Consider the following 141,209-nt stretch of genomic DNA (forward strand, 5'->3'; position numbering starts at 1 on the left):
AAGCTGGGCCTACCAGTATCTGTCTGGGACTTTTGGCAGAATGATCAGGAAAGCAGTTCTTCTGAGGTTTAGCTTAATGCTATAAAAAACAGGTAAACCTGGGGATCCCTGGGTGGCTCAGGGTGTGATCCTGGAGACCCGGGATTGAGTCCCACATTGGGCTCCCTACGTGGAGTCTGCTTCTCCCTCTGCCTGTGTCTCTGCCTCTGTCTCTGTATCTCTCATGAATAAATAAATAAGATCTTAAAAAAAACAAACAAACAGGTAAACCTGGAGCGCCCAAGGCCATCTCACCGCTACATGAAAAGTGTCTAACATAGAGGAAAACAGCTGAGAGACAGAGACAGAGCTGGAGACATCATTTGAATATCTGAATCCTAGACTTGACAGTTTACATGAGCTCCCACACTCACCCCAGCACACACAGCAATTCTTTGTTTATATTTTTGCTGTGTTTAAACTAGTTTCAGGGGGCACCGGACTGGCTCAGTTGGTGGAACAGGTGACTCTTGATCTCAGGGTTGTGAATTCAAGCCCCATGTTGGGTGTAAAAATATCTTAAAAATAAAATCTTAAAAAACAAACAAACAAAAAATAGTTTTGGTTGAATTTCTGTCATTTATAACCAAAAGAGCTTTGTCAAATACAAACTTAACAACAGCACATTGAGGTAATAGGAATATATTACTGGCTTTATGGGTTGAGAAACTAATGACTTACTCTATAAATGAATATATTTTATACTTCATTGTATATGGAAAAAGAAATTCAACCCAGGTCTCACATTTCTTAATCTCGAGTTTATCTAGGTATAATTAATTGCTTTTCAAATAACCAAAAGTGTTAAAAATGCATATAAAGCAAGAGTAACTATGCTTTCAGAGAGGGCCCACAGGTAACACATTACAAAGCCTAAGTATTCAATGCTTCATGAGCACTTGGGGAACATATTTGCTGAGGTCAGACTCCACCCTCTGTACCCCACAGCATGCCAGAAACTTCCAACATTCAATGAAAGATTCCAGCCAGTAGGGGCCTCAGGACTACCCAGGGGAACAGATTTTCTAAAACAAAGGCCTTCAAAATGAGTTTTCAGAGTTCCAACTTGAACATTTTGTTCCCAATGGCTAAAGGTTTTCCTTCTGTCCACCAGTCCTTTTTTCCTTTTTTTTCTCTTATGTTTAAACAGTCTATGAAACATTACAAAAAGCAAAAATAGTAGTCTATTGTTTCCTCCACCTCACTTGACTGCCTCATTTTCTCTTTTAATTGATTTCTTTATATTTTCCAGCAGATCTTGAAAACACAGTTGATTTTTTTTAATTTCATTTAGGGATCCCTGGGTGGCACAGCGGTTTGGCACCTGCCTTTGGCCCAGGGCGCGATCCTGGAGACCCGGGATCGAATCCCTCGTCGGGCTCCCGGTACATGGAGCTGCTTCTCCCTCTGCCTGTGTCTCTGCCTCTCTCTCTCTCTCTCTCTCTCTCTCTCTCTGTGTGTGTGTGTGTGACTATCATAAATAACTAAAAAAATAAAAAATAATAAAATAAAATTTGATTTAAATGCAATTAATTAATATATAATGCATTATTGGTTTCAGAGGTAGAGTTCAGTGATTCATCAGTTTTCTATAACACTCAGTGCTCATTACATCACATCAAGTGCCCTCCTTAATGTCCATCACCCAGTTACCACATCGCCTCAACCTCCTCCTCTCCAGCGACCCTCAGTTTGTTTCCTATGATTAAGAGCCTCTTATGGTTTGTCTCTCTTTCTGACTTCATCTTGTTTTATTTTTTCCTCTCTTCTCCTTTGATCCTCTGTTTTGTTTCTTAAATTCCACATATGAGTAAGATCATATGAAAATTGTCTTTTTCTGATTGATTTATTCCACTTAGCATAATATCCTTTAGTTCCATCCATGTCATTGCAAATGGCAAGATTTCATTCTTTTTTTTTTTTTTTTTTGTATATTTTTTATTGGACTTCGATTTGCCAACATATAGTGTAAGTAACACCCAGTGCTCATCCTTCAAGTGCCCCCCCAGTGCCTGTCACCCAGTCACCCCTCCCACCTCCCCTTCCACTACCCCTTGTTTGTTTCCAAGAGTTAGGAGTCTCTCATGTTCTGTCTCCCTCTCTGATATTTCCCACTCATTTTCTCTCCTTTCCCCTTTAATCCCCTTCACTATTTTTTACATTCCCGAATGAATAAAACCATATAATATTTGTCCTTCTCTGATTGACCTACTTCACTCAGCATAATACCCTCCAGTTCCATCCACGTTGAAGCAAATGGTGGGTATTTGTTGTTTCTAATGGCTAATATTCCATTGTATATATAGACCACAGCTTCTTTATCCATTCATCTTCCGACGGACACCGAAGCTTTTTTTTTTTTTTTTGATGGCTGAGTGGTAGTCCATTGTATATATTCATGAGAGACACACAGAGAGAGAGAGACAGAGACAGAGACAGAGACACAGGCAGAGGGAGAAGCAGGCTCCCTGTAGGGAGCCCAACGTGGGGCTCAATCCCAGGATTTCAGGATCATGCCCTGGGCCGAAGGCAGGCGCTAAACTACTGAGCCACCCAGGGATCCCCCTGTACCACATTTTCTTTATCCATTTGTCTGTTGATGGACATCTGGGCTCTTTCCATAGTTTGGCTATTGTGGACATTGCTGCTATAAACATTGGGGTGAAGATGGCTCTTCGGAACACTACCTTGTGTCTTTGGGGAAAATACCCACTAGTGCAATTGCTGGGTCATAAGATACCTCTATTTTCAACTTTTTGAGAAACTTCCATACTGTTTTCCAGAGTGACTGCATCAGCTTGCATCCCCACCAACAGTGTAAGAGGGTTCCCCTTTCTCCACACCCTCACCAACATCTGTCATTTCCTGATTTGTTAATTTTAGATATTCTGACTTGTGTGAGGTAGTATCTCTTTGTGGTTTTGATTTGTATTTTCCTGAAGCCAAGTGATGGAAAATAAAAAGTTTGAAAACACAGTTATATTGCTACTTGCTAACTCTTCTGTTTCAGATACTATCTATTGGCTTTTACATTATAGAAGATGAAAATGTCTCTTCCTTTCATACACATCACCATCACCACCACAGTTTATGTGTCCCATCTCCCTTGCTCTAATTTTGGTTATTTAATCTTATGAAGGTCATTAAGTCATTAAGACTATGTAAATGCTATTCACAACTGAGTCATGGTGGACTAGTGTGTGCTGTGATTGTTTTTCCTTTCTTGGATAACTTTTAGTCTCCCCAAAGTTAATATTTATCCTTTTTGTTTGAATGCTTCATTTTCTATGTACAGATTAATTCAGCCCCAAGCTCTCCTCCAGCTATCAAATCCTCATTCAATTCAGTAGGTACTTTGGGTGTCTTCTCGCTCTCATTCTGGAGGTATCTCTCCAGGAGCCATTTGACCCACTTTGTCTGGACTAACTGCTCTGGTGGTGATGCAAAGCTGTCTTCCCAGGACCTCCCTTCAACTTCTCCCTGAGATTCCCTCCTCCCCCCCCTCCCCCACCTTTTTCTGTGTTGCGCCTTCTTATCCTGCGTTCTCCTCCTGGGTCTACTTCTTCATCTCTGATGAAGTATGTCCCTTAGCAGCTTCCTGACAATGTATAGTTGGGAAATAAATTTCTGGAGAAATTGCATGCTTGAAAATGTCTGCTTTCTTTTTCTTTTTTAAGATTTTATTTTTAAGTAATCTCTACACAGAATGTGGGGCTTGAACTTACAACCCAAGATCAAGAGTCATACGCTCCACTGACCGAACCTGCCAGGTGCCCTGAACATGTCTTTGTTTTCATACTTCATTGACAGCTTAGCTATATTTGGGATTCTAGGTTGTAAATAATTCTCCATCTGAATCTTTTTCTTTTTTTTTTAAGATTTTGTTTAGTTATTCATGAGAGACACAGAGAGAGGCAGAGATACAGGCAGAGGGAGAAGCAGTCTTCCTGCAGGGAGACTTGATCCCAGGATCCCAGGATCCCAGGATCCCAGGATCCCAGGATCAGGAACTGAGCCAAAGGCAGACACTCAGCTACTAAGCCACCCAGGTGCCCCAATCTCCAACTGAATCTTAAAGGTGTCCCTTCATTGTTTTGTATGCTAATAAATCTAAAGTCGTTTTGATTCTTAAACCTCTCTATGTGGCCTATTTTATTTTATTTTAAATTTACTTTATTTATCTTTAATTAACATATAGTGTATTATATAGTTTCAGAGGTAGAATTCAGTGATTCATCAGTCTTATATAACACCCAGTGCTCATCACATGCCCTCCTTAATACCCATCACCCAGTTACCCATCCCCCCACCCCCTCCAGCACCCCTTAGAGTGTTTACTAGAGTTAAGAGTCCCTTATGGTTTGTCTCCCTCATCTTTTTTATTTTTCCCTCCCTTCCCCTATGATCCTCTATTTGGTTTCTTAAATTCCTATGTGGCCGATTTTAGATTAGTTTTGGTTTTTCCTTTCTAGACCTCTTCTCTTTACAGGTTTTCTTCCTTGATCATGTCCTTGTTGTGGGTCTGTTTTCATTCACTGTGTTGGCACTAGATGGGATGTTTCAACCCAGAAACTCACATCCTTTAATTCTGGGTAATGTTTTTTGAGTATTCCTTTGGTGATTTCCTCCCCTCTGATTTTTCTGTTCTTTTATTTGAGTATTTTTATTTACATGTTAGATCTCCTGGTCTAATCTAATTATCTTGGTGCTGGTTTTATTTTGTTTTGTTATTCTCTTCTATTTTCTATCTTTGTCTTCTTCTCTGTAAGAGTTCCTCAATTTTATCTTGCAAACTTTCTCTTGAGTGTTTTTTTTTCAAGGCCTCCCTTGCTGGGGCCTGTATTCAGAGAACATTCCAGAACCCTCCATATTCCCACTCAAGGCTCAAACCCTACTGCCCTCACAGCTTGGTCTCTGGCAGGTCCCTAAGGTGGGGGTGGGATTGGTGTCTGCAACAATCTAAATTAGCAACACCATTCACCCCCCACATACACACACACACACACACACACACACACACACACACACGCCACCCCCACTCCAGCTCTAGACAAAGGCTGTCACTCTGGGGGAAGGTCCTCCATCTTTTCTACAGCAGCATCTCAGGCATCTCCAGAAGGCTTGGCCTCTGTGAGATTGTCAGGAATGCTATTTCCTGCTGGCAGCAGTTCCTCTTCTGCTGGTACCTCCTCTGCTCCCAGATCGCTTGTTTTAACTGGGGTAGATCCATTCCTTCCATACAAGACAGCCTTCACCAAAGAGCCTGGGTCCTTCCAGAGCTAAAGCTCCCCAAAGATGAGGTACAGGGAGTCCCCCAACCCCCTGCACCCAGGCAAGATCACTCTTCCTCTGATGGCTGCAGTCTCTTGAGTATTTTTTGAAATTTCTATCATGTTTGTTTTTGTTTTTTTAAAAAGATTTTATTTATTTATTCACAGAGAGAGAGGCAGAGACACAGGGAGAGGGAGAAGCAGGCTCCATGCAGGGAGCCAGATGTGGGACTTGATCCAGGGTCTCCAGGATCACGCCCCGGGCTGCAGGCGGCGCTAAACCGCTGCACCACAAACATGGGACTGCCCATGTTTGTTTTTTTTAAAAGACTTTATTCATTTAGTCATGAGACAGGCAGAGAGAGAGGCAGAGACAGGCAGAGGGAGAAATAGGCTCCCTGCGGGGAGCCTGATGTGGAACTTGATCCCAGGCCTCTGGGATCATGACCTGAGCCAAAGGCAGATGCTCAACCACTGAGACACCTAGATGCCCTGGTTTTTTGTTTTTGGGTTTTTTTTTTTTTTTTTTTTTTTTGGAGAGAGAACATGAGTGGGAGTGGGGTGGGGGTGGGAAGGAAGGGGCAGAGGGAGAGTCTTAAAGAGACTTCAGGTTGAGCAAGGAGCCCGTCTAGGGCTTGATCCCAGGACCCTGAGATCATGACCTGAGCTGAAGGCAGATGCGCCAAATGCCCTATCATTTTTTTAATTTGCAAGAACTCTTTCTTGTTTTGAATGTTTCTTTGTATAGTGCACTCTTGTTGTTTCATTAATTTGATAGCTTCCCTTATTTCTCTGGGGATATTAGTGATACATTTTTCATTTAATTTTTTTTTTATTTTGAAAGAAGTTTAGGGAATCCCTGGGTGGCTCAGCAGTTTAGCGCCTGCCTTTGGCCCAGGGCGTGATCCTGGAGTCTGGGAATTGAGTCCCCCATCGGGCTCCCTGCATGGAGCCTGCTTCTCCCTTTGCCTATCTTTAAAAGAAAGAAAGAAAGAAGTTTAAATTTCCAAAAGATTGCAAGAATAGTTTAAAGAAATTTTTTCCCGAATCATTTGAGAGTAAATTGCCAACATAATACCCATCATCTCCAGGACTAGTGGGTATTTTCTCAAACAAGGATATTCTTCTACCTAATAAGATCACTAAAATCGACAAATTAATACTGACACATCTTGGCCATCTAATCTATGACTCTAGTCATATTTCTCCAGTTGTCCCAATACTATCCTTTATAATAACAGGATCCAATCCAAGACTGTACTTTGCATTTATTGTCACATCTCTTTTAGGCTCTTCCACTCTGGAACAAATTATTCCTGTGTTTCTTTGACTTTCATGACCTTGACAATTTTTTTACAGGCCAATTATTTTGTATAATGTCCCTCAGTTTGAGTTTCCTCATAATTGAATTCAGATTATGCATTTTGGGGGGCAGGAATAGCATAGAAGTGACGCTGTGTATTTTTTATTGCCACCTATCAGGTGGTAACTGATTTTAATTGGTCCCATTATTGAGAATGCTAGCTTTGATTACTTGATTAAAGTGGTGTTTGCTAGGTTTCTCCATTGTGAAGTTACTCTTTTGCCCTTTGTAATTAGTAAGAATTTTGCGGGGAGGTAATTTGAGCCTATGCATGTAACCTGTCCCTCATCAGACTTTTACTCATTAATTTCAGTTTTTTCAACTGATGGTTGCAAAATGGTGATTTTCCACTTTCATTATTCTTTCTAAATGTATTACTTGTCATTCTATTGTAAGGAAAAACTTTCCTCTTCTCATTTATCTGCTTATTCATTTCTTTATCACTATGGACATGTAGATTCCTGTTTTATTTAATGGATTATAACCATGAACTATCATTTATTTTGATGCTCAGATTTGGTTAGTAGTTAGCCCCTTCTACATCCTTTTGGCATGTGTTGACCTTTCTTAAACATGTCTTTACATTCAGGCCCAGAAAGATGGTCCAGGTTGATGTACTTTCCCCATATCAGTGCTGGAATCAATCCTTTCTCCAAGGATCCCTTGTTTCTTTTGTGGAGAATAGTACTTAGAGACCAAGATTTTGGGCATCAGGGGTGTTCATCACTGTTGGAGTATTGCCATCTCCAAGTTCTTTCAGTGGATAAAGCTAGGGAATATGTGTACCTGTGTATATTATACATACAAATGTATACACACACACATACACACTTACATCTATATTTATTTCTCTTTCTACCTAACAAAGTTTTTTGCCTTTCCATGTTGGCAAATTTCTTCTTGTTCAGTGAAAAACCAGTCTCCCTTTATCCTTAATATATGCATTTATTTGATCAAACTCTTATATATCATCAATCTCCTGCTTTTGTTGCTTCAACTTGGTCCAGAATGATGACTGCTTTACCTCACTAAGCTCCAAAACCCCATCTGTGGACACTTGCCTCCCCTCTACCATGGTGATTTTCTTCATTCTATTTAGGTACCCATAACCTATTTTGGGTCACTATCACATACAGCCTACACACTGTCACACACACCCTACAGATGCCATCTTCCCTTCACTTGACTCTGACTCACCATGTTGACTATAGGGATGACTCCTTGCTCTGCCCAGACTCTGATCTCCAAGCTGTATGGCTGCCTCTGCTTGTTCTGGGCGATACCTACGGTTCTGCTCAAGCTGTAACATCAGGCAGGGGCTATTGCCATCCACCCCTCAATGTTCAATGTCCTCTGACTCAGCCTCTCATACCCTTCCAAGCTGGCATCCCCACCACCTCTGCATATAACCTCTTTATCCCATTTGGGCTCAATACCTGTATGGATTCCTTGGCACCCTACTTATACTGCAACACCTCACACCTGGTTGACAGAGTCCCCACCCTCTACGTCCCACCAAAGTCCTGCCTACCCTGCTCTGATACCCTCCACCAACCCTTACAGAGATATCTACCTTGCTCATGACTTTGGGACTAAATTAGTCAAGAGGAAGGGAAGGAAGGAAGGCAGAAACTAGGTTTCTACCAAGTCTATCTTCTTTAAGTAACTTTTTTCTGTTTATTTTGGTTTCTCCTTCATATAAAAGGAATTTCTCATTTATCTAGTGATTCTTGGATGTTTATATGTGGGGGTAGGGGTGGGAGGGGGTGTTGGCTTATCATTTGGGCATTTTACTGATCTGGCTAGGTTGTTTGATAGAGGAACATCCAAAGGTAGTATCCAGGTCTCATCTATTTTACCTGGTCCAGAAACTAGACTTCTAGCTATTTGCTGGGATGAGGGACAAGGGATGAGCAGGTCTAGAGAGAGGGTCTGGGTTCCTAACTATATTTTGATATTGAACCAATCTCTTGTATGTAATTCACCCCCATGACTTTCAGAGGTTCCTGTGCCCTCAGTTCCTGAGACTTTGGGAGTTCTGTGGTGAAAATCAAGTTGCTTCTTGGTGTTTTCTCTGACAGTTTGGGATACAGTTTCCCTGGTTCTGTTAACACAGTTACCACTCATTCCCTCTCCTGTTCTCTTTACCCTTTTTTTATGATTTTATTTATTTATTCATGAGAGACACAGAGAGAAGGCAGAGATATAGGCAGAGGGAGAAGCAGGCTCCGTGCAGAGAGCCCGATGTGGGACTCGATCCTGGAACTCTGGGATCACACCCTGAGCCAAAGGCAGAGGCTCAACCTCTGAGCCACCCAAGCATCCCCCATTTTTTTTTTTAAAGATTTTACTGATTTACTCATGAGACACACACACACACACACACACACACAGAGAGAGAGAGAGAGAGAGAGGCAGAAACATAGGCAGAAGGAGAAGCAGGCTCCTCACAGGGAGACTGATGCAGGACTCAATCCCTGAACCCAGGATCACACCCTGAGCCGAAGGCAGATGCTCAACCGCTGAGCCACCCAGGTGTCCCACTCTGCCCCTTTTCTGTCATTTCAGTGAAGTTTTGAAAGGATGGGGAATTTACTGTGCACTTAATCTGGCATCTTACTGGAAACTCCAAAGTGAATTTTCAGGCTTCTGATGGCCTCCACGGGTCGGCATCCAGGGTCAAAGACCCAAATGCAATTCTTTTAAGTCACTTATTCTCATCCTTTCACTTCTTTATATTTCCTTCTATTTGGCTCCTCCTACCATTGACCTCTGCGTCATCTCTTTCACTTGTGCCCTATGGAATCATCATTGGAATAACAAGCAATAACAATCATAATAAGGAAATCTTGGCTTCTCCCTTAGCCTCACATCAAATTTATACCCAGAGCCTATAGATTCTTCCTCCTGAACATCTCTAGAATCTGCCACTTCTTTCCCTCCATACTTGATCCTAGCTCACATATTCACTTCTCACCTGAATCACCTTCTGGTTTTCCTGTCTCTAATCTAGCTCCTTTCCATGTAATCCATTTTATTTTTCTAAAATACAAATGTGATTATGGCATTCTACTACATAAAATGTTTTCCCAAGTTCACAGGTTTTAAAATTTGGACTGAATGCTTTCAGGTGAGCTTGTACTCTAGAAGTCTTTGCTGGCCCCACCACACCCTCCTGTGTCACATTCATTTAGGTCACCTGCCTTTCCCTGAAGGTAGCTGAGCTTTTGACCCCGCTTTAATGATTTCCCACTGCTCTCGAGTAAAGTACAAACTCTTCAGCTGGCCTTCACGATCTGACCCCTGCTCACCTCTCTCCATCCTCTATTCTCCAGCCAACCTGAACTACTTTTACTTCAAATTTGCCAGACTCCATCTTGCCTCAGGGCTTTTTGTATGTTGTGCTCTTTCTCCCCCTCCTATTCATCCGGCTAATTCTGACTCAGTTCTCAATTTAGGCATAATTGCCTTTAGGAAACCATGCCAGTTATGTGCCCCTCCTGCTGGCTCTCCTTCGGTACTCTACTTCCTTTGTAATAGCACTTATCATACAATGTCATAATTATCTATTTATTGTTTTATTATTGTATCCTTAGAATGTACCTCAGTATTTGACATACACAGACCTTCAATAAATATTTTCAAATTAATGAATGTGTTTATTAGGTGGATTAATTGGGTAAGACCCTGGGGTAAGATTTTTTTTTAATAAGATTTATTTATTCATTTTAGAGATGTGGAGAGACAGAGGGAAAGGGAAAGAGAGTCTTAAGCAGTCTTTGCACTGAGCATGGAGCCTGACATGGGGCTCGATCTCACAACCCTGAGATCATGACCTGAGTCTAAACTAAGAGTCAGACGCTTAACTGACTGTGCCACCTAGGTGCCCTTGGGGTAAGATTTTATAATATACTACCTCCTTCTGTCTTCACAATAACTTTATACATAGATACTATTATTATAATACTAATTTTCTATGTCAGAAATCAAGTCTCAGAAATATAAAGCGGGGGCACCCGGCTGGCTCTTTCAATAGAGCATGCAACTCTTGATCTCAGGGTCATGAGTTCAAATCCCACATTGAGCATGGAGCCTACTTAAAAAGAAAAAATAAATAAATAAAAATTTTAAAGAAATATAAAGCAATGCCCTGAGTCATATAGCTATTAAATGATCCCGGGCAAATATAATTCTGACCCTGAAACCTGTGCTTCCAACTATTTGAGTTTCTACTACTTTAATCTAGTTCAGGAAGCAACCATCCTATCCTTCTGGGCTGAGACCTGGCCTGCCTCAATCACTATGTGCTCCTTCTGCTGGGACAGGCACCTGGTCTGCCTCTCTCATTGTGCCCATGCAGGACGAAACTTTTTTTTTTTTTTAAGTAGGCTCCATGCCAACATGGGGATCGAAATCATGACCCTGAGATTAAGAGTCACATGCTCTACCAACAGGTGTCTCCAAGACCATTCATTCTTTCATTCCCAGTTGTGGTCTGGAGGCTGAACAGCAGTGTTGTGGCACCTCACAGCTTCTCCCAGTAGGATTGTAAAATTTAACAAATAAAAATACAGAAAGCCAGTTAAATTTGAATTTCAGATAAATAATAATTTTATTTAAGATTTATTTATTTATTTATTTATTTATTTATTTATTTATTTATTTATTAACAGAGGGAGGCAACGCAAGCAGGGAGAGCTGCAGGCAGAAGGAGAGAGAGAAGCAGGCTCCATGCTGAGCAGGGAGCCTGATGTAGGGCTTGATCTCAGTACTCTGGGATCATGACCTGAGTTGAAGGCAGACGGTTAACTGAGCCACCCTGTCACCCCTATTTTTTGTACAAGTATGTCTCAATGCAATATGAGACATATTTATACTAAAAAATTATTCTTGGGGCACCTGGGTGACTCAGTTGGTTGAGCATCAAATTCTTGGTTTTGGTTCAGGTTGTGATCTCAAGGTTGAGGGATCAAGCCCCACAACTGGCTTTGCACTAGCCATGAAGCATGTTTGAGGCTCTCTCTCTTCTCTCCCTCTGCTCCTCTGCACTCAGCTCACACAAGCATATTCTCTCTGTCTCAAATAAATAAATAAATAAAATCTAAAAAATTTTATTCTTTGTTTATCTGAGAATTCTGACTTAACTGTGCATCCTATATTCTATCTGGCAACCCTGCACCATTGCCATTCCACTTCTTCTGAAAGCCCCTCTGCGGGCAGCCCCGGTGGCCCAGCCCTTCAGCCCAGGGCTGATCCTGGAGACCGGGGAGTCCCACATCAGGCTCCCTGCATGGAGCCTGCTTCTCCCTCTGCCTGTGTCTCTGCCTCTTTCTCTCTCTGTGTCTCTCATGAATAAATAAATAAAATCTTAAAAAAAAAAAGCCCCTCTGCTTTCAAACCATCCTATTCACTGTTGTCTGTTGATCCCTTCATTCAACACACTGAAAAGCCCAGTACAAAATGATGTGCTGCAGTACAATGCATTCCCTCCAGGAAAGGCAGACAAATCGCTTCCTTAAGTTGTTAGTCCTCTTACTATTTTTTTTTATACATGTTCTGAGCACAGAAGCATGCTCTAGCCTTCCATGCCTTTAAAATAATTGTCAACCCTGTTCTCCCTCCTCCAAATCTCCCTATTTTTTTTCCTCTACAGAGCCAAGATTCTTAAAAGAGTTGGTCTCCAGACCCTCATTTTCCATTCATTTGAGAGATAAGATAAAGAATAGTGATTAAGAGTATAGATTTTGTGGTCAGAATACCTGGGTTTACATCCAAATTGACTCTTGCTATAAGTAACCCCAAGAGTTTCCTTTCTGGAAGGATCAATTTCCTTGCTTGTGAAAAGAGAGAACTGTGCCTGCCTCACTTCACAGGGTTGCTGTGACCAGTAAATTAGATCATTCACATAAAATACTTAGCACATGCCTAGCACATAATAAACATTAAGATTATATCACTAAAATTTATATTTTGCCCAGTACACTACTGAAAATGCCCTGGCCAAGATGAGCAATGATCTTGAAGTTGCCAGACCCAAGCATAACTTTCAGTCCTCATCTTACTGGACTCTTGTGACTCTTGACACCACCACGTCCTTCAAGTTCCCTCTCTCCTTGGCTGCTGGATTCCCATTTTCTCCTTACTGTCCTTGACCTGTCTTTTCTAGGCCTTCTTTGCCACATCTTCTTCCTCTGCCTGACATCCCCCTCCCCAATGTGCTCTTCCTTGAGTTTATCCTTTTTCCTCCTGCCTCAATTCCACACACCTTTCCTGGAAGTGATGTCCCCTCCTGTAACTTAACTGTCATCCTTGTGGAGAATACATCTTTCCTATCTCCACTTCTGACCTCTTCCCCTGACCTCCAGTGCCGTATCTCCAGGTGGCTGCTTACAATACACTGAATGTTTATGCCCCCCAAAGTTATATGTTGAAACTCTATTCCCAGTGTGATGGTATTTGGAGGCAGAGTCTTTGGAAGATCATTAGGTTATGAGGGTAGAGCCCCATGACCAGGATTAGTGCCCTTCCTTATAAAAAGATGCCAGGGAGCTAGCTAGCTTTCTTTCCCACCAGGTGGGGATACAATGAGAATTGTCAACTGTCGTCATAGCCTGGAGGAGAGCTCTTACCAGAACCTGACTCTGCTGGCACCCTGATCTCAGACTTCAGGTCTCCAGACTGTGCAAAATAAATTTGTGTTGTTGATGAGTCACCCAGTCTATGGCATTTTGTATTATTGCAGCCTGAACTGATTAAGACAATGCCCAAAGGGCATCTCAAACTGAGCACTCAACTTACCCATCTCTGAAAGTATTACTTACCATCTCCACCTTGAAACCTGATCTGCCTTTTAGATTCTAACAGTGGGTGTTGCTTCCAGCCTCATGGAGTCCACAGACCTAGAAACCTAGACATCATTATTTGTCCCTTCTTCACCCTTCTTTCCCAGATCCAACCCATCTTCTTGTCTTGTCATTTCACTTAACCATTGATCTCTCAAATATGCTTTTTCTTCCTCAACCCTCATGCTGGGTAGAGGATGGATTAGAGGGACTGAGGAGACCAGTTAGGAGGTGTTTTCAACAGTCTAAGTGAGAGATGATGACAGCCCTCCTAACTGATCCTCTTGGCCCCTCTAAAAAATCCATCTCTATTCAGCTGCCAGAATAATAGTCCTAATCTCCCATTAAGGCACCCTCATCTTCAAAATCTTCAATGGTTCCCCTTCACTTATAGGATAATGTGCAAACTTTGATGCCTGACATATAGGCTGTTTATAGAGTGACTCCTGACTGGCTCTCCAGCCTCAGCTATTGCCACTTGTCTCCCCAACACATGTGTATACACCTAAGCTACTTGGGGGACCCCACTCCCTATCCTCATCCACTTGTTATTAATTGTGCCAGGAATGCTCTTCCATTTTGGCCCCTCTGATCAATCCCTTTTTAACCTTCAAAGTCTTGTTCAGAATTTCATCTTGAAACCTTCCCTGAAAACCACACTCCAGCCTGCTTGCAGAATTAATTATTCCCTCTTCACTACTCCTTCCAGACTTTAGTACATTCCTCTCCTCCTCCGTTTCCTCCTCCTTCCTCTCAGAATCTTAGTGCATATTTTCATTAGAATGCATCATTATGTTATTTTGTTCCTATGTCTATCTTTGCTACTACTACAGTGTTAATTCCTTGAGATAAGCTATCTGCTTTCATTCATATTTACTCCCCAGAGTCAAGTATAACTTCTGGCTCATGGTGGATGTCCAGTTAATGTTTATTAAACTGAGCTGTAGTTCTGCACAGGCAAGACATGAAAGAGGAGGGAGAGATAATATTAAGAGAAAAGGAAGGTGAGAGCTAAGTTTGTAGAGGTTGGGAGAAGAAGGTACCTTGTATGCCAATCTATGAAATTTGGGATTTCACTCTATAGTGAACTACTGGAACTAGTAGGGTCTTCAAGCTGGGGAGTGATTTGGACAATTCGTCTTAAGAAGCTAATTCTGCAGCACCTGGGTAGCTCAGTGGGTTGAGAGTCTGCCTCAATTTCTGCTTGGGTCATGATCTCAGGGTCCTGGGATTGAGCCCTGCACAGGGCCCAGCGCTCAGTGCAGAGTCTGCTTGTCCCTCTCCCTCTGCTCCTCCCCAGTTTGTTCTCTCTCTCTCTCTTAAATAAATAAATAAATAAATAAATAAATAAATAAATAAATAGTAAAATCTTTAAAAAAAAGAAGTCAATTGTAAGCATTGTGAGGATAGGTAGATTGGAATGGGGAGAAGACTAGTATGAGAGGTTGTTCTGAGGACTGTTGCAATAATGCAGCCAATGGAAAATAAATATGTACATCAAGATAATGGTGGGTGTAGACAAAAGAGCTAAATTGTAAAGAGTATTTTCTAAATAAAGATGATTGATTTAATTCAGAGGGATAAGATGCTGTAAGGAAGAAGGATAAGACCTCTAAGTTTCTGGTTTACATGGCTGGTGATACCATTAAACAAGATACATAAGACTACAGGGGCAGAATGGTTGAGGGGTTCAGACACTGTCAGAGAGAAAGGCTAGTAGGATAGCCAGAATAATACACAGTCACTAGATGGAGATGTAAGACTGGGGGCTATGCATCTGAGTGGTTGTCCACAGACTAGTCCCTGATGACTTCATGGTTATGAGTGAGATCATCTTAAAAGGGAGAAAGAGAACTAGGAAAAGTAGAGTCCTGGGAGCCAAGAAAGGAAAATATGGAGAAATTGTGTGTATGTAACAATAACAAATGCTGGAGAGCAACATATGCTTTATAAAATCCCTCAGGAGGTTTGGGGGTATTCTGCTGGGAATGAGAGAATGAAGAGAGCTATGGGCCATGCAGCTTGAAAAATTCTGTGCTAAACAAATTTTAATACATTTCTATTATTCAGGATTTTACATTTAATATATTAATCCACCTTGTAAATTTCCCAAAGGGAAGCATATTCATTCATTCATTTCAGTAAAAATTAAACATCATTTATGTGCTGGAATTATGGGGCTAATACAGGAATATAACAGACAGGATTCCTGTCCTCAAGAACCTACATTCCTCAGGAAAGTCAGACACTAATTAAACAAGTTCATTAACCACCATAGTGCTAAATGCTCCAGAGTTGGAGTATAGGGCACTACAAAAGCAGCTAATAGGAGGACCATGACACACTTTTTCACCAGAGCAGTTCAAGGGACCAGTGTTTTGCAGAACAAAATTGAGGAAGTGTGGCCATGGAAAGGTCAAGTAGGCTGAGAACCAGAGCGTATGCCCTTGGATGTAATGATAAAGGAGTCATTGATACTAGTGAGAGCTGTTTCATAGAGTGGGAGTTGATGAAGCCTAGACAGACAATCTACTCTTTGGCAGTCTAAGGAAAGAAGAAACAGGGTAGCAGCTGCAAGGGGAAGACAAGGTTTAGAGAAGGCTGTCTTTAGTGTGGGGAGTCTTAAACTCCACACACTAAAATCCATTGATTTGCAAGTTGAAAGAAAGGAATCAAGAACCAGACACTTTACAATTAAGGATAATTAGGGTACTCACTCGTGTATTCACTTGCAAATTTTGTTTGTTGTCTTCTTTGCTCTAGGGACTGTACTTGGGGTACAAGGTAGGGGAAACCAAATATTACATGGTCCTTGCTCTCCTGAAGCTTATAGTCTAACAGCGTAGATGCAATAGTTAGCAAGTCAGCAAATGAAGAAATAATCATCAGAGCTATGATTAGGATGGTGAAGAAAATAAGTCAAGTCCTGTGACAGAAGGTGGGGTGTGTGTGAGGGGGCAGAGAGTCTTTATGGAATGACATTCACTTGGAGATATGAAGAATAAGAAGGAAGAGGTAGGGGGAGAGTTTCAGATAGAGAAAATAGTAGGTACAAAAGTCTTGAGATGGGAAAGAAGTTTAGGTGATGTGAGAACTCCCAAGGGCCCCTGGGCTACAGCAGTATGATCTGAAGTAGGATTAGTAGGCAGGATTCAGCTCATGTAAGTTCTTGCTGACCAGGGCTGGGAATGTGGAACACACTTCCAGCTCACTGGAAAGCTTATGGAAGTTGACAGTAGTAATGCTTTCACTTACATTAAAAAATATACCATTAAGGCTGTGTGGAAAACAGATTAGGGTAAGGCAAGAGGGAGTAAAGAAGGGGCCTCAGTTAGGCACTATAGTAGCCAACAGGCCAATGAAGGACCACTCTGTGCATGAAGATGGAGCTGGTGGGGCCATAAGGAGCAGACAGATGCAGGAAATATTTTAGAGGTAGACCCAGAGGGCTTGGTGATGGATTGGAAATGGGAGATGAGGGGAAGATCTCGGATGAGGAAGCAGAGAGTGAGATAATAGGCCTTTTGGCAGGATAATCTTTGAGGAGGAGACAAGAGGGAGGGGCCGTTGACTCAAGAGACCATTTAATAAGAACTTGCTGAGCACCTCCCAAATGCCAGGTCGTGGGCTAGGTGTTGAACATACAGAGAAGAATAAGGTATAGGTACATCCAGCCCCTGTGGAAAGCAAACCTACAACCAAATTAACTCTGGCACCAACTGATTTGCACAGTAATAGAATTTTGCACAGTGGGAGCATGGAAATGGGAGTGCTTCATGTCACCTGGGGTACTGGAGTGAAGCGGTATCAGGGAAGAAGGTAAAGCTAGATTCTGGGGAAGATGAGTTTATAGGTGGGGAAGGGAAACTAAGGAACACTGAGCTCTATGACCTTGATTTTTTTTCCCCATGAAGAATGAGGCAGTCATTGGCTGCGTGTAGGTAGCAGAGGACTTGAAGAAATGCTACGTATTCTTGGTTGTGCTCTCCATAGGTGAGGTGGCTGGATTTGCAGCTTCAGCATCCAGTGTGATGTCCCGGCTCTGGTCACAGGGCATTTTATCATCCAGGCTATCATCCAGGGCCTGGGCGTATCAGCACCCCCTCCCCACCCCAAATTTTTAAAAAGATTTTAAGGTGTTATTATTTTTTTAAGATTTTCTTTATTTGTTTGAGAGAGAGAGAATGTGTGAGAGGGAGAGATAATCTGAAGCTGACTCAGCATTGAACGCAGAACCCAATACAGGGCTCGATCCCACAACCACGAGATCATGACCTGAGCTGAAACCAAGCGGTGGATGGTTACCTGACTGAGCCACCCAGGTGGCCCTCCACTCCCCAAATCTTAATTTCCCCCAAGTTACTTATTATTACTCTATTATTCACTCAACAGCATTTAATAAGCATTTACTATGTACCTGGCATAGAATAAATGAATGAATAATGAGTGAATGAACAAAAGAATAAATGGACAAGAATTACAGTTTGTCATTGACACTAGAAACAAGATTTGACTGAAAATTTGATAACAATTATATTTTTAGCTACCCTACCTTTAGCATCAAAACTGGCTAGACTGTGCACTATAGAAATAAATAGCATTGAGGCTTGCAATGAGTCAGGCCCTATGTTAAGCATTTTATGTATGTTTCTCCTTAACTCTTCTTACAATCAGGTAGATATATCATCCTGATTTTACAGATGAGAAAATAGGTTTCAGGAGGCTAAATGGCTTAGGAATTCAAACTCAGGTCTAATTATTCCAAAGTCAGATCTCAACTGTATGTGTAGCTTTCATTCTTCTCCACTTCCAAAAGATACTATGCTTTTGCATAAACATTACTTGATCATTTGAACCTGTGCCCTTTTAGTTACTGAAAATGTTAGGAGTGAAGGAATCTGAAGCTCCTACTTTGGTGGCTGGAAGAAGAGGCATGCATCTACAAGTAGGGTCAGTGATCTTTGATTCTAGGTCCCCGACTAGACACATAACCTGATATTTCCTGCCATTGTCATCATTTCACTCTTTCCTGAAAATGAACGCACCGATAAGTACGGAGCATGTCAATATCAAGCAATTTATACAGATGAACTAGTTCTGCTAGAAGACATGATACTTGTCTTCAAAGAGCTTCTAATCTAGCAGAAATCAGAAATAAGACCACAAAAATCTCAGTTGAAGCAAACCAGCAAATTAGCATACATGGGGACTAAATTGGGTAGCATAGTCTATAAACAAAGAGGTTGGAAGACGTGACATTTGGTGTCATCTGGGGTAAGGAAAAGTAAGATCTACTGAATCTTTTTCTTAACCTAACACACTATGTGTTAGATATTTTGCTAGACTCTTCACATACATGATCTCATTTTAATGTACCATCCAATCTGATTCAACAACCACTTCCTGAGCTTCTACTATATTTATACAAAATACCTTCCTGGGGATGCCTGGGTGGCTCAGTGGTTGAGTGTCTGCCTTTTGGTTCAGGTCTTGATCCCGGGGTCCTGGGATGGAGTCCTACATCAGGCTCCTTTCAGGGAGCCTGCTTCTCCCTCTGCCTGTGTCTCTACCTCTTTCTCTGTGCCTGTCATGAATAAATAAATAAAATCTTTTAAAAAATACCTTACTGGGTGTTATTGATGAAAGAAATATAAACATGACTTTGTTCCTGCCCTCAGTGAGTTTAGAAATTACTATACATATACCAATGGCTATGATTCAGGACTATAAATAGAGTGGTTATATAACTTATTGTCTAAATTATGATACTTTTGAGAATCAAAATCAACAGGAGCACTAATAATAATTATTGAGGACGGGCAGCCTGGGTGGCTCAGTGGTTTAGTGCCACCTTCAGCCCAGGTTGTGATCCTGGAGACCCGGGATCGAGTCCCAGGATCGAGTCCCAGGTTGGGTTCCCTGCATGGAGCCTGCTTCTCCCTCTGCCTCTCTCTCTCTCATTCTCTCTCTCTGTCTTTCATGAATAAATAAATAAAATTTAAAAAAAATAATTACTGAGGACAAACCCAAGCATAAGCCCAAACTGTTCTGAACAAATCAGGTTGTATCACCTTAGCAATGAAAGAGCTTGAAGTGGTGGGAACACAAAAGAACAGTTGGGGTGAATCATGGAAGCCCAGAGGTAGAAGTGGATCTGAGTTGGGCTTGCTGCAAGGGAGGGCACAGGCAATAAACATGTAACCAAGGGACAGCTGGGTCTGCCTCTTTCTGTGTGTCTCTCATGATAAATAAAGTCTTTTTTAAAAATGTAAACAAAATAATTTCAGGTAGCTTAATGGGGTAATTAGGGGAGAGGAGGAACTATAAAAAGTCATGGTCGAGGGACGGCATCTCAGAGGAGATAACATGTAAGCTCAAACTTTTTTTTTTTTTTTAAGATTTTACTTATGTACTCATGAGAGACACACAGAGAGAGGCAGAAACATAGGCAATGGGAGAAGCAGGCTCCCTGCGGGGAGCCCCATGAGGGACTCCATCCCAGGACCCTGGTATCATGCCTTGAGCCTAAGGCAAATACTCAACCGCTGAGCCCTCCAAGCGCCCCTAAGCTGAAACTTGAATAAAAAGGACCAAGTAATTCAAGGACAAAAGAAAAAAAAATCACAAGAAGTCATATCCCATTAGTGGTCTGAAGGTCAGTAGGGCCAACATCCCACTCATGGGGGTTTGGGGTGGGAAGGCAGTAAGAGCAGAGAGGCAGAAATAAAAGTGATACCCCAGAGCAAGAATAGATGTCACCTAGCATAATGCCTGCCCTTAGGAGGCCCTTAGTAAATGCTAGTTTCTCCTTCCCGCCCCCACTCAGCAGGTTATGCATGGGAGGGAAGACTGTTTTTGTTTGTTGTTTAGCACAGAGGAAAAGTTGGGGATGAATCCAGCAGAGAGGGAGATATTAAATTATAAGGGAAAGGTGGTAACCGATGGAATATTTATTTAAAAAAGGAAAGATGTCGGGGCCAGTTTAGCTTGAGATAGAAGGTGTGATACTTCATCCTCAAAATGGGAACATTCAGAAGTCTGCATGAGGGAGGTGGAAAGTTAATGAAGCTTCTATGTATGGTAAGGCTTTGACTTGAAGGTGGGCTTATGGGTAGAAGAAGAGATTTGAAATGCTATTGTGGGGGAAAAAATGTCTTTTAAGAATAGTGGTTCTCATCCCTGGCTGCATATTAGGATTTTTGGGGAGCCTTAAAACAAAACAAAACAAAACAAAAAAATGATGCTGGATCCCCAGCCCCAAGGATTCTGATTTAATTCCTCTGGGATGGGCCCCCAGCACCAGTGTTTTCTAAAGTGCCTGTGTTGATGCTAATGAGCAGCCATGATTGAGAACCATCAGTAAGAGGCTTGCAGAGCTGTGGAAAGGGCTCAGCTGAGGTGTGGGAACAGGGATTTATTGTGGAGCCAATCAGCTTGGTTACATGCCTGTCTCCAGCACCAACATTCCTGGAGCAGAAGCTGTGAAATTAGAGCGTGGCACTTGTTTATCTGAGATTGGTAAGGCACTAAAACTGAAGAAGTGAGAATAGAGACTTGGGAAAAAGAATTGAATTGGCCAACCAGAGGCTCCAATTGGCTAGAAGAATAGATTCAGACAAAACCTAACAAGGTAGGGAATCCCTGGGTGCCTCAGTGGCTTAGTGCCTGCCTTTGGCCCAGAGCATCATGATCCTGGAGTCCTGGGATGGAGTCCCATGTCGGGCTTCTGTGTGGAGCCTGCTTCTCCCTCTGCCTGTGTCTCTGCCTCTCTCTCTCTTTCTCTCTGTCTGTCTTTCATGAATAAATAAATAAAATCTTAAAAAAAAATCTAACAAGATAATAATAGCAAGTATTTTTTAAGCGCTATCTATCAACTACTAAAGTAAGGGATTTATACAAATTCTCATTTACGCTCACAGAGCTCTAGGTCCTATTATCCCCATCTTATAAATGGGGAAGATGAAGCTCAGAAGTTTAGAAAAGTTTCCCGGGGAACCTGGCTGGCTGTCAGAAGGGCATGCAATTCTTGATCTTGGGGTTGCGAGTTGGAGCCCCACTTTGGGTGTAGAGATTATTTTAAAAGGTTTCCAAGTTTATGGAGTTAATAAGTGGCAGAACTTGGATTTGAACCCATATCTGACTGACTCTAGAACCGGAGCTCTGGTTGGGCAGGAACAAGGGAGTGGGAAGGTTGGGAGGGTAGGAGCTTGTGGCAATCTACTGAGCTTTGAATGGAATTTAGATAGGCCCAGAAGAAAGAAAATGAGAAGGTTTCTCAAGGGAAACAATGGAAGATGAGGGAATGGGTCTCCTATCAAGAGACCAAAGCCCCAATGTATTGGAAGAAGAGTGGGAAATCAAATTGGGTGGGCACATTGGCAGTCCCAATCTGTCAATGGAGTACAGACTCCAGGTGGTAAAAAGAAACTGGGAGACGTTAAAGGGTTATGTGGGGTGGGGTGGGGGTTGACATAATAAAGAGTAATGTTTAAACTTCATCTAGCAGATGAAGAGCTAGAAGATCACTGGAGAGACCTCCATACTGGAATACTGTTTTCCCTGTCTTGTCTTGGTAGCCACAGATGATACTTAAGCCAACTTTGGCACTCAGGACTGAAAAGATTGCCCCCTCTTCAGCTATAAGGTGCCTTCCCAGAGTTCATACCTAAGATCACTATTTTCAAAGACCAGTAAAAGGTTCTGCAAATTGACTAGTGGCAGGAAATCAGGGCAGGATACTTGTCATGATTGTTGCTACCCCTGCAAGAGAGGGTTATTCAGGGGCACCTGGTTGGTGCAGTAAGTTGGGTATTTGGCTCAGGTCATGATCTCATGAGTCATGGGCTCTGAGCTCAGTGAGGAGTTTACTTGAGATTCTGTCCCGCTACTCATGCAAGCTCTCTCTAACTCTAAAATAAATATATAAATGTAAAAAAAAGAGAGAATGTTATTCAGAAACATAATTTTATTACAAGGTCCTGGGTACAAAAGAGACATGGTACATATATACTTAATACCATGACAATTCCACAAGCTCACCATGGGGGATCCCTGGGTGGCTTAGAGGTTTAGTGCCTGCCTTGGGCCCACAGCATGATCCTGGAGTCCCGGGATCAAGTCCCACATCAGGCTCCTTGCATGGAGCCTGCTTCTCTCTCTGCCTTTCTCTGTGTAACTCATGAATAAATAAATAAAATCTTAAAAAAAAAAAGTTCATCATAGACCCTCATCAATGTCAGCTGTCAGCAACCACCCTTGAACTAATTCAGAAAGTACCCAAGGGGATCAAGCATCATAGATGGAATGCTGTAAGTTCTTCCTTGATCTTAGTAGACCAAATTAACTAGTTTTCAGATTTCAGTGTCGTCCTAGCCACATTATTTTCAAATTAAGAAGTTAAAATTGTTGATGCACAGTAATTTTAGGAGAACCAAAGAGGCAAAATGAATAGCTAGGATTCTCTGGGTGATGACCAGAACAATGCTGGAACCTAATGAGACCAAACATAACCTGATGAGCTGAGCTAGCTGGTTGTGGAACCCTGGGAATGGAGAGATTTTTTTTCTGTCAAAGGGAATATAAATTCTGCAACTAAAGCTGGCAGTTTGGGGAAAATGTGTTTAACCCACCCACTTCTCTCTCTGTTTGTAATATTGCTTTCCTACTCTTCAACTTAAGTTTATTCTGGAAGTGGAACATTTATTCCAACAAAATGTGCCTGGTGTGGTCTCTCAGTGATTAAAGACATCTGCTTAGTATGCATTAACTTCTGTGTAGTACTTGTACCTCTCTGAGGATAGCTTTGCTAAACCCTCAATAGGCTGATGCTGCTTCATTTTCTTCAGGTGTATAAATTAAAGTGGCAATTTTTACCTGAGATGAGTCCAAAGAAAATGGTATTTGGCATCTTGGGCTCATTAGCCTTTAGTCTTGGTTAGGGACTACCAGATGTGTTGCTTGAGCATATTTGGAGAAGAACTTTATCTGTTGAACCTTCTTTTGGAAAATCAAAATATTATCCTGCAAACCATGAGAGAAATACTGTACTATAAAGCTTAGGCAGGTGTGATATAATTATGTTATTGAGGATATGGTATGGACAAATCTTTTTCCTTCTAAGTAATGAAGTAGCTTGAGCTAAAAAAAAAAAACTATCATATTTCCTTAAAAAAAAAAAACTCATAGAAAGCTAAAAGTGTGAAATCCATTTTAGCATGTTGAAAACATTTGGAGTTTTTAAGATAGTATCACAGATGTATGTATTCCAGGTTGAAATTACTTGGAATTCTGGATTCTAAATATTTTAAGTTGAGGTTTAAATGAAATCAAGTATAAATTAACCTATGATTTCTTTTTCTTTCTAGTTATTTTTAGGTAAGCAAATGAGGACAGGACATGAGACTGGCAAACAATATTTGCTGGGAGGACCCATTATTGTGATCAATTTCCAAGTAGCATTTTCTAGTCACAACCCATGACTTACAAAAAAAAAAAAAAAAATCTGTTGTATTTTAAACAGAGATGCTGAAAACCTCAATTCTATATATGAACCTTTTTCTTTTTAAAAATATCTTTCCTACAGACCAGTTCTCAAGGAGCCAGCCAATAATGCAGGCCTAACACTTTAGCTAACAGCTTCATCATTCAAAACCCAGTAAGTAGGGTACCAAGGAAGAGTGTGTGACCAAAAGCAAAATGGAAATGACCAATACAATTTGGGGAAGCACTTTACTACAATTAATATGCGACCACACTGAGGACAACACACCCTCCAGAAGCCATATTTACCACAGATCACCCAAACTAAATATTAACTAAAAGACCAAAGGATTGGATTTATGTGATTTTTTTAGGGGGGGTGGAGGCAGAGGGAGAGGGAGAATCCTAAGCAGGCTCCACACCTAGCTTGGAGGCCAATGCAAAACTCCATCTCACAACCCTAAGATCATGACTTGAGCCAAAATCAAGAGTTGGTGCCCCTTTGTGGTATTTTTAAATGTAATTCATAAAGATAAACTACTGTGTACATTATCAAATCATTCATCTGTATTCCTAAAGTGTCATATTTTCTATGATTCTCACTAATCTGTTTGAACAAGGAAGAAATAACGTTTCTTTTTCTTTTTTTTTTTTTTAAGATTATTTATTCATGAAAGACACAGAGAAGGAGGCAGAGACATAGGGAGAGAGAGAAGCAGGCTCCCTGCAGGACTCAATCCCAGGAACTCGGGATCACGACCTGAGCCACCCAGGTGTTTTGAGATACTGGGATTGGACCTACTAACCACTGAAACTGAACCCAGAAGATCTAAGGATTCATAGGTTAATTCTGTACCATCTATGACTGCAAAGCGTGGACATAAAGTTGTAGGGATGTCTGAGTGTCTTGCAAGACCATTATTCAGGATCATTAAAGGTTTTCGCCCAGGCAGGATTCCTAGGTGAGAATGGGGAGCTATATTTCGTACTCTCTCCTCACTTTTGTTTTTGGTCTTGACCTCAGCCAGGCCTGTTTTGAAGATGATCCCTTGTTGGTGAACACAAACCCCTTCCCTCTGCCCGCTCTCATTTCTCGAATGGCCCAGGCAAAGAAGCCCACCCCCAAGGCAGTGGCCGGGTTTGAGTCCTGAGGCTCCTCTCCCTCCCACGTTTCCTACCCAATCTTCCCCTCACATTCCCGCTATTTGGAAAGACGGCGAGCGAGGCCCGCACGAGGCAGCACATTTTCACATTTTATAACCGACCTCCGCCATCCTCTCCCTAGGCTGGGCACAGGGTGCGGGGTTACTCCCTGACGGGAGTGGCGGTGTCAAATCTGGGTGGGAGAGCACAGGCTACACATGCAGGATCTTAAAAATTGTCAAGGGGGATCCTCCCTCATAATCGCAAGAACGGGCTTTTCACGCTTCTCCACCACCTTTCCATTGGCTGCGCGGAGATAAACAAAGGCGACCGAAGGAGACCAGGCCATTTCCTCGGAGCCCGCCGAGCGAGGCCGCCGGCCCCTTCCCGGAGTTCGGCGGAGACCGGCGGAGACACGGGCAAGTCCCGAGGCCCGCCGTGATTGGAGGCTGTGGGCGTGAGGAAGGAGGCAGGCTAACCGGAGCGGGGCGTGCTCGTGCGCTGGGTTCGGGGAACATATCTGGCTTTCTCTGATTGGCCCCGAGTTGGGAGCTGGGGCAAAAATTGGGGAAGCTGGCCGGGAAGGACGAGCGCGCGGCGCGGCGGGTGCGGGCCGGTCCCCGCGGAGGCGGGGTCCCGCTTCCGGGCCGGCCGCGGCGGCACACACGGTCGGTCCGCGGGGGACACCCGGGCGCTGCCACTCCCTTGGCCTGACCAGCTTCCTGGCTTCCAGTTTTCCTTTCACCCGGGGCCACGCAGCGCTCCCCACACTTCTGCTCAGGAGAAGCGCAGCCATTAGGACAGGACGAGTAGTTAGGAGGCCGCCGCGCGGCCACGGAGCTAGAGAAGCAGCGGTCGGGGCGGGGGCGGGGGTCAGGCCCGGGGAAGACGCGCCCTCGGCCGCCGTCTGGTTCCTATTTCCTCGAGAAGTGACTCCTCAGCAGCTTTCCCTTCCCGTCGGGAGGTCGCAGCCCCGCGCCCCCGCCCCCCCCCCCCCAGCGGGGCCGTCGCCCCCCTTCCGGCCCTCACACCCGGCGCGCGCCGGCACCTCCGGGTCACTAGTGCGGCGCGCTCCCGGCTGAGGCGCGCCCGCAGGGGCTCGGCCGCGGCCCCCGGCTCCGCAGGCCCCCGGCTCTGCAGCGGCTGCCGCGGCCCGCGGGGGACGTCAGGTCAGCTCTCCCGTCCCCGAGCCGCGCGGCCCGGACGCCGCGTCCTCGCTCGGGAACAAGGCGCCCCTCCTCGGGTCACAACCCCGCTTGACTTGCGGGGAGCGAGGGCAGGGCGGCCTCTCCCCGGCCACCATCGCCCCCACTCGTTTCTCCTCAGCTGTGGAGAAAGCTAGCCCTCCGTCCCACTCTGGAAGGAACCCGTGTCCCCCTGCGAGTCTCCGTCGCCCCGGTCGGTGTGAGAGCATGGCCGTCTGTTTGCTCCTCAGGGAGGTTCCCCGGCCAACACTGCTCCGGCCGCGAAGCCCAGGAGGCCGTGACGCCGCGGCAGGCGCGGCGGCGGCGGCGGCGGAGCCCTCGCCATCTTGCGTGGAGGAGGAGCCGCGGCCGCCGCCATGCGGACAGGCAGGGGGAGGGGGAGCGGAGGGGGAGGGGGCGGCGGGCGGGCGGGGGAGGGGCAGAGCAGCCGAGTTAGCTCAGCCCGGGCGGCGACTCCGGCGGCGCCATGAGAGCGGGCAGCGGCGGAGGTAGGGCCGGGCGGCCGAGAGAGCCGGGGGGCGCGGGCGGCCGGGGGAGCGGCCCCCGGAGCGGGGCGGGGGCGGGGGCGGGAGGAGGAGGCGGTGGCAGAAGCTAGGGGCCGGGTGGGGGCGGGCGGAGGTTTCCGAGGAGGAAGGAGCCGCCGCCATTTTGGGAGCTTCGAGTCAACAATAAAGGACCGAGGGTGCCGAGCGGGAGTGGCCTCGGCGGTAGGACTCGGGCCCGAGCCTCGGGGGAGTGGGGTGAGGTGGTGGGGTCGAGGTCAGCGGTGCGGTCGGGGCCGCGGGGAGCCTCTCGGCCGGCGGGGGGGGTGGTGCTCTGAGGCGGAGGCCTGAGGCCTGGCCGGGCCCGGGGGAAGAAGGCGGGCGGCGGGCGGCAGCCGTGTGGGGCGGGGGGCGCCTGAGCGGAGTCGAGTATGGGTTGTCGTGCGCGGCGGGGTCCGGAGAGGGAGCGGGCGAAGTACTCGGAGGAGCTTTGTGGAGGACGAGGGGACCTGGGTCCGCAGGGGCGGCAAGGACTTCGGGGGATGGCGGAGGTTATAGGGTACGAGGCGGCCCTATAGGGGGCGGCAGGGACATGCAGCGTCGGAGGGCTCGATTTGGAGGAGGACCCGCTGCTGCTGGCTTGGAATAAGGCCTCGTAGGTCGGTAACAGGAGGGTGATTATGGAGCCCCCGAGTCGTGGAGGAAAAGGAGGGGCTTTCTGACTTAAGGGTTTCTCTTTGGGGCCTTCTGGGGGTAGTCCCTATTGTTTCCTGCCCGCGGAGTTGGTTCCCTGCTCTTGTGGCGCAGCTGCGAAGATAGGGCCCCAACCCTTTTGTGTTTATGGTCACAGGGGGCTGACTTGAAGTGTGTGGTTTGGGGGGGGCGTGTTGGGGAGCGAGAAATTACCTCACAATCCGGGGTTCGAATCATTGGCTTGTTCCCCCTCATCCTTCACTCCCCTTTTCTCTACCACAGCCCTCCCCCCCCTTCCCCTCAGAAGAAAACAGTCCCTCCAACTTGCAGACCAAGCTTAGAGAAACTGCGCTGCATTTGCAAACAAAAGCTCTTGTCTGAGATGACGATACTGTTTTTGGGCGTGAAACTGTCAATTGCTAACTACACAATCTGGGAAGTGCTGTAATTAACTCCGCCAGGGGCTCCTCCCAACTAGTCTACGTTTTGTTCGTATTTTTGAAAATGTAGAATGTAACTTGCAAGTCTAAATTGGGAAGGGGTAGGAGGAATATTTCCTTCTCTGAGACATAAAGCTGCAGTGCAGGTTTCGGTTCAAGTAAGAAGGGAGTAATAGTCCTATTTTGGATCTAGGGAGATGAGGTCTTAGATTAAGAGAGAGCTCGTGGGACGATAATTTATCTTAATCTTTAGAGGTTGCCCTCTTCATCTTACGGATTTGCAAACAAGTCTTGTGTGAATTCCGTGATATTGTTGATCATAATATAAACCTGTCAATACAGGGAACAATTTACCGCCTTGAACTGAAATTAGGTTGGCTGTTAACCACGGTCTGCGTAAGGCATTAGATTCTAAGAGACTTAGAAATGTACAGCTTTGTGTATATGGTAATCAGGATTTGCTTCTGAGCAACTAAATTTTCAGTTTTTAAAAAAGTCATAACCAGTTGTCTTTTTGAAAAGATTTATTGTTTTGGAATCTTTGGTGTTTGGCACACAAAAAAAAATCACCAATTAATAAACTAGTGTGTATTTTTTGGTAAGAAATAGAAGAGTTAAAAAAGCACAAACCTAACAGAGTACTTTATTGTCCATCCTTTGTAAATTGTTTTTACTTACTACTTTTCAAAGTAAGAATTTGATTTTTGGGATAATTAAAAACGGTGGAGGTTGACTAGTTCCTTTTTAAAACAACTATTTAGTACTATGGGTTTCTTGGAAAATTTGGTTAAAGTTGCTAGTCTGTTTTAGGCTTTCACAGATTTTTTTTAAAAACAGTTTCCTTTTGTGTTTTTTATAACAGCAAATATTTTAAGTTAGGATACACTTTTTTGAAGTGTTATTGAAATGGATTTAGCTAATAGTTTTTTTTTAGTATTAAGTTAGCTAAAGATTCTCTTGGCTGTTTCTCAAGCAAAAGATTTTGACATGGAGACCTGTCTCTGTTTCGGTTACCTTTTTTTTTTTTTTTTAAAGATTTTATTTATTCATGAGAGAGACACAGAGGCAGAGACTTAAGTAGAGAGAGAAGCAGGCTCCATGCAGGGAGCCTGATGTGGGACTTGATCCCGGAACTCCAGGATCACACCCTGGGCCAAAGGCAGGCGCTAAACCGCTGAGCCACCCAGGCATCCCTGGTTACTGTCTTAAAGGGCAAAATTTAATAGGGAAAAAAATATTTTTCTTCATAATGTTAAGCCTCTATAGTTGAAATTCATAAAGTCACAAATGTGTTTTTTTTTGCCCCAGAAAACATAAAGTTAAGTCAAAAGCTCAATTTCAGGAATTCTCAGTTGCTGTCAGAAATAGAAAAAAAAAAAAAAAAATGAATGGTCTTGCCTTGTTCCAAGATATGTAGATTTACATTAATAAAATTGTGTGATACTTCATTGAGTTGTAATGCAATTAAGGGTAATGAATCATTGACTTTTAGAGGTGGCAGGGATTTTTAGAGAATTCATCAGGGAGGAAACTGAAGGGAAGAGATTGCCATTTGACAGCTAATGCTAATTTAATCACAATATCTTTCTACCTAATCTTCTCTGGGTTGCTTTGAACTGACAGTTTAAAATGTTTGAGATTGGTCTCAGTTGGCTTGGGTTTTTTGAGGCAGTTCATCTTTTCAAGTCTCTTCCTAGCCTGGCGAGTGTTTTGGTCTAAGTATATCTGTATTATTTCTTTGTAATAGAGTGAGTTCCTCTAAAAGGGTCCTTCTTAAAAGGGAAAGTTTTTTTTTTCTAACTTTCCTATGTTTGCTAATTAAACTTTCTCTTTGTTTCAGATTGAAGTGAGTGAATTCAGATATATAATTCAACCTTGTTAGAGGGCTTTTTAAAAAATAAAAAGTTGATTCGGTGCATGAGAGCAAGTTACTGCTGCATACCGTTCAGAGACTTACAGGTGCTTGCCTGCATTGCAATAAAGGACTCATATATTGAGCAAGACTTATATTTATCTCTTCGTTTTGGAGAGCCTAATAAACTGTTATTACAGTTTCTCTACTGACTTTCAAAAGTTTTGAAGTTTGAAAGAGACATCTTTACAATTAATACAGCATGAGCACGGCCAGAACAGAGAACCCTGTTATAATGGGTCTTTCCAGTCAAAATGGTCAGCTGAGGGGCCCTGTGAAGCCCAGTGGTGGCCCCGGAGGAGGGGGCACACAGACACAGCAACAGATGAACCAGCTGAAAAATACCAACACAATCAATAATGGCACTCAGCAGCAAGCACAGAGTATGACCACCACTATTAAGTAAGTGTTAGAATAAATAATAAACAGGCTTGTTAGACCAAGATTTCTTTCTGCTACTTTGTTGTTGACTACTTTAGACCTTGTTTTAACCATTTTGTTTGCAAAGAAAGTACAGAGGACTGTTTTATGGGTGGGTATTTGCAATTGAATAATGTGTTTTTTGTCATAGTTCAGAGTCATTAGGTAACAGACATATCTATTTTGTATACGTTACTTTTTGAAACATTTCTGGCTTTCATCATTAGCTCAGATTCATCTTGTTTTTGCCAATATGGCTTTTTCCCTAGTGTTACAACTGTATTTTACCTTAGTATAAATGGCAGTTAAAGCCAATTTCAGTTTTTAAATTTAAAGACTGGCCCAGACTCCTGAATCCAGACATATACTTCACTGATGGATATTTATCCATAACTTTTTTTTTTTTTTTAAGATTATGGGACTTTAGTTTTCTACTTTAAAAAAAAAAGGCTTTCTCCTTTTACACACAGAATTTTTTTTTTTTTTTTTTTTTTTAACACACAGAATTACAAGCAGTTATATATCATAAGGTTTTCAAGATTTTGAACTCTTGGAAATATACAGGACTGAATACTCCCAAGTCCCTTTGTTGACTAAAAAGTTAAGAGTTTCATCTTATTACAGAACATTTTTTTCATTTAAATTTGCTATTTGTCATCTAAGTGTTGGCTTTAAATTATTTGAATGATAACTGTCACTCTAAAGATTCAGTTAATAATCAACATAGAAGACTCTTGATTCCATTTCACATTTGGCTTTGTTGTTGAGTCTAGCCATAGAGATTGATTTACTCTTGAAATCTTTGTATGTTGAAACATACAAATGTTGAAACTGGTTCCCTGAATTAAAGTATAGTATAAAGTAATTATATTAAAGTATATTACAACCTAGATCTTTTCTATGCCTAAAGAGCACTTCCTGAAGAAAACTAGCATTTAAAAGGTACTAGCATATCATACAGATGGTTACTTTTTTTTTAAGATGGTTACTTTTATTGATATCCTAGTGACCTCTAAGAATTAATTTCCAGTGGAATTGGTTTGATCATTGGGAGAATTGGCATGAATGCAATTTTTTTTGCATATTTTAAGCTTTAATTAGTATATAAAGCAAGAATATTCTCTAAATTGTAGTTTGTCTTGACAAAGTATGATTTGGCCAGCAAAATTTAGGCTATTGTTAAACCTAAAGCTGTGTTATTTCATTATTTTATGCTTAAATTCTGATTTCAGACAATAGATTTTTTGCTTTTTCTTTTTTGCTCTTCCTGGGATTAATGATTTCTTTTTAATTCTGTGGGTTCTTTAAATCTCATACTGTCATCTCTTCCACGAAGACTTCTAGATCCCATCACTGTCTTCAGAACTCCTGTAATACTTCTCTCTTTCACTTATTTCACTTTCTCATTTTAAGTAGTTTGGGTCTTTTATCTCCTAAGATTATAAATTCCTTGTGGTAAGATTTTCCATTGTATTTCTGCAGCTTTATTCACTTTATATTGAATATGACCATGGCAAGCTGGCCTACTAGGATGTTCAACTGACATTTTTGCTCAGAAACTGGTGTGTTTTATAAAGGTGTAGGTGAAGGACTTTGGTACCCTTGGAATTGGTAGCAAATAGTTATCTCTGTTAGAGTATCTACCCAAAACTCTGTGGGACCAGGACACCAGGGTGGCTCAGTGGTTGAGTGTCTGCCTTTGGCTCAGGGTGTGATCCTGGAGTTCCGGGATTGAGTCCCACATCAGGCTCCCTGCATGGAGCCGGCTTCTCTCCCTCTGCCTATGTCTCTGCCCTCCTCTCTCTCTCTCTCTCTCTCTCTCTCTCTCTCTCTCTCTCTGTGCGTGTGTCTCTCATGAATAAATAAATAAAAATCTTAAAAAAAAAATTATGTGGGACCTAGCTTTAAATGAAGTAAAGTGCTCATCTTCCTAAATCAAGACTTGAGATGTTTTGGAGTCTCTGATTATATAAGAGTTGCTATAATGAAATCAGTAAGAAAAAAATTTATTTTAAAGATTTTTATTTCTTTATGAGAGAGAAAGGGAGAGAGAGGCAGAGACATAGGCAGAGGGAGAAGCAGGCTCCTCACAGGGAGCCCAACGTGGGACTCGATCCCAGAATCCTGGGATCATGCCCTGAGCCAAAGACACGCCCAACTGCTAAGCCACCCAGGCTGCCGGAAATCAGTGAAAATTTTTATTTAAAGATGACACAATTGAAAGCATTATCTGCTTTATTGACCAATTTTTTCTTATTAGATGCTTTGAGTATTATTTGAGGTTTTTACCTGACCGAAAAGAGTTTTACTCTATTTTCTTGGTTTCTCTTTCACGGTTTCAAGCATTCTCAGTAAAAAAAAGTTGAGAGATAGTGATTAACAGCGGATCCTGAGTTCTTTTTTTTTTTTTTTTTTTTTTTAGGATTTTATTTATTATAACAAGGGCGGGTGGGGGGGGCAGACTTCCCACTGAGCATAGAGCCCTGATGTAGGGCTTCAATCCAGGACCCTGAGATCACAATCTGAGCCAAAGTCAGACACTTAACCAACTGAGCCACTCAGGTGCCCCCTAAGTACTTACTTTGCCAGGAACTATACTGAGTGCTTTATGTAAATTATTTGTTATAATTCTGAGCCCCCTTTATAATTCAGAGAATTGGAGGCTTAGAAAAGAAACTGCTGAAAAGTCACAAAAATAATTAGGGCTTAACTTTGGGTCTGAAACTTTAGACCCCTTGGTTTTAACCAGTCACCAAAAGTTAGAAACTCATATGCTTACGGGAGACTGCCAAATGAGAAGGTACTTGCTTTATTTAAAGGAGTCTGCTGTTTGATTTAAACTCCCAGTTATTAAGCTGTATCAAAAAAAGTTGACATGCAGAAGTTTGGAACTAGTGTTGCTAAAACTCCTGCCCCACCACCCAAGGAAAGCCAGAATCTGAACTTTCATATGAAATCCCCTAATTTTTAAATGTTAGCAGCTAATTTAAATTGAAAGACTATGTCAAATAAAACATAGGGGTTAGCAGTTTTGACAACAGTTGCACTATATATTATACTGCTTCTCTTAAGAGGATAGGTGCCTTATTCCCTTCTATTCTTGATTTTTTTTATCCTCTCTAGAGTGTTCTTTTGTAAGAAGAGCAATTTTTGTAACATTTCTGTTAACTATTATAAAGTAAATGGCAATATATTAAACTTAGTTTTTTAGAACCTGGTCATAATTGTAATGAATCATCTTTGTATTATTAGAGTAGTAATGCTATGAATTCTCATGCTTCAACATTACTATATTCTCTGTAGACCTGGTGATGACTGGAAAAAGACTTTAAAACTCCCTCCAAAGGATCTAAGAATCAAAACTTCGGTAAGTTGGTTATAAATTCAAGTGGAAAAGTGGTGTAGAAACTCTAAAAGTGAAGTAGTTAATAATAGGCACTGTCTTTACTCTTTGGTTGAAATGGTTGAAATTGTATGGATCATATAGGATAAATTGCCAAAAATTTTTCACTGTTTGGAGGAATTATATTAATAATAATTATAACAATAATGTGTATTTATACATATGTATTTTATCTAAGCTCTGGAGTATTTTCATGGTTTGCAAGGCATTTTCTCAAAATTTCCTCTTGCTCCCAGCAACACAGTAAGATTCAGGTTAAATATTATCCTTATTTTATGAATGAGGACAAGGAAGTTGAGAGGTTTGTTCTCTTAGCCCAGTGTTCCCAACTGGGGGTGACTTTTGTCCCCTAGTGGGCACTTAGCAGTGGCTAGAGACGATTAAACTCAACTAGGGGGATGCTACAGGATGGCCCCTTAAAGAATTTTCTGGCCCAAATGTCAATAGTGCTAAGTTGGAGAAATCTTTATTTAGAGTAGGATATTTGCAGGCAGTGAGTGGTGGAGCTAGGGTTTGACTTCTACTCTTGTGAATTACAAACCATGACACTTACATAGGAATAAGTATTTTAGCAGTCCTCAGAAGACTATGATCACAGGGTGGCCTTTCCCCAAAACAGTTTTTTAAAGGGATAAAGAATAAATCTCTCAAACTTTCTTAAGCAAAGGAACACAATTGTATTCTGTTATTTTGTTTAATTTCGTTTGTTTGTCTGACTAGGATGTGACCTCCACAAAAGGAAATGAGTTTGAAGATTACTGTTTGAAACGGGAGTTACTGATGGGAATTTTTGAAATGGGCTGGGAAAAGCCATCTCCTATTCAGGTATGTTTCTCTTTTTCATCCACATAAGATGTTAATGAGTTATGTGTTCCCTACTTTTTGATTTGTGTGGATGATGTAATTCACTTTTTTTTTTAATGTGTATACACATGCACATACACGCTTTTTTTAAAATTTTGAAGATAAGTCACAGAATCATGGTTCATTACCTCTAAATACTTCAGTGTATGTTTTCTAAGAAGTAAGATTTTTTTCTTTTTTAAGTAAGCTATAGAGATTATTATTATTATTATTATTATTATTATTATTATTACAGAGCTTACTTATTGCCCAGTGTGGGGCTTGAACTCACAACCCTGAGATCAAGCATTGAATGTTGTACCAACTGAGCCAGCCAGGCGCTGCTAGGTATATTTTCTGGTATAAACGTAGTCCAGTTAGCTTGGTCAATTTAACATTAATACAGTATTTCTATCTTATCTCTCATTTGTAATCTCATTTTTAAGTGACCCCAAAATGTCCTTTTTAGCATTTTTTTTTTCTTTCTCTACAGGTTGCATCCTAAGATCATGTATTGCATTTAGTTATGTCTCTAACCTCTTTCAGCTATGAGCATTTCCTTAGTTTTGTTTTTTGGTCTTTTATGACATTGAAATAAAAAATGCAGTCCTTTTTTTCTAATAGAATATTCCTCATTTTGTATTTGTCCCATGTCTCCATTTGATTAGCCTCAAGTTATGCATTCTTAGCCTGATTACTATAGAAATTATGTTATGGCCTCAAGGTACCACATTTTGAGGTATATACAGTGTCCCATCTACTTCTCATTGGTGAATTTAGTTTTTTATTCTTTTAATTTCTTTTTTTCATTGGTGAATTTAATTTTGATTATTGTCTCAAGGTGGTGTCTGATTTTTCTACTATATAATTAACTACTTTCTCCCTCTTTTCCTTGAACTAATAAGCATCTATGCGGAGCACTTTAAGACCCTGCCGGTATCTTACTCTTCCATCAAGATTTTCCCCTACTCTTAGCATCCATTGGTGATTCTTGGCGTGATCTGATCTTTACTGTGCTAGCACTCCTTCCACATTTGGCCTTGTAAAGAAGAACCTTTCCTAGCTCTTTGTGTATTTATAAACTAGAAGTGTGGACTCTCAACCCCTCCCCCCCCCGCTGTGTTTTTTTTTGTGCTCATATTGTCCCATTTTTGGTCATTGTGAGCTTTTTCAAGCTAGTCCCTGTTTTTGTAATGTACACATATGCACACTTTTTTCCTGTTAGACTATTTTTTAAAGATCTTATTTATTCATTCATTCATTCATTCATTCATTCATTCATTCATTCATTTATGAGAGACCAGGAGAGAGACACAGGCAGAGGGAGAAGCAGGCTCCCTACAGGGAGCCCAATGTGGGACTCGATCTCAGTACTTCGCGATCACACCCTGAGCCAAAGGCAGACACCCAACCGCTAAGCCACCCATGTATCCCTGGACTATATTTTAGAGCAATTTTAAGGTCACAACAATTGAGCAGAAAATAGAGATTTTCCATTAACCCTCATCCCCACTCATGCATAGCTTTCTCCATTATCAACATCCCTCACAAGAATGGTGCATTTATTACAATTAAGGAACCTTTATTAACATCATCCAAAGTTGACAGTATATATGAGGGTCCAATCTTGATATTGTTCATTCTGTGGGTTTGAACAAATGTATAATGACATGTACCCATCATTATAGTATACAGAGTAGTTTCACTGCCCTATAAATCTGCTCCACCTATTCACTCCTCACCTGCCCCACTTTGTTTTTCTTGAGTACTTCCTTTTTTGGCACATCATGGTGCTGAGATTATCTATACCTATCTTGTTCTAGTCTTGGAATCAGTCTTTCTTCCAAGGAGCCCTGGTTAGTGGGATAGTAGTATTAGAGACTTAAACCTGGATACTAAGTACACTCTATGCTCCTTGGCCCTTTCAGGGAGAACACAAGGAAATACATGTATGTGGGTGTGCACATACATATAGACATAAACAATGCATGTTAATTAAAACTGTTGAACCTGAGCTTTAATAAGGACAAGTGCCCTGTGCCTTCATTGAGCAGACATGTACTGAGTGGTACTGAGTGATCTAGAAAATGTTAGATACTGGGAGATGTTATGAACAAGATACATTTCCTGTCCTCATGGTCAGGTGGATAAGATAGCTAATGGTACAGATAATTTCAGTGTGATATAATGAGCCCCTCTCTAGTTGAAATTGCATATATATGTAGCCATTAAAGGAAGATGGAATAACCTAGAAAGAGTGATCCATATTCCAAGCAGAGAACTCTGGGATAGTGATGCCTAGGGGTTCTCATCTTTGTGTGCCTTTGTGAATAAACTAGTTTGTTATGGTTGGAGAAAGTATTGAGATAAGGTATACATCAGATATGCAACCTGAGTGCATATATTGAACATAGTTTTTTGTAATGTAGTTCATGTTAATCCATTTTATTTAAAGGGATGAAAAATTTTATGAGAGTCTTCTACGGTAGGGACTATATCATTCAACTTTGTATCTCCAGTACTTAGCAAAAGTGGATAGCAGGAAATGGGCCCTCATATGTTTAATAATATTTAGAATGCTTTGATGAAATTATGGTTGACATGTCTGCAGGTTAACTTGATCTATAGAACTATTGAAGAACTAGTCTGCCAAGGCTGAATCCCAACTCCACTCCTTTCTAAGTTGATTATCTGAGATCTCTGTCTCTCTCAGCTTCAGTTTCCTGGCCTGTAAAATTGATATAATAGTATATTTCCATGGAGGAGTTGTGAAGATTAAGATTAATGCAATAATTCATTTTAGTATGCTTGGTAGGGGCAGCCCCAGTGGCTCACCAGTTTAGCACCACCTTCAGTCCAGGACCTGATCCTGGAGGCCCCGGGATCAAGTCCTGCGTCGGGCTCCCTGCATGGAGCCTGCTTCTCCCTCTGCCTGTGTCTCTGCCTCTCTCTGTCTCTCATGAATAAATTTTAAAAAAAAATTTTATTTTTTTAGTATGCTTGGTATAATGCCTAGTAGATGATAAATGTTGTTCAATTGTTATGGGTTATTATTCTGTGTAGTAGTTTTATCCAAAAAAGAGAGAGGGGGTTAGGAAGGAATAAATTCCTCTGCTTTCCTTAAAAAAAAAGAGAGAGAGATTGAATTAAGTCTGCTAAATGAACCTTTTTTTTTTTTTTAAAGACTTATTTATCTTTGGAGGGAGAGGAGGAGGGGCAGAGGAGGAAGGCTTGATCCCATGACCATGATTTGAGCTGAAACCCAAGAGTCAGACACTCAACCGACTGTGCCACCCGGGTCCCCTAGCAGACTTAATTCTTTTCTTCTCTTTAAAAATTGTATTTATGAGAGATATAGACAGAGAGAGAAGCAGGCTCCCCACAGGGAGCGTGATGCGGCACTTGATCCCAGGACCCCAGGACCAATCCCTGAACTGAAGGCAGAAGGCAAGATGCTCAACGACTGAGCCACCCAGGCATCCCATCAGACATAATTTTTAATAGACCCTTGCTGTCTCCTCTTTTCCACCTTTGTATTAGAATTTTTTTTAATACTTTATTTTTTATTTATTCATGAGAGACACGGAGAGATACAGGCAGAGGGAGAAGCAGGCTCCATACAAGGAGCCTGATGTGGGACTCGATCCTGGGACTCCAGGATCACACCCTGGGCCGAAGGCAGATGCTCAACTGCTGAGCCACCCAGGTGTCCCTGTATTAGAATTTAAAATCGACTTTGTTATTTGCACTTTCAGTATTAATATAACATATAGGCAGTTATCTTTTCAACCGCTTAACCAGTCTCACATTTAGCTTTTACCGTAAAGTAAAAGTAATAAATAATGTCCTTCACAGGTTCTGTGAGGATTAAATGTAATGTGTAAACAAAGTGTTTTGAAATAGGGTAGTGTACAAATATAAAGTATTATTTTAGATACCTAAGACCACCATTTACATTCTCTTTCTTCACTGTTGTTTTGCCTGAGAATCTGTGGAAAACACAAAATGTTCCTTAGAATTATTCAGTGTAACAAACCATGAATATTAGGATTTTAGAACCAAGAAGAAATTTAGAAATCCTGTAGTAAAATCTAACCTCATAACTGGCTGTCTTCTATTCATTCTGTGCTTCTCTACTTCCTGTTTTCCTGTTGTTTTTAAGGTATTATCTTTCATTTGCAGGTTTATCCAGGTATTTTTTTTCCTCAAATACAGAAGCCTTCTTGATCAGATAGGTGTTCTCTGCATTTGAATCTTTTTTTTTTAAGAAATGGTGAAACTTTGTTGGCTAGATTATTGGACAATGAGTCACTTAAAATTATATCCTACAGAAAGAAGATTTTACATTGACAGGCTGGAACCAGATATACTACAGCTTGCCCTCACACATCTTTCTTTGGTGCAGCCATCTGTGACTCTAGTTCTGGTTCTGAATGCTGTACCCCCTAGTTAACATAACTATGCCATTCTAGAGGCTCAGCTTTGGGGTACCTGGGTGGCTCAGTTGATTAAGCATCTGCCTTCTGCTCAGGTCATGATTTGGGGTTCCTGAGATGGAACCCCACATTGGGTTCCTTGGCCAGCAGGGAGTCTGCTTCTCCCTCTGCCGTTTCCCCCAACTCGTGCACCTTCTCATAAATAAAGTCTTTAAAAAAAAAAAAACAAAACCTATAGCTTTTTAGGAGCACAGACATATTTGGACAGGCTAAGAACCTGCTGTTTTATTCTACTTAACATTATGATACCTTTACAGAGTTGATCCTTGAACAATAAGGATTTGAACTGCATGATTCCACTTATCCACAGATTTTTTTTACGGTACTGTAATTAACATTTTCCTTATGATTTTCTTAATAACATTTTCTTTTCTGTAGTGTACCTTTTATTGTTTATTTACATACAGCATACACAATGTGTTGACTATTTACATTATCCGTATGGCTTCCTTCCATTTCAGTCAACAGTAGGCTATTAGTAGTTAAATTTTGGAGGAGTCAAAACTTAAACATGGATTTTTGATTGTGTGGGCCCTCAGTGCCCCTAACTCCCATGTTCAAGGGCTAGCTGTTAACTTTGAGATGATTGAAAATGACAGCTCTTACTGCTGCTTCCAGACCTTAGGCACAACTTTTCTGAAGACTTTTTAGATGAGATAATGATGAAATGACTGATAGTCCATTATTGAGGGAAACATGGGAGTTCTTATTGTCAGCAACAAAATTTCACATCGGGTCAAGAATCTCAACCATTTTGAGAATTATTTTGTCAACCAGGTTTAATTAGAATTCATAGTTTATTGTTAGAAATTACAGCATTCTTGGGCAGCCTGGGTGGCTCAGCGCTTTAGCGCGGCCTTCAGCCTGTGGCATGATCCTGGAGACCTGGGATCGAGTCCCATGTCGAATCCCTGCATGGAGCTTGCTTCTCCCTCTGCCTGTGTCTCTGCCTTTCTCTCTCTCTGTCTCTCATGAATAAATAAATAAAATCTTTAAAAAAAAAAAAAAAAAGAAATTACAGCATTCTTAATCATTTATAAATCATCTGTTGCTAATTGAATTTCTTAGGACTATAGGAATTGTTTTTCTATAACAATTTTTTATAACAATTTCCTGTAACAAGACTTTTGCAAAAAAGTCTTTAAATGCATTTCCTTATTGATTATTGTGGTCAAATTGGGGTATGTTCCTTAAATTAGAGATCTTTTAAAAATCATTATCTTCCTCATCCTTTTTGGGGCAGCAGTAGATACCTGTGACAACCATTGCTACCTCCACCAACCTCATATTATTTTTCCCCTGAAATTAAGATTCTTGAGGTCAGCTGGCCCTAAGAGATAAAAAGAAGCAACTACTCTAAAAGCAATTGATGGGACAATTTTTCAGCTTTTTTAGGGTACCACACTTCAGATGCCTCTCAGTACTAGGAAATTGGGAGGTATTCTGTGCTTTGGTTGTAGGCAACAAACCAACTTGGGCTAACTTAGCAAAGGGAAATTTATTGAAAGAATATCAGAGGAGTTCCCCAAAGTGAGAAAAGTCTAGAGAGAGACACCTGGAATTGACCAAGGACTCTGAAGGGCTTAGGAAGCTACAAATTGTTACAGGATGTACTATAGCAATTCAAATTGTTAAGGAGCCCGGAGCTGGCCTGGCTTTGGTTGATGTCTCCCATTTAGCTGGAGAGGTTGGCTAGACTATCCAGTGAAATAGGAGAGACATAATTCCTCAGAAGGAAGTTAGGGTGCTACTAGGAAAGGGAAAATGGACCCTAGGGTACCAAAACACGACAGATACTTAATGGCATAGTCCCTAGATCTTAGAGGTAATGTGGCAAAATCAGACCTCAGGTTGTAGAGTTGTCCTGGGCTTGGTAACTTAAGATACAAATCACATCTCACACATTTATACGTTTAAAATATAATTCAGTGGTTTTTAGTATAATGGCAGTTGTGTGAATCAGTTTTAGAACCTTTTCCTCACCCTTAAAGTGCTTTAGCTGTTTCCCTCCATTTCCCACTGGCCCTGACCAACCACTGATTTACTTTCTTGTGTCTTATGGATTTGCCTATTCTGGACATTTCATATAAATGAGATTATATAATATATGGGTTTTTGTGAGTGGCTTCTTAGCATTTTATAGGGTTCATCCATGTTGTAGCACGTAATAGTATTTCTTGCTTTTGTATTGCTGTTGCATAATAATTCCATTGTATGACTGACTATACCACATTTGGTTTATCAGTTGATACGGTTTCCACTGCTAGCTATTTCGAATACTGCTGTGAACATTCCCATACACGTTTTTGTGTCAGAATGTTTTTATTGTAAAACAAAAAGTTACCTAACTTGAAAGGATATAAATAACAAAGTATCTTGAGTGCCCAGCACTCAGTAAGTTTTTAAAGTTTTTAGCTTCCTTCTTTCTTTACTCGGTGGTAGCTCCTGTGCTTTCCTCTTGGGTTTCAAAGCTGTCTGAGCCTGACTTGAATTCTCTTTCATCATATTATCTAATCTTCCTAGCAACCACTGGTAAGACACAGTGTGGATGTGCTGAATTCCCTGACTGCTAATCATAATGGTTACCATATGTGGCAAAATGTCATTGTATCTTAGAGACTAGCTTGCTTATTACTTTATTAAAAAAAAATTTTTTTTAAACAGTTTCTGTAGAGCATAAACCCTGTCAGAGAGTGCAAGGATATAGAAGTCCATGGCCTTAATCCAAGTTAGAAGGTGAACCCAAAATGGGAATTAGGATACCCTTAAGCTAATTCTGACTTCATTCAGAAGTTTTATTCTTTTAACCTGACTTGAGAAGTCATTGAGAGGCCCTTGGAGACCACTTACCCTTTTATTCTGCTATAGAACTGCGTTGTGTGCAAGTAGCGTATTTAAAAACCACAGAAGAAAATGAACCCATGGGGGTAATAGCCCTCCAGAGCAATTGAAGATTAGCAGAGTTGACTCAAAATAGGAAGGAAGAGATTAAGACCAAAGGGTCAAAGCCAAGGAGTTTTTCTTTCACCTGCTTTACTATAATAAGCAGACTGTTTAATGCTGGTTATAGGAACAGAGGGTAACAATATTGTCATAGGACCATTTTTACAGTTGTTCTGGGAGCTGTGTTTTTCTGGTCATAAAGAACCCATTTGACCCCTGTGATGGGTTCTAGGTAGGGTAAGTGTTGTGAAAAATATAAGTCATGATGTAAAATGTTAGAGCTAGTTCTTTTGGTAATGAGCACAGGCATAGAACTAATTATTACACTGGTTATGAATTTCTTTCCTATTTTCCTAAATTTTTGGATTTAGAAAATAAAAATTTAGTTTTAGGAATGGAAATGTTCTTATTCTTCCCTCTTTATACATACTATTCTGCTTTTATAATTTCTTTCTGTATGTATGTATTTAATTTTCAGTAATTGGGACATCCTTTGGTATTGTTTAAGTAACTTGTCCTAATAGGAAATGTTATCTTTGCAAAAACAGACATGACAAAGTAAGCTAAATGTGAAGATAAGAAATCACTCTCTGGGGCAGCCCTGGTGGCGCAGCGGTGCCGCCTGCAGCCTGGGGTGTGATCCTGGGGACCCGGGATCGAGTCCCACATCAGGCTTCCTGCATGGAGCCTGCTTCTCCCTCCGCCTGTGTCTCTGCCTCTCTCTTCACTCTCTCTGAATGAATGAATAAATCTTTTAAAAAAAAAAAAAATCACTCTGATGTGACCATGGATTGAGATAACTGGAATAGAATTGAGCCTCTAATTGAGCGCATTTCAGGACAGAGAAGTTGGATGTGAAACATTGACATTTTGAGGTTATATAATAAATAGGACCTGAAGTTTAACTTATCCAGCCGATTTCCTGTTTTTTACAAGGTTGAGTTGTCAAACCTGCAATTTTTCATTGTGGTTAAATTGGCTTACTTGTCTCAAAACATACAATCTTGCCTTGGTATTGTTTGTGCCATTTTTTCCCTCTTTTTTTATTGTAAAATGTCCTTTGCTTTTTTTTTTATTTGTGTAGCCCAGATTCCTCCGTCTTCATTTGTTTTCTTTGTTGTAGATACCCAGCTTCCTTAGACCTACACATTCTCACACATTCAAATTCACACAGTTTTTATTAAATTGGTAATGCAGTTTAATAATAACTATAAGCAGTTCTCCAAAATATTGGTTGATAATGATGGTGATGTTGACTGGTAATTTTTTTTGTTGTTGTTGTTGTTGTTGACTGGTAATTTACTTGGTCTCTACTTATTCTTGTAAAGTGCAAATGTAGGACACTTGAGAAGCCGTACCAAAGAGGTGTGCCTTCAGTATATTTTAGAGGATAATTTGTTTATGTACTGTTCTTATTCACAAGTAATTTGCATTCTCTTGTCTCTTAGGAGGAGAGCATTCCCATTGCTTTATCTGGTAGGGATATCTTAGCTAGAGCAAAAAATGGAACAGGCAAGAGCGGTGCCTACCTCATTCCCTTACTTGAACGGCTAGACCTGAAGAAGGACAATATACAAGGTTAGTTTATTTAAACTAAAAATGGCAGTTTAACATTGGAGCTATAGGAAGATACTACTGTCTTTTTTTTTTTTTTTTTTTTTAAGAATTTACGTAATCTGGAGTTAGTATTTACCTTTTCTTTTCACAGCTTTTTTGTCTTTTATAAAATACCCAGCTTTTTAAAAAGATTTCTAGTTTTCAGAGGCTTTTTACATATTACACAGTTAAGATAGCATTCCAGTATAATAGGCAAATTAAGTATTACCTTATTAGATAGGAAAGATCATGAGAAGTTATCTGATGTTGCTACCTCCGAACTGGAAGTGAGTTGTTTCTTGTGGCACCTGCGTGTCTGTAAGAACTCATGAACTTTTTTCCTTTATAAAGCCTAGTGGTTTGGGACTTTTAAGACCTTAGGAAATAGGGAAGAAACAAATTTCCCATAGTTGTATGCAAAGTTAGCTAAAAGGGTTAAATTTTGACCTCTAAAGCTTTTCCTGAAATTTTTATAAGTTGATCGTGATCTATAATCATTTCTTCCATCTTCCGTTAAAGTACTTTCACGTAATATAAGTAGAACCTGGGCAATAGGAGTTTCCTATTCAAGTGTTTAGACTAATGAATATTAAATTAATAAACTTTGAGCTAATGGTTGCGAAGTCAACCCTTTACAGGTCTGTAACTAAGGAGTATCAGGTTTATAAAACAGTGTTGCTGAGGAAAATTAAATAAAGCTAGAACACTGTAATAGGTTCTTCCCCTCCCCCATGTGGTTTTTTTTTTTTTTTTTTTTTAAAGGAGATTTACTTATTTGACTTTTCAGAATTAGGCTAATTATGATTCAGTTTTTTAATATGTCCTGAGTATCTAGATTGCAAGGGGGCAGTGTTTTTGTAGCTTAATAAACTCTTAAAATATTTCTTTTTTTCTGTTTTCCAGCAATGGTGATTGTTCCCACTAGAGAACTTGCTCTACAGGTCAGTCAAATTTGCATCCAGGTCAGCAAGCACATGGGAGGGGCCAAAGTGATGGCAACCACAGGAGGAACCAATTTACGGGATGACATAATGAGGCTTGATGACACAGGTAGGGAATGATTGATACAAGGTGGCCTAGCTCTCTGATACAATTATAGGTACAAGTGTTTCCTAAACTTACTAAAAATTATTTTTAAGAATTAAGGGCCAGAAAAAAAAAATAAAGAATTAAGGGCCAGAAACATTGCTGTAGAAAAATGAATAAAGGAAATGACCATTCGAGAAAAAAAGACAATTAAAATTGGAAGGATATTCAACCTTGCTAGTAATTTTTTATGTAAATAAAAATAGCAAATTGATAGAATACCTATCCAATTGGCAAGGCTAAAAAAATATAAGCTTGAGAAGAAATAGGCTGTCTTGCAGTGTGGGAGTATAAATTGATACAATCTTAATGGTGGGCAATTTGGCATAGTGTTTTGAAATTATAAATGTATGTTTTCAAGAGTCTTTCCTGAAGAAATATTAGGCAAATACAAGGTTACTGCAGTGTGATTTGAAAATGGAAATATCCTAAATATCAGAGGAGATTGGCTAAATACATTGGGGTATAGTCCAAGTGGAATTCCACAAAACTATTATTTTTTTTTTTTTTCCACAAAACTATTAAAAGGTGAAGTGATCTGTATTTATTTTCATAAAGAATTCTCCATGATACATCATGGAGTGAAAAAAGATAAACACCAAACATGAAATATGCTTATATAAAATGTGAGTTGGAATATAATATAATTGTCATTTGGTAAATGACTATGTGCTTCATTCTGCACAGGTATTTAAAATGATTATCTCATTTTATCCTTATAACCATCTTCTGAAGACCATTGCTCTAGTTTATAGGCAAGCAACTGTATCAGATGCTTGATAGGTCTTTATTTATTGGGGATTGTTTTAAGACGACTATTCTCCCCCTTATTTGGAATAGGTGATTTGAAAGTTACTAGGCTGCCCCATGTAGAAGTAAAGTAAGTATTCTCTGGCAACCTAAGATGAAGTGAAAATCCATATTTTAAAACACATTTTTGCCTGTTTGTACTATTCCTACTCTACAACAGTATTTCTGATAAAATATATGTGATAAACTTCTGTATCCTTTGCCCAAGTTAAAATGAATGAAAATATATATATTCTAATCTTATGTAGTGCATGTGGTGATAGCTACCCCTGGAAGAATCCTGGATCTTATCAAGAAAGGAGTAGCAAAAGTTGATCATGTCCAGATGATAGTATTGGATGAGGTAATGTCTCTTCATTTGGAAGTACTATTCTGTGCTTTGTTTATAACTGCCAGTGAATGAAGCAAAAGCTCTTTGTGTTTGTGAACCTCTTATAAATGCATGACTCTTGTCAATTCAAACTAATTCACTTACAAAATATGTTTTGCCCACTAAGGCAAAAGATGGTAGGCATTTATAGGAATAGTTCAGCCTTGTATCACTTTCTTAGGGATGCCAGATTGTAAGTTTTGTTTTTATATTTCAAGAGAAGGAGTTGTTGAATATCTCAAAGCCAAGTTCATTCTAAATCTCATTCCAATCAGTGATGCATCTTAAAAAGCATGTAACTTCTTTAACTCCTCTTTAGTATATCCTACTTTGTATTGTTTGGTTTTTCGTCTCTGGTATATTTGCTAATCTCACCAGATTGTGTTTTTTAAGAACTTACTAGACTCTACATTTTTGGGATCTGGCAATGTTTTTTTTTTGTTTTTTTGGTTTTTTTTTTTTTATTTATTTTTTATTTTTTATTTTTTTTATTTTTTAAATTTATTTATGATAGTCACAGAGAGAGAGAGAGGCAGAGACATAGGCAGAGGGAGAAGCAGGCTCCATGCACCAGGAGCCCGACATGGGATTCGATCCCGGATCTCCAGGATTGTGCCCGGGGCCAAAGGCAGGCGCCAAACTGCTGCGCCACCCAGGGATCCCCCGGCAATGTTTTTATATATATCCTGTATCTGTGTTAATGTTTTTGAAATAAAATTATTTTCCTCTTTGGTGTTTTAGATAGCTAGATCAGGTCATTCATAGTCTAATTGGGAGAGAATTTTTATCTTTGAATAATGAGAAGTACTGTTATTTAGTCACTATGTGCTAGCACTAAGTACATGTTTTTTTCATTTGCTTTTTATGACTCTGTAAGGTAGGTATTCTATAAAGCAGTTATAGTGAACATTCTAATTTTAAAGTTTTGGAAACTGCTGAAGTAATAGGTGGTTAAATAACCTACCAACATAGCTAATAAGTGAAGGAAGGAGACAAGATTTCAAGCCACGTAGTTTAGCTCTGCAGATTGTAGTCTCAACCACATTAAGAGTTTGTTAGGCGAACAAAGATTATGTCTGTCTAGGGTTTTCTCTTTCTTCTAGAATATGATGTTACAGATTTTCCCCCTTCTGAATCACTGCAAATGTGTCTTGGTTTCATTGGAGTAGGTAGTATTGTAGAGTAGTGTTTACTAGAGGAATATTCCATGAATGCTCTTGTGGGATGATACCTTATTAACCAAAGGCCTTGGACACTAATTGTTTTTGAAATTGTCTTTTCTTTGTACTGTAGGCAGATAAGTTGCTGTCACAGGATTTTGTGCAGATAATGGAGGATATTATTCTCACGCTACCTAAAAACAGACAGATTTTATTATATTCCGCTACTTTCCCTCTTAGTGTACAGAAGTTCATGGTGAGTATAAATCTGTACTTGGAAGCAGTGCCATTCTGTTGCCCACGAATATACCATTATTCATAATTACATCTTGTTTTCAGTCTTTATGCTGATTACTTCAAGTTTTTTTTTTGTTTTTGTTTTTAAAGATTTTATTTATTCATGAGAGAGAAAGGCAGAGACACAGGCAGAGGGAGAAGCAGGCTTCCTGCAGGGACCCTGATGTGGGACTCCATCTGGGACCAGGATCAGGCCCTGAGGCAAAGGCAGACGCTTAACCACTGAGCCACCCAGGTGTCCCTGATTACTTAAAGTTTTTGGCTCTTCTGCCAGCTAATGCATTAAGGTTTTTGTGCATAAATTAACTGATTTTTTAAAAACAATAATAGTTCTTTGATTAAATTATTTATTCGCCTAGCATTCGGTGTCAGGCTGACATGGCCATTGATCCTGGATAAATTGATTACAGTGTAATCCTAAATACAAAGTACAAAATAGGAATTTAACTACATATCTGAATGTTAGTTTTTCCATTAGATGGTAACATTTCTTCTATCATAGATTATTTATACTCTGAAAAGAACTGCATGCCTTTTTTTTTTTTCTAAAGATTTTATTTATTCATGAGAGATGCAGAGAAAGAGGCAGAGACATAGGCAAAGGGAGGAGCAGGCTCCATACAGGAAGCCTGATGTGGGACTCGATCTCGGGACCCCAGGACCACACCCTAAGCCGAAGGCAGATGCCCAACCACTGCACCACCCAGGCATCCCGAGAACTGCATGCCTTTTAAGCAAATTTATCAGAAATATATGGGGGCTATATTTCGAATTTAAGAGAGATGCTCTGCTTTCATTTATTTATATGACTCTATTTTTTTTTCAGAATTCCCATTTGCAGAAACCCTATGAGATTAACCTGATGGAGGAACTAACTTTGAAGGGAGTAACCCAGTACTACGCCTATGTAACTGAGCGCCAAAAAGTACACTGCCTCAACACACTTTTTTCCAGGGTAAGTAATAGGCTTCAGTTGCTGAATATTACCCATTACTTAACCCCAGTAAAACAGTTGTGTTTTCCCACCATTTTCAATGTAAAAACAGTCCATAGCTTTTCCTAAAAGGTAGTTTTGGTTGTTGATCTGAAGTTGATACTGTATGATTGAGATCAGAGACACATTTAATTAAATTCTAAAATAATTTGACCTTAATTATAGTAGATCCTTATTAGCGTATTTTGTATTTGCACATTTAGCTACATGCCAAAATTTATTTGTAACCCTACAACTAATACTTAAGTGCTTTTGAAGTCATTTGGATACTAGCAACAGGATAGAAAATACCAGCTGTTGTGTATATTCCCAGCTGAGATTGAACAAAGTGACACACTGCCTTCTTGTTTCAACTCTCATAAATATGTCTTTTTCACAGTCTGTGCCACTTTAATGCTGCATTTTTTGCTTTTTTGGTTTATTTCATGGTCCATTGCTCCTAAGCGAAAGAAGACTGATGCGCTTTGCAGAGAAAATGTGTATTGGATAAACCTCATACAGACAGGAGTTAACAATGTTGGCCATGAGTAAATAAGGTGTCTTTGTATAGTAACACACATAAAACAGGGTTATCGATTGACTGATGAAAAACTTGTGAGGATATTATTAACTATTATTGTGAGGATTATTATTATTAGAGGCTCACAGGAACCTTACCCCGTATCTCTACTATGAGCAGAGGTTCTATATTCATGCTTTCAGTGTTTGTAGCAACTTTGTAGAACAGAAATCCTATAAGTAATGAGAATTGAATGTGTTTTAATCTTGTTGGCTATTCTGTGGCTCTTACTAAGCATACTTTCCTATAACTTATCTGCGCCTAGTAAATAAATGAGTATGGTTTTACATCTCTTGTTATCATGAGATTCTAAGTCTTAGATCATGTTTTTAACATTTGTCAGTCAATATTTTCAAGATTTGGCAAAGTAAATGATGAAAGTGTTGTTTTTCTCATGTTCCTCCTCCCTCTCCACCCCCCGCAAATGCTCAGCTTCAGATAAACCAGTCGATCATTTTCTGTAACTCCTCTCAGCGAGTTGAATTGCTAGCCAAGAAGATTTCTCAACTGGGTTATTCTTGCTTCTATATCCATGCTAAAATGAGGCAGGTGAGTATAAAATCAGAACTTGTATGTGGATTTTTAAAAATCTTTGTTTTAAATATTTCTTGGATTTTTGTTTTATTTTAATGCCCCTCCATATGCCCTAAGTTGAAGAATAAATTATTCCTTAATAGCCAAAAGACCTTTGATTTTTAACCCCTGGAGTTCAGTTTTCTAACTAGATAATCGGGGGTATACATAACTCTTACAAGGTTGTCAGGAAGATTGAGATAATGTATACATGAGTACTTCATAAGCTGTCACATATGATTCAAATATGAGATTTTATTCCCTGCTTTCCCCAAGTAATGTAGATTTGCACTGTTTATTACAGTAACCACTGGTCTCATGTGGCAATTTAAGTGAGTTAAAATTAAATAAAATTTAAAATTTAGTTGCTCTGTCATACTAATCACATTTCAAGTGTCATGTTTCATGTGACTAGCAGCTACAGTTTTGGAAAGTACAGATATAGAACATTTCCATCATTGCAGAAGGTTCTATTGGAAAACATTGTTGTAGATTTTTAATTTATGTACCTCTTCAGCCCGTATGTTTTTTTTTCTTTATTTGCCTTAAGGATGCAATCTCTAAATTTCATAATTTGACTTAACAGTTTAAATAAAATTCAAAACTATAAAAACATTGGTGTTGTGTGTGGTAGTTAAACATTGAAATTCTGTGAAAACAGTTTCTGTAGACTAACAGATAAAGAATTTGAGTTAATCAGCTCAACTTTGGTTTTCAAAGAAGGTTATTAATGGATCAGATACCACCATGTAGATCCTAATATTAGAAATTGTCACAGGAAATGAATGTGTTAAGCGGTAGAGAATATTTCAGAATGGAAGAACGATGCTTTGAAAGACCAGCCACTAGATTTGTCACTTTTGCTAGAATTGTTATGCATGTGTTTTCATTTTTGTTTTTTAATTGAAAAGTAAATTTTGAGGGTGCCTGGGTCGTTCTGTCAGTTAAGCATCTGACTCTTGATTTTTGCTCTTGTCATGATCTCAGGTTTGTGACACTGAGCCCTACACTCAGTGAGGAGTCTGCTTGAGATTCTTTCCCTCTGCCACCCCCCTCCCTTCGTGTGCTCTTTCAAATTAAAAAAAAAAAATTTTATGGGGGATCCCTGGGTGGCGCAGTGGTTTGGCGCCTGCCTTTGGCCCAGGGCGCAATCCTGGAGACCCGGGATCGAATCCCATGTCGGGCTCCCGGTGCATGGAGCCTGCTTCTCCCTCTGCCTGTGTCTCTGCCCCCCCCCCCCCCCCCCGCCCCCGTGTGTGACTATCATAAATAAGTAAAAATTTAAAAAAAAATTTTTTTTGTTTTGTTTTGCATACACTAACTAGAAAGACAAATAGTGTTTGGTCAAGCCAAACTTTTGTCATCTTGTTTGAAATGTTTTAAAAATGGCTCAGTTAAGCATCTGCCTTCAGCTTAAGTCATGATCCCAGAGTCCTGGGATCAAGCCCCAAGTCAGCAGAGAGCCTGTTTCCTCCTTCTCCTCCTTATTTGTGCTCTCTATCATTATCTATCTCAAATACATAAAATCTTTTTTAAAACCCCCTTTTTTTTTTAACACAGGCAAAGAGAGAAGCAGGCCCCATGCAGGGAGCCTGATGTGGGACTCCATCCTGGAACTCCAGGATCACACCCTGAGCTGAAGGCAGACGCTCAACCGCTGAGACACCCAATTTTTTTTTTTAATGGATATACAAAAATGTGAAAGTTGTCATTTTGGGGCACCTGCATGACTCAGTTGGTTGTGTCTGCCTTCAGCTCAGGTCATGATCCCAGAATTCTGGGATTAAGCCCACATTGGGCTCCCTGCTCATTCTCCCTCTTTTTCTCAAATAAATAAAATCTTTTAAAAAAAAGAAGAAGAAAAGAGAGAAAGAAAGGGAAAAAAAGTACCTTTGGCTCAGGTCAGGATCCCAGGGTCCTGGGATCAAGTCTTGAATTAGTCTTCTTGGCAGGGAGCCTGCTTCTCCTTCTGCCTATATTATTCTCTGTCTTTCATGACTTAATAAATGAAATCTTTTTAAAAAGGGGACACCTCAGTGGCTCAGCAATTGAGCGTCTGCCTTTGGCTCAGGACATGATCCCAGGGTCTGGGATCAAGTCCCGAATCAGATTCCCTGAGGGGAGCCTGCTTCTCCTCTGTATCTCTGTCTCTCTCTTTCTGCATCTCTCATGAATAGATAAAATCTTTTTTAAAAAAAATCTTTTAAAAAAACAGCTAAGATAAATGGTGCATAAAGATACGAGTAGATGTTTGGGAGTTTTTTTTTTTTAAGATTTTATTTATTTGAGGGTGCACACAAGCACAGGGGAGAGAACAAAACTGGGTCTCTGCTGAGCATGAAGCCCAATATGGGACTCAATCTCTGGTATCGTGACCTGAGCTGAAGGCAGAGACTTAATCAACTGAGCCACCTGGGCACCCCTGTAGATGTGTTTTAGTTGCTTATTAATACCTGTGGGAAACTAATTGATGATTAACTTTTTTTCTTTTGTTTTTAACTTACAGCTATTGAATTTATTTATCTCTCATCTGTGTGTATTTTGGGTATATAAGACTGTTTGGGTAGGAGAAATCAGTGATGGGAAACTTAGATCTGTGCTGTATGAGTTTTAAAAAGCAAATGCATTACTTTGTTCCTAGGAACATCGAAATCGTGTATTTCATGATTTCCGAAATGGCTTATGCCGCAATCTTGTTTGCACTGGTAAGATTTTCCTTTATCTGTTGTTGTTCTTCTGGGTCTGCTCTGCTTTCTCTGTCCATATCTCCCAAAAGAGTCTATGACAAGAATTCAGCTCGCCCTAATGCCATTTCTAGAATTTCTGAAATTGAGAATAAGCTATAGTTAATTCCTGAAATTAGTTTTCAAATCTGAAACTGTGGAATACTTGTTCTGGCACTCATACCTCATCTCTGTCTTTCAAACTAGTTTTGGGACTTGTGTGTTTTCTGAATTTTAGCATACAAGAATGAGTTAATATGTACTGTATGCAAAATAAGTTACATTTAGAAATTTTGGTGTATTTCAGTACACAAAGAAAAGCAAACTGGGGAGGCAGGTGGACAATCAGATGAGACAAAAAGCAGATGGATTGAGTATCCTCCCATCTCTACACTGGAAGTATAATCTTAGTATTGGTATGAGAATAATCATCTAAATTAGGCTTCTAGGTAGAAAGAGCCTAGAATTTTCTTTATTATTATTATTTTTAGTTTAGGTATAAATAGAAATATAAGAATTATAAGAACATTCGATGAATTTTTGCACATATACACACCCATATAACTAGCACCCAGATCAAAATTTTAGAATATTATACAATTCAGATTTTAAAAATACTGCTATAGAGAAATAAACTCCAGATTTATACTAGCAGAATATTGAATTTGCTGACTTACAAAAGGACTGTTGGATATCCTGGGTGTTTCCAGTTTATCTTGTTTCTCTGCCTTGTATCTAAGAGGACAGTACAGCTATGAATTATTACATTTATGTTTACTTTATCAGCACTTCTAACTTTTGTATTTGAAGTACTCAAATGTAAAATATCTGATTTGGTGGAAAAGATACTAGGCTCCTAGAATTTTAAGATTGGAGTTCAAGTCCTACCCTTTTTAACCTGTAATTATATGACCTTAGACAAGTCCTACTTTTCTTTGATGTCTTTTTTTTTAATCTGTAAAATGAGAATGCCTTAAACTGAATTCTGCCCAAATATCTGTTGTTTATTCAAAAATAGTTTTTGATATTCAGCATACATTTATTTACTCTTTGCCAGGTATTTAGTTAGCTTGGTACTGAAAAACTACGTTACTCCTCAGTTTTTTGTATATTTTACCACAATTTAAAAATTTTAAATACCTGCATACTGTCTGCAGTTGAAGATCTATAATCTAGAAGATGAACTAGTTCATTGGTGAGAGGTTAAGTAAATTCAGAATATGTAAACTTAGTTTGTCATTAAATAATACTGAATAATGTGTATAAAGTGTATAAATAAATACATGGAAAGTATCACTTTTTATTTCAAGGAACAGTGGTTTAATCAGATTTAAAAGATAACATTAAGAGTCTAAGGCAGGCCCTGCAACCTTTTCTCTAAAGTGCCAGATATAGTAGATATTTTAGACTTTGTGTACCATATGGTCTCTGTTACAAGTTATTCAGCTCTGCCATTGTAGCTCAAAAGCACCCTTAAACAGTACATGAACATATGGGTATGGTCCTGTGACAGTAAAACTTAATTTATAGAAACAGGCTTTGGGCTGGATCTACAAGGGAGTAAAAGTAATTTGCAAATGTGAGGTATGTGTAGTAAGTAATCCTAAATTTTCTTAGGAAAGGAAATTAGCTATAGTGATCTGAAAAGAGATGGAATTTTAACTGGCTGTATAAACTAGATAACTTTTAGACTTGCAGAAGGAGTTGTAAGTTAGGGATTGGCATCAAACCTGATCCATAGAAGGCTTCAAGAAAATACGTTTAAGAAAGAATAAATAGATGAATTTCGTGGAGATGAAGGTTTGAGAAGACTTGTCAGAGAACTGTGTTAGGACCAAAGTATAGAGTGCAGGACCTTCTATGTCAATTTTAATTTTATCTGGAGGCAATTTAAAAGAATGAGTTATAAGTTGAAAGCAGTATTTTAGAAATACTGGTCACTGTCCTGGATTATTTTGGAGGGTGGAGCTGATAGAAGTGCTGGAATTTGTCTATTGTAATTGTCTTTTCTTGTAGTTTTCAAAGCCTAAATCAGCACAGTAATTGTTGGACTAGAAAAGTAAAGAGGTGGTCTTGTGCTTGCCTCAGACTTGTAAATCACCTAGTAGAATGAAATGAATGAATTTAAAAAGTATAAATAATGACTACAAGTGGATTATCTTGCTTTTGATGTATTCTTGGTTATACAACAGTTTTTAATCTATTTGAATATTGGATTACATACTAAAAAGTAAATGAAAATTACTCCTGAGACATATAGGAGTTTATAGTTTACCAGTCATTCTGACTTCTTCTTTCTCTTGTAGTTACCTTATACTATTTTTAAAAACTTTATGGGACTAGGAAAGGTAATTTGCTGGCTAAAAGTTAATACAATAATGAGCATGAAACATAATGCTAGTTTGCAAGTACATTTGAATTGCTGAATGAAGTGACTAAAACTTAAGTTGCACAAGAAATACATGTTAAGGTGTATTATGGTACAAAGACATGCCTAAATTGAAAGATGTGATGGAGATTCTTTCTTTTTCTTTTAAGATTTGTTTACCCGAGGTATTGATATACAAGCTGTGAATGTGGTAATAAACTTTGACTTCCCAAAGCTGGCAGAGACCTATCTCCATCGTATTGGAAGATCAGGTAAGGAAAAGGAAGATGTTCTTCACAGGAGTGTTTTGAGAAGTATAATCACTAAATTCTGTTCTTTTGTGAAGTAGAGTGTAGTAACAATGAGAACAGTGAATTAAAATTTAGTTTTTTTATTTCTAATTTTTCTAGAGCATTTAAGAAAAGTTAAAATATTTTGACTGTATGCTGGAATTGATAGAAAATTCACAAATGAGATCCTCACTTTTCTTATTAGGTAGTGCAGTCTATACTGTTTAGTATCTGTATTTTGGCAACTTTTGACACAAATGAGCCTCTTTTATCATTTGAAAAAGGCCTATAAATAGGGTACTGCTTTGGGCTGTGAAATCTGAAGGCATGGTGGTGTGTATATGAGACCTTAAGTGGTTTTATACACTGAGAATGGGACTGAACAAAACTGTTAATAATCTGGTATGCTTTTGCCACTGAGAGATTTGCACATACATATCGATTCTAATATTTAACTCCTTTTTTAAAAATTGATTAATGTTTTTTCATTAGGTCGCTTTGGTCATCTTGGCTTAGCCATCAACTTGATCACATATGATGATCGCTTCAACCTGAAAAGTATTGAGGAGCAGCTGGGAACAGAAATTAAACCGATCCCAAGCAACATTGACAAGAGCCTGTATGTGGCAGAATACCACAGCGAGCCCGTGGAGGACGAGAAGCCCTAACAAGCATGTGCGTACTCTGCACAGCGCTAGGGAGCATAGTGGTGAAAGAAAGGAAAGAAAGCAAGATCCTCCTTCCTGGAGGAAATTTGCTGTTACACCACACGTACTAGCAGAGACAGCGTAGAACCTGTTGGCATGAATGATGGTAAACCGGGTGTGCTTGGGGGAAGTTGTGGTCTCCTGAGAGAATCCATGGATACTGTTCTTGAATGCAGTTTTCCTGTATGATGTGATCCATGAGCAGTACTTAAGACAAATCCAGACTTCAAAATAAAGCAAAGTAGAATCTTTTTCTCAGCAACTTGAAGATGAAAATAATTTTTTTTGGTCTTTTATCAGCCGTTCTTCTTTTGTTAGTATCACTCTTAATTTCTACTGGATGTTGTAGTAAATCAAGATAATTACCTGAAGTACCTCGTTGCCAAATGTGTAATCAGGTTGTGAGGATAATTGTCTTTTTTTAAATACCCACTCTGGTTTCCTGTACCACTCTCTCTTTTCATTGGTGGACTATTGGGCTTTGCTAGCAGTGCTCAAAAGAAGACCCAACATCAAGGAATTCAGGCTGTTTTGCAGTTTTTTCCAAGGGAAGTCTTTTATTTGAGAGGTGGTAATTTTTACATTACCAATGAGTATTTTACCTGTTTTTTTGTGTGTGTGTGTTTTTTTTAAGATTTTACTTATTTAAGACAGCACAAGCAGGGTGGGGGAGGGACAAGCAGACTCCCTGCAGAGCAGCAGCCGCCACCCCCCCATCCCTACCCCCACCCCCCACCACCTCTCACCCCTGTGACCTGAGCCAACCGATGCGATGCTTAATCGTGGAGCCCCATAAGCCTGTTACTCTAAGTTTCTGAATTACTCTTCACTTTAGTTTTCTTTCTTTCTTCTCCCGCCCCCCCCCCCCCCCCCCCCGCCCCCTTAAATGTCAAACAAAATCCTCAGGCTAATATAAAAGTAGCCAATGTTTGCTGGTATCCTGGCAAGCTATCAAATTTGTGGATGTTTAAAAAAAAATAGTTTCAATTTATTAAAAAAAAATAAAAATAAATAAATAAAATAAAATAGTTTCTTTTTTTTTTTTTTTTTAAGATTTTATTTATTATGAGAGAGACACAGGCAGAGAGAGAAGCAGGCTCCGTGCAGGGAGCCCAACACAGGACTCGATCCCAGGTCTCCAGGATCACACCCTGGGATGAAGGCAGTGCTAAACTGCTGAGCCACCCGGGCTGCCCAGTTTCTCTTGATTTAACTGTTTTGGATATCAGAATTTAGAGGCTCTTGCTCTATCTCTGGGATTCCTAGCAGAAATGCCTTAATTCTAAGTGGATTCTACAGCAGGCAAAGGCTCAGTAGAAGCCACTCCACAGAGCATTTGAGATGGAGATTGTGAAAATCTAGGTATCTTGGTTCATATTGTCTTCACAAAAGTTAATTTTAGATTTCTTCCTTCTTCCTTTAGGCTTTCACAAACTACAGAAGGCTCGTTTGGATCTGTGACACATCGTTTGGGGGGGATGCTCTTCTCTTTGTGGGTTTTTCATCTTCTTTTATTTTGGAACTATGAAGACTTAAAAGAGCTCAGACATTTTTTTCTTTTTTTTAACTGGTGAAGAGAAAAAGCTGAAAAGAAGGAATTTACCTTTTTTGTTCCACTTGTTTGCACTGTGTGCTGACTGAACATTAGTTGCACTAACTGCTGGTTTTTAAAAAATATTTTCTGGGGAAGGGGGACAAGGAAGGAGGAGAAAGAAGAGAAGGGGAGAAACCCTAAAAAGAGAAGAATCTTGATGAACACACAAGCTTGTCTACAATTTCAAAATTCTCCAACAGCTGACTCTTGAGTGCATTTCAACTTCTCCCTAATTACTCATCCGTTTTTTAAGCCTGAAGAGCTTATTACTTATTTGTGCGAAGTGCCTTATGCTATGAGACCATTCAGAATATCATCTTTTAGACACAGCCCAAGAAATCAACAATAGTAGTTCTTTCCTTTTTTTATTTTTTTTTTCCTTCCTATCTTTTTAAAATTTTTGTCTTTTCATTTTGATTTCAAGTTGGAGTCTCTCTCTTCCCTTTTTACCCGATACTCAAGCCCAGGGCTGGAAGATGACACGTATTAGTAATGTTAAACACCATTCTCTTTTTCTTTATGTGGAGGAGTTGATATGCAACTGCAGTTCATCCGCACTGTAAATACATGTATTTAAAAAAAAAAAAAAACAATCCCAAGTAAAAATTTCTTCTGGGCTGAGTAGATTACAACATCATCGCTCCCAAAGGAAAGAGCAGTCTATCATTGCAGGAGCCATATGACAAGCCTTTGTGCTCTATAGCAGAACACTAAAGACTGGTTTACATACGCTTCCATTAGCAGTTATGGCACTTGATGTGTAGACATGTCAGAGCCTTGACCCTCTTTCCTCTGTGGCAAAGCGTGTCCCATAGAAAATTGGGTGTGTATACTTGTATAAACTTTGTAAATAAGTTTTTTTCTGGGTTCATATATATATATACATATATATATATTTTTTTTTTGGATGAAGGTTGCTGGGATTAAGGGGATTAGAATGATTATGGGAGCAGCTAAAGATGAGAGGGGCTCAGTTTTCCGCAACACTAAATTCTAAAAAGTACTTTGGCCTCTAGTAGAGAGAGCAGACCTCTGTGGTGACCCTGTGTTGGAAGAGGGACCTGGAAGTCTGGGATTTATTGTTTGCTGCCACACTGTATCATCTAATACCTTTGGAGAACACCTGCCAGAGAGAGCAAAGAAACTTCAGAAACCTATAACTCAAGATGTTATTTTTGAGAAGCTCTCTCTGATTTTGCTTCTTCCTCCCCTTTTAAAGAAAGTTTGAGGAACTTTTCAAGCTCAGCAAAAGGGGACAAAGATTAATCTCCCTTGCAGTGTGGAAATTCAGTTGCGTGGCAGTGTCTAAGCAGTATATGTACAAAGCATGGATTTTGCATTTCAGAATATTAGCCAGTACCAGCTTTGGTAATGTTAGCAGTTCTGGAGCTTACTTTCTGTGGATCACTTCCTGTACTGTGTAAGTGTGTTGCCCTCTGCCCACCTTGATACATAAACTTGCAGGAATGGGCAACTCCTGAGAGCTGTTAACTTTCATGCTAAAGAAAGCTGCTTGCCATCCTCTTGCTTTGTGACAAGAATTATCTGTCATTTTGCATTGTAAATTGCTGGCAAATGCTTTACAGTCAATAGTGTTGCTTTAAATTGTGCCCCTCCCAACATGCTTGATGTTTGGCCTGATCTCCAGGCAAAAGGAGTGAGATGAATCAAAACCAGTGAACTTTTTTTTTTAAATGTTTTTAATTCCCTTTTAACCCAGTGTACTAGGTCAATCAGGAGGCATCTAGGGTTTAAAAAAAAAAAAAGCAAAAAATAAAATGAAAAAAATTTGTTTTCCATATTCCATTTTTTCGAAACCCTAAAATATTACAAGAGAAGTCCTGCATATGCTTTCGTGCTTAACTCGTGGATAAAAAAATCAATTATTCAAAGTTGCTTTTTTTTTTGACTCTTGCGTAGTTCTAAGCAAAACTATTTTGTGACTCACCCAAAACTCCTTAGGATCAAAATCCTACAGATGCCTCCTGATAAGACATAGCCCTAACTCCTTAAAAAATCTGTAGCAAGAGCTGCACAGTACAAACCCAAAAAGAATAAGCTCATTTATTTGGTATCCAAGCTATGTTCTATCCAGCCAATGTTGGTTACTAAATACAAGCCCTAATTAAGAAAATAATTCTTTTCCAGGGAGGGGTGGGTGGGGGAGGGAATTTAGAAGGCATCAACTTTTGACCAAAAATATCTTGCCCTTGTACTGATGCAGCTCTCTCTTTCTTCCCCACCTCTGGCGAGATAAGAGGGATCATTCATTATAGAAGAAAAGCAAGAAAGGCTTGTAAATGCAATTTGATATCTCGCTAGAGAGAGAGTAGGTGACAAAAACAGCGCAGTCTCGTTTGCTATCCTCAGACTGCCCGGTGCCACATGCCTGTGGGTCCCTCTTAAAGCACAGACTTAATTGAAAGTATTACTGAAGTATATAGCCTCTGATGAGGAGTGGCACTTAAACTATCTGGGACACCACTATTGGACACAGTTCTGTAGAGGCAGCTGTCCAGTTTTGGTGCTGGACTCTTGAATAGGAATTATTAAATGGAAAGATGCTCTAAGGACTAGGTCAAGGCCTAGTCTTTTTTTTTTTTTCCTTTTTTTTAAGTCCCCCCCTCACTATAAGAAGCATTGTTATTAGAAATTGTTTTTGTGTTCTTTCCACTATTGGGTGTCTGTTTTCAGTAATGGTAATATTTTTTCCAGTGATTCATTTGGATGAAACTTTTCCCTATTTTTAATATTTAAATTATGTCCAACTCACGGTTTTGCCTGTGGTTGTAGTTGTGTAATGGGTTATGGACTGTTACACACCTTGCTGCCTCTGGGCCTGTGTTTTGTTTTTCTCTTCCCATACATTCCAACGGAGAAACTTTCTTGTCTTTCCCTTGGGAACAGAATAATCTAAGGGAGAAGCAAATCTAAATATATTTCTCAATTATTTTCACGTTGGCCCCAGCATCATAATATGGGTGGGCCCCAATGGCTAAGGGGCGGGGGGGGGGGGGGAGGAATTGGTTATCAGTATTTGTTTTCAGAATGAGATGGGAGCATCTTTCCTTTGCTGTGTGCTTTGTGTTTGATACCATCATGGTTGAGTTAGAACCAGACAACTCAACACAAAGCCTTGAGTGTGAATTTGTTGGAATCAAAACATCTCATTCTGATCACTTGGTTTCATTTGGGGTTTTTTTTTGTGTTTTTTTTTTTTTTGTTGTTGTTGTTTTTTTTTTTTTAATAGGGGTGGGAGGGAGGTTACTATGCCCCAAAAGGGAGGGTGTCTGCACTAAGGATTTAGAAACACTTTGGAAACTCATAACCTCATCAGAAATGGCCTTTAGCCACACTCCTGACCTTCTAGATGAGTACAAAAAGATGAAATGATTTTTGGGAATTAAGCCATTTATTTTAATTTCCTACTTTTTTCAGTGTTCTGTGTATCTTAAAAATTGTTACTGTGGAATCATTTTCTGACAAAATACTTTTGTCAAGCAAAATTTTTGGCTTCATGGGAGCTGAAGTCCGTCAATGTTTTGGTGAAATTAAGTGGACTTTGGTGAGCTTATAGTTCTACTTTATATCCTTAAAGATATGTTTTTTAAAACTCCCCAAAAAAATCTCTGGTCTAAAAACTCATCTTTGGGGTAAAGAGTTAAGTGTCCAAAGGTTACAACAGTTCATGAGGTTAGAGGGAGCTAGCCTGGCACCTGGACTCTGCCCCTCCACAGCTGACAGATTCCAGCAGAAGTGTGTTTAAATTCTCCAGTAGACAGTACTGGGCAGGGCAAGGGAGGGGGTAGGGCTGGGTTATTAAGATACAGGCTTCTGTATTTTAACCAATGGTTGTGGGGGAGGGGTGCCTGGAGAAAACAAAGTCACTTCCCTTTTTTGAAACAAAACTAAAACTTGAAAAAAATTATTTTTGTTTAGTAAAAATGGGGTAGAATTCCAATGTCCCTAGCCACAAGGGACCAGTTCCACTGAGAAATGAACAGTGGGGACTCAAAAATTTGAAAACATTTGGGGAAAGGGAAAATTGGCTTTCTGTTAATTGGCAAATGTTCCAGTGGGACTCTGTTTTTGTTGGGATGTGTTATGTTGTATGTACACATATATATGGACCAGAGTCTGCTGAGTTTATAAGGTTCAGGAAAAAAAATGGTTGATAAAATCTTGGTTTTTGTTAATTTATCTCAATAAAAGCCCACTGGAACTCCAACTGTGTGTGTGCAGTGTGTCTTTAGGCTGTGTTTAGGAATCCTTGTTTAAGAACATTTTACTAAAGTAATGGACCCGGTAAGGCAGTAGGACATTGTCAGCACTGCTCCTGTAAACCAGTTGAGTAAAGATTATTTAAGACTGAACCTACCTATGAATGGAATGTGTGCAAAGAAGTGCAAGATAACTGATGAAAGAAATCAAAAGACCTAAGCAAGAAATTCAGACAACTTCAAGTTCAACACAGCCCCTTGTTCTAACCCCAAAAGAAATACTTAGGTATAACTAACAAAATGTGAACAACACTTAATACACTGAAAGCCGCAAAATCTGCTGATGAAAGAAATTGAGAGATGCCATGTTCGTGGATTACAATGCAATAACAATTTTGAAAAAAATTGAAGGGCTTACTGACCTGTTTTTTTTTTTTAACCTGTTTTCAAGACAACTACACCAAAGTTGTAAATGCAGTTAACTACATTGTCTATGAAGAAATGTAGGGGGACTTCAACCTTTCAGTCTAAAGAGCAGAGAAGAGATTGCAAAAATTAGTGCCACTGACAGAGACTTGAAACACTAGTCATTCTTACTCTATCTTCAACACACGTTTGGTCTGTGCAGACAACAAATGGATTATAGAGGAGGTATAGTGATTATCATAAACATTATTAGCCAGGTGATGATTTCCATTGCAACTGCTATTCCAGATGTGTGTTTTTGCTGAAGAAAATCAAATTCTCTGCCACCTGGAATGTAGCTACTGATGAATGTTTTTCCCCCTCTAAACATTGTAAAGGCAAACCTATTTGCAATCAGCTCTCTGGACCAACAGTACAACATGTATGTCAGGCCTCTTTTACTCCTCTAATCTACAGAGACTGATCATCTCTGAATTCTACAGGATATGCGGCCCACTACAATATGGACATGGTGAGCAGAATATAGCATCTACCTGGATACTTTGGTAAAACTCAAGCATGCTAGAGGATAGGAACTAGATTTCACAGAAAATCATGGACTTGAATCAATGAAATTCTAGGGATCCAACGGACCAGGACATGTTGCAACATCCCTTTCTAGGGGTAGGACAAATTGCTACCTCTGGCCTCTCCTACGACTAAGAAAGAAGTATAATGCGTAGTGGGCTTTTTTGGAAATTTTTTTAAGATTTTATTTATTCACGAGGGACAGGCAGAGGGAGAAGCAGGCTCCCTAAGGGGAGCCACTTGCAGAATCCCAGGATCACACCCTCAGCCAAAGGTAGATGCTCAACCACTGAGTAACCCAGGCGCCCCTTTGGATTTTGAAGGCAATATATAGTGAGTGTGTCACTCTTTAGTCATTTGCTGAGAAATCAGAATTGTTGCCATTTTTAAGAGTGGTCCAGAACAAGAGAAGGCTCTGCAAAAGGTCCAAGCTGCAATACAGGTTGCTTTGCCACTAGGGCCTTATGATCTAGCAGACCCAATGATCTTGAAGTACGTATGGCAAATAGGGATGCTCGAATAGAGACTTTGGCAGTCTCCTTTCTGTGAATGACAGCACAGTCCTTTAGGATTTTCAAGAAAAGCTATCCTCTGAAGAAAAAGTACTCCTCCTTTTAAGAAACAGTTTCTAGCTTGCTATTGAGCCTTAGGAAGGACTGATTGACCACCAAGCATTCCCAAATTATCTGAATTGCCCATCATAATTGGATGTTGCCTGACTCATCGTCATAAGACAACTTTGGGTTTTGCTTAATTCCCAAGAAAGAAATGCTTCCTCCAGAGAACTCAGCAGAGGTTCCATTAAACTGAAAACTGAGATTGCCACTTAGGACTTGTGCCTGCTTTGTGCTTCTCTTGCTAATGAACCAGCAAGCAGCTTTGTGGTGATTGATCCAAGTTTGAAAGGGGAAATTGGGTTGTGATCACACAAAGAAAGGAAGAAATGTCTGGATTGCAGCAGATACGGGGCTACTCTTAATTTTACCATATAATGTGATAAAAGCTAGTGGAGGGCAGCCCCGCAGGCTCAGCAGTTTAGCACTGCCTTCAGCCCAGGGCATGATCCTGGAGTCCCGGGATAGAGTCCCAGGTCGGGCTCCCTGAGAAGCATGGAGCCTGCTTTTCCCTCTGCCTGTGTGTGTGTGTGTGTGTGTGTGTGTCTCGTGAATAAATAAAATCTTAAAAAAAAAAAAAAGCTAGTGGAAAACTACAACTTAGTGCAGGCTGGACTAATAAGAGCTCAGATTCTACAGGAATGAAGGTTTGGGTCATTCTACCACGCAAGGAATTAGGACTATCCAAGGTACTTGTGCAGGGCAAAGGAAATACGGAATGGGTAGTGGAAGAAGGAAGTTACAGATACCATTTATGACCAGTTGTAGAAATGAGTATAACATGAGTATTTCTTATTATAAACTTATCAGGTATGTATCAACTAATTCTTTTTCTCTTCTCTCATTCTACCATCCAAAAAGTATTAATAGAGATGAGAGGGGATTTTGACTTTAGAAAAGGCTTGAACATCACCTGGAAATAATGTGACATAAGAGTTTGTATTCTCTTTTGGGGAGATGGTTAGCATGTTCTTGATTTAAGTAGGCTTTGTGCTCAACGTGGAGCTTGAACTCATGACTTCAATATTGGATGCATGCTCTACCAACTTAGCCAACCAGATATCCCTGTTTTTTTGGGTTTTTTTTTTTTGATGAACTATGCATGAAGTATGTTAATCAGAAGTATGATTTGCTGTTTATTTGGAAGTTTAATATGGTTAAAAGAGGTGTGACCAAATGTCAGCTTAATATAGGATGGAACTTTGTGGTTTTATAATTTGTCTACAGAGCTAATCTAGATTTACATTTCCCAGAATCCCCTTCCTTCTTTGGGTAAGAGATCAAAGTTGTCCCAATGAAAATTTGCACAAGATTTGGGAGGTGGGACTAAGGCAGCTAACATTAACAATCTGAAGGTCATTGTGGTCAGAGATGCTAGAAAGGTGCCAGAAAGTTCCATTTCCTCTTGCTTTTTTCCCTCGTTTTGCATCCTTGTTCTTGCTCCATGCCCAGCTTTTCCTTATTACTAGTTCTGCTGAATGACAGCAACCCCAGACCACTTGGCTGTGAATTCACAGTGTAGCTATGAAGAGACAACAGCTTTCAATCGTCTATTCCAGTCCCTTCTGTGATCCCATTCCAGCAGCTGATATGCCTCCCAGATTTCCCTGAAAGCACTAACTTGTTCACTAACTTGTACTGAATCTCCCTAGTGTTTAAGAGAGCTGACTGGTGATTTTTCCCCTGGTTTTCCAACACCCTCTTTTGGACCATTATTTCCAGTGTCTCCTCTAGTTATGTAAAGCAGTGACTCTCACACATCAACATGTATCTGAATCACCTGGAAGGCTTTTTAACACGTTTCCTGAGTCTCACCTTCAGAGCTTCTGATTCAGTAGGCCTGTGATGGGGCCTAGATATTTACATTCCTAACAAACTCTCAAGTAATGCTGACAATTGTTGTTGGTTAGGGACCACACTTTGATAACCACTGGAATAAAATTCCTGTAATACAAAGAATTCTTTGTAATATCCACTGTAGTTCTCCTTCCTTGATTTAATTCTGGCCAATACAGAGCCCTAGAGACATAGGAGAAGAAAAGAAATGTAAAACTATAAATGTGCAATTAGGAACATGCCAGTGGAGGTTGGGGAAAAGGGCTACTGCCTTCCACTTCCTGCCAAAGAAAAAGTAACAGTGACCAGATCTACTCCCTTTCCTGAAACAACCAACCATGGATATGAAGCAATAGTTTTTAAGACACTGGACATCAGCCAGTGAAAGGCAGTGAAACCTAAAGAGGAGAAAGTGAGATAAGCCCTATAGTTATGATCACCAAACTTACTGTCCTGAAAGAGTTTCTGCCATGATGCAGGAAAGGGAGCCAACAAACTGAGTTGAAGAAAGAGTGAATTCTGAGAAGGCGAAGCAGATGGGAGTTTACAGGACACGGTACCAGAGAGGAGAGAGCTGCACAGAAAAAGAACTTCAGAGATGTGCTGAGAGTCCTCTAGGGTTTTTCTTTTCTTTTCTTTTCTTTTTTTTTTTTAAAGATTTTACTTATTCATGAGAGACACACACAGAGAGAGGCAGAGACATAGGCAGAGGGAGAAGTAGGTTCCATGCAGGAAGCCCAATATGGGACTTGATCCCAGACTCTGGGATCATGCCCTGAGCCAAAGGCAGATGCTCAACCGCTGAGCCACCCAGGTGTCCCTCCCCTACAGTACTGATCAGCCCAAGCATGTGCAGAAACTACCTGAGGCAGAAGAAAGAACCACTCAAAAGAATTAGGGGGAAGAGTGCCCAATGCTCAAATGGGGTTGGAAGTGTTCTCTTCCCATCAGGCAGATTGGAAAACTTCATGATTCATGGGGCATGGGATAGAGTACTCAGAAAGGTCTTGGCTCAGTAATGGAAAATAGAGTGAGCACAGATATGGTTCCATTTATCAAATCTTAAAAAACAATACCTGAAAGCATCAAACACTTTCCAAATAACCCAGATCGAAGTTCAAGAATATTTATAGGAGTATAAAAACTGTAGCACCCAACAAGGTAAAATTCCTAATATCTGGCAGCTGTTTTTTTTTAAAAAAAATATGCCAAAAAAGCAGAAAAGTATGACAGGATAAGGAGAATCATCAGTCAGAACTGACCCAGATATTAGAATTACCAGACAAGGACATTAAAACAATTATAACTCTGTCCCAGATAGTCCAAAATTTAAGTAAAGAGAAGATGCTGAAAAATCAAACCAAAAAACAGAAAGAAAAAAAAACCCTCCAACTTCTAGAGATGAAAACTACAATGTCTGAGATGAAAATTTTACTGGAGCAGATGGACAGCAGATTAGACACTGCAGAAAAAAAGATGAGTAACCGGGGATCCCTGGGTGGTGCAGTGGTTTAGTGCCTGCCTTCAGCCCGGGGCGTGATCCTGGAGTCCTAGGATCGAGTCCCATGTCGGGCTCCCTGCATGGAGCCTGCTTCTCCCTCTGCCTGTGTCTCTGCCTCTCTCTCTCTCTCTCTCTCTCTCTCTCTCTGTCTCTCATGAATAGATGAATAGGGTCTTAAAAAAAAAAAAAAAAAAGATGAGTAACCTCGAAGACGTAGCAATAGAGATAATCCAAAATGAAAAAATCTGTTTAATGAACAGATTATCAGTGAGCTATAGAACAATTTCAAGTGGCCTAATATCTGTGTAATATGTGTCCTTAAAGATGGGGAGAAGTAAGGGGTAGAAAAAATTTTTGAAGGAATAATGGTTCAAATTTTAAAAATTTGATTAAAACTATAAACCCACAGATCCAAGAATCTCAATTAAACCTAAGCACAAGAAATATGAAAACTATAAGATATATCATAATCAAATTGCTCAAAACCAAAGATAAAGGAAAATTTATAAGCATCTAGAAACACACACACATGTACAGAGGAGCAAAACTAAAAATGAGAGATTCCTTATCAAAAAAAGCGAGAAGTCAGTAAAGCAATATCTTTAAAGTACTAAAAGAAAAAAACCATTGACCTTGAATTTTATACCCATTAAAATACATTTAAGGGATCCCTGGGTGGCGCAGCGGTTTAGCGCCTGCCTTTGGCTCAGGGCGCGATCCTGGAGACCCGGGATCGAATCCCACATCGGGCTCCCGGTGCATGGAGCCTGCTTCTCCCTCTGCCTGTGTCTCTGCCTCTCTCTCTCTCTCTGTGACTATCATAAATAAATAAAAATTTAAAAAAAAATAAAAAATAAAATACATTTAAAAATGAAGACTAAATAAATTTTCAGACATACAGAAGCTAAAGGAATTCATTATTACCAGACCCACACTGTAAGAAGTACTAAAGGAAAAGCCAAGATGAAATAAAATCAGGGGCTCCTGGGTGGCTCAGTGGTTGAGCATCTGCCTTTGGCTCAGGGTGTGATCCTGGGATCCTGGGCTCGAGTCCCATGTTGGGCTCCCTGCATGGAGCCTGCTTCTCCCTCTACCTGTGTCTCTGCCTCTCTCTCTCTCTCTGTGTGTGTCTCTCATGAATAAATAAAATATTTAAAAAATAAATAAAATCATGTGGAAATATGGATCTAGATAAAGGAAGTAGACACTAAAAAGGGTAACTACATGGATAAACATATTTTATTATTATTTTAGTACCTTTAAAAGGTAATTTGTTTAAACAAAAATAATAAAAATGTAGTGTGGGATTTTAAATATATATAAAAGGATGAGGGCACACCTGGGTGACTCAGTCAGTTAAGCATCCAATTTTTTTTTAAAGATTTTATTTATTTATCCATGAAAAACACACAGAGAGAGAGGTAGAGACACAGACAGAGGGAGAAGTAGGCTCCATGCAGGGAGCCCAATGTGAGACTCGATCCCTGGACCCCAGGATCATGCCCTGGGCCAAAGGCAGGCACTAAACCGCTGAACCATCCAGGGATCCTCTAAGTGTCTAATTCTTGATCTCAGCTCAGGTCTTGATCTCAGGGTCATGAGTTCAAGCACTGAACTGGGTTCCAAACTGGACATGGAAACCACTTAAAAATTATATGTAAAAGGATGGACTATCTGGCTGGTTCAGCTGGTAGAGCATGTGACTCTTGATCTTGGGGTTTTGAGTTTAAGCCCCACATTGAGTGTGGAGATTGCTTAAAAATAAAATCTTAAAAATATATATATGTATAAAAGGAAAATGCCAATGATAGAAAATCATGAGGGAAGAAATGGAAATGTTCTATTGCAAGGTTCTAATTCTATACTTACACTGGGATAATATCACTTGAAAGTAGACTGTGATGAATTATGATGCATTCTGTAAACAACAAGCAACCACTAACCTAACAAAACACAGAGTTATAGCTAATGAGCCAGAAAAGGAAATAAAATAGAATCATAAAAAAAAAAAAACACAGTTCATCCAAAGAAGGCTAAAAATAAGAAAAAGGGGGTAAAAAGAATATATGGAACAATAGAAAATGCATAGCAAGCTGACAAACATAAACCTAATCTTATCAATAATCAGATTAAATGTGATAGTACTACATATCCATTTGGATGACTAATATTAAAAAGACAATGTCGAGGTGCCTGAAAGGTTCAGTCAGTTAAGCATCTGCCTTCGGCTCAGGTCATGATTCCAGGGTCCTGGGATTGAGTCCCATGTTGGGCTCCCTGCTCAATGGGAAGTCTCCTTCTCCCTCTCCCTCTGCCCCTTCTCACCCCCACTTATGTGAACACTCTCTCTCTCCCTCTCAAATAAATGGATAAATCTTTTTTTCTTTAAGATTTTATTTATTTAGGGATCCCCGGGTAGCTCAGCCGTTTAGCACCTGCATTCAGCCCAAGGTGTGATACTGGAGACCTGGGATCAAGTCCCACATCAGGCTCCCTGCATGGGGCCTGCTTCTCTGTCTGCCTGTATCTCTGCCTCTCTCTCTCTCTCTCTCTCTCTATGTGTGTGTCTGTCATGAATAAATAAACAAAATCTTTAAAAAAAAAAAGATTTTATTTATTTATTCATGAGAGAGGCAGGGACATAGGCAGAGGGAGAAGCAGGCTCCTCGCAGGGAGCCCGATGTGGGACTCGATCCCTGGACCCCAGGATCATGCCCTGAGCTGAAGGTGGATGCTCAACAGCTGAGCCACCCAGGGGCCCCAATGAATAAATACTAAAAAAAAAAAAAAAAAAAAAAAAAAAAAAAAAAAATGTTAGCAAGGTTGTGGAAGAACTGGAACTCTTCTATGTTTTTTGTGGGAATGTAAATGAAAAGCAGGCTGACAGTTTCTTTTAAAGTTAAATAAAATGGGGTGCCTGGGTGGCTCAGTGGGTTGAATGTCTGCCTTTGGCTCAGGTCATGATCCCAGGTCCCTGGGATCAAGTCCTGAGTCAGGCTCCCTGTTCAGTGGGAAGTCTGCTTCTCCATGTCCCTCTCTGCCTCCCCCTTGCTCGTGCTCTCTCTCTCTCTCTCTCTCTCTCTCTCTCTCTCTCTCTCAAATAAATAAATAAATAAAATCTTTTTTAAAAAGTTAAACATATACCTACCATATGATCCAGCCATTCCACTCTAACTATTTATCCAAGAAAAACAAAAGCATATGTCCATATAAAGTCTTGTATATGAATGTTCAGAGCAGGTTTATTTGTAATAGCCAAAAAGTAGAAAAAGTCAAAATATATATACATATCAACAGACTATAAATAAACAATGGATGGGTTGTGTAGGTGCCTCAGTGGTTGAGCGTCTGCCTTCGGCCCAGGGTGCGATCCTGGGATCCGGGGATCAAGTCCTGCATCGGGCTCCCTGCATGGAGCCTGCTTCTCTCTCTGCCTATGTCTCTGCCTCTCTCTGTGTGTCTCTCATAAATAAATAAATAAAATCTTTAAAAAACAACACAATGGAATATTACTCAGCAATAAAGACTGAACTATTAATACACAAAACAACATGACTGAATCTCAAAATAGCTATGATGAGTGAAAGAAGGTGGACAAAAAGTACATGCTGTATGATTCTATATAAAAAATAAAATTCGGGGGCAGCCTGGGTGGCTCAGTGGTTTATCGTTTGTCTTCGGCCCAGGGCATGATCCTGGAATCCCGGGATCGAGTCCCATGTCGGGTTATCTGCATGGAGCCTGCTTCTTCTCCCTCTGCCTGTGTCTCTGCCTCTTTCTCTCTCTGTGTCTCTCATGAATAAATAAATAAAATATTTTTTTAAAATAACAAATAATAAGATTCGGGCAGCCCGGATGGCTCAGCAGTTTAGCACCGCCTTCGGCCCAGAGCCTGATTCTGGAGACCTGGGATCAAGTCCCACGTCGGGCTCCCTGCATAGAGCCTGCTTCTCCCTCTGCCTGTGTCTCTGCCTCTCTCTCTCTGTGTGTCTCTCATGAATAAATAAATAAAATCTTAAAAAAAATTCTAGAAAATGCAAACTAACTTATGATGACAAGAAGCAGATCAGTGGTTGCTTGTGGGGGGAGAGATGGGAGGGAGGAAAGGATCATAGGTATGTGCTGAAACTCCTGGGAGTGGTACATATATTCATTACCTTGATTGTGATGATGGTTTAACCCATTAAAACATTAAATTGCACACTCTCAATATCTGTAGTTTATTGTGAGTGAATTACACTTCAGTAAATCTATTTTTAAAGTATAGTGCATATAGGGAGAACCAGAAAGCCTTAGGGAAGTTCTGAATGAATCATATGTCACAGGGCACATAGAGCTGCAGACCAAAACCTGGACTGATTGTAAGGACTACAACGTTGCAGCACATATTTGAACTCTCAATCCTACAAAGCCTCTTACATTACAGAAGGACATGGTCTGAGATACAAGATGAAGCTTTTAGACATACATCAACCAGACTAAATCCTGAACTTTCTCCACTCTTTAAGCAATGGCTGCACATAGTGCTTCTTTCCAAAGAGGACAGTATGGAAAGAAAGGAGGAAAACAATAACTTGATAGTGGAGAAAACTGACAAACACAACTTTGGCCTGGTGACCTAGGTCAGGATCAACAGTGAAAAGTCATGTTGATAGTATGTACTGTGATATGAGGTGATGAGAATGGCACTTTACGTCTTGTGGTTCTTCCTCCCCCAAACCCACGACCCTAGTATAGCCATGAGAAAAACACCAGACACTTCAAATTAAGGGACATTCTACAAAATACTTGACCAGTATCCCTCAACACTGTAAAGGTCATTAAAAACAAACAAACAACAACAACAGAAAAAAAAACAAGGAAAGTTTGGGGTGCCTGGCTGGCTCTGCTACTCTTGATCTCTGGCTGGTGAATTGGAGCCTGGTGTTGGGAGTTGAATTAACTGAAAAAATTTTTTAATTTAATTTAAAAAACCAAAACCAAAACCAAAACCAAAACCAAAGAAAGTCTGAGAAATTGTCGCAGCTAACAGTTGCCTAAGGAGACATGATGACTAAATACAAAGTGGTATCCTGGATGATTTAGAAGAAAAAGAGGCATAAGTGAAAAACTGAGGAAATCTGAGTAAAATGTGGGCTTTAGTTACTAATCATGTTTCAATATTTGTTCATGAATGGTGACAAATATGCTGTAGGAATGTGAGATGTTAATAGTGGAACTGGGTGTAAGGTACATGAAAAGTCTCTATACTATCTTGGCAACTTCTCTGTAAGTCTTGAACTATTCTAAAATTATATTTTTTTAAGATATATTTATTTATTTGAGGGGGGAAGAGCAGAGGAAGAGAGAGAGAGAGAGAGAGAGAGAGAGAGAGAAACCCAAGCAGACTCCATGCTGAACACAGCGTCCAATGCATGCAGGGCTCTAACTCATGACCCTGACATCACGACCTGAGCTGAAACCAAGAGTTGGGCACTTAACCAACAGAGCCCCAAATTAAGTGTATTTTTTTTTATTGTAAAACCTCATAAATGGCTCTCTCTCAGAATTAGGTTGGGGACACCTTCAGATTCTAATGTTATAAGGCCAATAAAATCTCTCAAGGTCTTAAATAAATAAATTCCTAAGCCTCCAAACTCCCCTAAAAGCACTCCCCCCCCACACACACACTTTTCCAATCTTCCTTAACCCTGCCTGCCAAGGAGTAAACTTTTCCCTACATAAAAGCTTTTAAATGGCCATGTTGAGATAGCTAATTATCTCACAAGCAGATACGATTCTCCTCAGGCTCCACCTCTCATTGCCGCTAGGCCCATGATGACCGTCAGACCCCAACATAACTCATTCAGAGAGGTACAAGGCCTGGCTATACACCAAAGAGGTACAAGGTCTTGTTAATCTGTATCAGCAAAAATCCAGGGAGATACACATGCAAGTGAATTCTCAGCCTATCAGACTAAAGAGGGTGGAATATAAGACTTGATCCAGCCAAGTTCACTGATCGGTACAGTCACCTAATGCTTTGGCTGGAGCAGCCTTGAGTAGGATTTGTAATTTGCTAAATTGGCCAATGAAAGCCTGGACCTATTAGTGGCCTATAGCAGTGGCCCTTAAGAGATTTGAAGTGGGGTTCCCGGACTAGTAGTACCAGCAACACCTTGGATGTTGTTAGAAAGGCAGATTCACCGACCCCAACCCAGACCTCCCAAATCTGAAACTGCGGAGAAAGGGCCCAGCAATCTGTGTTACAAGTACCCTCCAGGTGGCTGTGATAGACACTGAATTTTGAGGACCACTGGCCTACAATCAGGTCAAAATGCCAGGTCTTCTCCAGCATAAGGTCATCAAGAAAGAATTCCTAAGGCTCCAGGTAATGAGTATGTTGGAATGGATCTATTATATGCAACCTGCTCAGCCCTCCCCACCTGTACTCTTGGTGAGAACTGGAAGACTCTCTCCTTATTAGGGTTTCAATTGGTGAGGCGAGGACCAGCTCCCTATAGAACTCCATCACAGCCACTGGAGTCCCAGTGACAGTGGGACGCTGGAATTGGTTCCCTAATTTCAGTGGGAATAATGGAGACTTTGAGTGGAAAGGCCAGGTGCTTAACCAGCAGAGACACATAAACCAAGAGCCTCGGTGGTGTGAGAGAGTCTCAGTCTGACAGAAGTGGAGGAAGGCTGAGTTCCAGGCAAGATGGCGCCGAAGTAGAAGGCCCTGAACTCACTTCCTCAGGCACACACCGAATCTACACTTACTTAGAGAGCAAGTCCTCCTACAGAAGAACTTAGGGTTGACTGAGCAGCTTCTGCACAAAAAGAGGTACAAAGACCACACAGAGAAGGGCAAGAGAACAGGAGGCAAGGTAAGGGAGGGAGCCCTACCCCGAGCTCTGAACAGCAGCCAGGAGGGATGGACTGAGGGACCTCAGCCCTGGGGCATAGAAAAGAAGCTGCGGTTTAAAAGAGCACCTAGAATATAAAGGAACTAGCCCTAGAACACTGTCAAGCAGTGCAGGAGCTGCTAGAACTTTCTCTGGCTTGGAGGGGTTAAGCGTGTGCCACTGTTTACCTTGATAGCACAGATGGGAGCAAGGCGCAGACACCAAAGCTGGCTTGCCTCTTCAGTAAGCCCAGGGGGCCCCTGGGCCACGCCATCCCATCAAGGCAGCCCCAGCTGAATACACCAAGACACCCTTAGTCAGCACTCACTGTAGCTCCAGCCATTTCCCCAAGGTGACACAGGTGCAAAACATCCCAGAACATTCCAGGCCTACGCCTGTTAAGCTCCAGACAGCTTACCGTGGCAATCCTGGAGTTGAACACCCGGGACTCCTGGCCTGCCCCCACATTCGCTCCAGCTGCCCTGCCAGGGCACCCCGGCACAGAGTGCCCTGGGGTTCCCCAGCTTACACCCGCTTCAGCTTCAGCTATCCTACCAGGGTGCCTTCTGTGCGGAGAGCACCACCGATCTGTCAGGCCAAGACTCTCACACCACCTAGGCCCTGTGGCTTACCTGTCTCTGCTGGTTAAGCACCTGACCTTTGCCACTCAAAGTCTCCATTATTCCCACTGACAATTTTCTTAAGGATGGAGAATGTGGCAGTTATATGGGGTGGCAGCGGCTGGTATAAGAACAAGTGCCAAGGGGATCCCTGGGTGGCTCAGCAGTTTAGCGCCTGCCTTTGGCCTGGGGTGTGATCCTGGAGAACCAGGATTGAGTCCCACGTCAGGCTCCCTGCATGGAGCCTGCTCCTCCCTCTGCCTGTGTCTCTGTCTCTGTCTCTCTCTCTGTCTCTAATGAATAAATAAATAAAATCTTAAAAAAAAAAAAAAAAGAACAAGTGCTGTGACTTAATGCATGACGTTTGATGGCTGTGGTTTTATTGTGTAAGTCCCTCTGTGAAAGAAGCCCTGTCATGGTGATAGTTTTCAAAAACTATTATGAGAAATAAACTAGATAGGCTGAAACATCTAATGTAAAACATGTATTTAAATTTGATCAATTCCTGGGGCACCTGGGTGGCTCAGTGTTTGAACGTCTGCCTTGGGCTCAGGTGGTGATCCCAGGGTCCTGGGATCGAGTCCTGCATCTGGCTCCCTGTAGGGAGCCTGCTTATCCCTCTGTGTCTCTACCTCTTTCTTTGTGTCTTACCTTTTCTCTGTGTCTCTTTCTCTCATGAATAAACAAGTGAAATCTAAATTTATTTATTTATTTATTTATTCATTCATTCATTCATTCATTCATTTCCTAAAAGATAAGAATTGGCATTTTTAATTTTTTTTAAAGATTTATTTATTTATTTATTCATGATAGAGAGAGAGAGACAGAGACAGAGACAGAGACAGAGAGGCAGAGACACAGGAGGAGGGAGAAGCAGGCTCCATACCGGGAGTCCAACGTGGGACTCCATCCCGGGACTCCAGGATCGCGCCCTGGGCCAAAGGCAGGCACCAAACCGCTGAGCCACCCAGGGATCCCAGAATTGGCATTTTTAAGAGTGCAGTATCTTTTTAAAGCTCAAGTATCTCATGCCTTGTTATTTTAGGTAACTTTTATCAGTTCCAATCACTCTCAAACCAATATATAACTTTAACTTAGACCCGTAACCACTGGGTTAAACAATTTAAATAAATTTGCAGTTTGTCCCTAAAACCAAATAAAACTAATAAAACTAAAAAAATAATAATAAAACAAAATAGAACTAGGGGATGTAAAATGGAGAATCTCCTGCGTCCTCAGAAAGACAAAACTTAGGGACTAAAGGATTGATTTTCTGTAAATGTCTGATTTTTTTATTTTTTTATTTTTTTGGTGAGGGGCAAGGGGGGTGGCTTGAACCCATGACCCTGAGGTCCAGACCTGAGTTGAGATCAAGAACCAGCCGCCTGACTGAGCCACCCAGGCGCCCCAGTAAATGTCTGATTTGAAGAAAATAGATAGTGTTGGAATTTTCTTAGATGAGGGCAGGTTGATAGAGGTTGTCTCATATCAGCCTTGGGAAGTTTTGCCAGAGGCATGAACAGGAGAGGACCCAGGCTGGGTTGGTCTCACAAAGTGGGCTGAGCTGAGGTTTGCTTGTGTGAATGACCAATTCTGTCTGCTGAGGAAAAATTTCAGAGATAGTCTCCATTTGTTTTTTAATTGAACTGACTCGAGCCCAGCTCTCCCCTCTTTACATTCTCTGCCCATAAACACAACCTACCCCAAACCCTCAACAGACTCATCAGTAGCTTGCTACAGTTTGCTTATCCTGAATTGCAATTCCTCTGCTCTTCCTGAATAAACTTGTTTTTCTGGCTTACCTCTGTTTACCTCTTTATTTAGGCCAACAATGCCCATGGAGTGTTTTGAACCATACGGATCTGTGGCTGTGGCGGCTAGATGACTACAGGGTCGGTGCTAAGACACTGAAACCTCCCCAAGTGCTGTCTACACACACCTACGGCCTCAGGGTGTTCCTCGTGACCAGGTAATGGCAGAGGCCTGGAATTGGCCTGAGCTGTTTGTTTTGCTAAAGTATTTGCAGGGCACTGACCCTTGGTTGAGTCACGAAAAATAATTCATAGTATTGCTTGATAACCATGGTTCTCATAACTTTCAGGGACCTTTCTACTGGTTCTTAGTGTTGTTTATTGATGATAGTGAGATTCATTTTTTGCACCCAGTCTCATTCGAGACTCCCTGGGAGACTCTGGCTTGATGGGTGGTGGAATTATCTGCTGAGAGACAACATTCTGCAAGATTGGGATGCTTGTCCTACAAGACACAATATGTCCCTTAAACCAGTGGCCACCATGTGGTGCCATATGCAGTCCAAGAACCATGGGGTGGAGGTAAGAATGGGCTCTTTCACTACTATTCCTAATAACCCACTAGAAAAATGTTTGCCTCCTATCTCTCCACAACCTTGAAACTGGTGAGCTAAAGATTCTGGTACCCAAAGAGGAAAAGTTGTTACCAGGGAATACAGTCATGATTCTGATGAAATCAGAATCTGAAATGGCCCTAGCTCATTTGGGGCTCTGTATGCCACTGAGTCATCATGAAAAGAAAGGAGTTCAAAAGAAAGAAAGGTACCAGGGTGAAACTGGGTGGGAATGTTGATCCTGGTACCAGGGTGAAACAGGGTTGCTGCTACTGAATGAGGGGAAGGAGGACAGTGTCTAAAATGAGGGGCCTCGGGCAGCCCTGGTGGTGCAGTGGTTAACGCCACCTGCAGCCCAGGGCGTGATCTTGGAGACCCTGGATCGAGTCCCACGTCAGGCCCTCTGCATGGAGCCTGCTTCTCCCTCTGCCTGTGTCTCTGCCTCTGTGTGTGTGTGTGTCTCTATGAATAAATAAATAAATAATTTTTTTAAATCTTAAAATGAGGGGCCTCACTTGAGTACCCCTGCATCCAATTGTCCTCATCAATGGAAAACTGGGGTAACCCCAAAAATGAGGTAACCAAGGACTCAGATCCTGCAAGAATAAAGATTCAGGTCATCCCACTTGATAAAGAACCCTGTCCAAAAAAGTGCCAGCAGAGGCAAAAGAGAACAGAGAATGGGAGCTATAAGAAGGCATTTAGGATTACCTTAGCCTTGGTGGGGCGATTGTCATGGCCATATTTCTTTTTCTCCCTTTCACTCATTACTGGAGTGTCTGAGGAACCAGTGTTTTCAGCTGGAAGTATGACCAGTTAACATTATCCCCTGATAATATGATCACTAGTGGGACAGTGTGGGTCCCCTGTGTTGGAGAGACAATATTTTCACCTAGAAAAAAGGTCTAAGGTGGATGCTGGGGGGTTACTCCTACTAAGGAGTAGACTTTGCCACTGACCTTTTTTTTTTTTTTTAAGATTTTGTTTATTTATTTATGAGAGACACAGAGAGACAGGCAGAAACATAGGCAGAGGGAGAAGCAGGTTCCCTGCAGAGAGCCTGAAGTGGGACTCGATCCCAGGACCCTGGGATCACGATCTGAGCCATAGGCAGATGCTCAACCACTGAGCCACTCAGGTGCCCCTTATTGACCTCTTCTTTGCCCTCGAGATCCACCCTGACCCCTGTCACCTTTTCCACTCTGTTCTCTGCTCCAGGAGCCCGACCCGTGTGGTCCACATCCAATGTCTTCTGTGTCCTGGGAGAGCCCACAGGAGACAGGGGAGAGTGTGTGTGTGTGTGAGGGGATCAGGTTGTTTATACACATGGCCTTGCATGGGCCCTGTCCCTCAACCAAGGTCACGTCTTCTCTCACGGGCCTTGTGGTGCAGCTCCCTCCCTGTGGAGGCTGGTGGCCATCCCCTCCCTCGTCCCTTCCAGCCTCACCATGGCAATACTTGGCCACTACTGAACTTGGGCTGCTGCCCTTTCCCTTGTGGTTCCCTGACACCCACATCGTTTTTGTAAATAAACCCTCCTCATTATCCTATTTTGAATGTGCCATCTGTTTCCTGTTGGGAGACTGACTGATGCGGTGGGTCTTATGCCAAAATTACTCTGCTAACAGTTTCATATTTAAACTTCAACTTGTGGTGTCCTGGCATTTCCCCCTGCTGCCTTATCTGGGGGCTGTTTGAGCCCCACAGGAGGGTCTGCCCCATGCCGAGCTAAAGGGTGAAATAAGACAATGTAAGACCTCAGCACAGCCCCTGTACAGACTCCGAAAATGCTAGAAGGAGCCCCCCACCCTACTGCCCCATCGCTGTCTTCAGTGTGCCAGCCTCCGTACTGCACACGAGGCTGTGGGGGTGGGGGGTTGACATGTTTTGTGACCTATCATGCGTGTTAACAATTTGAGTAGGAAGGGTTAACCTTGAGAAATTTGGCCAAAAATGACTATCTTATCGAATGATTATTTTGCTCAATTCTTAAATTTTCAGACACTTGCAAAAGGCAAGAAGGGAAAACATATATTTTTTTAAAGATTTTATTTATTTATTCAAGAGGCAGAGAGAGGCAGAGACACAGGCAGAGGGAGAAGCAGGCTCCCTGTGGGGAGCCTGATGCGGACTCGATCCCAGGACCCCGGGATCACACCCTGAGCCAAAGGCAAATGCTCAGCCGCTAAGCCACCCAGGCGTCCTGGAAAATACATATTTTAATACATTTGGAAACAAAGTGGGCTCTAGGCAGGGTGGACCCAGTCCCGGCAGCAAGCAGGGGCAGATTTCCCATGAAGTTAACAACGCTTCAGCCCCAGAGCCCCTCCTGCACGTGAGGCCCCTCTAAGGTCCCATACCTAACTTCCCATTCATAATTTGATTCTTCTGTCTTAAAGAGAGCTCCTTCCCCAAATTGTTTAAGCTTCTGGCCCCACAAATCTTGGGGACCCACCCTTCAGGGAAGTTATGACATTTAGTGGCCTCTCCAGGACACAGTGAAGTTCTATTTGGCCTTCTCGGCTGCCAGCTCACACCAACAGAAGTCACATGTATTCTGGATGAATCTGAACAAAATAGGGGCCTCTGGCAGATGTGTGCCATGCTATAGGACAGGCAGGGCCACAGCCTCGCACGTGACCGCCCTCAGTCTCTCCACAATCAAGAACGTGTGGGATTACAGATGCAGACTCTTGCCTACCTTCCGCAGCGGAAGGGCACGGGCACAGGCACATACTTTCCAGAGCACCTGCAGTTAGCTGACCCCCCGCCCCCACATCATGACAACCATTACCCACGACCTCTGACCTCTGCTGCTTTACTTCACGGCAGGAGAGTTGTCCTCAGCTACTCAGTGCCAGGGTCAAAAGCCTAAACTTTCTGTTATTCAGAAAGAATGTCATCTAATTTGTATCAAAAGCCTAACATTTGTGAATCCTTTGACTTTGTGATTCTAAGCCTAGGAATCATACTCAGCCATAAGAAAGAATGAAATCTTGGCATTTGTGACCACCTGGATAGACTTAGAGGCTTTGTGCTCAGTGAAATAAGCCAGACACAAAAAAGACAAATACTGTGTAATTCCACTTATATAAAGAATCATAGAGGCATCTGGGTGGCTCAGTGGGTTAAGCCTTCCATTCTTGGTTTCAGCTCAGGTCATGATCTCAGGGTCCTGAGTTCTAATCCTGCATTGGACTCCATGCTTAAGAGAGAGTCTGCTTGGGATTCTCTCTCTCCCTCTCCCTCTGCCTCCCCACTCCTCTCGCATTCTCTCTCTAATAAGTGAATAAATCATTAAAAAAAAAAAGAACCAAGGGCGCCTAGGTGGCTCAGTGGTTGAGCGTCTGCCTTTGGCTCAGGTCATGACCCAGGGGTCCTGGGACCGAGTCCCACATCAGGCTCCCCGCAGGGAGCCTGCTTCTCCCTCTGCCTCTCGCTCTGTGTCTCTCATGAATAAATGAATAAAATCTTAAAAAGAAAAAAAAAAACACATAAATTCCCAGAGACAGAAAGTAGAATGGAATGATGGTTGCCAGGGGCTGTGGGGAGGAGGATCAGAGTTATTGATTAATGGGCATAGAGTTTTAGTTTGGAAAGATGAAAAAGTTCTATGGATGGATGGTGGTGATGGCCGCACAGCACTGTGAATGTAACTTGATACCACTGAACCATATGCTTAAAAATGGTGAAAATGGTAAACTTTGTATTCTGTATATTTTACCACAATAAAAATAACATGCAAAGCAATACTATACATAGTTTGTAGGTGTATACAGCAAAAGCAGAAAGACACGTATGAGAATGGTAAACTGTAAAATCAGGAAAGCAGTTACACAGAGGCGGCAGGAATGCTGGTAGGCATGAGCAGACAGGATGCAGTAGTTGCACCTGGGTGTTTCCATTCTAAAAACAAGTTATGAAGAAAATAGGACAAAGCTAGGTGGTAGGCATACATGTTTCCCATTATCATACTCCAAATTATTTATTTATTTATTTATTTATTTATTTATTTATTTATTTATTTATTTTTAAAGATTTTATTTATTTATTCATGAGAGACAAGAGAGAGAGGCAGAGACATAAGCAGAAGGAGGAGCAGGTTCCCTGCGGGGAGCCCAATGCGGAACTTGATCCCAGAACCCCGGGATCACAATCGGAGCCGAATGCAGATGCTCAACTACTGAGCCACCCAGGCATCCCACTCTAATTTTTTTTTAAAGATTAATTTTAATTGTTTTTTGGGTGGAGGAGAGGGAGAGAGAGACTCTTCAAGCAGACTCCCCACTGAGTGCAGAGCCCTACCTGGAGATCAACCATGACCCTGAACCCTGAGATCACAACCTGAACCTAAACCAAGGGTCACTCAACCAACTAAGCCATCCAGGCACCCCAATATGCTCTAAAATTTTTAATATGCTTTGAGTTTTTCATAATCTGAAGGGACAAGATATCACATATGCCGGGTGAGTAGGAGTCATGCCGCAGCCCTGTCTGCACTATGCGCACCGATGGCCTCTTTGGAGACCTGACCCTAGAACGAGCACCCACCCTCCTCATGTCATCTGAGTGGCCTCCACTTATCCGCGAAGTCTGGAGCAGAGCCCAGAAGTCATGACGTTGGAACCTCCTTCCAGGCCCAACCTCCGCAGGCTGAGCAAAGCACATCCTTCTTGCAGGAATCCCCGGGAGTGGGAGGACAGGGAAACTACCCTAGGAATCCAAGCTACCGACTGGCCTCGTGTGGGAGCCAAGGGCGCTGGGGGCTGCCTTCCATGGGGAAATGGGCCACCATTCCTGTCCCACAGGCAGCCGGGCTCTCGCTATGCCAGCCTCACTGCACCAGGGGCTTGTAGGGACAAAGTCAGGGCATCTAGAGAGGATTTCCATGCTGACAGGGCTGTTAGAGCCCCATGTCACCTGCCAAGCACCACTCCTGGCCCATGAGCCTGAGACAGGCCTATAGCCTGTAACCAACCCTCGTGCTCCTGACAGGGTCTCCCCTGCTGCGCGCAGCCAAGGGCCGCTGTGGGTGGGCTTGCTCAGCGCATCGCCCTTGTCCCTCCTCACTTCCAAGCAGGTGGCCAAGCCCAGAGGCTCGCCTGGACTCCAGCCGAGGACAGTCTTACCTCGTTGCCACAAGGCCTGCCTTGACGCTGATCTTTGCCTCTCTGACCACCAGTTAATCTCAGGAGTCATGCTCAGGTGGTTGTCCGCTGTCCTACCTCAGGCTGCACGTCTCTGTCATACACGCTTCAGAGCACAAAGGCCGCTGACCCAACAGCCCTGTGGTGACTGGCTGACAGGCAGCTCCCCCAGTGTAGGCCTGGCCTCAAACACAGCTTCTCTGGAGCCCTCGGAGCGTGGGTCAGCTCCGCCACGTGAGGCCTGCACGGTGGAATGAAGGGGACGGTCATTCTCCCGGCCTCGAGCTGCTGGGATGGAGTCAAGTGGGACGTCTCTGCCCATGAACAGAACAGGTGCACCCCTTGCCTGGCTACCTGCACGCCCAAAACTCATCATCCCTAGTTCTTCCAGCAGCCTCTGGAAGACATCCTGTCCCCCACGCACAAACGAAGAAGCTCAAAGAGTTGACATGAGTTGCCCACACTCCTGGAGACCAGATGTGGCAGGACCGCGGCAGTTTGGGGGGGGTGTGTGTCCCTGAGAACCCCCTGCTCCCAAGCAGCCTCAGTCGGCGGGCCCAGAGAGCGGGTCCGGGGGTGGGGGGCGCCCCCGTGGTGCCGGGCTCAGGGCCGGGGCGCAGGTGTCCGAGGCTGGCTGGCAGGCGGCGCCCAGCGAGCCCGGGAGTGGGCGGTGTTCTGTTCAAGGTGGCAGAGGTGCACAGCTGGGAACCGGCCTGCGCCTTACACACCAGATTGTTCCTCGCCTGCCCTTTTGTTTTTTTAACGCCTCACCACAATAGAAACTGCTTATCTGCAGGTGGGCGGCTATTCTGAGAGCTCCAACAGGCAGCAGCGACAGCGACAGCGACCGGTGGCTGGTGGCTTTGAGTCGGGGAGTCAGAGCAGATCACTCAGCCGCCTGTCGCCCGGCCCACCTGCTCTGGTCTGAAGCCACATCGCGTCTGCTGCTGCTGCTGCTACTGTTGCTACTGCTACAGTCCCAGCCCCGGCCGCCCCAGGCCCTTTCCCCTCCTGTAACCAGATGGGCCACACCAAGCAGATTGATGGACTCTCACTTAAGCTTCCAAATGATCTTATTATGAACTGAAGCACAACACAGGAAAGTGCATAAACCCCGCCCGGCAGTGTACAGATTGTTGTAAAGCAAACAGCTGGTCACTGGAGCACTAAATGGAGCCTTACCAGCACCCCATAGGCTGGACATGTTACTTTCCAGCCACCAGCCACACCTCATGCTGGCCTCCTTGCCCCTGGAGACTCCAGGAATTGTTTTCGTGCACGATGTTGAGGAGTCCAGGGATCTGCAACCATCTCTGTGACACAAGGCTGTGAGGGAGGTGATCGATGCACCAGCTCGGCATCACCTGATATGGATGGATATACGGATCCAGGGAGGGAGGGAGGGAGACAGACAGATGGACCTGTCTGCTCCTCACACCTGAGATTAGGCCAAGCAGGCGGGAGCCCCACGAGACTGCTGGGACATGAGGACACGGCTGGTTGTGTGATGGGAGTGAAAGAATACAGTGTACTGACCGGAAGGCCTCAGCAGAAGGAACTGGTAGAGACTTTATTTGGCCAGGAGTGATGAAAAACTGAAAACGAGTGGCTTCAACAACTAAGGGGTTTGTTTTCCTCGTATAACGGGGCACTGCAGGCTGTCATGACTCAAAGGTGCCACTGATGGGCAGCCTGGGTGGCTCAGCGGTTTAGCGCCTGCCTTCAGTCGGGAGTGTGATCCTGGGGACCCAGGGTCGAGTCCCACATCGGGCTCCCTGCGTGGAGCCTGCTTCTCCCTCTGCCTGTGTCTCTGCCTCTCTCTCTCTCTCTCTCTTTCTCTGTCTCTCATGAATAAATAAATAAAAATCTTAAAAACAAAAACAAAGGTGCCACTGACAGCCCAGTCTCTCTCCAACTTTCTGCTCTGCACCTTAAGCGTATGGTTCAGCCTCAGGTTTATGCTTCATGGTTGCACGGTGGCTTCTGCCCTTCCTGGGACCTCATCTGTGCTCAAGGCAGGCAGGCAGGAAGGGGAAGAGCAAAGGGCAAAGCCAAGGACTCTTTCCCCTTTCAAGAAGCCCCTTCCTTCCAGTGACCTCCGCTTGCCTCTCTTTTGTCAGAAATGTGTCCTTGGCCACCTCTCCCCGCAGGGGAGCCTGGGAAACCAACTTTTTAAAAAAAGAGTTCGTCACATTGCTACCCCAGAACAGACAGTGAAGTGGGAACTCGTAGTGTTCTTCCTCAAAGACATACTTGGGAGTCGGGGCAGTGAGAACCACCCCCTGCCTCCCCAGTTTGGTGGGTCCAGTAAGTAGCCACAGGGCTCCTGTTCAGTGGGGCTGTGGAAGTCTGGGCCCAGAGCTGGATTATGGAGGATGTGGGAAAAGTCTGAGCCATCTTTTGGGGCTGCTTCTCACTCCTTCTACCATGCAGCCTGCAACATTACTGCAAAATCAAAGCCGAGTAAATATTTTAAGGTGTTGTCCCCGCCCCATGATGACGCTCCTGCTTGTCTATGTGTTAAGATGAGCTAAGTGTTAAGACCTGAGTGAGGGCATCCAAGAAGTACAGGGCACAGACATCCCGAGAGCAGCCAGGAAGTGCATCCTCGTGGGCTGAGGCCCAAACCAGATCTAGAGAAGAACAGTCAGGGCATTATGCTCATCCACCACCCAGAGTTATTCGATAGAATATTTTTCTTTTTTTTTTTTAAGATTTTATTTATTTATTCATGAGACACACAGAGAGAGAGGCAGAGACACGGGCAGAGGGAGAAGCAAACTCCATGCAGGGAGCCTGATGCGGGACACGATCCCGGAACTCCAGGATCACGCCCTGGGCCAAAGGCAGGTGCTAAATTGCTGAGCCACCCAAGGATCCCTAAATAAATTAAATAAATAAATATGTAAAACATCTCTCATGGACATTTGCAAATATTGCTAACCCCACTGCTCACAGGGCATCTGAATTTTGCTGCCACCTTGTCTGTGGTTGCGGAATCCCTAGCCAGGCAGGGTGGTGCCCAGGAGTCTGGGTGCGGTGGGAGCCCCTGACCCTGTGCCCTGTTCCCACAGAGAGCGGAAGTCCCAGTGGTTGAGGTGAGAACGTGAGGCTGCCCTGGGTGGGCAGAGGCAGCCACAGGCAGCTGCAACAGACTAGTGCCTGGCCCCGATGCACCCTTATCGCTGTTTCTGCAAAAATTGCTGCCATGTGCAGAAATATAGAAACGTGCAAAGTCTGAGAGCCAGTGCTCAGGAGTCATCCCCAACCCTCCCACGTAGGCAAACGGCCCTAGTGACTCAGCCCCAGCCGAACCATGCACATCTTTCAGGCAACTCAGGGTTAAAGAGAGAGAGAGAGAGAGAGAGGCGTTTTTGATGCGCAGATGGCTGTGGTTTGAGCAGGCGAGCAGTGGGAGGGGTCTCGAGGCTCCTTGTCTCCTCTAGGCCTTGGCCCGCAGGTAGGTCTTGCCTTGGGAGGACCAGGGGGTGCTGCCGGCTGGTGGCCAAGCTGCAAAGCAGCAAAGCCCCCGCGGTGGTCTTCCTGGTCTGCTGTTCTCCGGGTCCTCACTGTGCCAGCCGCCCCCCCCTTCCCAGGACAGAGCTCTCCCACCGCTGCCATCCCCACAGGCCCCAGCCCCCAGTCCTGGTGTCTCTGTCCTCTGGGGCCCCTCTGCCCCAGGGATGGCCTAGGACAGGAGGGCCGCAGCAACTGCCTCGCCAATACCTCGGGACAAGTTTCTTCAGCAGCCTTCCTGTGTCCTTATGCAGCCTTGCTGGGGAGCAGGGAGCCAGGAGACACCTGTGCCAGCGTGGGGCCACCCTGCCCCCAGGGCTTCCATGGGCACCCACCTCCTCAGCATCAGCCTCTGAGAGCCGGGGTCCGTCCCTGGCCCTCAAACCAGGTGAACAGCAGGAGCCTGAGAGGCTGGCAGGCAGCTCCTTACCTAGGTCCCACATAAGGGACAGCGTAGTGATTCAGGACGTAGCTCTTCCCCCCCGAGCTCACAGAGACGGTCCTGTTCTGCGTCCAGAAGTCCAATTCCAAGGCCAGGGTCCCGATGCTGTCCCTGGGACAGGAGCCAGGCCCCACCTCAGCCCAGGCCCACGCCCTGAGGCCCGCCCTGGGAGGTCCTGGGTAGGGGGCATGCGGGGCGGCGGGGGGACGGGGCGCCCACCGGAGGAAGGCCGTGTCATTGGTGTGGCTCACGTAGCGGTCCATCATGAGGGTCAGGAGCGGGGGCTGGCTCCGCTGCAGGTAGTACACGCGGGCCCCGTTCGGGACGTGGCCGTAGCTGCCAACAAGGGGGCCTGCTGGGTGCCTCTGCCCCGCGGCCGAGGCCAAGGCCCACCCAGGGCCACGCCCGTGGCCCCCGGCTCCTCTGCCCCCAGCCTTGGGGTGCCCGCCCCCTCTTACATTCGCACCAGCTCCAGGAAGTTCTGCAGCATGCCCTTCACCGTCCGGGGCATCTCGGAGAGGAGCAGCCCCTCCATCACCCAGTAGGAGTCCCTGGGGGAAGGGACAGCTCAGCCGCCCCCCGCCACCCCCGCCCTGCACCCCCCGGGGCCAGTCAGGGTGCCCCCCCTGCTCAGGATGGCCTGCTGGCCCCGGGCTCCCCCCTGCAGCCCTGGTCTCTCACCAGTAGTAGAATTCGGTGAAGCGCCCCCCAGGCACGATGAAGGGGTGTGCCGCGTAGATGAGAGAGAACTGCTCCGGGTGGCTGAGGACCTCGGGCTTCACCTGCAGTCAGGGGAGAGGGCACAGGGTGCCCGCGGCCCCCACGGTGTTGAGGCTGGAGGAGGCCGGGCCGTGGAGGCCCTGGCAGCTCTGGGCTCTGGAGCCAGGCAGCCGGGGCATGGGTGCTGGCTCTGGGGCGGGTCAGCCGTGTGGCTTTGGCCAAGGCCTGAGCCCCTGGGAGCCTGGTCTGCTCGGCCCCCCATGCTGGCCTCTGGGGTCCCTGCTAACTCAGCCTGGCACTGGCAGGTGCTCACCAAGCAGTGGCTATCATTAGGACCAGGTAGGGGGACCGTGTCCTCCACTGCCCTTCCCCATCTCTGCTGCCACTGCCAAGCCAGGCCCCAGAGACCCAAGGCCCCCACCCTCCATCTGAGGTGTTGATTGTGAAAAAGACATTTTTTTAAAGATTTTATTTATTTATTCATTAGAGGCAGACAGAGACATAGGCAGAGGGAGAGGCAGGCTCCCGGTAGAGAACCCAGGGCAGGACCCGATCCCAGGACCCCAGAATAACGACCCGAACCAAACGCAGATGCTCAACCACTACAGCCACCCAGGCGCCCCTGGAGTATGAAAATTAAAAAAAGGACTCAGGAGGCCAGCAGGTGAAACTCTCCACCCTAACACTCCTTTTCAATTGCAGACCTCAACTCACAGGTGGATGCTGCCTTATGATCCCAGCAAGAGGGTAAGGTTTCTTCTGCCCCAGCAACAGCCCAGCCAGTGAGAGACAGCCACGACTGAGCCAATGAAAAGCTACCACACTCAGAACTCCCAGTTTCCTCCAATAGGCTTTTTATTTATAACAACATTCCCAACATCCCTCTTTCCTCCATAAAAGAGCCCGATTCTCCTGTGTTGTGCTAAGTTGCTCATGGTTTTCATGTAGCTTACTCATCCCAGATCACAGATGTTTGCTATTCCTAAGTTAACCCATTTTTGCTGGTGAAATAATAGGCAGTTTTATTTGTAAGGTTATTTTTTTTAATATTTTATTTATTTATTCATGAGGTAGGGGGAGGGAGGGAGGCAGAGACACAGGCAGAGGGAGAAGCAGGCTCCATGCAGGGAGCCTGGCATGGGACTCCATCCCAGGTCTCCAGGATCACACCCTGGGCTGAAGGTGGTGCTAAACCACTGAGCCACCCGGGCTGCCCAGTAAGGTTATTTTTAACAGGAGGAAACCCCACGCCTTTTCCCCGGGGAAGCAGACATACCTGATTGTGGCCTTGGGAGAACAACTGTAGGACCAGGATGTGGAGCTTGCTGGGTGCCTCTGCCAGGTATTTTCTCTGTTGGTTGCCTCTTGGTTCTGTACCAGTGAGTGTGGTTTCAGTGAGAGAGGGGTCGGCTCTGTTATTTGGGGGCGGGAGGTAGTAGACCAGAGCCTGGGTTTGTTCCTGTGGGGCTGGGTAAGGAAGGAGCCCAGAGCACCACTCTGTGCCACAGGTGTCACGGCCCTGGGGCTGGCCAGGAGGACAGATGCTGTGCAGCCTTGGGCACACCACTGCCCTCTCTGAGCCTCAGACAAAGGAGAGAAAGAGTCTAACAGACTGTGCTGACCACAGGCCACAATCATCAGTGGCAAGTATTCCTGAGCAGGGACTTGGTCTGACTAGCTCAGGGAAGGAAGAGCCCAGCTGAGGAGGAAATAATTAGGCATGAAAGGTAGGGGGTAGCCAGGAGGTGGCAAGACAATTTAGGTTGGCCTGGGGAGAGGCTGGTGAGGATTTCAGGGAAGAGGTGAAGAGTTAGAAGTAGACTTTGCTCTTTTATCCCCCTGCCACTGCCCATCCCAAATTTCTTTCTAGAGAGCTGCCATAGGGTATAAGGGTTGGGACCTTCTATCTAAACCTAGTTTCACCCCCAGAATACGCCTCCAAAGCCATGAATCACTGAAATTTGCAGAAATTGCGCTGGGCTGTTTTGAAGGCCATTCTATGAAATGAGGAGAAAGGTCCCTGATTTGACTATGACCTTGAACATGGAAGGACGGAGGACTTGACCCATTCAGACACACCTCATTCTGAACAGCTGCTTCTCTGTTCTGGATGTCACGGACAAGGCTCTGAAATATCTGAGGTGAGGGGGGCAGCAGGGCGGGCTGGTACACTGCGGGCAGGACCGCCTGCTCTCTCCCTGACTCTGAGCTAGTGACCTCTGGCAAGGGACAGTCACCCCCTCCTGCTCCACCCCTCGGTCTGAGCCTGTGGGTCCCACTAGAGCCACCAGGGGGCAGCTGCGAGCCAAGAGAAAAGCCCAAGAAGGGGGACACCTGGCTTTAGGGGGGCCCAGCCAGCCTCTTGGCTCCTCATCCAGACCCCACCCAGTCATAGAAATGTCTGGAACCTTTCAGGACAGCCAGATCTTGACCTACCAGTACGGGATCCCGACCTCTCTCCAGAACACAGGCCAGCAGTGGGACTTCCCCAACGCCTGGGCCCCCCTGCAGGACCTGGTCATCAGAGGTAGGGAGGCAGGGATGGGGCATAGCCCAGGGCCTTACCCCTTGCACCTTGCTGACCCCTTGGGTCAGCCTCCCGGTGCTGGGGAGGTGTGAACAAAAGCCGTGGGGGCCTTTCTCTGGCTCTTCTGTTCTCTGGTTTCCCACCCAGCAGACATTTGTGTCCACCCTCACCTGTCAGGGGAACCAGCCCTCCTTCCTCCCTCCAAACTCAGGCCCTGGGTGAGGAACACATTGGCTTTTCACAGGGCTCACAAGGGAGGTCTTAGGGCCGGGCCTCTTTCTCTCTCCTTGGAGAGAGGAAGGCTCAGGCCTCAGCTGCTCCTGGGATGGGGACTCAGGAGATTCAGGGTCCTGCCTGGGGTGGGGTCCAGGTCTGGCCAAGTCTCCCTCACCTCGGGCCCAGGAAGTGGCTTTCCAGCTGGCTCAGAACTGGGTCCGAACCAACTTTGAGGTCTACTCCAGAGACTCAGCCATGTATGAGAAGGTGAGCTGCTCCTGAGCCCAGACCCTCCTGGGGCTCCTCCCCCTGGGGAGCAGGGGTAGGGGAGTGGGGGGCGGGGATCGCCAGGCTTTGCAAAGCCCAGGGACAGTGGTGACGCCCGGTGGTCATTCTCAGGCACTGCAGGGGTGGGAGCTGCAGGCCAGAGCCCCTTCTCCCAAGGAGGCTCCCATGTGTTGCTCCCCCTGGAGGGCTGGGATGGGGAGCCTGGGGGCCTTGCCGACCTTACAGCCTGTCCTGTTCCCAGTATGACATCAGCAATGGTGGTCAGCCAGGTGGTGGAGGGGAGTACGAGTTTCAGGTGAGTGGCCCACACCCTACAGGGGACTTCGGGGCCTGTTGTCCCCACAGCAGGCCATGACCCCCCCACACCCCCACCGCCTCCCCTACCCCCCACCCCCGTCTGGGCCTCTGATTCCTCCCATTATGTGGGTCCACTGGGAGGAGGCCAACTGGAGCTCCTTTGTACCCCTGGGGCTAGGCAGTTCCAGGGTGTGTGGGTGGGGATCTCACAGACCCTGAAGGACACCACTGGCCCTGTCTCTCCAGGAGGGCTTTGGCTGGACCAATGGAGTGGTCCTGATGCTCCTGGAGCGCTATGGTGACCGGCTGAGCTCGGGCAGCCAGACAGTTTTCCTGCAGCCCCACTGCCTCACGGCTGCCCTTCTGCTCAGCCTCCTGCTCGGCCTCCTGCCACAGTGTTGGGCCTCCTTGTCCCATGGGCCTCATCAAACTTCTGTGTGAGTACCTACCTTCTCCTGCCTCTTCATCCTCCATCCTCCACCCCCAGCCAGTCCTGGGGTGGGATCAGGGGAGGGACCCAGAAATCATGGGTTGGACCCGTTTCCCTCCTGGAACATTAATAAGGAGGAAATTCTGTTCTGTGGGGACACAGCCCCATACCCCATGCATCCTGGCTTCCCAAATATGTACTCCAAATACTTTATTGTTCTGTTGAGATGCTTACACATGCTGAAAATCACCCAGCCCTGGTTTCCCAGCTGCAATGGGCCCCAAGTGCTGTGAAGGAGGGCAAGGAGATAGGATCAGAAAAAGTATTAAATACTGTCTCCCTGAACTATCCTTTCAAAAGAGTCCAAATTTGAATACATTAGTCTAGATCATTTTATAACCCTGGGCACTTTTGAAAACAATACAGGAATACTGGCCTTTATTTTATCAGCTTTGTGTGCTCAGAGAAGAAGAGAGCCCTGCTACGACCACAGTCACCCCAGGGTGACAGTGTGTGTAAAAGTTGACAGAATTGAAGGGAGTAATAGTTCTATGTTAAGAGTTGGAGCCTTAGGGCAGCCTGGGTGGCTCAGCGGTTTAGCGCTGCCTTCACACCCAGGGCGTGATCCTGGAGACCTGGGATCGAGTCCCATGTCGGGCTCCCTGCATGGAGCCTACTTCTCCCTCTGCCTGTGTTTCTGCCTCTCTCTTTCTATGTGTCTCTCATGAATAAATAAATAAAATCTTTAAAAAATACAAAAAAAGAGTTGGAACCTTCAGTGCCACTTTAATGGATAGAATGTCTAGATAGAAGATCATAAAGGAGATAGAAGGCCACACCATGAAACAGTTAGACCTGATATATATAGAACTCTGTACCCAACAATAGAATACATATTCTTTTTAAGTGCACATGGAATGTTCTCCAGGATAGATTATATGTTAGGCCACAAAACAAGTCTCAGTAAATTTTAAGAGATTGAAATTATAGAAAGAATCTTCTCCAACTATAATAGAATGAAGCTAGTCATAAATAACATAAGGAAAACTGGAAAATGCAGATGTGGAAATTGACACACTTAACCTAAGAGTCAAAGAAGAAATCACAAAGAAGGGACATTAGAAAATACTTAACAGATGAATGAAAACAAGGAGACATACTAAAATTTATGGGATGCAGCAGTTTTTGGAGAGAAATTTACAACAACAAGTTTCTGCAAAAGATCTTAAATCAATAACCTGTCTTCATATGTTGAGGAATTACAGGAAAGCAAACTAAACCCAAAGCTAGCAGAAGAGAGTAAATGAAAAGTGGGCATAGAGAAATAATATAGAGAATAGAAAATCAAGAGAGAAAATTGGGGTACCTGGGTGGCTCAGTAGGTTAAGAATCTACCTTCAGCTCAGAACATGATCCCAGAGTGCAGAGTAAAGCAAGTGGTTCTCTATAAAAACAACAACAACAACAACAACAACAACAAAAAAAAAAAACATGATCCCAGGATCCTAAGATGGAGCCTCACATGGGCTTCTTTATAGCTACTGAAAAAAAATTGACAAAGACTAAAAGAAGATACAAATAACTAAAATCAGAAATTAAAACGGAGGCAGCCTGGGTGGCTCAGCAGTTTAGTGCTGCCTTTGGCCCAGGGTGTAATCCTAGAGACCCGGGATCGAGTCCCACATCGGGAGCCTGCTTCTGCCTCTGCCTGTGTCTCTGCCTCTCTCTCTGTTTCTCATGAATAAATAAATAAAATCTTTAAAAAGAATAAAATGGCGATACTATTATGACTTTACAAAATAAAACTGAACATTGTATGCCAACAAATTGGATAACCACTACAAAATGGTCAGATTCCTAGAAACCCACAAATTACCCAAACTGATGCATGAAGAAATAGAAAATTTCAATGGATTTATAACAAGTAAAGAGATTGTAATAAAAAACCACCCAACAATGAAACCTCCCCGTGATGGTTAATTTTCTGTATCTACTTGGCTAGATGGAGGTACCACAATATTTAGTCAAAAATTATTCTAGATATTTCTATGAAGGTATTTTTTAGATGAGATTAAATCAGGAGACTTTTGAGTAAATTAGCCTGGTCAACCTTAATAAAAATAGCCAATTCATTTATAGGAAAATGCGTTGATTTGGAAATAGAGGAATTGCAATTCAGGGCATGTAAACCATAGGCAAGTCCAGACAACAAAGGAAAGGAGTGTTATTTTATAGAGGAAAGAAAGATGTTGGGAGGGGCTGTTTGGAATGAAACTCCATTCCAAACAGAGCAGAAATTCAGGGTTGTAGGGAGTTTTCATCAACTGAGTTGTGGTGGTTCTCGTTGGCTGGTTTGTTGCTGGGCAAAGAGAGAACTTTTTCTCCTGCTGAAATATGTAAAGTTAGCTTTGAATTGTGGTACCTCTGTGAGCATGCGCCTTTCAGGACTTCCTTACTGTATCTTGGGGTTTTTTGTTTGTTTGTTTGTTTGTTTGTTTTTAAATATTTTATTTATTTGTGAGACAGAGAAAGAGACGCAGAGACATAGGCAGAGGGAAAAGCAGGCTCCATGCAGGGAGAGCAACATAGGACCCAATCCCAGGACTCCAGGATCACCACCCGAGCCAAAGGCAGACACTTAACAACTTAGCCACCCAGGTCCCCCATCCTGACTGTATTTTGAATGAGATTTTCCTTTATTATTTCATACCCTCCATATTGTGAGTGGACCTCATCTGATCAGTTGAAGGCCTTAATAGAAGGCCTTAAACACTGACCTCCCCAGAAGAAGAGGGAATTCTGTCAAGAGACTGCCTTTAGACTTTGCTGTGTATCCAGCCTGCTGACCTATCTTACAGATTTTGGACTTGCCAACCTCCACAATCATATAAGCAAAAAATTTAAAGATAAATCTCATTCTTTCTCTCCACATGCACATGTATTCTCTAGTTTCTGTTTCTCTGGAAAATCCTAATATAGTCCAAGACCAACATCTTCCTTGGCTAACTCTACCACGCACCTAAAGAAAACTTAACGCCAACCCTTCTCAAACTTCCAAAATAGAAGAGGAGGACACACTTCCTAACTCCTCCTATGAGACCAGCAACACTTGAGTCTTGTGCTGTATAAAGATACCACAAGAAAATTACAGTCCAATCTTTTATACATGTAATGCAAAAATCCTCAACAAAATACTAGCAAACCAGATCCAACAGCATATTAAAAGGATTACACACTGTGCAAGTGAGATTTTTCCAAGAATGCAAGGATGGTTCAACATAAGCAAACCAATGTAATGTACTGCATTAACAGAACAAAGGAAAAAAACCCAACATAATTATTGATGCAGAAAAGGCATTTGACAAACCCAACACCCTCCTATGATTTAAAAAAAAATTCTAAAAATTAGGAATAGAAGGGAAGTTCTTCAGAGAAATATAAAGAATTTATGAAAAACTCACATGTACTATTACACTCAGTGGCAAAAGACTGAGAGCTTTTCTTTAAAATCAGGAGTGAGATAAGGATGTCTATCTACTTTCACCTCTGCTATTCAGCTAGCCAAAGGAACAAGACAAGAAAAGTGTTCAAATGGAAAAGAAGAATATATCTATTTACAGGTGACATGATTCTATATATAGAAAATTCCAAAGGATCCACAGGAAAGCAGCTGAGTCTGGTAAACAGATTCAGTAAAGCTGAAGATAGAAGATTAATACTCAAAAATCAGTTGCATTTCTATACACCTGCCAAGAACAACCTGAAAAGGAAATTTAAGAAGCCATCCCATATGCAATAACATTTAAAAAATAAAATACCTAGGACTAAACTTATGCAAGGAGATAAAAGACTTCTACACTGAATAATGCAAAAGTCACAGAAGGACATGAATTGTATGATTCCACTTCCATGAAATATCTAGAATACATAAATTCATAGTCACAGGAGATAGAATAGTGGTTTCCAGGGGCTCTGGGGAGAGAGAACTGAGGACTTACTGCTCAATGGTTATAGAATGTATCTTTGGGGGACGCCTGGATGTCTCAATTGTTTAGCATCTGCCTTTGGCTCAGGGCATGATCCCAGGGTCCTGGGACCGAATCCTGCATCAGGTTCCCCACAGGGAGCCTGCTTCTCCCTCTGCCTGTGTCTCTGCCTCTCTCTGTGTGTCTCTCATGAATAAATAAATAAAATCTCTTTAAAAAAAAAAGAATACATCTTTGGGATGATAAAAAAGTTTTGATGGAGTGCCTGGATGCTGCAGTAGGTTAAGCATCTGACTCTTGGTTTTGGCTCAGATTGTGATCTCAGAAAATAAATAAGTCTTTTTTTTTTTAATTGAAAATAGTGGCAATAGTTGCAAAATACTGTAAATAAAATGTAAATTGAATTCTTCACTTTAAAATGCCAGATTTTATGTGGTATCTATTTAACCATAAGAAAAATATATTTAAGGAGCACCTGGGTGGCTCAATTGGTTGGGCATCTGCTTTCAGTTCAGGTCGTGATCCCAGGGACCTGGGATTGGCCCTGTGTTGGGCCCCTGCTCAGCAGGGAGCCTACTTCTCTCTCTCTCTCTGCTATGCGCCCCCCTTGTGCTCTCTGGCTCTCTCTGTGTGTCAGATAAATAAATAACAAATTTTTTAAATATTTTTTTAAAAGGAAGGAAAGATGCTTATGGATTAGAAGAACGAATATTGTTAAAATGTCTGTACTACCCAGAGAAATCTATACATTCAATGCAATCCTTATCAAAATACCATGAACATTTTTCACAGAGCTGGAACAAATAATCCTAAAATTTGTATGGAACCAGAAAAGACCTCTAAATAGCCAGAGGAATGTTGAAAAAGAAAACCAGGGCACCTGAGTGGCTTAGTCGGTTAATTGTCTGCCTTTGGTCCTGGGATTAAGCTTCATATCCCTGCTCCCTGCTCAGCGAAGAGCCTACTTCTCCCTCTCCTTCTGCATGTCTCTCCCTCTGTTTGTGCTCTCTCTTTGTGTCAAATAAATAAATAAATCTTAAAAAAGAAAAGAAAACCAAAACTGGAGGCCTCACAATTTTGGACTTCAAGCTGTATTACAAAGCTGTAATTATTAAAATGGTGTGGTACTAACACAGAAACAGATACATAGATCAATGGAACAGAATAAAGAACCCAGATATGGACCCTCAACTCTGTGGTCAACTAATCTTCGACAAAGCAAGGAAGAACATCCATGGAAAAAAGACAGTCTCTTCCACAAATGTTGTTGGGAATTGGACATGCAGAAGAACAAAACTAGACCACTTTTTTACACCAGACACAAAAATAAACTCAAAATGGATGAAAGACGTAAATGCAAGACACAGGAATCCACCAAAATCCTAGAGGAGAACACAGGCAGTAACCTCTTTGACCTCAGCCACAGCAACTTCTTGCTAGACACATCTCCAAAGGCAAGGAAAACAAAAGCAAAAATGAACTATTGGGACCTCATTAAGACAAAAAGCTTTTGCACAGCAAAGGAAACAGTTGACAAAATCAAAAGACAACCTATAGAATAAGAGCAGATATTTGCAAATGTCCTATCAGATTAAAGGCCTAGTATCCAAGATCTATAAAGAGCCTATCAAACAACACCTAAAAAACAATCTGATCAAGAAATGGGTGGAAGACACGAACAGATATTTCTCCAAAGAAGACATACACACAGCTAACAGACACATGAGAAAATGTTCAACATCACTTGGCATCAGGGAAATACGGATCAAATCACAATGAGATACCACCTCCCACCAGTCAGCATGGCTAAAATGAACAAGTCAGGAGAGGAGACAACACATAGTGACAAGGATGCGAGGAAAGGGTTCACTGTCTAAGACTGTTGGTGGGAATGCAAACTGGCGCAGCCACTCTGGGAAACAGTATGGAGGTTCCTCAAAAAGTTAAAAATAGAGCTACTCTACGACCCAGTAAATGTATTACTAGGTATTTACCCAAAGGATACATAGTGACTTGAAGGGGCACCTGCACCCCAGTTTATAGCCAATGTCCACAAGAGCCAAACTATGGAAAGAGCCCAGATGTTTGTTGACAGATGAATGGATAAAGAAGACATATATAGATATAGACAGATGATAGATAGATAGATAGATAGATAGATAGATAGATAGATAGATATAGATATATACACAAAATGGAATACTATATACACACACACACAATGGAATACTACTCAGCCATCAAAAAAAAAAAAGAAATCTTGGACAGCCTGGATGGCTCAGTGGTTTAACACCACCTTCAGCCCAGGGCCTGATCCTGGAGACCTGGGATCGAGTCCCATGTCAGGCTCCCTGCATGGAGCCTGCTTCTCCCTCTGCCTGTGTCTCTGCCCCTGTGTGTGTGTGTGTGTGTGTGTGTGTGTGTGTGTGATAAATAAAATCTTTTTAAAAAAATGAAATCTTACCATTTGCAAAAACATGGTTGGAACTAGAGAATATGTGCTAAGCAAAATAAGTCAGAAAAAGATAATGAAATTATTTCACTCATGTGGAATTTAAGAAACAAAACAGGATCATAGGGGGAGAGAGAGAAAAATAAAATATGAAATCAGAGACAAACCATAAAAGACTCTCAATCATAGGAAACAAACTGAGGGTAGCTGGAGGGGGGGAGGGGGTGGCTGGGTGATGGACATAAGGAAGGCATGTGATGGATGAGCACTGGGTGTTATACAAGATGGATGAATCACTGACCTCTACCTCAAACTAATAATGCACTATATATTAATTGAATTTAAATTTAAAAAACAATATATATAAAGAAAAACAAAGGAAGGAAGTATGTAGCATCTGGAGGCAGAGGTGGCTTCCCAGGAGGTGGGCAAACTAACAGGACAGAGGTGGGGAGGGATGGGCCATCTTGTCTGTGGCAGACAAGGCACCACAACCGACACCCTAGACTACAAGCCTGAGTCCTAAGGAAAGGTCACATGGTCACTGATCTCAGACAGTGACCGGCTTATAGCGCACATCTTGCCGTGCACAGTTCCTCCCCGCAGCCCTGTGTCATCTCAGGCCTGAGCCATCCATCCTCCAGCACAAGCACCGAGCACCACTGAGCCTCCTCATGGGCCCCTGCCTCACGTTGCACCTGGGACAGAATCTGGAGCCCCTGTGTCTGAAACATAAAAGGAAAAGGTAACTCTCTGCAGTGGTGATCTTGGGGCCAGCGGAGCAACTGGCATCTGGTCCCAGATGTGTGACCTAATTATGCCCCTGACATTCATGTGCCTGGAGCCCCACAGCCACCCCACCATGTGACTCAGGGAAGGGCCCATGCAGTGGCACCTGCCAAGACTAAAAAGACATGGGAGAGGGGATCCCTGGGTGGCACAGCGGTTTGGCGCCTGCCTTTGGCCCAGGGCGCAATCCTGGAGACCCAGGATCGAATCCCACGTCGGGCTCCCGGTGCATGGAGCCTGCTTCTTCTGCCTATGTCTCTGCCTCTCTCTCTCTCTCTGTGACTATCATAAAAAAAAAAAAAAAAAAAAGACATGGGAGAAAAAGTACAAGGTTGGGGGGCAGGGGTTGGCCTCTGTGACCTGAGCGCAGGAGTGCAAGCCACTGTGCACTGTGCGTAGACCTGGCCTGGCGTAGACCTGGCATCCGGTCCCTCTGGCAGCCACGCCTCAAACGTGGACTTTGGCTGCCTTGAGTAGGCAGGTGAATCAGGCTGCACCCCAGCAAGCGAGAGGTGTCAGGGCTTACTCCACGGCCACGGCCACAGCCACCACCATGCATAGGAAGTCCTGGGAGCTGGGCCTGCTGCTTCTGTTGGGGCTGGGGTCCCAGGGCGCCCTGCCCCCACCCTGTGACAGGTAGGAGTGGAGAAGTCGGAGGGAGGGGGCAGGCAGGAAGGCCAGGGCCAGGAGATTGAGATGAGCTCTCCAGCACTGGAGGTCAGCTCTTGGGAGAGAAGGGGAGGGAAGGAAATTAGTTTTCCTTGTGTGGCAGGCTCTGTGCTGGACACCAGGCACCAGACCTCCAGCGCTCGGGAAAGAGCTGGCTGCTGGCTGGCCAGTGTCCTCCCTCCCTCCGCCCCTCACTCTAGCCTCCTCCTCAAACTCTGCAGGGCTCTCCTCTTAGGAAACTTTCTGCCAGTTTTCTGGCTTCTCCAGCCTGTAGGTGAGAGGCAGTATAAGGGCCTGAAAAGCACTCCTGAGTTTCACCTCTAGGACCAAGAGCAAGCCAAACCTCTTTCAGAGCCATAGTTCCCATCTCCAAATGAGACAGATAAATGACCCTGCCCTGCCTCCGAGGCTTACAGGGCATCATCCCTTTCTCACTTAAATGGATTTCTTGAGCTCTCTTGGGCTGCAGGAGCAAACAAGAGAAATGAGGACCCTATCTTCGTGGGCCTTACATAAGTGGTAAGGAAAGTCCTGATAGAAGCATACCCAAAAGTAAAAGGAAGTGAGGGAGCTGCTCGGGGTGAGCAGAGGGTGTTTCAGAGAGGACTGCGAGGGAGGGCGTGTGTGTGGAGGAGATGTTTGAGCAGAACTGTGGAGGCAACCGTCTCTCGCACATCTGGAAGACAGTCCAGACAGGGAAACTGCAATGCAAAGGCTCTGAGGTCATTATTCAAGGGAGGCCTCCATGGCTGGGACAAAGGTAGGAGCAGGCCAGGCAAGAGAGAAGGACCAGGGCTGGGGCGCCGGTGGTAGGACCAGAAAGGTGAGAAGGGGTTCAGTATGGGATATATTTTGAAGGTGGAGCTGATAGGACTTGCTGATGGTTGTGGAATATAAAAGGGAAAGGATTACCTGGAGTGATTCATAGATTTGGTTCTGAGTGATTGTAATAAGGATTTTCAGAGAGGCTGATCACACGATCAGGAGTTTTGTCAAGCATGAGGTTGGTTGCCAAAAGTATAGAAAAACTGTGTCTGGGGTCTGTAACACCACTGCAGCTCCAGTGACTTGGTACTCCCCAGATAGTTACATCCGTGGTGACGTTTATTCTAGTGAAGGATAGTGGTTAAAATCAGGAATGGTAAAAGGCTCATAGGGCAGAGTCCAGGAGGGAAGAAACACAAGTTCCATTCATCTGTATGAATAGCACTTAATTTTTCTTTCTTTCTTTTTTTTTAAAGATTTTATTTATTTTTGAGAGAGAGAGAGAGGCAGAGACACAGGCAGAGGGAGAAGCAGGCTCCCTGTGGCAAGCCTGATATGGGACTCGATTCCAGGACCCTGGGATCACGCCCTGAGCCGAAGGCAGATGCTCAAACACTGAGCCACCCGGGCATCCCTAATTTTTTCAGCAACGTATGTGACAATATGCATGAAAGATGGCCAACCAGGAAGCTTACCTGAGCCTCACACTCAGGGTTTTCACTGGGACTCAGTGACAGAGGCGTGGAGCATCTGTATGCCCTATCTTACCTAGTCTCTAGGTCTTCAAGTCAGAGTGATATTGGGTGGCCCTCAGTCCCTACCATACATCACATTAGTAGCATAAAATATCTGGCATGGCCCAAGGCCTCAGATAAAGCTTTGTCTGGCAGGGCTCCAGCAGATTAGTGCTTATCGCTCAGGAGCTGGGCCCACATCAGACTCTCTGAAATGTGTAGGGTTGGAACACAGCAGGCCCACTAAGTCAATCCCTTATGGCACAAGTTACTTGTTGTATAATGAAGCATTTTGTCTGGTTTTCATCCTGGGCTCCTGGGACATAATCTCTAAGCTCTTGGAATTTCCCAAGTGATAGAGTTTTGGGTATCCGTGGTGGCACTGATAGTTTATATTAATGGGGTGACTCGTGGGAGCCCCTACATGATCATGCTAATAGGATGTCTCAGGATGGGCAAGGCCATACCAGAAAGACTGTGTGAGTAGAGGATTGATGCCTTGGGCCACAGGATGCCAACTCGACCTCCTGACTTCTGGGGCAGAGGGAGCTGAAGACAGCTCAGTCACATGGCCAGTGATTCAACCAACCGTGTGAATGAGACCCCAGTACCAAAACTCTTCACACCAAAACTCAGGGGAGCATCCTGTTTGGTGAGCACTTTGACTTACTACGAAGGTGATGTATCCTGATTCTTTGGGAAGAAGATAGGGAAACTGCATTCGGGACTGTCCCAGACCTCCTCCTTTGTGTGTCTTTGGCTGGTCCTTATAATAAGCTATAATCGTAAGTATAGTGCTTTCCTGGGTTCTGGGAGTCTGCACATTATTGAACCTGATGGGTTGATTGCAACCTCCAAATTTGTAGCCAGTTGGTCAGAAATGGGCGTAGCTTGGGGACCAGGGAACTGGCAGTGCTAGCTGGAGTGAGGCCTGTCTTGTTGTGGACTGTGCCCATGGCCTGAGCTAATTGGTACCAAGATTAGATTGTAGTATTGCAGATGATGTCAGAAAAGGTGTGATTTGCTAGAATGACCTTGATTGGCTGGAACATGTGGCTCAGGGAAAGCAAGATGAAAGAACAATGGATGAGCATGCTTTGGTTCCTGGATGGCTGTAGGGTCGCCCATGGTTTGGAACAGCAGCTATGTTGTGATCGGTTCCTGGAGGTGAAAGTTATCAATGGAATTTGGAGATGACGGATCCAACTCCCAGAGTGTTGGCTCACTAGGTGCTTAAGAAAATAAATAATAAGAAAAAATTTTAAAATGCAATCCCTGGATTATTATTATCCTATAATAGCAAACATGGAAGCGAGAGATGGGCCAAACTTCGACTCTGGCCAGTCCAAACCTCAGCCTCCCATCTCAAGGCCCCTGCCTAAGGAATGTGAGGGGGAGGATCCCACTTCTGGCTGGCCTGAGGTGCAGTCACAGCCTCAGAGCTGTTTGCAAAGGGAAAAAAAATGAATCTAAAACAACAATAATGAAGCAAGCTAGACTGATTTCCAAGAGAATAGAATAGACGGGGAGGGAGCCAATGGACTCGTCCCAGCAGGGTGGAATCTTTAAATAGTTATTGAGAAATGGGGTGAATAAAGCTGTGGGTAGAAATGTTAATGCAGCACTTCTTCGAAATTGAGTGGACCAATGGGAGCCCTGGAGGCCCCCAAGATGCAAGGGACCTAAACAAATCTGTTTTAATCACCCTACTTTGAAGGAAATAGGAAAAAACTTTGCAAGGCAAATATGATAATGAGAAACCTGACCTCCCACCTCCTGAGGCAATGGCCCTGCAATTTAATCAAAATTAAGATTGATGACAAGGTGAGACCCTAGCTTTGTCTCCTGCTGGGGAGGCAAAATGTTACACATATGAGCAGGCAAAATGGTCAGAGGGTAGAGAAGATTCTGGACTCTGTGCCCTGGGGTCCCATGCACTATATACCAAAAGCTCCAGTGAAGCCATGAAAGGGGCTACAGTCAGACTGATAGGACATAAAAACGCAAGAGTTGGTGGGATTAAGGTGAATGTTGGGATGGAAATCGGAATGTTTAGACAGACTATATGTCAAGGGGTTGTTTCTCCTTCTGCTGAATGCTTTTGAGGAGTGGCTATCACGTCTGGCCCCGGGGTGGCATCTACCTCTCCTAGTACTGTAAAACCCAAACTGTCATGGTTAGGAACACCAGGGTCAAAGGGACTGAGGTGAAAGCTTATTTGGTGTTTGAACACTTTTCACGTGAAGTGATTGCCTCTTTTGCTGGATGCGTTACAGGGGCGGACATTGTGTGGAGAAAGGAATGTTTCCAGTCTCTAGTATTATAAAACAAAAGGCATGTAAATCTACCCATCATGCTATTGCTTCTTGTATGGATAGGACATTCCAACGGGCACCAGTAAGATTGCCTGAGGTCACCCAGATCACATCCTTCGGTGGAGCCTAGAGGGCACCTTGGGGCCCCTCCCAGCACGCCTGCCAGACTTTGGACTAGAAAAATGTCCATTTAAGAGGCAATTACTAGCTTGTTATCAGGCATTAATTGAGACTGCCCCTCTGAAGGACAGATAATTTTTTTTCTAAGATTTTATTTATTTGGGGCAGCCCAGGTGGCTCAGTGGTTTAGCACCGACTTCGGCCCAGGGTGTGGTCCTGGAGACCCGGGATCAAGTCCCATGTCAGGCTCCCTGCATGGAGCCTGCTTCTCCCTCTGCCTATGTCTCTGCCTCTCTCTCTCCCTGTCTCTCATGAATAAATAAATAAAAGCTTTTTTTAAAAAAAAGATTTTATTTATTTAACAGAGAGCAAGTGAGAGAGCACAAGCAGAGGAGCAGCAGAGGGAAAGGGAGAAGCAGACTCCCTGCTGAGAAGGGAGCCCCATGTGGGGCTCCATCTCAGGACCCTGGGATTATAACCTGAGTCAGAGGCAGATGCCCAACCAACTGAGCCACTCAGACGCCCCAACATAAGATAATCTTAAAGCCTGAAACACCCACAGTATCTTGGGTGATGTTGGAGAAACGATCTAAGAGGAAGAGCAGTGCCTGGAAGAGTTCCATAATGCAGGGGACATGGCCTATGCAGGGGCATGCTGCTGGGGGAACGTAGAACTAACCCCATACTTTTCCTCTAGAACTGACTTTGGAACCAAGTGAGGAGTGCTGGATTCTACTGCCACTTGGATAGTGCCCTATAGACAGCTCTTGGTTCATAGATAGTCATTCCTCTTTTTTTTTTTTTTTTCCATTTGTTCATGAGAGACAGAGAGAAAGAGGCAGAGACACAGGCAGAGGGAGAAGTAGGTTCCTTGCAGGGAGTCCGATGTGGGACTTGATCCCAGGACCCCGGGATCATGCCCTGGGCTGAAGGCGGCACTAAACCACTGAGCCACCCAGGCATCCCTGGATGGTCCTTCCAAGGAACAGACAGCACAGGAAGCCTGCCACCCTGACCAAAGATGATAAAACCAGGGGCGCCTGGGTAGCTTAGTGGGTTAAGCATCCAACTCTTGATTTTGACTGAGGTCATGATCTCAGGGTCATGAGACCCAGCTCCATGTCGGGCTCCATGCTGAGTGTGGAGTCTGCTTCTTCCTTTCCCTCCATTCATTCGCTCTTTATCTCTCTCAAATAAATAATTAAGATCTTAAAAAAAAAAAAAAAGAAAACAACAACAGATCAGCTTGGTGGGCTGAACTGCATACTATTTGTCACTGTGCTTCTACCTACTTTTAGTGGCCACCATCCTGGCCATATGGTCAGGCGGAAGGACCATGGAAAGTGGTCCACAGCAACAATGCCTGTGCGTGGCACCGGCCTGGAAATTTAAGGGGTCCCTGGAAATTTAAGGGGTTCGTTAAAATAGAACACACTGATGCCTATGAGAAGGACCCCCTTCTCAGACTGGAAAATAATTAGGGCCAGCAAGTGGGAATCCCCATGTGTTCACATGAGGTGGCCACTCATATTCACAAACCAATGGGACATCGAGAGGTTACAGCCATGCAGAGGTGGTCTGAATCTGGATATACAGCACTTGCCACCTCTGAGGCACAAAATGCCAATAAGAGCTGTCCTGTCAACAAAGGAGATGGGCTACAGGGCAGATTCCCTGGTGAGGCTGGCCAGTGAGATTGATGCTGGCAGGAACAGACACTCGGTGCCAGGTGTAGCAATACATGCCCAAAATACCATAAAAGGACCAGATCAGAAAATACGGCGCCAATTTGGACACTGAGTTACATTTTCCAGAACAGGGAATACTTTCGTCCTCCGATTAATGGTATAATAGAAAGCTGGAATAGACCATTTTTAAAAAAGATTTTATTTATTTATTCATTAGAGACACACAGAGGCAGAGACATAGGCAGAGGGAGAAGCAGGCTCCTTGCCAGGAGCCTGATGTGGGACTCGATCCCCAGCTCCGGGATCACTCCCTAAGACGAAGGCAGATGCTCAACCGTGGAGCCACCCAGACATCCCTGGAATGGACAAATAAAACACTGGTTGTCTGAAGCGGGGAGATGCAGGCACGAAGGGCTGGCTGGCACAACTTCACAGGTGTGTGAGGGGGTCCCACTGGATAGATTCCTCTGCCTTTCTGGGGGAATCTAGGCAAGAAGAGGTAGACAGGAGGCTGGTATGGCCATGAAATTCTTCCCACATGGGAGGAAGACAATGATATGACCATTATTTTCTCTCTTCCCCACGTCACTTCAACCTTCTTTTTTCTACCCCATGCAGAAGGGCCAGGCCCAAGGCAGCAGCTACACGTGTCAGAAGCAGGGATGGTTCCTAGGTAAGAAAATGTAACTCTACCCTTAAACTGCTATATCCGGATTCCTAAGGGCCTGATGCAGTGCGTTGCACCTTCACCCCATCTGGCTAAATGGGAGCGTGACTGGAAGCGGCTGTATTTGGGCCTCACTCAGGCCTATGGGTAGGAAGTAAACCCATGTGACACCATGTGAGTGGGAGGGGACCATGGGGGGCACCTGCCAGACTAGCACTGCTGCCCACAATCTGGGCCAGCGGCCGGACCCAATGTCCTTTCCAAAGGTAGAAAAGTTTGGATATAAATGAAGAGAAGGAGAAACAGTAGCTGAAGGTAAAGAAATGAGTAGTGGAGGAAATCCACTGTTACAGTAACACTTTAAAAGAGGCCCAGAGCAAGAAGTGATGCGGCCTCATGGTTCAGCTACACCTGACGCCTGAAAGGGTGAACACACATATTGCCGAGACCATTCCTGCTTTGGAACCTGAGAGAAAAAGCGGAAGCCTGCAAACCTGAGTTGGCCTTGTTAGGAGACATTCTCATCATATGATGTGATACTGGACTAGACTAATCATGATTGTATGAGAGTCTAGTAATGTGCCAACATCTTCTGACTCCTTTTCCAGCTCACATCTACCATAGCGTGATACGGTAAAACACCGGCCTTGTTGGTTAGATTATAATATTAATATTGACGGTCAAATGTATTGGGAAACTTAGTTAAAAGCTTCCTATCCCTACCCTAGCTCTGAATGTTTGGTATATTCTTGTGGATACTATTGCTTTATCTGTTATATAAATGCTACAGGAAATGTAGACGCTCAAGGGATGAATGTTTTGCTAAAAGGGACTGTTTGCCACAGATCAGGGGTAACCTGTTGTATAACAAAGAACATGTCAGTCCTTTGACCCAGTTTCCTGGAATGTAACCTCTGAGCTCTTGAAACTTCCCAAGTGATAGGAGAGCCTTGTGCCTTCCGGTAGGCTCTGCTAGTTTACGTTAATGAGGTGACTCATGGTGAGTCCTTAGCCGGTCATGCGAATGAGACGTCTCAGGATAGGACCACTCTGTGCCTGAAAGACTGGCCGTGTGATTAGAGGGTTGGTGTTTGGGCCACATGATATCAGCCCAACCTCCAGGGAGGAGAAGATAGCTGAAGATTGAGTTCAATCACATGGCCAATGATTCAATCAATCATACCCATGCAGTGGGACTCTGACTTAAAAAAAACCTCTGATTTAGCATTTTAGGATGTTCTTCACAGAGCTGATTAAAAAGTTGAAACATGAAAAAATAAAAAAATAAAAAAATAAAAAAAACTCTGCACACCAAGGCTCAGTGAAGTGTCCTATTTGGTGAACACATCAAAGTCCTAGGAGGGTGACAGACATGTCCCGATTTCACCAGGGGGAAGACAAAGAAGCTCTATGTTCAGGACCCTCTCAGACCTCACTCTATATGTCTTGTGGAAATGAACTGAGTGCAAGGGCAGTTTTATTAGAGACTCAGCTCTTAAGCCTACAGAGTCTACACTAACTTGGGGGTGGTTAGCATCAGAACTTGTCAGTCCACCAGCCCACTGGCTTTGGCCTGTGCTCTCTTTCAGCAAAATCATCATATTCAAGCATCTGCATTGAGTATAGTAAATTATGTAATAGATGGATCAGTATATCAGTCTGATTAGGCCCAACCATTGGAGGAGCCAGAGCAGACCAGGAACAGATCGAAACAGCTACTCTAATAAGTAGCCTACAAAGCCTTTACATACATTTTTGTATATTTACACTGATTTGATTATTCACTTCCTTCCTTCATTCTTTTTTATTTTATTTATTTATTTTTTTTTTTTAAGATTTTATTTATTTATTCATAGAGACAGAGAGAGAGGCAGAGGGAGAAGCAGGCTCCATGCAGAGAGCCTGATGTGAGACTCAATCCCAGGTCCCCAGGATCGCACCCCAGGCTGCAGGCGGCGCCAAACCACTACGCCACCAGGGCTGCCCCCTTCATTCTTTTTTTAAAGATTTTATTTATTTTGAGAGAGTGAGAGCATGCAAATGAGCGGGGGAGGGACAAACAGAAAGGGAGAGAGAGAGAATCTCCATGGTGTGGAGCCTGATGTGGGGTTGATCCCAGGACCCTGAGATCATGATCTCAGCTGAAATCAAGAGTCAGACGCTCAACCGTCTGAGCCATCCAGGCACCCCCACTGTTTGTATCTTAATGATAAACTTGTGCAGAACTACATAGCACAGAAATTAGCTAAATCCACTTCTTCCTTGGACCAGTCATTTCCCATTGCTGTTTCATTCTGAGGAGGCTTTAACTCCCTCTTCAAACATATTCAAGCATCAATATCATAATTATCATATGGATTATTTGCATAAGGTGGTTGAAGCATACTGATAATACCAGTACTATAGCATATCCTGGCGTGGTCATAGTACAATGGGGTTCCATTACAGAACAAACTGCAAGAGTTACACAGGTACTCTAGGGCCTTCTCTGGATTCAAGCCTTGCCCTTATACTGAATATTATTATGGACAGGCATCATTAGCCATGATCTTATTATTTATTATAGCAAATTATTATTTGTTATTTCTGGGTTCTGAGTCAGTTGGAGGCGAAGGTGGTCACCTTGTCTCAGTTTACAGGCTGGCACTGAGACTGGTCTCCATCATATGCTGTTACACGGCAGGGCAGGCCTCCTTCCTAGGGCAGGACACAGATGGTATTCAGAATAGTTTCTATCCCTGCTAACTGTATGACAGGGCATGTCTTCTTCTGCTCTATTCCTGGAACAAGGGCAGTCAGAGCACATTGGGGTAAAGTAAAAATGTCCAGAGAACTAGATTTGCAGGACTAGAAGATTCCCATAAGCATGGCTCTTGAGCCTCAGTAGCCAGTATAGAAGGCCATTGCCTCATGGCTACTCTGGCTTCAATCCACATTAACAGTCAGGAGGCTCTGGGGTGAGGGTGCAGGCCCCTTCCTGGTGCTGGACCCTGGCATTATCCAGCGTTTTCTGTTGCCATGGCCTGACCCGTTTCACCAAAGCCTCATTGTCTATCCAGCCTGACTCCAGGCCTTTGCTTTCGTTTTGGACAGAACTTCTAATCTGCTTATTCTAGCTAATATTTTTGCCTCTGAATGCCTCTCTTCATTAAAAGTAAATTCAGTTTGTTCCATAATGGGGGACCTATCTCCCCTAAACCCTTTCCAAGCTTGGTGCAGAGCCTGACACAGGGCTGGATCTCACAACCGTGAGATCATGACCTGAGCCAAAATCAAGAGTCGGACACTTAACCAACTCAGCCACCCAGGTACGCCCCCCACCCCCAGATTTTTCATGTCTCACAGTCCAGTGTTGTTTAATCTACCATGTATGTTGTTGCCATTAGATACTAAGAGCCTGAGTGCAGCTTGGAGACATGTTTGGTACCCAGAAATGGTGGGTCCCCCATATGAGGATGAAATGAGTGATAGTCATGCCTAGATGCAATTTATTTTGAGTATGCCGTAAGGCCTCCCATGGCCTTCCTCATCTCAAGATGAGGCTTTTCCCCAGAGGGATTTGGATGTACTATATGATACCTACTGTTTTCATCCCACAAGAAATCCATGTTTCCCTTTCTGTTTAGTAGTATTCTATTCACAAAAACAAGGGTGATCTACATTTGTGCATATAGCACATGGCACATGCTGCTATGTTTTGTCCATTAAAATCAAGGGATTTTATTTTTTTTATTTTTTTATTTTTATTATTTTTTAAGATTTTATTTATTTATTCACGATAGACATAGAGAAAGAAGCAGAGATACATGCCGGGAGCCTGACACGGGACTCGATTCTGGGACTCCAGGATCGCGCCCTGGGCCAAAGGCAGGCGCCAAACCACTGAGCCACCCAGGGATCCTCGGGAGATTTTTTTTTGGTGTGGAGCCCAGCACAGGGCTTGAACTCATGACCCTGAGATCAAAACCGGAGCTGAAATCAAGAGTCAGATGCTTGGTCCACCTGGGTGGCTCAGTTGGCTAAGCATCTAACTCTTGATTTCAGCTCAGGTCATGATCTCAGGGTCAGGAGATTGAGCCCTGCATTAGGCTCCACACACCACACAGAATCTGCTTGATATCCTTTCTCTCTCTCCCTCCACCCCTCCCTGTGCACACTCACTCTCTCCCTTTATCTCTGAATTAAAAAAAAAAAAAAAAAGATGCTAGATGCTCAGCTGACTGAGCCACCCAGACACCACCCATATCAGCAGCCTTTCTAAGTATTTGATTTTCAAAGTTTATAGTTACACAGCAATCTGCCAAGAGTTATAAACTACCCAGTGAGAGTAGTTCCAGGAAGTTCCTTCCCAAATGATACCTTTGTAGTAGGTGTAGTCTAAAAATTTGATGTCGAAAGACACTGGCCAGTCACTAGGGTTGCCTTTGGTCATCAACAGCGCAGTTCAACATCACATCCTCAGCCGGAATGTCTCCCAGAGCCATGCCAGTCGTGTTCGCAGGCTTCCATTCAACGTCAGCAGGCTCCAAAGGCAGGGTGAACATGGCAGGCACAGGGCATGCCCATGCATTTCAGGCATCCGCTATGATTGTCCTAAGGACCATGGTAACCTCTTGCTCTCCCCAGGCACCCGTGGCATGCTCAATTACCCATTTTCATTGAACACCCACTTATTCATCTCTTTGCCTTCAGCTGCATTTCCTCCTCTCCGTTTGGCATTGATTTTTCACTCCACCTTTCCCCCTTTGGAAGGGACATCAGCTTCGGCCACCCTACCCATCCAGATCTCCAGCAGCACAGCCAGCCTTGCGAGTGTCGCCCCTAGTCCTCGTGCGTCCATATAGGATAGAGTTATGCAGCCCGGAACAAGTGGCTGTTCCCCGCTCCCCCAGACGGGTACAGCTGAGTTCACTGTTAGCACGGGGCGGGCACAACCCGCCCCATTAGGCCCTTGGGAATTCTGGCACAAGGATTTGAAAAGAGAACTACAGTCTTGCTTGGGGATCATTCATGCTTCTGGCACCGCAGTGGCAGTCAGGTCCTTGGAGGCTAAAGGTAAGTTGAGATGCAGTGGGAAGGAATTGTATAGTCCTGCCACCAGCCTCTCTTCCTGTCCCCCAGAAAAGTAGCCGAATCTATCCAGTAGATAGCCTCCTTTGGTCCCCATCCCATGTTCAGTGTGAGCACCTACTTGTGACATTGTGTAAGTCCGCCCTTCAAGCTTTTCTCTCTCCCTGTTTCAGAGAACAGGTGTTTCTTTTTAAATTTTTTAAAGATTTTTAAAAAGATTTTTTAAATTTATTTATTCATGAGAGACGCAGAGAGAAAGAGAGGCAGAGACACAGGTAGAGGGAGAAGCAGGCTCCACGCAGGAAGCCCGATGTGGGACTCGATCCCAGGTCTCCAGAATCAGGCCCTGGGCTGAAGGCTGCGCTGAACCTCTGAGCCACCCTAAATAAAATAAAGATTTTATTTATTTGAGCAAGAGCAGGGATCCCTGGGTAGCGCAGCGGTTTAGCGCCTGCCTTTGGCCCAGGGCGCGATCCTGGAGACACGGGATCGAATCCCACATCAGGCTCCCGGTGCATGGAGCCTGCTTCTCCCTCTGCCTATGTCTCTGCCTCTCTCTCTCTCTCTCCCTCTCTCTGTGACCATCATAAGTAAATAAAAAAAAAATTATTTGAGCAAGAGCAGGAGCAGGGGGTAGTGGGAGAAGGAAAGGGAAAAGCAGACTCCCCGCTGACTGGGGAGCCTGATGTGGGCTCGATCCCAGGACCCTGGGATCATGACATGGCTGAAGGCAGGTGCTTCACTGACTGAGCTGCCCAGGTCCCCACCAGACAACAAATGTTTCAGTTGCCTGTTCTGGTTGTGTATCAAGCCAGCGCTCTGAGGGTGACACGCAGCACACTGTGTCCATTTGGTGTGATATCTCTTAGCCAGAGTGGGAACTACTGACCAGATCGGCACAGTATCTTCTGTTCCGATACAGTATTGTAAGCATATTTGTCTACAATGAAGTAAGCAAAGCTACTTTAATGGGCCCCTTGAATTTGCAGAGTGATTTCCTGAGGCTCATGCCCCATGCGGGCATCTCCTTTCCCAGTCCAGGTTTTCCCTGCCCGAGAGTCAATAAAAACCCCAACACAGGGGTGCTTGCGGGGCTCAGTGGGTTAAGGGTTCAACTCTTGATCTTGGCTCAGGTCCTGATCTCAGGGTCATCGGTTCAAGCCCTCTGTTGGGCTCCATGCTGGGCATGGAATCTATTTAAAACAGAATCAACATAGGAGCTTTTTGCTTTCAATTTTCCATCGCTGCAAGGGAAAGAGCATGCAGTGTAGCCCCCTGAGCTGATTTGTTCTTGCAGAGATTCCCAGGAGTCGGTCAGAGTGCAGTGGCCTTGCAGACGAGATACGGTCCGTCCGCCTCGCACTGCCATCGGTAGCAAAGCAGCTTTCTTTTGGTCACGGAGAGCTGCCACAGCGGCTCCTCGGGTGCTTCCCGCAGCCCTGCAGAGGGTGGGGGGAAGAAGGCCACCTGCCCATGTGGTCCCCACGTAGCACCGCCCCGTGTAAACCCTTACCATGTACTAAGGAACTCTTGGGGGAACCGCCTTCTTTACCAGAGGGTTTCTCTGACATCACCCGGGACACCATTCAGGATTATCTGCTGTTCTCCAGTCACAGAAGTGGTTTCCATAAACACCCAATAGCAGGCTAGTGATTGTCTCCACAGTGATTTGTATCATACGCCGCATTCGAGAATTTTCTGGGCCAAGGGCTCAGCAATTGCCCCTGGGTGTAACTTACAGGATTTTGCCTTAAGCCCTCCGGTCAGGTTCACAGGGGCCAGGCTGGCCGAGGCTGTACAGAGTTGGCCTCACCCCTCCTAACGTGTCACCAATTAAAGGGCTCTTGTCCTTTGTCCATTGGGTCTCCCACACAGTTCCCAGTTACCAACCAGTAAGTGGGCTCAGGCACTTGTTCAGGTCCTTTACTGCAGGGGGCGCTCCTCGTTTCTCTCAGCTGGGTAGGTCACCACCACCCACAAACCCCTCCCACACCTGGGCACACACATGCACGGGCACACTCACGCACGGACCCAGTCCGGGCCAGCAATGTGCCCAGGCTCCAGCTTTCCTACTCTCCTCCCCGGCACCGCCTGCAGCCAGATTTACTGCCACGGGGAGCTCTTGCACCAAGTTCAGATGGCCAAGCTCTACCAGGATGACAAGCAATTTGTGGACATGCCACTGAACTCGGCTCCAGGTGAGGCACCCGGGGGGCACCCGACTTCCTGAACCTTCTACATCAAAGGTGACAGAGGACAAGAGCAGGCAGAGAGGGAGCCTCTCCATCAGGGAGGGGCTCCTGGGGTCCAACTGATCCGTCCTTGCCCCCGTACCCCAGACCAGGTTCTGCAGCACTTCCGCGAGCTGGCCGCCACCCACAACCAGAGCATCCCCCCAGAGCAGCTGCGGGCCTTCATCCAGGAGCACTTCCAGGCCGGGGAGCAGGAGCTGCAGCCCTGGACTCCCGAGGACTGGAAAGACAGGTACCACCTAGATGGAAAAACAGGAGGGGGCCCTTCAGATAGGCCTGCCTCCCTCAACCCCATGGGGTCTGTGTTCTCCCAGCCCCCAGTTCCTGCAGAAGATCTCGGACCCCAAGCTGCGAGCCTGGGGAGGGCAGCTACACGAGCTCTGGAAGAGACTGGGAAAGAAGGTATCAACATCCTGGGCCTTAGCCGGGGGATGGAGTAAGGAGGGACAGGGAGATGCCAGCTTGGGGCCCACGTTGTCCTTTGAGCACAGACTGGGACCCCACCATCGAGTCCTTGAATGGAGCTCTCTGGAAAGAATTTCTGGAGAGGGAGACATGAACATCTACTTCTAACTTCTCATTTCCTCCTGAAGCCCTCACTGTCCTCCCCTCTAGGCAAACCTAGTCTGTCTGCCTCCTCCAGGCTGCCCAGCTAGGCTCACTCTTCCTGAGGAAATCAGGTCAGGCCTGTGCTCTGGAAATTGTCGTTGCTGAATGTGGCTTGTGGTCAGCACAGTCTGTTAGATGCTTCTCTCCTTTGAGGCTCAGGGAGGGCAGTGATTTGCCCAAGGCTTCACAGCATCTGTCCTCCCAGAGGATGGGGGCCCTGGGTCTCTGGGGCCTGGCTTGGCAGTGGCAGCAGAGATGGGGAAGGGCAGTGGAGGACACGGTCCCCCTACCTGGTCCTAATGATAGCCACTGCTTGGTGAGCACCTGCCAGTGCCAGGCTGAGTTAGCAGGGACCCCAGAGGCCAGCATGGGGGGCCGAGCAGACCAGGCTCCCAGGGGCTCAGGCCTTGGCCAAAGCCACACAGCTGACCCGCCCCAGAGCCAGCACCCATGCCCCGGCTGCCTGGCTCCAGAGCCCAGAGCTGCCAGGGCCTCCACGGCCCGGCCTCCTCCAGCCTCGACACCGTGGGGGCCGCGGGCACCCTGTGCCCTCTCCCCTGACTGCAGGTGAAGCCCGAGGTCCTCAGCCACCCGGAGCAGTTCTCTCTCATCTACGCGGCACACCCCTTCATCGTGCCTGGGGGGCGCTTCACCGAATTCTACTACTGGTGAGAGACCAGGGCTGCAGGGGGGAGCCCGGGGCCAGCAGGCCATCCTGAGCAGGGGGGGCACCCTGACTGGCCCCGGGGGGTGCAGGGCGGGGGTGGCGGGGGGCGGCTGAGCTGTCCCTTTCCCCAGGGACTCCTACTGGGTGATGGAGGGGCTGCTCCTCTCCGAGATGCCCCGGACGGTGAAGGGCATGCTGCAGAACTTCCTGGAGCTGGTGCGAATGTAAGAGGGGGCGGGCACCCCAAGGCTGGGGGCAGAGGAGCCGGGGCCACGGGCGTGGCCCTGGGTGGGCCTTGGCCTCGGCCGCGGGGCAGAGGCACCCAGCAGGCCCCTTTGTTGGCAGCTACGGCCACGTCCCGAACGGGGCCCGCGTGTACTACCTGCAGCGGAGCCAGCCCCCGCTCCTGACCCTCATGATGGATCGCTACGTGAGCCACACCAATGACACGGCCTTCCTCCGGTGGGCGCCCCGTCCCCCCGCCGCCCCGCATGCCCCCTACCCAGGACCTCCCAGGGCGGGCCTCAGGGCGTGGGCCTGGGCTGAGGTGGGGCCTGGCTCCTGTCCCAGGGACAGCATCGGGACCCTGGCCTTGGAATTGGACTTCTGGACGCAGAACAGGACCGTCTCTGTGAGCTCGGGGGGGAAGAGCTACGTCCTGAATCACTACGCCGTCCCTTATGGGGGACCCAGGTAAGGAGCTGCCTGCCAGCCTCTCAGGCTCCTGCTGTTCACCTGGTTTGAGGGCCAGGGACGGACCCCGGCTCTCAGAGGCTGATGCTGAAAGCCCTGGGCGATCCAGGACCCACGAAGGGCGATCCAAGGGCAGGTGAGGCAGCAGGGCTCAGCCTCCAGCTTGGGCTCAGAGCCTCCAAGCACTGGGACGCCCACTTTCCTCTTCCAGGCCAGAGTCCTACAGCAAAGATGCCGAGCTGGCAAACACGTTGCCCGAAGGTGAGCAGCAACAAGGGCAGGGATCGGGATGGGGCTGGCGCCTGGTGTGGTGTGTCAGGACCTGGGCCCCCTCCCCGGCTGCCTTGTCCTCACAGGGGACCGGGAGACCCTGTGGGCTGAGCTCAAGGCTGGAGCTGAGTCTGGCTGGGACTTCTCTTCACGGTGGCTCGTTGGAGGCCCAAACCCCAAATTGCTCAGCAGCACCCGGACCAGCAAATTTGTGCCTGTTGACCTCAATGCCTTCCTGTGCCAGGCAGAGGAGCTGATGAGCAACTTCTATTCCAGCCTGGGTGAGCGCGCCGGCGGGAGGAGGGAGCAGGGGGTGCTCGTCCAGCTTGGGTCCTGCCTCAGCCTCAGCCGTGGCGGAAGGGCCTCCAGCCTCCCAGCCTGCTCTGTACCTCACCCCTAGGGCAGGAGCACAAAGGAAGCCCACTCCCTCCTCGCCCTCCCTTTCTGACTGGGAGGGACTTCTTGGGTCTGAGAGGACACCTGAGTCCACACATTCAAACTCCCTCCATTCTTTCTCCCTAAACAATTGCCCTTGGACTTGTCAGAGCTGGGGGGATACACGTGGCCAGTGCCCTCCTAGGACTGACCTGGGAACTGGCCACAGCAGCAACTGGGAGCCCTATGGGGCCACGTGCTCAGGAAATCCTAAGTCCTAGAGGCCAGAAATGTGGGTTCCAAGTACACATGTCCCCTTGGTGTCAGGACTTCTAGCCCTTGGGGAGGACAACAGGAGGAGGCCACAGTACACTTCTCTTGAAGGCATGGGACCCAAGCTCAGCCACCCTGGTTGGTTGCTCAGCCTAAAGACAGTGTCACCTCAGGGAACAGCGTCCAAGCCACAAAGTACAGAAATCTGTGGCAACAGCGCTTGACTGCCATGAAGGCCATCCTGTGGGATGAGGAGAAAGGTGCCTGGTTTGACTATGACCTTGAGAACAGAAAGAAGAACCTAGAGTTTTACCCATCCAACCTCACTCCTCTCTGGTCTGGCTGTTTCTCTGACCCAAACGTCGTGGACAAGGTTCTGAAATATCTGGAGGTGAGGGGGGCAGCAGGGCGGGCTGGTACACTGCAGGCAGGACCGCCTGCTCTCTCCCTGACTCTGAGCTAGTGACCTCTGGCAAGGGACAGTCACCCCCTCCTGCTCCACCCCTCGGTCTGAGCCTGCGGGTCCCACTGGAGCCACCAGGGGGCAGCTGCGAGCCAAGAGAAAAGCCCAAGAAGGGGGACACCTGGCTTTAGGGGGGCCCAGCCAGCCTCCTGGCTCCTCATCCAGACCCCACCCAGTCATAGAAATGTCTGGAACCTTTCAGGACAGCCAGATCTTGACCTACCAGTACGGGATCCCGACCTCTCTCCAGAACACAGGCCAGCAGTGGGACTTCCCCAACGCCTGGGCCCCCCTGCAGGACCTGGTCATCAGAGGTAGGGAGGCAGGGATGGGGCATAGCCCAGGGCCTTACCCCTTGCACCTTGCTGACCCCTTGGGTCAGCCTCCCGGTGCTGGGGAGGTGTGAACAAAAGCCGTGGGGGCCTTTCTCTGGCTCTTCTGTTCTCTGGTTTCCCACCCAGCAGACATTTGTGTCCACCCTCACCTGTCAGGGGAACCAGCCCTCCTTCCTCCCTCCAAACTCAGGCCCTGGGTGAGGAGCACATTGGCTTTTCACAGGGCTCACAAGGGAGGTCTTAGGGCCGGGCCTCTTTCTCTCTCCTTGGAGAGAGGAAGGCTCAGGCCTCAGCTGCTCCTGGGATGGGGACTCAGGAGATTCAGGGTCCTGCCTGGGGTGGGGTCCAGGTCTGGCCAAGTCTCCCTCACCTCGGGCCCAGGAAGTGGCTTTCCAGCTGGCTCAGAACTGGGTCCGAACCAACTTTGAGGTCTACTCCAGAGACTCAGCCATGTATGAGAAGGTGAGCTGCTCCTGAGCCCAGACCCTCCTGGGGCTCCTCCCCCTGGGGAGCAGGGGTAGGGGAGTGGGGGGCGGGGATCGCCAGGCTTTGCAAAGCCCAGGGACAGTGGTGACGCCCGGTGGTCATTCTCAGGCACTGCAGGGGTGGGAGCTGCAGGCCAGAGCCCCTTCTCCCAAGGAGGCTCCCATGTGTTGCTCCCCCTGGAGGGCTGGGATGGGGAGCCTGGGGGCCTTGCCGACCTTACAGCCTGTCCTGTTCCCAGTATGACATCAGCAATGGTGGTCAGCCAGGTGGTGGAGGGGAGTACGAGGTTCAGGTGAGTGGCCCACACCCTACAGGGGACTTTGTCCCCACAGCAGGCCATGACCCCCTCCAACCCCCATCTGGGCCTCTGATTCCTCCCATTATGTGGGTCCACTGGGAGGAGGCCAACTGGAGCTCCTTTGTACCCCTGGGGCTAGGCAGTTCCAGGGTGTGTGGGTGGGGATCTCACAGACCCTGAAGGACCCCACTGGCTCTGTCTCTCCAGGAGGGCTTTGGGTGGACCAATGGAGTGGTCCTGATGCTCCTGGAGCGCTATGGTGACCGGCTGAGCTCGGGCAGCCAGACAGTTTTCCTGCAGCCCCACTGCCTCACGGCTGCCCTTCTGCTCAGCCTCCTGCTCGGCCTCCTGCCACAGTGATGGGCCTCCTTGCCCCGTGGGCCTCATTAAACTTCTGTGTGATTCCCTACCTTCTCCTGCCTCTTCATCGTCCATCCCCCAGCCAGTCCTGGGGAGGGTCCCAGAAGTCATGGGTTAGACCCGTGTCCCTCCTGGAACAATAAGGAGGAAATCCTGTTCTGTGGGGACACAGCCCTATACCCCATGCAACCTGGTTTCCCAAACACGTACTCCAAATGCTTTATTGTTCTTTTGAGATGCTTACAAATACTGAAAGTCACCCAGCCTGGGGCCCAGCAGCCACGGCCCAGTGGTGGGCAGGGAGGTGGGCTTAGTGTTAAGGCGTGAAGGGCCAAAGCCAGGCAGCTGGTGGCCTGGTCCTCTGCTCTCCATTTCTGTCACCCTTCTGATGCTGAAGGGAGGGCAGCCACACCTCAGGATCCTCTCCCTCTGCTGCCTCCTCTCCTGCTCAGGTTCTCCCTGGAGTGTCTGAGCAGCCCTCCAACCCTGTTAGAAACCCAGCCTGTACAGAACCCGTGTAGCCGCCGTTCCCATCAGCTCCCCTCCTCTTCCAGTCTCTGGATGTAGGAGCTTCGTCCCTTCTGGCTCTAAGCAAGGCACGAGTGGAAGGGAGAGGGCTGGGCTGGGGGGCCACAGGCTGTGCATCGGGGCCTGGAGACACAGGTGGAGGGCGAAGAGGGGGTGTCTGGTCCCTTCCCCCGCTCCCAGCGTGAGATGCACAAGGTCCTGGGCTGGAGAGATGGCAGGACGTACCCTCAGGTGGGCCCACAGTAGAAGCATGGGCAGAACCATAGAGCCCAGGCAATGAGTATGTAACCATGGCGGTGAAGCAGTCACTATGGAGATCAGAGTTTGGGGTCTGCAAAAAGGGGGTGGGGCTGGGACCTCAAGGATGACACCTGAGGTCTCTGGCCCTTGAACAAAGTAATAAAATGCAGGAGAGCAGGGTGGAGCAGGGTTTGACAAGTGCACCGCCTGAGCTGGTTCCCCACTCTGGATGTGGCTCTCCTCAGCCCCCGAGGCCCCTGCAAAGGGGGGCTGAGGCAGGAGGGGATCTTTGGCAGATTCTGGTACCATAATTTGTCCTTTGCAAAAGAGAACACAGGCTGGGGAGCGCAGGGCCCGGTCAGAGCTCGAGGCCCCCTCTGCACCGGCTCCTCAGCCCGGGCAGGCCTGGGCCAGGACCCCGAAGGGTTATTGCAAATTCTGAGTTCCCAGGAGCCTCCCCACTTTTTATCCATTGGCCGGTACGTTAGGGGCCCGAGCTCCTTACAGAGGAGCACGCAGTCTGGTACAGGAGCCCCGGTGGCGGCGCTCCGCCCTCCTAGGGCCCCGGGGAGCGCTCCCGCGTGGCCTAGGGCCCAGGGTGCGGCTCTGTCTCCGGGGGGCAGCAGGTGGGCTGGCCCCAGGGTCCGGGAGGCCCGCCCACCACAGTCAGTTCATGAACTGAGTGTAGCCCTCCGCTCCCGTGACGATGACGTCCATCCAGATGCGCATGGCCTCTGCAGACGGGGCCACCATGTAATACAGCCGGTCGTGGGTCTTCACACAGAAGGTGAGGGCTGGGTTCGGGCTCTGCCCAGGGCGAGAGGAAGGGCTGACTGAGACGGGGCTCACCTCTGACGCTCCATCTGCCCTTTCCCTCCCCGTCTCCAGGGTGCCCCGGCGCTCGAGCCTGAGTCCCAGACAGGCCTCAAACCTGGTCCCCACCGGGAGGCCCCAGGCGGAGTGTTCCCCTCCTCACACCCAAGGCGTCCTGGGACCTTGTCAGGGCCATACCCCGCCCCGGGGGGCCCTGTCGTGGGGCACCCCACCCCCCACCCCAGGCAAAAGATTATCAGAGAATGAGACACAAAGGGTTATTGCAGTGAGAACCAGAGCGTCCTCCGGTCACCAGAGGGGCAGATGGAGAAAGCTGCCAGTGGGATGCTGGGCCCAGGGCCCCAGAGGAGCAGAGGTCAGGGCTGCGGTGGCAGAGGCTTGGGGAGAGGCTGATTTCAGGAGGGCAGAGGGCCCGGGCCTCAAACATGTCCACTTTATCGGTCCCCTCTGCCCAAGCCCATCCCTGGAACCCCTTCCCCCCCGCCTCTTTGCCTTCCCTCTGCGCTGCCTGCCTCCCCACAGGGGCTCCCGGCAGCCCCCGCTGCTCCTCCCTCAGGCCCAGGGAAGGAGGCTGGGTCAGGGGAGAGTAGAGGGTCAGGGACCAGGAGGGGACAGGAGGCATGAATGTACAGTAGTTCTGGTTACAGGTAGGTGGGGGGAGGGTACCTCAGTCACCACAGAAAAGCTGAAAAACCTCTTCTGGGAAGGGGAGAGGGAGAGAGGAAGAGAGTTTACAAAGAGGCCAAGGAATGGGTCCAGGACTCGAGAAGACAGGCTGGAGGCTGTTGTTCCCAGAAGCCCACTGGGTGCGCCCCCCTTCTCCCCTCAGCCCACCTCACCTTGGCTGCACTGCGCAGGTGATCGTAGTACACTTCCTCGATGGCCTGGAAGTAGATGACCCCCTTCAGCTTCGTCTCATGCTTGTCTGCAGAGAAAACAGGGCCGGGCTGAGGAGGCCTGCCCTCCCGCCACTGCTGGAGCCTCCCCGTCTGGGAAATGGGGTGATTCCCAGGCTCCAAACAGAGCCCAACGTGGAGCGCTGAAGAGAGGGTCAGTGCCCAGCCTTGCCCAGAGTCAGGGACGACGAATTAGAACTTCACTCCGATACCACTTCTCACCGACCAAACAGCACACAGTGGGCAAGTCTGGGGAGAGGTGATCTCACAGGGCACAGGCGGCGTGTATACTGGGGAACCCTGAGGGCGGATGTGGCCGTGTCCACCCGAACGAGAAAGGCATTTGCCCTTGGAGCCAATGATTACACTTATGACCAACGTTTACCTCAGACATAACAAATTTACGTGGTTCTTCACCACAACAGTATTTATAGTCTGGAAACAAACCATGCGTCCATCAAGTAGAGCCGGGTTAATAAATTAGAGTTTAGCTCATGATGCGATACTACACCTCTGTTAAACGATACGGAAATATCTCACGGGGTGGGGTGAGAAAGAAAAGAAACCTACATAGATTCAGAAATACACCTTCCAAATGAATCAGATATATTTCCTATAGAAAGACCTGACCTATTAGCTGTACAACAAGGAGGGTGTCATATGCCATTTTTTTTGTGTGTAAGTAAAGGGGTGAGTAAAGGGGTCTGCATTTCTTTACGTTCTAAAGAAACTACAAGGATACACAAGAGATTAATAAAAACGGTTATCTGTTGTGAGGAGGGGCATAATCCTCAATTTAAACCCTTTTACGTGTTTTGATTTTTGAACCCTATGAGTGCATTTACCTATTCAAGTCTAAGAGTGAAAAACAGAAGGCAGAATGCAGCATCTGGAGGCCGAGAGGACAGGAAGGAGCAGGCCAATGGCTGAGGTGACTGTGCCAGCGGGGAGCGACAGGGGGGAGCGACAGGGCGCTGCCAAGGGGAAGCGCGGGGCCCAGGCCATCTCGTCGCGTGGCAGACCCTGCCCAAACCCACAGGCAAAAGGCCACAGAGTCACTAGGCTCAGGTGGTGACGGTGAACAGCCTGCCCCTTGCGGTGCACCTTCCCCGCGCGCCTGTCACTGTAGGCCTGGGTCCCGACCAGGAGCTCTGCTGCAGCCTCCTCCAGTGCCCGCCCCCCTGCCCCTTCGACTCCTCTTCCCTAAGGACAAGGGGCTGAGTGAATCGCACCCTGCTGCCTCAGCCTGCCAGCCTCGCTGCTGTTTCCCTCACGGGGACCCTGCCACCATCTTGGCTTGGCAAAGGCTATTGAGGGGCCGCTGCCACCCCGTCCCTCCAGGCTGGTCTCACATCCTTCCCCTGCACCGACTCAGTTCTATCTGGCCAGGTGGAGCTTCTCACAGGTGCTTAACCCTACACCCTATCTACACTGGAGTGGTCTCCAGCCCATTCCCTTGGCAAACTCCTAGGTGGGCTTCAAGACCACTAGGAATGTCAACACTGTGGTGCCTGCTGGCGCTCTCCTATGCTCCTACAACACGGATGTTCCTCTACAGCACTTACCCTGCTGAATCTGAACCCTCCTTTACACGTGTCCTAGGTCTCCCTCCTCCAACAACAACTATGTTCCTAGCACACAGTAGGGGCACAGTGTTGAATAAATGAGTCCTAGGCCCTGGAATCACCAGCAATCAGAGCTCCTTCCCATAGGAATCTACCATCTAGCGGGGAAGAAAGTGCAGACGTATGGGTATTTATTAGCTATGCGACCCTGGGCATGGCTGGGAACATGACAAGAGCATCTAGACATCACAGGTGGCCAAGGGTGTTAGGTGGGAGCACACAAAGTGTCCAGCACGGCGTCTGGCACCTTATGTGGCGTCTGTTACATCATATGCCCTTGGGCTGATGTTACACGGCAGACAGCCCCTGTGTAATACTGTGTAACACAAGGGTTATATATAGCAGCAGGCAGGACTCATTCCCAGTAAGGTGGGGCCAGGGCAGGCGTCACAGAGGTCATATCTGATCTGGACCCTGCAGAATAGAGGAGCTCCACCAAGTCAGTGGGAGGAGGTTCCAGGATTGGGAGATGGCAAATTCAAGGCAAGAGCGGGCACGTCACACCCAGGACCCAGATCAGGCCCCAGGCCCATCTTCCTCTGACTCTTCCCTCTTGGGACAAGGACACAGCCCCACCCTGGCCCCTAGGCCTGGCCATCCCTCCAGTGGTGGTCTGTTCCCACCTCTTCCTTCACTGGCAACAGTATCTGCTCCAGCCTCCGCTTCCTTACCACCCACCTCGCCTCATCTTGTGCAATCAGGCTCCTGCCCAGCTCCAATCCCTGAATGGAAGGGCTTTTGGGTCCACATTATTTTCGGCCTTTCTGCAGTGCCCCTCATCACTGGCGACACTCCATGTCTCCAAATGTCTGCTCCTTTGGCTGGCTTCCCTCCCCGCTTCCGCCCCTCATCTGAATCTTCCTTCATTTCACAGACATTAAGGAAGGTCAGGAAAGCCAAGTGCCAGCCCAGCCCCTGGCCTGTGGCCTTGGGCCTCCCGCCCCCTCCCCCTCTGCCAGACCTTCCCCTTCCTCCTTCCCCTGGGTACAGCCCTTTGCCTCTTCTCTGCTCTGAGGTCCAACCGCCCGGGTTCAGTTTCAGCTCTGCCGCTTGGCAGCTGTGGGTCCTTCGGGAATTTACTTAACCTCTCTGAACCTCTGACCTCTGTTCCTGGTCCATAAAATGGGTATCAAACAGTGCTTCCCGCACAAGATGATGATGAAAGGTAAACGGGATGATGCATTTGCGGTGCTTAGCACAGCACTGGGTCCATGCAGTGCTAAGTATGACCTGCTATTGCTAGGACTCCAGCACACTCAACTTAAACCCTGACCTTTCTCCTAAACTCAGATGTCTCAGAGGTACTTCATCCTCAACATGCCTAAAATGGAGCTCCTCTCCCCAGGCCTGTTTCTCTCAAATCCCCACAAAGTCCCAGCCCAGCCCAGGTGGAAACATGGGGACACATGCACCTCTGCCTCTCCTGCCTCCCCTTCTCAGGAAGGCTTCTTAGAGGAGGTGGCACTTGGTTAGGGACCAGAAGTTAGAAGAAATGCAGGCACTCCAGGCCTGGGTATCGCTGGCACCAGACACTCAAGCCCTCTCCTTCCAGCCTCTGAACGGGATTGCTCTTCGTGGCTTTACACTTGGGTGGGGCTGGGTGACTGGCTGAGAAGACAGGGCATTTAATGTCAATGTGAGGTGCAATTAGGCTTCTCTTTACACTCTGCCACTGTGGCCAGCCATACTCTAAAAATGCATGCTCTCAAAAGGAACACTGATACGGAGGGGAGCAGAGCCCCCCTGCCCAACCCACAATGTACAAGGACATGTATCGGGTAAGAAAGGAAACTGTGGTTTTGAGGCACGAGGATCTCAGGACTGCTTGTTCCCCCACTCACCCCAGCTTCTCCCAACTTGCGTGCCACACAGCCTCCTGCATCTCAAGTGGGAACCATCCACGGGGAACTCCAGGGTGGAGGGAGCAGAGGGAGCGGGCCGCGCCAGTGAGCCTGTCCCCAGGGCTATCCTGAGCGCTCCCTGGCACGCTCAGCTGCTTGTCTTAGAGTCTCCGAGGGAACTTGCCCAAGGCGGCATCCACAGGACTCCACATGCCCACAGAGCCTGCGTGTCCCCTACAGCATGACCCATGGTGCATTGCTTTCACAATTTTCTTCACAATCTGCCTCCCTGACAACAGGCTCCAAGGGACAGAGCTGTAGCCACCCTGCTCCTCACCAAGGCCTAGAACAGTGCCCAGAACTTACTCTGTGCTCAGAAATACTGCCAAATGCGTGAATGAACAAAAAACGAAGGCGGACCAAGTACACTCTGTACACTGTCAGGAGGGGAGAACAAGACCCAGCTCAAGCCCTGCCCCCCCCCACCCCCTCACTAGTAAGCTTGGCCTCCTTCCAGAAGACCGGCTATCCTGGGTGACAGCCCAAGGGTTATGGGAACTCACCCACATAATAGGAAAGGGTGCGCTTGAGCCGGTCAAAGACAAACCAGCGCTTCTTCCATGATTTAATCTTGCCGCCCATCTTGACCAAGTAGCCGCGGCAGACCTGGTGAGAAGCAGGAGTGAGGAAGGACCCAATGTGCAGCCCCCAACCTCTATTCCCAGAGCAGCATAAAAGCTGTCACCTGTGCCTGTATTGTGGGGGGCTGTGCCCCACACCTCTTCAGGCCTGGACACCACGTCCCGGGACAGAGACCTCTGGTTTAGGCAGGAACTGGCGCCACTATTCCGAGGGCCTAGGAGTTGCCCAGACTACGGGGTCCTCTCCCCAGCGCCATACACCCACCCCGTACCTTGCTGCTAAGCACCACGTGCAGGCAGGTATCAACACCATGGCCGGACGACTCGATGTGGGTCTTCAGGTCAAAGTCCTCCTTCCGGATTGGCAGGTAGCGGGTCAGGGGTCGTGCCTGGGAGCAGAGGGCAGGGTCTGCAGAGTCGCCTCTCTTTCCCCATCATTTCCCTGACCAGGTCTGTTGGCTTCAGTGTGGAACCCCCATTCCTGCATCACTCTCTCCCACCCCCAGGGCTGTCACTCTGGTTTCACAGGGTTTGTGGAAAAGCAGAGACCGGGCAGCCCTGGTGGCTCGGCAGTTTAGCGCCGCCTGCAGCCCGGGGTGTAATCCTGGAGACCCGGAATCGAGTCCCACGTCAGGCTCCCTGCATGGGGCCTGCTTCTCCCTCTGCCTGTGTCTCGGCCATTCTCTCTCTCTCATAAATGAATAAATGAAATCTTTAAAAAAATAAAATAAAAAAGAAAAGAAAAGCAGAGACCTAGTGGGCTAGCAATGCAACCTTGGCCCAGGCAAACTGCTGAGTGGCACCATGCCTCGGTTTCCCCACCTAGGACCAAGACACAGCCATCCCTGTCTTATCTCTGCCCCTCGGCTCTTTCCTGGGCTGAACAGAATAAAGCAAGAGGCCAGATGTGAGCACACTTTGGAAAGAAAAGCCCAATCAGCAATCCAGCCTCTGACTTCCCATGTCACAAGGCCTCTCTGGGCCTTGCTTTCTTTATATGTAAAACAAGGGCTTTGAACTAGATAATCACAAAAGCCTGTTCCATCTCAAAAATTCTGATGCTAACTAGAACTCTCAGCTGACTGGATGTTTTTTCTACTCTTCCTTTCCCGGAAGAATGCTAGAATTGCAAGAAAAGAAAACATCATAAATTATTTAGAGAAAAAAACAAAATGTACAGCTTTCAGGAGGTGCCCTGAGGATGGGCTGGCTCGCCCACACCCACAGCGGACACCGGTGGCCCCTCAGTGATGCCTAAGCCCCTGGACAGGGGGCTGGGGGACAGAGGAGCACAGGGGCCACTGACTGGGCAGCAAAGGAGCTAAACTGAAGTTTCTGATTATTTTTTTCATGTTTATTTTTGAGAGAGAGAGAGAAAGTGTGCTTGAGCGGGCAGAGGGAGAGGAGAAGCCCAAGCAGGCTCCACGCTCAGCACAGAGCCCGATGTGGGGCTCAATCTCACGGCCTCAAGATCATGACCTGAGCTGAAATCAAGAGTCAGACGCTTAGCTGACAGAGGCACCCAGGCACCCCCTGGTTATTTCTTAATCCCCAAACCCAATTCAGGTGGCCCACCCCTTAGAATTCATGTTGCATCATAAGACATCAGGGAGCTGTGGTCACCAGTCCCTGCTGAGGAAGATCCTAAAGGACCCCCTCCCTGGGAGGGGGTGGGGAGTCTAGAAGATCCAGTAGGAAGGGACAGCCTGTCTGAGTCCCCTAGGCTCTCAGAGTTGGGGGGTGGCCAGGATCTGAGACCAGAGACACAGGTAGAGCTCCTTATACAACCTAACTTCAATTTGCACCTTCAACTATCCTGCTCCAATCTTCTGCGTCAGGAAAAAGCTCAGGATTCCTGTCTCAGAACTAGTACAGTTCTCTCTTGGAGATGCCAACCATCAGTCAGAGCGACACCACCTGCTGGTGGGGGGACTGGAGCTGCAAGTCTGGTGGAGTGAGGGCCACTGGGAAGGCCCCAACACACACACACACACACACACACACACACACACACACACACAGGTCTCCGTTCCTGGGGCTGAATGAGTCCCAAGCAGTCTTTTCTGGGGGAGAACAGGCTTTACAGCCCCACAGGGCTACCCTGGGCTACCCCTAGCCCTCCACGGCCCCACCCTCAAGGACACCCCCAGCACCCGCTTACCTGGGAAAACTGTTTCTCTCGCATCTTGACCTCCTTCTCCACCAGCTGCTGCCTCCTGGCGCTCTCGCTCTGTAGCCTCCGTTCCACCTGTTCTCGCCTCCTCCGTTCCTCCTCCAGGGCCTGCCGCCGGAGCTCCATCTCCCGCTCCTGCCCCCAAAGCAAGGGGTCAGCGCCCACAGCTGCCTTCCTCCTCCCCTTCCCCAAGGCTGGGGCGGGGCTGCAGGACACACCCACTTCAGAGGGGAGCCCGGCCAGCCAGAGGGAGCATCACCCTCAAAACCCACGCTCTGCAAGCACCCTCCCAGTAAGGTTAAATGCTTTGGAGTGACGCCATGCGGGCTTCAGATCCGGGCTCTGCGGCCAGGATGAGGTGTGTGAACCTGACAAAATCATTTAAACCCCCTGGGCCTCTGCTGTCTCATCTGCAAAATGGGGCCAAGAGTGCCTCCCTACAGGGATTATAGAGAAAATGACATGAGGTCGTGTATGCAAACGCCCATCACTGATCCCAGCAGCGAAAAATACACGGGCTCCTACGCTTTTTACCTGAATGCCTAGACACGGATCACCTAAGTGACTTATCCTGATACTGAATATATTCAGTAGCTGTTCCCTAATCACTGGGGCCCTATGAAACCAAGTTACAAACATTCGTAGTCAAACTTTAAATTTTAGGGGTTAGAAATGAACTTACAGAAGCCCTTCTTAAAAAACTTTAAAAGTTAAAAAAACACAAACACTTTAAAAGTCATTAGAACAAATCATCAAACACAAAGCACGTCAGTGATGTTTTGTGTCCTCATCAGCAGTAACCTACACCGTCAGCTCCGGTTTGCCATTTCTTCCCAGCTCAAAACTTAGCCGAATCTCCTTTCTCCCTGTTTGCCAAGAGCTGCTTGTGCATTTGCCCTCCTTTGATGGCGGTACGTACAACTGAGAGGCCTTCTTCTCTGGGTGGCCTGGCCACTGCCTCCTGCTCCCCAGGTCTCTCCCTCATCTCCAGAGACGCAAAGCGCCAGAGGGTGGAGACAGAACAGCCCCTGCAGACCCCCCACCCCTCATCCTCTTCCCCAGGCCTATGCTCCTCAGCCTGGCGGTGCCCAGATCCCCCACTGGTCCCCACTGTGGGCCCGTGGGCAGCAGGCAGGGCCTCCCTCAACCCTTCATCCTCCCTGCATCCTCTCCACCAACATCTCTGCACCGGCCTAGACACCTGCCTGCTCTTCTAGCCCTACACCTCGAGCCCTCCATTCCCACTTTTCCTTACCACCCCCAAGAGGAATGACTGGCCACTCGGGTGGACAAGAATCAGAATTCCTATGGCGGCCAAAACACCCACAGAGGCAAACCTAAGAAGGCTGGGAGTCGTTATATGGGGGATTCGTCGTGGACAGCGATTACAGTGCTGCCTCTCTTCCTAAGAGCCGTGAGACCTGCCACATCAGCAGGCCTCCTCCGCTTGAGAACGCAAACTTTAGAACACTTTCTTCCGGGGCGCCTGGGTGGTTCAGCGGTTGAGCATCTGCCTTTGGCTCAGGTCCTGGGATCGAGTCCCACAATGCGCTCCCCGCAGGGACCCTGCTTCTCCCTCTGCCTGTGTCTCTGCCTCTCTGTCTCTCATGAATATATAAATAAAATCATTAAATAAATAAACAAAACACTTTGTTCCTCCAGGGAAGGTCTCTTGGAGACTAGGGGTGGGACCCAGGCCCCCGGGCAGCTCAGGCCTGCCTCACCCTGGACTCCATGAGCCGGCTCTTCTCGGCGTGTGCCTCTTTCAGCATCTTCTCCATCTCCTCGATTTTGCCCACATCCAGGCCGCTCGCACTGGGGGAGTGGAAGAGTGGTGGCATCAAGGGGCAGGGAGGCGGCTGGCAGAGGCCGAGCAGGACCCCCGCGGGGGCGGGTACCTGGACATGTTGTCGGGCGAGCAGGCCGAGTTGCCGCCCGTGGAGATGCTGGTCTCCATGCTGTCGGAGCTCTCCAGGCTCAGGGTGTCATAGGCGTGCTCGCCCTCCTCCCCGCGCTCCCGGCCAGCCGGCAGGTGGTGCAGGATGGAGTGGTGCATGAGCGGGGGGAAGCCCGAGGGGCCCGGGGGGAAGGGGGCCGCCCCGTGCAGGGCGTCCCACTGGCACTGTGCCTCGGCCGCAGCCTTCTGCTTCAGCTCGGCCAGGCGCCGCCGCTGCTCCTCGATCACCTGCTGTCCTGCAGGAGGGACGGGGTAGGGGATCACAGCGGGCCCTCTGGGAGACACTGGCAGCATCACAGAGGGAAAATGTGAGCAGGGAAAGGTCGGCCGCAGGGCCCACCCCTCAGCACGCCCCCCAGCTTCCCTAAAGCCCCCCCGCCCAGCTCCAGGTCTGGCTGCCCCGCCAGCATTTCGGTCGCCTGCACAACTGGCCACAGCCACGTAGTCTGGCTTCCAGGCTCCTTCTGCACCCTGAGCCTCATGGGGCACTGACCCTGCCAGGGCAGTGCCTCCGGCTCACAACCAGGCTCACAACCATCGCCTGAATAGCAGGGCAGGATGCATGCACCAACCTGCCTGCCGGGGGAGCGGGGAAGGGAAGAGGGGGCAAGGTCTGTGAGCAGGATGTCCATGCAGCCCCAGCTGTGATGCAGAAGCAAAAGCAACACCAGCAGGAAAGAAGGGGAGACAAGGCGAAGCACAGCTGAGGCAGGAGCCGGCTAGGCTCGAGGGGCAAGGCCAGCCGGACACCCCATCCCTGCTCAGCCGGGGAGCCTGCCGGGGAGGTGTGAAGATCTGAGCAGGATACGTCATGCGGACGCCCAGGCGGGGCTGCCTGACCAAAGCAATGCCCCCAGTGACTAACGCTCTACCTGCTGGGTCGTCTGCTGGGGGGGGCTCTGCAGGAAGCGACTCGCCTGGTGTGGGGGCCCCGGGCAGAGGGTAGGGTGGAGAGACACAGAGGGGATGAGACGAGAGAGAGGCACAGACACGGGCTTTCAAAACAACCAAAATGCACACAGGCAACAAGGACTCAGGGAACCACTTCAGGAGGCCGTCGGGTGCATCCCCTGCCTCCAGACAGGGAGGGCAAGGTCCATCCCAACTCAGGCCAACAGGCATCTCCCTTCTTTGCTGGGCTCTCTGGGGAAGATCGCACGCCCCCAACCCTTAGTCTCTTGATAAATATCCAGGAAGCTCTTCTTCAGATATTGAATCTAAATGCTTTCTGCTCTTGCCTAGAACTCAATTAAAGCAAAAACACCCTGCAAAAGGTGTGGCATCGGGGGTGGAGGTGGTGGTGGCAGATATCCAGGGCCCCCCCGGGAGAGCAGGCGGGCTGGCATGGCAGCCACTCACCCTTCTGCTGCAGGGCCAGCTGGCGCTTGGTCTCAATGTCCTGCAGCGTGGCCGCCAGGTTGCGAGGAAGGCTGCCTGTGCCGTTCTGGGCAAGTAGGGCACTCTGGTGGGGAGGGGGGTAATGGAGCACTTGGACCTAGGGCTTGGAAGACACCCCCCCTTCCCGTCCCAAGGCTTTCCTGGGCAGCTTTGACCTCTCCCCAGTGTCACAGTCTCCAACGCCCTACCACCGCCATGCCACATGCACAGCCCACCCACTGTCCTCAGACCTTTGGGGAGGGGCTCCGGCCCAGAGTAGCCACGCTGAGCTGCGAAGAAGAGGAAGAAGAGCCAGAGGAGGAGGGGAGGGGGCCACTGCGGGTCCGGGGCAGGGGGCTGGTGGCCTCACCATCCATCTTGGAGCGGTAAACCTGGAGGGAAGAGACCCCACCTGGTGAGCTGCGGCTCCCCCACTAGCCGCCACCCCCATGTCACCTAGGCTGGCTGTGATCCAGGTACTGCCCAGGCACCAGGACCTCCAGGGCCATTTCTAGCAGACAACAGCATTCAGCTTCTCAGGCCAGCCCAACAGATGGGTGTTATTGGCAGCTGCCAGGCCTCTTTCCCAGGCAATTCTTCTCCGGGTCCCACCCAAGGTCTCAGAAAAGGTCATGCAAATCGACATTCACATCAGTTGGGCAGAGTCATGCGGGAGACCAACTGAAAGCCAACTGAAGGGTTCCTTCTGATCCCACCTCGGCCACTACCAGGCTGTGTGACCCTGGGCTATGTACCTCCCAGCTCTGGGCCCTGGCTTCCTTATCTGCAAAAGGACGGAGCAGGGCTAGACAAAGTAACTGTCAAGCTCCCTCACAGCTCTTCTGTTTGCTGAAATATGGGGTCTGGAGTCAAGAACCCCGGCTCTTGGCACAGGCTCTGGTACTTCCTAGTCATGTGGCCTTGGGGACATGACTTATCTTCTCGGGGCCCCAGTGTTTACTCTGTAAAATCAGAGTTAACTGTGCTGATGATGACGTGAATCAAGGTATGTAAAAATTTCTAACCAGTTGGACCCAAAGTAAAGGTGCCTCATGTGCTGGAGGAATCAAACTCCTCCCAAAGGCAGCAGGGAATTTGAGCTGAGACGACAAACTTAGAGGTGCAGTGCCTGCACACCAGGAGGGAATCTTGAACACTGGGGTTCTGGGCACACCCACAGGCCAGTGGAATGTGCCCTGACACCTGTCCCCACATCATGTCCGCAGCTTGCTACAGGGTCAGGTAGGCCTGTACCCTCCACAGAAATACCAGGGAGGCCTGGATGTGTCCTCAGGGCTGTTACTTCACCCCTGGGTAGACCTGGAGAGCAAAATGCTGGCAGTTCTCCTCGGACACACTAGTTCTGGTTATAACAGGCCCAAAAATGTGTCAGGCCCCCCAAACTGAGTAAGAAACTCCGAGGTTGAGGGCTGCCAGGGACAGAGCAGAGCTACAGTCCGCTGGAGCACGAGGCACCAAACCCATCCCAACCTGACTGCTGTTCCTGAACCCCCTTCCACCAGACAGGCAAGCCTGGCTGTCACCCTTAGACTCGGGGGGGTGGGGGACCCTAGCTGCTCAATGTGCTAGGATGGCTGCCCATGAGGAAATCTCGGAGGCCAGAGGCCCCCCTGCTGCCCTGACTCAACTGACCCCCACCATCTCTGGTGGTGCTGTGAGGCTGCTGGACGGACAGGAGGTGCCCAGGGCAGAGAGAGCAGGGCTCGGGGAGGGATGGGCAGTGAGATAGGGCGTTACCTGAAGCTGCCGGGAAGCTTTGGCGGGCAGAGGCGGGGGGGAGGAGCGTGGGGAGGCTGCAGCGGGGCCGGTCCCCAGCCCGGCCATCAGCTCCTGGTACCACTGCTCTAAGTCTACAGCAGGGAGCAGCAGCTCCTCCATCTGGAGTGAGGCGTGGGGAGGGGGCGTGGGGAACAGGTGAGGAGGGGAAGGAAGGGGAAGGGTGGAGGATGAGTAAAGGCCACGATTGGTACCAGGAAGGTAAGGGAGGAAGGGAAGAAGGACAGCATAAAGAGAAGGAGGAGAAAAACAGTGAGAGAACAGTTGCCATGAACACACCAAGGGCAAAGAGGAACAGTCAGGACACCACTCCCAGACCAGAGACTCGTGCTGTGTCAACCACGACGCCAGCCGGCCAGCGCCCACAGGCACTGAGCACTCCCCGGGGCTGGCCTGGAGCTCAGACGCTGGGAAGCAGCGGTGGCACACGCACGCACACGCACACACACAGAGCCACGCCAGCAGCGGGCTGAGGGTGGCACAACACAGAGACCACCAACCTTGGGTGAAGGCGTGAGAGAAGCAGAGGAGGAGGAAGAGGGCAGCACGGGAGGAAGGCAGGTGGTGGGAACCAGGTCCCGGGAGGCAGAGGCCCAGAAAGGCAGGCCCGTCGCGGGGGCTGTGGGCACGGGTGAGGTGCCCCACATCACCTTTAGCTGCTCAAGCGTCACGTACTTGGGGGGAGGCCAGGATGCAGGAGGGAATACAAGAGGTTAATGGAACTGCAAACCAGATGGCCCTGCCCATGGACAAGGGAAAGGTAACCATCACAGGAAGCACACAGCAGCAGAGGCTTGCAGAGCCCAGGAAGGCGAATCCTCTCAGGATGACACCCTCAAGCCAGAGCAGAAGGCCTGCCCCACCTTGAGACCATCAGGAGCTGAAGCTCCCAAGGCCCCAGAGAAGAGAGGGAAGCACTCCCAACGCCCCTTATGCTAGCTGCACTTCCCCCTCACCGCTGAAGACACACCCTATCATCCCCCAAACCCCACCCCAGCCTGAGGGACGAGATGGGCATCCATGAGGCACAGGTGGGCTCACTCAGTGGCTGGTACCTCACTGTCGGGCAGGGGCTGGGCGAACACGCTGGGGGAGGTGGCGGAAGCATGGGGGTCCAAGCGGAAGCACAGCTGGAGAACCTCTGCCAGGCTCACATACTCCTAGGGTGCCCGGTGGGAGGGGCAGGGATGGGCAGAGAAGAGGTTAACAGGGTACAGCCGGGTACCCAACACCTACACTCCATGCCTCGGGGCCATCACTCCATTCAATCAAGATCCAAAGCAGGGGTGGGGAGCCCAGCTGCCTCCTGTGACTGGAGACAAGCAGGCGGTGGGGGGAGAAAAACGCAGCCAGAACTGTCCAAAGGCTCTTCGTGACCTCTACTTCTGAGGCTGCCTGGGTATCCAGGCCCTGCCCCAGGCAGACCCTGAAGGCCTACCCCTGGGTTTGCTCTGGGCTAGGGACAGGAGAAGCCTAGGTAAGGCCTTCCAAGGGCCCACAGAAGATCAAGACCCAGCTCCCAGAGAACCTTCTGTCTCCAACACATCAGGCATCTGCAATGGGGCACGCACACACAGCACAGAACACCAGCTAATGTTCCCAGAGTGTCTCCTCACACCCCATCTGCTGGGGCAGGAGCTGGAAGGGTTGGGAGTAGAGACACCACTAGGGGGTGAGCTAGACGGGCTCTGCGAGAGAGACCCTAGCAGGGAACGGCTCAAAGCCCAAGTGGAAAAATGGGCCTGCTGCCCAAGGGTTAGTACTTGGAGAGACATTAGCACATTAGACTGTGGGGCGGGAGGGCAGGGCCTGTCACATTCCCTGAGCTTACCGAGGTGCTGGGGGCAAGGCAGGCATCCAACATGCACACTGGGTGCACAGGACCCTAAGCCTGCCCCATCCAGGGGGATCCCCAGCCTGGCCTAGCTGCAGAGAGCGACTGTCCTCCAGGGGTTAAGGAAAAGGAAAACAAGCTGGAGGATCCAGTGGGTTGTGAGAATTGATGAACAGCATGCAGAATACATGCACGTTAATATGCAGATTGGTGCTGATTTTGCACGGGCTGCTCAGGCCCTCTCTGGAACAGCAGGATGGCACACTCACTCAAACTCTCACAAACTCTGGCCAAGGGGTTACGGCCCACACACCCTGCAGCTGGGCCCATGGGAGAAGCTGTAGGCAGAGGCTCAGCAAGCAAGCAGACAGGCAGTGGGCACAGCAGGGCGGGCAGTCGGCTGGGATTACCTCTTGTGCTTTGGGGCAGAGCTGAGTGGAAGCAGGTTGGGTTAGGGGGACAGAGAAGGCCCCGGGCTGAGAAGACCCTGGGAAAGGGACCAGAGTCGCCGACCCCAGCCCCACCTCTGAGGACTCGGAGATGAGCAGTTCAGCCTACAGAGAGGGTACAGGGTGAAGGGCCTCACCCCTCTCGCAGCCCAACCACCCCACCCCAGGCCTCAGTTGCTTGTGCAGTGAGGCAGGGAGGAAGGGAAAGAGCTCGGGAAGCAGGACACGTCCTGGTTGGACCTTATACCCCACGCATGCAAAGACTCCAGAAAGACGCTTAAGGGATGTCAGCGCCCACCTCTCAGCCAAGAGCCTAGCTCCAGACTGAAGCCCAAGGAGCTCCGAGCTCAGGACCCTGAGTTTCCTGTGCTCCCCCTCGAGGGGAGTCTGCCCAGCCCTGGCCCTCTCCAAACCTCCGAGCTGCCCATCCTCCCCACTCATGCCGCCTGAATCCCCCAGGTGGATTTAATCACTCAAAATGGCAAGATCTGTAAGCTCCTGGGAGCCAGAAAGGCAAGTGAAAAGCAGCAGCTAGTAGCCACAGAAGGTCAAATCCCAGAAGTCAGAGCCACTCCAGCTCAGGAAAACGTCCCCATCCTCCACCTCAGCTACTGCGCTGCAGGTGCCCCATGCTGCTCCAGAGCCTCCCGAGAGACCCACTGGGTTGAAGTAGGGCTGAGCCCCACACGTTACCTCTTTGAGGGTGGACGTGGTCTTCGGGAAGGGCCTGCCTCCTGTGAGTGAGTGGTATCTTCCCTCCAACATAGTCAGTCTCTCCTTCTCCTGCAAGCCACAAGTGGCCGGGTCAGAACAGAGTGGGGGCAATGGCATAGGAGATGACCAAGTGAAGGGGGTCCTGTGTGGCCGGGAAAGCGCACCCCCACCCCGCCCGAGCCTCTCTGCACTGTCTCCCGCTTCCCCATCCTGCCCCAACCCTGAGCCCCCCAGCCCACTGGGACTGGGGCCTACCTTCTGCAGCAGCTGCAGGGAAGCATTCTTGTCCCTCGCTAGGCGCTCGGACTCCTGCACGGCCTGGGCCCGGATCTGCCCCGCCTGACTGTCCAGGACTGCCAGGCGCTCCTGGAGGGGAGGGGGATGGTCCGTCAGGCCTGGGAGACCACAGGGCTGAGCCCGCAGTGAGACCCTTAGCTTGGGTGAAGGGAATCAACCAGCTCTTCTGCTTGGCTTCAACTCACTCCAGGAAAACAGGCAACTATGGTCAGCTCCTGCCCTCGGCCCTCCCTGTACCAGTGACTCCGAAGCCAACAGGCACACCAGCCAGAACCCGAGGCCCCAGATGTCCCCTCCCCACTGTCAACAAGTCTAGAACCTCGGACACACTGAAGAGTTCTCCGCCTGCCCCACCCCCACTGCCACCCCCAAGTCCAGGGGGCGCCTTCCTGCTGCCTTCTAGCCTGTACCTTTCATCAGCCTCCTGCTGCCGACTCTTGACTTTCTGATGCACCGCAACAAACACCTTCTTAAAATGGCCTTGGAGTTTTGTTTTTGTTTGCTTACCTGAATTTTCTAACCCACATACATATATGGATTCGAAAAAATACACACACACACACACACACACACACACATATAATTTGAATAATTTTTTAAAAATCCACAGTGAGGTTAAATCACTCCTCTTCTCAAACCCTTTGAGTGACTCACTACTCACAGGCCAGAGCACAGACTCCTAAGCCAGCATTTGAGGGCTCCTGGAACTGGGCCTACACTCTTCCACCTCCCAAGCCCCCCAGGTGCCCCCAGCCTGGCCGTGGGGTACACTAAGCTGCAACCTGCATGCTCTCAGGCCTAACACTGCCCCCTTAGTCCAGGAGAGCTGGCCCTGTCTTTCCACTACCCGGAAAGGAGCTCCTTATCCTCCAAGATCAGATGGAGCACTACCTTTTCTCCAACATCTTCCTCAATCACCAATTTCTCTGCTCCTTCCTCTGTGCTCAATTATTCTGTAGCACATCTGCCTCATATTACTGGTACTTCTGACCATGAATCTCGATCATCACCCCACCCAGGCTGTCAGATCCAAGATCAGGGTCAGTGTCTTTTCTATCTCCATAACCCCAGTAGGGCTTGTGAGAAAGAAGGACTGGGGGGGGGGGGGGGTTGGGGGGGGTTGGGGAAAATGGGCTGGGTTAATCCCAGGAGGGCTTCCTGAAAGAAGTGGCCTTAAACCACCACCTTTAAGAGAAATATGTGAGTGAGGAGGGAGGAAAGAAGGGAGCTGTCCAGAATGTGGGGTCAGCCCAAGGAGTAAACTCTGCTAAATAAATAGCAAGATCTGCTATTTATTAAGAAACTGTCCCAGAAACTCCATTAAATGCTTTGCATGTTATCTCATTTAATCCTCTTTTGAGGTAGGTGCCTTTATGCCCATTTTACAAGAACACTGACAAAGGGGCAAGCTGGGTGGCTCAGTTGGTTAAGCATCTGACTTCGGTTCAGGTCGTGATCTCTGGGTCCTGCCTGTAATCAAGTCCCCCTCTGCCCACCCTGTGGGGCTCCCTGCTCAGCTGGTAGTCTGCTTCTCCCTGTCTCTTTGCCCCTCCCCCCACTTGAAGGCACTTGCACACACACACTCTCTCTCAAATAAATAAACAAAATCTTAAAAAACAAACAAACAAACAAAAACACTGACACTTAGAAGCTAGTAAGTGCTAGAGTTGGGATTAGAACCCAATCTGGGGATCCCTGGGTAGCGCAGCGGTTTAGCGCCTGCCTTTGGCCCAGGGCGCGATCCTGGAGACCCAGGATCAAATCCCACGTCGGGCTCCCGGTGCATGGAGCCTGCTTCTCCCTCTGCCTATGTCTCTGCCTCTCTCTCTCTCTCTCTCTCTCTGTGTGACTATCATAAAAAATAAATAAATAAATAAATAAATAAATAAATAAATAAATAAATAAATAAATAAATAAATAAATGAACCCAATCTGTTGGGACTCCAAAGGCAGTACTCTGAAGCACTCTGAATCACAGTGGAGGCAACAGGGGAGCACCGGGCACCAGGGCAGATAGAGCCTGTGATAGGTGGGATACTGGGAGCCGATGGAAGGGAGGCTGAGCAAGGCTCATGAGAAGGGGAAGAATGTGACTCCCGGGGTCCTGGGGACTGAGCTGGGTTCCTAGAAGCCAGGGTGAGCGTTGGGAGGAGAGAACAGGAGTGCAATACCACTGACCCCTCCCAAACTCCCTGGAGCTTACACCCACCAGGACCTCAAAGGGATGGGATTAGCTGATCAAGGGTTCCCTGATGCATTCTCTCCAAAGGGAAGAGGAGGAAGCTGCAGGAGTGCCAGTGCCCCATGAAGTACAGTGTAAGGAACAGATACTTTGGAGCCAGGCAGGCCTGGGGTCCAATTCTGACTCTGAAGCTTGTAAGCTAAGAGGTTTGGGGCAGATGTGCGGCTTCTCTGAGACCTCATTTTCCTGTCTATATAAAGTGAGGATAAGAGAACTGGCCTGTGAGACCCTCGTTAAGGTTGGCAAAAGACAACCCAAGAAAGCCTCCTGGCACACACGAACACACGTGCCAGGGAAATAGCAGCTTGCTCCTTCCTTCGGTCTGTCTCTCATCCTCTGGATGCATTTGCAAAGCAAAGGCAAGCGGATGCATTTGCAAGGCAAAAGCAAGGGATCCAGACACAGGGGGAGGTCGAGGAGCTCCCCACATACCACCAGCCTCAGCCTAGACCCCAGTCACCCCTATTTGATGCCCCTCTGCTGATCTCACTGCCCTCACCTCCCACCCAGTCACTCTACCAGGCAAACTGCGCACGTACCCGTGTGTGTGTGAACGGACATGCCAGTCTCACTCACCAGCATGTGAGCTGCCTGGACCATCCTCCTCATTCTCCCCCTCCTCCCCAGATTTACTCCCCATCCACACACACACACACACACACACACACACACACACACACACACACACATATCCCTGCCCCAACACCCTGTCCTGGTCGGGCTGAGATCAGGAGCAGAAGATCACAGCATCTGAGCTCCAGGACCGGTGAGGATTCGATCAATACACCTTGTTTTATGGCTCAGGAGGTAGGGCTGAGCTACCCCTGGAACCCAGGGGATGCCCTTTCCAGGACCCCTGGTTGGCTCAAATATCCAGATCTCAGGACCTTACGTGTTTCCTAGCACGTCCACCAGCCAGAGAGCTCTACAAGGGCAGCAGCAGGCCTCTCCCCCAGCTTCCTCCTCCCCCATCTCCACCTTCCATTTCTCTGCCCAGCCAGGGCCAGCTCCAAATGTGAGCCCAGTCCAGGCTCCACTGGAGCCCGTGCTAACAGCTCCTTTCTGCCCAGCGCTCCCTACAATCAGAGCCCAAGCTGTCCTCACATGTACCATCTTGCTTCATTCTCTCGACAGACTGTTCTCGTTTTGCAGATAAGGAAACTGAGGCTCAGAAAGGTAAAGTTAGCTTTTATGGGGTCATCAGTTGGGAGCCAAACCTAGCTGGGATGCAATTCATTGGCCTCCAACCACCCTCTTGGCCCTGAGGAACCCCTCACCCCGGAACCCGGCAAGGGGACGCCAGGGTGAGACACACCTTCCTCTTGGTGATGCTGCGGAGCAGCTCAGCCTGGCTCCGGAGCAGCCCCTGGCCCGCCAGCTCCCGCTCCTCCTCCACGCGGCTCTCCCGCTCCAGTTGCTGGAACTCCAAGTCCTCAAACAGCTTTGTCTCCGTCTCCAGGGCCTCGGCCTCCTTGAACGACAGCGACAAAGGGGGTCGGGTGGTGTTCGGGGTGCCCCTCTGGGCCTGAAAGGCCAGGCCACAGAGGCAGGAGTTCCGAGGGCCGGCCCCAGGGAAATTGGGGAAGGGACCTGCCCCACCCAACCCCCTTGCCTCTGCTTGGCTTTGCCCCTTGCACGGGCATCACGGCCTGGAGTAGCAGAAAGGAGAAAATCACTCCCCCCACCATCCTTCCCTGTCCCCTCCAAGCCACAGCACCGACCCTGGTGTCCGGGTCCGGCAGGTACTGCAGGGCCCGGGGTGGTCCCGTCCCACTGCTCTCCTCTCTTCTGGGTGGGTGGCCCTCGGGGGCCAGGGAAGGGGGGCTGGTGAAACTGACCCTTCTCAGCTGCTCCTGTAACTGTTCCCGCACTGACTCGGGGCAGTTATCGAGCTGCGTCTGGAGCTCGGCGTAGAGCGCCTGGCGGGCCTCCAGGTGCCTCCGTCCCGCGGCCAGCTCCGCCCTCTCCTGGTCGGCGGGAGGGGGGGGGAGGGCGGGCACAGGGGAGAAACAGAACACACACTCCTCAACTCCGGCCCGGGGCACTGCGGAGGCCGTGGGGGGCGGGGGGAGGCGGCCAGGGTGGGAGAGAGAGAGCTGGGGAGCACAGGGGGGGTGGGCGGAGAAGCCAAAGCTGAGGAGTCACAGAGGAAGCTAAGCGAGAGAGGAGAGAGGGGGAGATCACGGGGAAGAGGTGAGGAGCTGCGGCGCAGACAGGACACTCGACACTCGCAGGTGCAGGGGGCGGTGTGAGGCGGGCAGAGGTGTGGCTCTCGGGGCAGAAATTTTGGTCTCTCTGGAGTCCCCTGGACTAGAAACATTCGGGGAGTTCCTAAGAAAAGCCCTCTGTTTTCTCCCGCAAAGCAGTCAAGGCCAAAGCTGGTTCCCCATTGCAAACGCAGAGCAGAGGCTCCCGTTACTCCCACCTCTTCTGCTGCCTAGAGACCAAAATTTAACCCTGGGGCAAAGGGAAGAAGAGCTGATGAAGGTCAAGTCCAGGGGCTGCGTGACTCAAAGCTGGAGATGTTACAGCTACGGCAGGGCAGGGCAGCGGAGGGGACCCCAGCCCAACTCCCTGGGCCTCCCTCCCTCCTGCCCAGGGTGGAGGTGGGGTGCTGGCGCTGTAGGCTGAACTTCAGCAGGATGAGGGTTGCAATTAGTTCGGCCGTTGCCATGGCAATAGGAGCCCCAGGAGTGGGTACAGAGAGGAGGTGGATAGCTCTGTCTGGGGCGAGATGACACCTCTGAGGGCGGGAAGGGGGATGAGGGGAGGAGCTGGTGAGTCACCCCTCCAAAGGACAGGCAGAGGAGAAACTATGATTACTGATTCCAAAATCAGAGTGGGGCCATGGGCTGCGGAGGAAAGCCGAGTGAATCTTCCCCATGGCCACCACCTCCCTCCCCCACCCCACCAGCACCTCAAATAACTGAGCCCAAAGAGAAGGCCAAGTCCTGGCCTCTAGGCGATGCCAGGCAGTGAGGTTGGGCAGCTTCCTTCTGAAATGCTGAGCCTACTTGAAGTAAGTCCCTATGCCAAATCCTACCCTGCCTCCCTGACCCCCCCTCGCCTCCCATCCCAAGAGAGAAGGACCCAACCAGGCCAGTTCCTGTGGTCCAGGAACATCCCCCTCCTTGGACTCAGCCTTTACAACACCCTAGGTTCTCGATGGCTCGGGGTGGGAGAAGAGGACAGGCCTGCTCATTTCCATCCTCTGGCTGGGGTATCTGAATTTGGGGAGCCCCAGGGGGGAAGCAAAGAGGGCAGCCACCGTGTGGCAGAGAGAACCTGTCCAAGCCCTCCACGGGCCATGCCTCCACAGCAGCACCTCCTGACCTCTCGGCTCCAGAAGGGAGAGAGAAGGCCAGCGGATGGCTTGCTGCCTCTCCCTGCTGTGCGGGGAAATGACCAACAGGCTATGGAGGCAGCGCCCCAGGCTTTTCCAAATAGGGGATGCTCTTCAGGCCGAGAAGCTCCTCAGCAAAGCATTTCCCCCAACCTTTACCCTTCCTGCCAACGCACCATTGAGTAAAGTTGATCTGTGCCCCCTGCCCGTTCCTTTCTGATCAAAACCCTGGAGCCCCACGCCAAGAAAGGAAGGAGGCAGAATTAGAGGGGTGGAGCACCCCCTGAGTTAGTGCAAAAGCAGGCGTGGCTCAGCCCTGCCTGGGTGGCACTGGCAGTTAGGGGCATGCGGAGAGCCCAGGACAGTGATTAGAGGGGGCGTTAGTGCAGGCCTGGTTGGGAAGCGTGGAGTTAATTTGGCACAGAATTCGGGAGTGTGGTTTTGGGGGCCAGAGCCAAAGCTCCAAAAAAAAAAAAAAAGGGTGGGGGGTGTCAAAGAATTTTAAGAGTTTCAAAATTGGGACAGGAGGAAGACACTCTCAACAAATTCAGAAGGAAAATTAATTCTTGGAAAAATACTGTCAAGTCCAGAAAGAGATGGCCCCGCTCCACACTTCAGAGCTTTTGGCACGCTGTTGGGCACCTGGACCTGGCTGGCACGGCCCCTGTGGACGGAGCGACCCCTGCAGGCTGGCACGAAATCTGAAAGGGGTGGGGGCAGGAGCTGGGACCACCTGGGATGGGAGGCTGCAGATCCTGAAAGGCTCAGGGGAAGCAGAGACCTGAGGGCCATCTCCCCAAGATCACATCCTGAGCACACGAGGCATGCTGGAGGGCAACGTTCTCTAGATGGAGGGACCCAAACCCGAATCACTTCCCAACACCAGTCACTCAGGCTGTGCTCAATGCCCAAGGAGAGGCTCTGGCACTTCCTAGAAGGGCCATGAAGGATGGGGAATGGCAGGCACCCAGAGATAGCACAGAGACCCAGACAGAGGACATCCCAGACTCCAGGCCCGCGCCTGACATTGCCCTTCAAGCTTGTACCCAACACAGAGGACAGAGCCCCCTGCCCCTGGGGGACACAGAGACCACCAGGTCTGCAGGATGGCTAGCGAGCTAAGGGGTAAGAGGCCTAGAGGAGGGATCTCTCCTCTCACAGGCCACAGGCAGCCAGCGCCGGCCAGGCCAGCTGTGGGTTACCTTGTCCCTCTCCTTCTGGATGCCAGTCTCCAAGGTCACTAACTTCTCCTGCAGCTGGTCCACTGCCTTCTGCTCCTTCTGCAGCAGTGCCCGCTCCGCCTCCCTCTCCCCCTGCAGCAACGCCCGTTCCATCTCAGCCTGGGGGCGACACCGAGGTCCACATCAAGGCCAGTCACAGTGGACAGACTGAGGCCCCTCGGGAGGCTTGCGCTCTGCCTGGGGAAGAGTGAAGCCAGGGCCCTCGGCTCACCTCTCGGGCTGACTCCTGCAGCTGCTGCTCCAGCTCCTTCACGCGGACTTTGAGCTGCTCCACACGCCCCAGCACCTGAGCCCGCTCCTCTTCCAGAGCCAGCACCTCTCCTTGAAGCTTGGTGCTAGGGGCATCTTCGTGCTGGTGGGGAGAGTAGCCATCAGCTGGGGAAGCCTTCCCCTGATCAGACTCAGTGAATGCATCCCCACTCCTCAGGGCACTTGGTGGCTAGACTGAGGGAGGAGGCAAATTCCCTCCCTGCAAGGGAAGCAACACCAGCTCAGCGAAAGGGCCTGGAGGTTCGCCACTGAGCGCCAGGCCTAGAGGAGGCCACAAAGAAAGGCAGGTCCGAAAGCGTATCGATAGCCCAGGAAACGCATCCACATCTCCTCCTCTCACTTCTACACCTCTTATCCCCAATCTCTTCCCTTGCCTGCCCTTTTGGTTGGTTACCTCCCCCTCACCGGGTCCTAGCCTCCACCACACTGGCCTCCTCTGCCTCTGCCCCCCCAGCAGGTAAGACAGGGGAGACCCAGGCCCTCTCACCAGGTGCCCCTCCAGCCCACCTCCTGCTGGGTGCTCTCTGTGCTGCTGCACTCCTCCTTCAGGTTCTCCTCATCTGAGCGCTCCACACACTCCCACAGGCGTGGGGTAGCACCCCCAGGCTCTTCAGTGCTCCGCCCAGAGGCTCCAGGGGCCCCAGAAAGGCCTCGTGAGGGCCTGCGGCCAGCCAGCGCCAATGCCGCAGCGGCCTCCCCGATGCTGGGCAGCTCCCCTGCCTCAAGGCCCCCATCAGCACGGCTGTACTCCGCGCACAGGTTCAGGATGGTCTCCAGGCGCTGGCGCTCCTGGGGAGGAAGGCAGGGCAGGGCATGAGGGGGGCGGAAGGTCGGGTCCTGGTGGAGTTAGAACCAGGC

The 141,209-nt window shown here is 46.5% G+C and overlaps 5 protein-coding genes across 59 annotated transcripts in view; 3 read left to right on the forward strand and 2 right to left on the reverse strand.

The window, feature by feature from the left end:
* Positions 1-25,725: 25,725 nt before the first annotated feature.
* DDX6 (DEAD-box helicase 6) lies at positions 25,726-59,152 on the forward strand. 6 transcript variants are annotated; one of them, XM_072729582.1, is made up of 14 exons: positions 25,726-25,804; positions 29,797-30,270; positions 33,592-33,655; positions 34,412-34,516; positions 43,422-43,551; positions 44,473-44,619; positions 45,714-45,808; positions 47,129-47,251; positions 48,119-48,247; positions 49,278-49,394; positions 52,060-52,123; positions 54,680-54,781; positions 55,292-55,474; positions 56,930-57,955. In XM_072729582.1, exons 2-13 carry the CDS (start codon positions 30,071-30,073, stop codon positions 55,465-55,467), a joined length of 1,452 nt encoding a protein of 483 aa, XP_072585683.1. In that variant the 5' UTR covers positions 25,726-25,804; positions 29,797-30,070; the 3' UTR covers positions 55,468-55,474; positions 56,930-57,955. The 6 variants fall into 6 exon arrangements, with proteins under 6 accessions (XP_072585683.1, XP_072585680.1, XP_072585678.1 ...); XM_072729579.1 differs by lacking the exon at positions 25,726-25,804 and adding an exon at positions 26,189-26,305; XM_072729577.1 differs by lacking the exon at positions 25,726-25,804 and adding an exon at positions 26,684-26,829.
* Positions 59,153-85,217: 26,065 nt separating this feature from the next.
* LOC112920222 (trehalase-like) lies at positions 85,218-86,071 on the reverse strand. Its single transcript, XM_025998868.2, has 4 exons — positions 85,920-86,071; positions 85,697-85,789; positions 85,458-85,574; positions 85,218-85,349 (listed from the first exon to the last, which is right to left on the reverse strand). Exons 2-4 carry the CDS (start codon positions 85,771-85,773, stop codon positions 85,223-85,225), a joined length of 321 nt encoding a protein of 106 aa, XP_025854653.1. The 5' UTR covers positions 85,774-85,789; positions 85,920-86,071; the 3' UTR covers positions 85,218-85,222.
* Positions 86,072-88,345: 2,274 nt separating this feature from the next.
* On the forward strand, positions 88,346-89,742 carry LOC112920158 (trehalase-like). The gene is made up of 4 exons (XM_025998808.2): positions 88,346-88,485; positions 88,856-88,968; positions 89,231-89,284; positions 89,533-89,742. Exons 1-4 carry the CDS (start codon positions 88,356-88,358, stop codon positions 89,725-89,727), a joined length of 492 nt encoding a protein of 163 aa, XP_025854593.2. The 5' UTR covers positions 88,346-88,355; the 3' UTR covers positions 89,728-89,742.
* A 7,656-nt stretch (positions 89,743-97,398) lies between these two features.
* On the forward strand, positions 97,399-116,101 carry TREH (trehalase). Its single transcript, XM_025999126.2, has 15 exons — positions 97,399-97,579; positions 111,069-111,169; positions 111,311-111,455; positions 111,538-111,625; positions 112,400-112,500; positions 112,631-112,723; positions 112,845-112,961; positions 113,070-113,192; positions 113,404-113,453; positions 113,549-113,743; positions 114,284-114,501; positions 114,776-114,887; positions 115,258-115,370; positions 115,633-115,686; positions 115,900-116,101. The coding sequence occupies exons 1-15, from the start codon at positions 97,497-97,499 to the stop codon at positions 116,050-116,052; spliced, it is 1,746 nt and encodes a 581-aa protein (XP_025854911.2). The 5' UTR covers positions 97,399-97,496; the 3' UTR covers positions 116,053-116,101.
* Positions 116,102-116,246: 145 nt separating this feature from the next.
* The window catches only part of PHLDB1 (pleckstrin homology like domain family B member 1), a 46,411-nt gene continuing 21,448 nt past the window's right edge, over positions 116,247-141,209 (reverse strand). For 6 of the 50 annotated variants that reach the window (XM_072729612.1, XM_072729603.1, XM_072729604.1 and 3 more), the window contains exons 7-23: positions 140,859-141,140; positions 140,293-140,433; positions 140,043-140,180; positions 136,813-136,968; positions 133,214-133,324; positions 132,938-133,027; positions 129,923-130,063; positions 128,416-128,556; positions 128,147-128,249; positions 126,729-127,023; positions 126,555-126,645; positions 124,819-124,965; positions 122,930-123,046; positions 122,580-122,682; positions 118,494-118,579; positions 118,321-118,353; positions 116,247-117,627 (exon numbers count right to left, since the gene is read on the reverse strand). In XM_072729612.1, coding sequence (XP_072585713.1) covers positions 117,487-117,627; positions 118,321-118,353; positions 118,494-118,579; positions 122,580-122,682; positions 122,930-123,046; positions 124,819-124,965; positions 126,555-126,645; positions 126,729-127,023; positions 128,147-128,249; positions 128,416-128,556; positions 129,923-130,063; positions 132,938-133,027; positions 133,214-133,324; positions 136,813-136,968; positions 140,043-140,180; positions 140,293-140,433; positions 140,859-141,140 — 2,316 coding nt within the window. In that variant the 3' untranslated portion in view covers positions 116,247-117,486. Of the gene's footprint in view, positions 117,628-118,320; positions 118,354-118,493; positions 118,580-122,579; positions 122,683-122,929; positions 123,047-124,818; positions 124,966-126,554; positions 126,646-126,728; positions 127,024-127,659; positions 127,705-128,146; positions 128,250-128,415; positions 128,557-129,922; positions 130,064-132,937; positions 133,028-133,213; positions 133,325-136,812; positions 136,969-137,335; positions 137,465-140,042; positions 140,181-140,292; positions 140,434-140,858; positions 141,141-141,209 lie in introns of all 50 variants that reach the window. The other 44 variants (XM_072729620.1, XM_072729618.1, XM_072729609.1 and 41 more) reach the window with 14 other exon arrangements.

Source organism: Vulpes vulpes, chromosome 12, assembly GCF_048418805.1.
Source record: "Vulpes vulpes isolate BD-2025 chromosome 12, VulVul3, whole genome shotgun sequence".
Lineage (NCBI taxonomy): Eukaryota > Metazoa > Chordata > Mammalia > Carnivora > Canidae > Vulpes > Vulpes vulpes.

Bases quoted from the DNA above. Each gene is read 5' to 3' on its own strand.
- LOC112920158 (XM_025998808.2), top strand. From the start codon at position 88,356: ATGTCTGGAACCTTTCAGGACAGCCAGATCTTGACCTACCAGTACGGG. The intron at 88,969-89,230 runs GTGAGCTGCTCC...TCCTGTTCCCAG, and splicing joins ACTCAGCCATGTATGAGAAG to TATGACATCAGCAATGGTGG. The intron at 89,285-89,532 runs GTGAGTGGCCCA...CTGTCTCTCCAG, and splicing joins GAGGGGAGTACGAGTTTCAG to GAGGGCTTTGGCTGGACCAA.
- DDX6 (XM_072729582.1), top strand. From the start codon at position 30,071: ATGAGCACGGCCAGAACAGAGAACCCTGTTATAATGGGTCTTTCCAGT. The intron at 47,252-48,118 runs GTGAGTATAAAT...TTTTTTTTTCAG, and splicing joins TTAGTGTACAGAAGTTCATG to AATTCCCATTTGCAGAAACC. The intron at 48,248-49,277 runs GTAAGTAATAGG...GCAAATGCTCAG, and splicing joins TCAACACACTTTTTTCCAGG to CTTCAGATAAACCAGTCGAT.
- LOC112920222 (XM_025998868.2), bottom strand. From the start codon at position 85,773: ATGGAGGGGCTGCTCCTCTCCGAGATGCCCCGGACGGTGAAGGGCATG. The intron at 85,575-85,696 runs GTAAGAGGGGGC...CCTTGTTGGCAG, and splicing joins TTCCTGGAGCTGGTGCGAAT to CTACGGCCACGTCCCGAACG. The intron at 85,350-85,457 runs GTGGGCGCCCCG...CTCCTGTCCCAG, and splicing joins AATGACACGGCCTTCCTCCG to GGACAGCATCGGGACCCTGG.
- TREH (XM_025999126.2), top strand. From the start codon at position 97,497: ATGCATAGGAAGTCCTGGGAGCTGGGCCTGCTGCTTCTGTTGGGGCTG. The intron at 111,170-111,310 runs GTGAGGCACCCG...CCCGTACCCCAG, and splicing joins GCCACTGAACTCGGCTCCAG to ACCAGGTTCTGCAGCACTTC. The intron at 113,454-113,548 runs GTGAGCAGCAAC...TTGTCCTCACAG, and splicing joins GGCAAACACGTTGCCCGAAG to GGGACCGGGAGACCCTGTGG.